The 121,896-nt window shown below is 49.4% G+C and overlaps 3 protein-coding genes across 5 annotated transcripts; 1 reads left to right on the plus strand and 2 right to left on the minus strand.

The window, feature by feature from the left end:
- Window positions 1-10,368: 10,368 nt before the first annotated feature.
- Window positions 10,369-17,809, minus strand: LOC119844456 (ecto-ADP-ribosyltransferase 5-like). 3 transcript variants are annotated; one of them, XM_043503987.1, is made up of 4 exons: window positions 17,508-17,809; window positions 16,416-16,484; window positions 12,101-12,821; window positions 10,369-10,858 (listed from the first exon to the last, which is right to left on the minus strand). In XM_043503987.1, the coding sequence occupies exons 2-4, from the start codon at window positions 16,476-16,478 to the stop codon at window positions 10,830-10,832; spliced, it is 813 nt and encodes a 270-aa protein (XP_043359922.1). In that variant the 5' UTR covers window positions 16,479-16,484; window positions 17,508-17,809; the 3' UTR covers window positions 10,369-10,829. The 3 variants fall into 3 exon arrangements, with proteins under 3 accessions (XP_043359922.1, XP_043359921.1, XP_043359920.1); XM_043503986.1 differs by lacking the exon at window positions 17,508-17,809 and adding an exon at window positions 16,982-17,063; XM_043503985.1 differs by lacking the exon at window positions 17,508-17,809 and having other exon boundaries at window positions 16,416-16,623.
- A 3,566-nt stretch (window positions 17,810-21,375) lies between these two features.
- On the minus strand, window positions 21,376-75,253 carry XNDC1N (XRCC1 N-terminal domain containing 1, N-terminal like). The gene is made up of 25 exons (XM_043503937.1): window positions 75,083-75,253; window positions 74,231-74,375; window positions 67,754-67,879; window positions 58,041-58,177; window positions 57,418-57,556; window positions 56,598-56,753; window positions 55,773-55,936; window positions 55,278-55,354; window positions 54,293-54,531; window positions 53,004-53,090; window positions 52,549-52,667; window positions 49,997-50,468; window positions 47,311-47,382; window positions 44,498-44,550; window positions 41,245-41,856; window positions 33,376-33,657; window positions 32,467-32,670; window positions 31,729-32,013; window positions 30,662-30,714; window positions 29,528-29,620; window positions 28,666-28,858; window positions 27,569-27,696; window positions 24,741-24,810; window positions 24,344-24,476; window positions 21,376-23,280 (listed from the first exon to the last, which is right to left on the minus strand). The coding sequence occupies exons 4-25, from the start codon at window positions 58,083-58,085 to the stop codon at window positions 22,952-22,954; spliced, it is 4,005 nt and encodes a 1,334-aa protein (XP_043359872.1). The 5' UTR covers window positions 58,086-58,177; window positions 67,754-67,879; window positions 74,231-74,375; window positions 75,083-75,253; the 3' UTR covers window positions 21,376-22,951.
- Window positions 75,254-75,650: 397 nt separating this feature from the next.
- On the plus strand, window positions 75,651-121,387 carry RNF121 (ring finger protein 121). Its single transcript, XM_038401849.2, has 9 exons — window positions 75,651-75,770; window positions 87,585-87,622; window positions 88,164-88,305; window positions 91,150-91,304; window positions 92,002-92,109; window positions 93,320-93,440; window positions 107,189-107,322; window positions 115,622-115,723; window positions 118,078-121,387. Exons 1-9 carry the CDS (start codon window positions 75,714-75,716, stop codon window positions 118,196-118,198), a joined length of 978 nt encoding a protein of 325 aa, XP_038257777.1. The 5' UTR covers window positions 75,651-75,713; the 3' UTR covers window positions 118,199-121,387.
- The last annotated feature ends 509 nt before the right edge of the window (window positions 121,388-121,896 follow it).

Here is a 121,896-nt window from a genome sequence, read left to right on the forward strand (position 1 = left end):
CCCCCCAGCCCTCTTCATGGCACTCTTTACCATCTCAACATTGAACACCCGTGGCTGTAGGATGGGTCTCCGCAGGTCCCAGGTGCTCTCCTTCCTTCGAGAGGGGAAGTACTCTGTGGTTTTCCTGCAGGAGACCCATACGGATCCGACTGCCGAAGACAGCTGGCAGCTGGATTGGGGGGACAGGGTCTACTTTAGCCACCTCACAGTTCATACGGCTGGAGTGGCGACCCTGTTCTCCCCCGACCTACGGCCCGAGGTGCTGGGGGTCGCCGAGGCTGTGCCGGGTCGCCTGCTGCACCTCCGGGTCCGCATGGAGGGGCTCGTAGTCAACCTCGTCAACATCTATGCCCCAGCAGCGAGCCCGGAGCGGCTGCAATTCTATCAGCAGGCGTCCGCCTTCCTCGGCACCTTGGATCCTCAGGAGTGCCTGGTCCTGGGAGGAGACTTTAACATCACCCTTGAGGAATGGGACCGCTCGGGGACCAAGCAGAGCCTGGCCGCCGTCGCCGTCCTCCAGGAGATAGTCGAACACCACTCCCTGCTGGACGTCTGGCGCGACCACCACCCGGATGACACTTCCACGTTCACCTTTGTCCGGGTGGAGGCCTATCGGTCGCGCCACTCCCAGTTGGACCGCATTTATTTATCACACTTTCATCTTACACGAGCCCACTCCTCCAGCATCCGGCCGGCCCCATTTTCTGACCATCACATAGCCACCGTGACAGCCTCCCTCTGCGCGGAGAGGCCGGGGCCGGCCTATTGGCATTTTAACAACAGCTTGCTGGAGGATGCGGGCTTCGTGGCGTCCTTCCGGGAGTTCTGGCTGGCCTGGCGAGGGCAGCGGCGTGCCTTTCCCTCGGCACGGCGGTGGTGGGACGTAGGGAAGGTGCGCGCCCGGCTCTTCTGCCGTGACTAAACCCGGGGCGCCAGCCGACGGAGGGATGCAGCGATAGAGCAGTTGGAACGGGAGGTCTTAGAGCTGGAGAGGCGTCTGGCCGCCAGCCCCGAGGATCCACCCCTCTGCGGAGCATGCCAGGAGAAGCGGGAGGAGCTCTGGACCCTCGAGGACCATCGGGCCCTGGGTGCCTTTGTTCGATCCCGCATCCGTCTCTTTCGGGAGATGGATTGCGGCTCCCGCTTCTTCTACGCCCTGGAAAAAAAGAGGGGGGCTAAGAAACATATCATCTGCCTACTAGCAGAAGATGGCACCCCCCTCACGGATCCGGTGGAGATGTGCGAGAGGGCGAGAGTCTTCTACGCAAGCCTTTTCTCCCCGGATCCGACCGATCCTAACGCTTGCAGAGTGCTGTGGGAGGAGCTCCCGACGGTCAGCGTGGGCGATCGAGACCGGCTAGAGCTGCCTCTCACTCTGGCCGAGTTCTCGGAAGCCCTCCATCGCATGCCCACCAATAAATCTCCGGGCATGGACGGGCTGACCGTGGAGTTCTACCGCGTGTTCTGGGACATCCTGGGCCCAGACCTAGTCACCGTCTGGGCCGAGTCTTTGCAGAGCGGGGTCCTCCCTCTTTCGTGCAGGCGAGCCGTGCTCGCCTTATTGCCGAAGAAGGGGGACCTCCGCGATTTACGAAATTGGCGTCCCGTCTCGCTCCTCAGCACGGACTACAAAATCGTGGCAAAAGCCATCTCCCTGAGGCTAGGGTCCGTGCTGGCGGACGTGGTCCACCCAGACCAGACCTACAGCGTCCCGGGCCGCAGCATCTTCGACAACCTATATCTGGTCCGGGACCTATTGGAACTTGGGTGTAGGGATGGTCTGTCGTTCGCCCTCCTGTCCTTAGATCAGGAGAAGGCGTTCGACAGGATGGATCACGGGTATCTCCTGAGCACTCTGCAGGCGTTTGGCTTCGGACCCAGGTTTGTGAACTTTCTCCAGGTGCTGTACGCTTCCGCAGAGTGTCTGGTAAGGCTCAACTGGACCCTGACCGAACCAGTCAACTTCGGGCGAGGAGTACGGCAGGGGTGCCCCTCTCAGGCCAACTGTACGCTCTAGCGATCGAGCCCTTCCTCTGTCTCCTCTGAAGGAGGTTGACAGGGTTGGTGCTGAGGGAGCCGGAGCTACGGCTGGTCCTGTCGGCGTACGCTGATGACGTGGTCCTCATTGTCCAGGACCCGGGCGACTTGGTGCGAGTGGAGGCTTGCCAGGCCATCTATTCAGCAGCCTCCTCTGCGCGGGTCAACTGGGTCAAGAGCTCTGGCTTGGTGGTAGGGGACTGGCGGCAGGCGAGCTCCCTTCCACCCGCGCTTCAGGCCATCCGGTGGAGCACGGGTCCGCTGCTCTATCTGGGCGTTTACCTTTCCGCCACGCATCCCTCTCCGCCGGAGAACTGGCAGAATTTAGAGGGCGGGGTGATAGAGCGGCTCCGGAAATGGACAGGACTACTCCGGTGCCTCTCCCTTCGAGGGAGAGCGTTAGTGCTTAATCAACTAGTCCTGTCCATGCTCTAGTACTGGCTCAACACCCTGGTCCCGGCCCCGGCTTTCCTGACCAACCTGCGGACATCGATTCTGGAGTTCTTTTGGTCAGGACTGCACTGGGTCCCTGCAGGGGTTCTCCATCTACATGTGGAGGAGGGAGGGCAGGGCCTCAAATGTCTGCTTACTCAGGTCCATGTCTTCCGCCTCCAGACCCTGCAGAGGCTCCTTTATGGTGCAGGTAGTCCGGCGTGGAGCATACTGGCGCACGCCTTCCTGCGCCGCTTCCGAGGGCTCCGATACGACCGGCAGCTCCTTTATCTCCATCCGAGAGGTCTTCCGCGAGACCTCTCCGGGCTGCCGGTCTTCTACCAGGACCTTCTCCGGACCTGGAAACTCTTTACAACGAGCAGGTCCGTGGCGGCCACCGAGGGGACTGATCTCCTCGCGGAGCCCCTGCTACACAACCCCCAGCTCCGTTTGCAGGTGGCGGAGTCCCGCTCGGTGCGCCAGAGGTTGGTCCTGGCAGAGATCACAAGAGTCGGAGACCTCCTGGACCATGACCGGGGAGACTGGCTGGATCCCCTAACCTTCGCTCAGCGCATGGGGCTTTCCAGACCTTGTACTCCTCGGCGCATACTTCAGGAGGTGTAGGCCGCTTTGCCGCCCGCTGCTCGGGTTCATCTCGACCGGGTCCTGCAGGAGGGCACGCCCCGCCCACCCGTTACCCCAGGCCCGCCGGACCTTTTAATAGGACCCATGCCCCGTGGATCCAACCAACCCCTTCACCCCTTCACTAGAAGCCGGCTGCACAAGATGCAGCCGGTCTGCTTTCAAACCGCGCCAAGAAAACATCTCTACACGCTCGTGCTCCACACCCTTCACGCCCGCACCCTCGTGTCCCGCCCCGATACAAAAGGGCGGGACCTCATGCCACCTTTGGAGGGTGAGGAGCCCCAGTGGGCCAGCCTATATTCCATCTTAGTCCCAAGGCCCGCCGGGGATGTCAGTTGGCGGCTCCTTCACAGAGCCGTGAGCATGGGCGTGTACTTGGTGCGGTTCACTTCAATCCCAGACACCTGCCCCTTTTGCGGCGTGAGGGATACCCTGGCACATGTCTACCTGGAGTGTGCCAGGCTGCAGCCCCTATTCCGGCTCCTCACCAATATTTTATTACGTTTTTGGTTGCACTTCTCCCCTCACCTTCTCATTTATAAAAAGAAAAGGAGTACTTGTGGCACCTTAGAGACTAACAAATTTATTAGAGCATAAGCGTTCGTGAGCTACGATGAAGTGAGCTGTAGCTCACGAAAGCTTATGCTCTAATAAATTTGTTAGTCTCTAAGATGCCACAAGTACTCCTTTTCTTTTTGCGAATACAGACTAACACGGCTGCTACTCTGAAACTTCTCATTTATGCACTCCCTATCCATGGCCCCACAAAGTCACGGGATCTCCTGGTCAACCTCCTCCTGGCCCTAGCAAAAATGGCCATCTACACAACCAGAGTGAGGAGGTTGGCCGATGGAGTCTCCTGTGACTGTGGGGCCTATTTCCTATCCTCGGTCCGTTCACGTATCCGGGCAGAGTTCCTCTGGGCGGCGTCCTCTGACTCCCTTGATGCCTTTGAGGAGCAGTGGGCGCTGTCCGGGGTTCTCTGCTCGGTGTCCCCGTCCGGTTCCCTTCGTTTGACCCTTTGACCGCACTCCTATCCCTGTTATTTTATTAGTTGTCCCCCGGAATTTTTTGGGTATCTAGGTCCTGTGGATCCCCCTTTTAGGCTGGGGGGGATCCTTTAGCAGTGGACGGGCTTCGCCCGCCCACTTCCCGGATCCCAATAAGACCAGACTACTCTTCCATAGCCATCTGGCCTTGCCCCATCACACTTGTTGTTCTGTGTACCCCTTATCTTTTTGTTCTGAGCACCTGCTTCCCAGGTGCCAAGGGGTGTGAAGATACCTCCTAAGGCTGTACTAGGGGAGAACAATCCCAGAGCTTGTCCCCTTCCTTTGGAAGATTCTAGTGCAGGCCTGGGAGAATAACACCCTACCTGGTGTGATGGTAAAATCCTCGTATGGCCAGGGAATAGGATTACAGTAAAGTACAGGCCAATTTAGACTCTATAACTGCTATAATATATGTTCTCAATGCTATGTGTACTTAATGCATACTAATGTACATACTAGGGCTATCAAGTGATTAAAAAAATGAATCCCGATTAAAAAAAAATGAATCGTGATAAATTGTGCAATTAATCACACTGCTAAACAATAATAGAATACCATTTTTTTAAATATTTTTGGATTTCTACATTTTCAAATATTTTGATTTCAATTACAATACAGAAAACAGTGTACAGTGCTCACTTTATATTTTTGATTAAAAATATTTGCACTGTAAAATAAAGGAAATAATATTTTTCAATTCACCTAATACAACTACTGTAGTGCAATCTGTTTATCATGAAAGCTGAACTTACAAATATAGCATTATGTACACACAAAAAATGGCACTCAAAAATAAAATGTAAAACTTAAGAGCCTACAAGTCCACTCAGTCCTATTTCTTCTTCAGCCAATCGCTCAGACAAAGAAGTTTGTTTACATTTTGCAGAAGATAATGCTGCCTGATTCTTGTTTATAATCTCACCTGAAAGTGAGAATAGGCATTCGCATGGCACTGTTCTAACTGGCGACGCAGGATATTTACATGCCAGATGTGCTTAACATTCATATGCCTCTTCATGCTTCAGCCATCATTCCAGAGGACATGCTTTCATGCTCATGAGGCTCGTTAGAAACATAACACCTTAATTAAATTTGTTTAGTTACAAGTATTTAGTTACTGGTTTTCCTTTCCCCTCAGCGTCCCCTTCAGTAGGGATCTGAGTCTAAGGCCATCTTTGGGGTCTTGGTATGCCAGTTGTAAGAGGACTTTGCATGGTGGCTAACCCTCTGTGGCTCTGCTTCCCAACCCCAGGGTTATGCCCATGGAAATAATCCACTCCCGCCCCCACCTTGGACTTTCCCTGTGATCCCCACTCCCAGCACTGGGATTTTCCCCTCCCTTTTTCCTAGAGGGTTGTGATCTGGGCTAAGAGGTGTGTGTTCTCCCAGCAGCTCATTCACAGCTGGTTTCTGTGTCTTCCCAACTCAGGGAATTTCCTCCTCCACTCTGTCAGCTGTGTCATTAGCATTTCCATAGACAACCACTGATTCAGCTGGAGCTACATCCTATCTTCAAGAGACAGAGTTAGTTTTCACAAGCACATCAGGAACAAAGTCCTGAAAAATTGGGACCTGGGTTGGAATACCCTGCATCACCCCTCTCTCTACCCCGAGAGGTCAGTTGTGTGACTGCTCCCCTCCAGCAGGTAAGTTACACAGTTCCCTCTCAAAGCCACGGGTTGGGTGCCTGGGAGCACAAATGCTGAATCGTCCATTCTGTCCTGCGCATCTTCCCCCATGTGATCAGTGAGGAGACATTCCTGTACTCCCACTATTCCTTCCCCAGTTTCCTCCTCTGGACCCCCTCTAGGACACATACCCCTGTGCTCTCTAGAGTGGGATCTATCCCCTCTTCAGCCGTGAAGAGCTCACAGCTAACAGCCTGGACAGTTGTCGCAGTGGCAGGCTCTCCACCCCCCCACCCCCCTTCCTGAGGTGCTGTTATAGAATCATAGAACTGGAAGGGACCTCGAGAGGTCATCTAGTCCAGTCCTCTGCACTCAAGGCAGGACTAAGTATTATCTAGAGACCATCCCTGACATGTGTTTGTCCAACCTGCTCTTAAAAATCCCCAATGATGGAGATTCCACAACCTCCCTAGGCAATTTATTCCAGTGCTTAACCACTCTGACAATTAAGAAGTTTTTCCTAATGTCCAACTAAACCTCCATTGCTGCAAATTAAGCCCATTGCTTCTTATCCTATCCACAGAGGTTAAGAACAAATTTTCTCCCTCTTCCTTGTAACAACCTTTTATGTACTTGAAAACTGTTATCATGTCCCCTCTCAATCTTCTCTTCTCTGGACTAAACAAACCCAATTTTTCCAATTTTCCCTCACCGGTCATGTTTCTAGACCTTGAAAAATTTTGGTTGCTCTTCTCTGGACTTTCTTCAATTTGTTCACATCTTTCTTGAGATATGTTGCCCAGAACTGGGCATAATACTCCAGTTGAGGCCTAATCAGCGCAGAGAAGAGCAGAAGAATTACTTCTCGTGTCTTGCTTACAACACTCTTTTTTGCAACAGCGTTGCACTGTTGACTCGTATTTAGCTTGTGGTCCACAATGACCCCCAGACCCATTTCAACAGTACTTTCCTAGGCAGTCATTTCCCATGTTCTGTGTGTGCAACTGATCGTTCCTTCCTAAGGGGAGTACTTTGCATTTGTCCCTATTGAATTTCATCCTATTTACTTCAGACCATTTCTCCAGTTTGTCCAGATCATTTTGAATTTTAATCCTTTTCTCCAAAGCACTTGCAACCCCTCCCAGCTTGATATCATCCGCAAACTTTAGAAGGTTTCAGAGTAGCAGCCGTGTTAGTCTGTATTCGCAAAAAGAAAAGGAGTACTTGTGGCACCTTAGAGACTAACAAATTTATTAGAGCATAAGCTTTCGTGAGCTACAGCTCACTTCATCGGATGCATTTCCGATGGACTCTCTAGGCCATTATCTAAATCACTTATGAAAATATTGAACAGAACCAGACCCAGAACTGATCCCTCTGGGATCCTACTCGTTATGGCCTTCCAGGTTGACTGTGAACTACTGATAACTACCCTCTAGGAACAGTTTTCCAACCAGTTATGCACCCACCTTATAGTAGCTCCATCTAGGTTGCATTTCCCTAGTTTGTTTATGAGACAGTCATGAGAGGCACTATCAAAAGCTTTACTAAACTCAAGATATACCACATCTACCACCTCCCCCGTATCCCCAAGGCATGTTATCCTGTCAAGGAAATCTATTAGGAACTTAGAACTTTTTGAAGATAATCGCTAGTGGCTCAGATATCTCCTCAGTCAGCTCCTTGAGTATTCTAGGCTGCATTTCAGCAGGTCCTGGTGACTTGAAGACATCTAATTTGTCTTAGTAATTTTTAATTTGTTCCTTCCCTATTTTAGCCTCTTCTGATCCTACCTCATTTTCGCTTGTGGTCACTATGTTAGACAGCCAATGGCTGGGGGAGGGATAGCTCAGTGGTTTGAGCTTTGGCCTGCTAAACCCAGGGATGTGAGTTCAATCCTTGAGGGGGCAATTCAGGGATCTGGGGGAAAAATTGGGGATTGATCCTGCTTTGAGCAAGGGGTTGGACTAGATGACCTCCTGAGGTCCCTTTCAACCCTGAGATTCTATGATTCTACTCCTTTTTGGTGAAAACTGAACCAAAAAAGTCATTTAGTATTTCTTCCATTTCCACATTTTCTGGTATTGTTCACCCCACTCATTGAGTAACAGGCCTGCCCTGTCATTGATCTTTCCCTGGCTTCTAATATATTTTGTAGAAAGCTTTCTTTTTACCCTTTAGGTCTCTAGCTACTTTATTCTTGTTTTGTGCATTGGACTTTATTTTGTCCCTACCTACTTGAATAGCAGTAGCAAGCACTGGAATAGCTTAGCAACCTGGACAGTGTTACCACAGCAACGACACGCGACAGCACTTAACACATCATGCTGCAGATGTTTTTCTATGTGTTTAAGGTGATACCTCATAAATGTATTGAATAGAACCTTATGTGAGGGGGCTGCTGGTCCCACAATGAAACTCAGAGGGAGGCTAGTAATATATACTTTGATACCCTTCATCGCCATGCATTTTTTTGAGAGGTTTCCATGACCCATTTTAGGCTTCTGGCCCTCCCTCTGTTCCCGTTCCTGTTGGTGTTTGAGGCCCGGGGTATGTTAAAAACCCAAAGGAATTCCCAGAAAAAAAATTTTTGGCCCAGACCCTCAACAGTATTTCGGTTCCTAATTTTCACTGATTCCAGTGGAAGTTAAGAATGTAAATAAGTTTGAGGCTCTGGGCCTTTGTTACCAAGCAATATCAGAGCTAAAGTCTCTTAAAGATTAAAAGTAATGGACCCCAGCTGAGTGTCTGTGTCACTGCCTTGTGAGCAGCAGCATTGCCATCTAAAATGGTCTCTGCTGGCTTTTTGGAGGTTAGCTCCTCCCGAAGTCTGTGGCTAATGCTGCCTTCTCACCCCACTCTGATAGTTCTAGTTTCCACTGCATTGAGAAGGATGTGGCTATGTGGGGGTGGGGGCTACTGGCTTCACACCTCCCTGAAGATAAGAGGGGTGGGCAGGAACTGAGTTCACACATTTCTTCCTGCTATTAGGGTTAAGGTGACTTGCAAAAGGGGAAATAAACTGTGTTTGTATTTTGTCTTTCACTTCCTTAAGATAGACAAAGGAGACTTGAATCTTTTAAAATTCTGCTTGGTTCTTTTTGTACTTCAGAAATGTGGAGAATATCAAGCGTTGTTGTTGTTGTTGCTAGAGAACTCCTTGGAGGAAGGGAGAACTAGAGTGGGATCCTTTTCATCCCTTGGTGAAAGGGCATGAGGATTTACACACAGTTTTTCTCCCAAGTGTCTGTCAGACATTTGAGTTAAAGAGGTATAGAAAAATCAGGCCTTTGGGTGTGGTTTTTTTTTTTTTTTTTTTTTATTAAGTCCCACAATGACTTCAGATGCAGATGGGGGCACCCAAGTCAAAGATTATGTTAAAGGAGTTTTAAACCATCTCTATCAGATTTCACTTCCTTGGTTTTTGTGTTGCCAGAAATCTCCCAATTCTCCTGTGGCCAAGACCTGAATCTCAAACATAAGACTAAAACAGGAAAAACCTTTGCCAATGTGCGGGTGAAGGATAACCCCACCTTTCTTTCTCCATGACAAAGGGTTTGTTCTGCTGCTTATTTTCCTCTTCAAAGTCACCTTCAAAGTTTATGGGGGATTTTTTTTCTCCCTTCGATGCTCCAAATTTGATCCATGTTTTCATAAATACAATCTATCAAACTACCAGATTTAATCTAGCAGACAGAGGTGCAATGAGATCCACTGGATGGAAGTTGAACTTAGCAAAGGTCAAACAGAAAAGATGACATATTTTAACAGGGAGGGCAATTAACCTTTGGAACAGTTTGCCACAGGCCACAGAGGATTCTCCATTTACATGGAGGCTGGATGTTTCTCTAAAGGACAGGCTGTAGCTCAAAGAGTGATTGGCCTCAGTGCAGGAATCACTGGGGAAGACTCTGTCTGTAGTGTCACAGATCAGAGTCTGATCATAATGCTCCATTCTGGTCTTCAAATCTGTGAAGGTGAGAGCTAGAGCAGCAGATGAAGAGAGAGAGCCTCCATGAAAGCCACTAGGGACTTCGCTATTACCTCACTTTTATGAGGCATGCGCTCACATACTACAGTGATGAGCTGCGGGAGGAGACCTTATGATCGATTGAATATGGCCCTGTCATTCTGAGTGGGCTCTGTTGCATTGATAACAGGGGGCTGGTACGTGTTGTGATACTTGGGCTTAGAAATTTACCTAGACTGTGAGCCCAACTGTGAGAAAGGTCAAGAGATGTAAGAACAATTGAAATCAACAAACATTAATGGGAAAAGGTGCCAAAGGGACACACGCAAAATTAGTCCAAACGAAAAGGTCTCCTGATAGATTTCATGGGCTGTGTGAAGCTTAAGCCTGGTAAACAAGAAAAATGTGGGACTGGACATGGATGAACCAGAATTGGTGAGTTGTAAATTAGACTTAGTTCATGGACCAAACAATGATGGATGGGCTATTCCACCCACCAGCCCCCTTTTCGGACCTGCCACAAGAGATGTGGGGGGAAAGGCTGGATACCTATATAGCAGCCTAGTTAGAACTTGTGACGAAATGGGGTGTCAGGACTCTGTACTTCTCATTAATTATAGCAAATTTATTAAACAAGTTGCATCAAACATCAACTCAGCACAGCAAAACCATCCCAACAGACAACATGCTGCTCACGTCTGCAACCCAGATGACATAAAGCCGGGGTTCAGAGTTACCTATTAAATGAGATGGACACAGTAAATACCGCAAAGTAGGAGGCTTTGGCTGTAAATGCAGCAAGCGAATCCAGCGGAAGATCTCCCATTCCCTCTAGTGGTGATCTGTTGAGAAATCACTGGCAGGCTGCAAGTTCCCAAGCTGGGGAAGGGTCAGCTTAACACCGTTACTACCCATCAAGCCCTGGCTGTTTAATAGCATATTGGAACACAAGTGGGCTGCACAAGAGACTGAAAAGGAGCAAAGCAAACATTTCACATTGGTTTCTGCCTCTGCTTCGGCACGCCCAGCCCGAAGTGCTCCGGATGCGTGAAATCCTTCCAAGCGCTAGGCCCCCCCTCGCCCTTTCTTTCCTGAAACGCAAAGAGAAGGCCTGTGTTAATTGCAGTCTAACTCAGCCTGCTTAGCGACCTCATTGGGAAACCCCTGGGACAGAACACCCCAGAAATGGCAGTTCCCCTGCCAGCCAGCCGGGTTGCATTCACAGTAAAATGGTCACTGGGGTTCATTGGTAGATGAGAGCTAGAACAAGCCGGACTCTGGAGAGCCGCGCACTGAAGATACCGGGAGCACCCACCATGTCTCTTTGCAGAGGTATAAGGAACAGCTCACCCGCTGAGGAAGGGTTATTGTTTGTGGTGAGGCTGGGAATCGCCATCTCTGCCATTGATTAGCGACCTGTGCAATGGGGGTTCTGCCTACACTCCGGGGTGCTGCCAGAATGCGCTGAACCCTTGCAAGGAAGGTGTGGTAAGAGAGCAGTCGGAGAGATGTCGCCACGTGCTGCACCATGGACACACTCCATTAGCCCAGCAGGGGAACAGAAAAATGGGTGTGCGGCTAAGACCATGGGCGGGCACTCAGGAGATCTGGGTTCAGTCACCAGTCCTCCTCCATCTCCCTGGGAAATCGTGGCTAGGTCACTTCATCTAGCCAGTGCCTCCCTTTCCCATTGGTAAAATAGGAGCAAGGATCCTTCCTTTCTCCCACCTGTTGTCTGTTTTGTCCATTTAGACTGTGAGCTCTTCAGGGCAGGGCTGTGTGTTTGTACAGCACCCAGCACAACCGGCCCCTGATCTCACTCTAGGCACTACTAGAATACAGATCATAATTTTCTTCTTCTTGCCCAGTCAGTAACAAATCTCTTCCCAGCCTGGCTCACGGAGTTAGAAAGGCCCCTTCATGAATTGCCCAGTCAATTCTAAAACATGTCCAGCCTCTCCCCCAGCCTGCCTAGCACCAGAATGGGAGACAGCTTAGTGATGGCTCAGAGACATTCATCACCCACCACACTTGTGTGGGGAAAGTGGTAAGTTCTTCTCTGCCCTGCTCCCTCCCTGCCCTCATAAACCCCAGCAGATGTGGGGTGGGAGCAGCTGATGCAGGAGCATCTTATGCTGCCTTTACACCCACAAGAGAAATTCTCTGCTAGCCGCCTCCAGCCAGGATGCAGCCCTTTTGCACCATCTGAGATTGTCCCATAATGATCTGACTCCAGGAGCAGGGGCTTTAAGAAGAAACCCAAATACCCCAAGAGATGGCACCACCGAAGGGACAACCTAGGGTGGGAAGAATTAGACCCAAAGTCTCCTACTGACCTATGTAGGCGCAGTTGTAACGGCTGAAGGTCCGGTTTGTGCTGTGGAGGACAAATGCGTTGTTGTTCTTGTCCTGGGTGAAGCTGGACACCTTAAATATCTCATGGACAGGAATCAGCACTTCTTTCTCGGCTTGGATATAAGAGAAGTTTGCAATGGGGACCCCGAAGCACGTCCGGATGGTGAAGAATGTGGCAGAGCCAAATTTCTGAGCTACTTTCCTGTCTACAGATGAAGAGGTAAATGTCCCAAACCGGACCATGCTATCTCTCTCCACGGATTTGTAGCGGAGAGAATGGACTCCCCTATACACCTCTGTCTTGTACATCTTAGCACAGTCTCTCTTCAGGAGCTGCAATGCTCTGGTCAAATAAAAATGAAGGGCTTTGAATGGGAAATGTTTGAGATAATATGCTCGGGATTTACCAGCCTCTCTCACAGCTTTGTTGAACTCCTTGTGCAGAGGTATATGATTTCCACTGGTATAGGCCAGGATTGCTATTCCATTCTCATCCTTAAACTCTTTAGGCAGAGAGAGGTTTTTCTTCTTCTCATTCCATTGGTTTTTCGCAGCTTCCCATCTTTTGCTAAACACCTTGTGCATTGACTTCTCTTTCCGCAGCAGTTTAGACTTGATTATATTTTCCATGTCTTCTGTGCAGCCAATATACTGGTCATCAAAAGCATCAAATGCCATGTCCAGCACCGGCTGGCAAGTCACCTGGAACAACATAGCATATAAAACACCGGGGGGTGGATGGCTGCCTGGCTGCAGGGCTCCCAGCATGGCTGGCACCCCAGTAGAACTGGGCTGGGCCAGTCACCATGAGATATTTTTTCTGAATTTCCCTGGTATAAACAAAGCGAGAGAGAGAGAGAGAGAGAGAGAGACTTACTAAACAATCAGAAGCAGGGCCCTACCAACTTCACAGCCATGAAAAACATGTCACGGACTGTGAAATCTGGTCTCCCCCCATGAAATCTGATCTTTTTTGTGCTCTTACCCTATACTATACAGATTTCACAGGGGAGACTAGTATTTCTCAAATTGTGGGTCCTGTCCCAAAAAGGAGTTGCAGGGGGTCACAAGGTTATTTTAGGAAGGTCCCAGTATTATCACCCTTACTTCTGTGCTGCCTTCAGAACTGGGCGGCCAGAGAGCGGCAGCTGTTAGCTGGGCACTCAGCTCTGAAGGCAGCACCCCGCAAACAGCATCCCAGAAGTAAGGGTGGCAATACCATACCAGGCCACCCTTACTTCTGCGCTGTTGCATTCAGAGCTGAGCAGCCAGAGCGTGGAGGCTGCTGACCGCGGGCCCAGCTCTGCAGACAGCAGCGCAGAAGTAAGGGTGGCAAGACCATACCGTGCCATCCTTGCTGCTGCTGGCGGTGGCTCTGCCTTCAGAGCTGGGATCCCAGCCAGCAGCCACTGCTCTCCAGCTGCCCAGCTCTGAAGGCAGCGCCGCCGCCAGCAGCCGCAGAGAAGTAAGTGTAGCAGTACCACAACCCCCCCCCCCCGCCATAACCTTGCAAACCCCGCACAACGCGTTTATGGGTCAGGACCCCTGCAATTGCAACACTATGAAATTTCTGATTTAAATAGCTGAAATCATGAAATTTACAATTTTTAAAAATTCTAGGACTGTGAAATTGACCAAAATGGACCGTGAGTTTGGTAGGGCACTACTCATTAGCCTTCTTTATACTTAGGAAATTCTGAAAACACGAGGTGTGTGTGTGTGAGAGAGAGAGAGTCCCCTTTAACCTCCCCACCCCCACCAGACATACAGTATTTCTGTTTCACGTTCCTTTCTCACCTCCGTATGTCTCTTTGGACCACGAGGATTTCATTGCGAGGTTTCACGGTGGGTTCTTTAGATGCAGATACTTGCTGTGCATATTATGGTTTCACACTGTGACATGCAAGATGACTTTTAAGTCTAATTTTTTTTTTTATAAGTGATGAGTGATTGGGGGGGGCCCCAACTGCAGGCACTTCAGAGGAGCCTGATTTTCAGAGCTCAGGAGCAAAGCCCTTTCTGCGAACGAGGGTCCTGCGTGAAGTCTTCAGATGGAGAAGTGAAACCACCCACAGATTTTGTCAAGGCTGGCCTAGGTCTTTTTACAATAGATTATTTCGACTCTCAGGGGAATTATTGGGGTGGAAGCAACAAAGATCAGGAAAAACTTTCTGCTAGGGAAATAGGAGTGGGACTGCCAAACCTATTGACCGTTTATGAACCACTATGAAGCATTAATAACTGATCAACAGATGTTTTAATAGATGGTTAATCAATTGTTATAGGTTGCCTCTGAGTCAATAGTTTGCTCATAGCATGTGATACTCATGTCCTGTTTAGAATATCTACTGACCACCTGTTAACCCTTTATAAGTTATCTGTAGATGTAGCCTTAATAGACAGTGTGGTCAGTTCAGCTGGGGAATAGTGACCCAAGGGAAGTGGTGGAAGCCCTGTCATTAGGTAAAATTACACTGTGCAAAGGCCCAGTAAGTGTGCTGTCAGGAATAACCCGGTATTGCCCCGCTCCACCCCAGGGATGGACTGGAGGGTCTAACAGAGCTTGCCCATATTTAGGTTCTCTGATTCTATGAGCCCACTGATGATCCTCCATTGCCTACCTGTGGTCTGCAGAACACAGCATGAGAGCTATGGTCTTCAAAGGAGGCAGAGGTATGGAGGCCACCTCCGCAAAGATGATGCAGGTCACATTGTGCCTTTTGTCTCTATGCAGCGAGCACAGAAAACCCAACAAAATGGTCCAGATTTTGCTGGCGGAAGGTGATTGAACCTACCCAGTGTAATTCTCTCTCCTCTGACCCCACCAAAGCCCCTGTCTAATCTCTGCACAGCTGGGGCTCTCTGGGCATCGGGGCACCTGGGTCGAAAAGGGTCAGAGCTCTCCAGCTGCATGAGCATCTGCATGCCCACAGGGAGTTTCTCATACCAGCTATGACTGGCGGGGGGCAGCTTTCACAAGCTCCATGTGCCACTCTCTGCTGTATACCCCCCAGCAGGGTTTCTTTACGCAGAGAGGGCTGGGGCAGCAGAGGGAGGCATGACTCTCTTGGGAGATGGATGGGAGCGAAGCATTGCTGAGGGTCAGGATCTTCATATGAATGGGCAGATCCTGTGGATTTCAAGATATCTGACTGCCCCAGCTCCTGAGCAGCTGATGTGGCAGAAACTCCTCTCCCTCTAGGGGCCAGAGTTCACCCAGGAACTGACCCTCCTGGGGCCTTTACAGCTGGAGAGCGGGATCTAAGGGATCTATTGTCCATAAGGAACATGTGTTGTTCTTGTCTGCCACAATACCCAGGTTGTCCCTTCATTTAGAAACAGATTCAGTAGTCGAAGCAGAACACAAAGTGCATAAGATCCGGTTACAAAGAAGAGCTTAAATTCTCAGAGACTTTCCTGGAGCCCTCCAGACTCTACCCCCATTTGGGACTCTGGGGTTCAGCTGTGGGATGGGGAGGTCTCGGGGCCATATGTGGGAGAGCACCAGGACTCGAGGCTTCAGCCCTGTAGTAGGGGAGGGAGCGCTGGGACTTTAGCCCCACAGGAGTGGGGGATACTGGGGCTCAGGGTTTCAGCTTCATGGGTCATGCCGAGGCTCCTACGGGGTTGAAAATATTGACCAGAGTTCTTTAAGCCCTAGTACAAAGCATTTCCCGGGTGAGGGCATCTGCTCTGCAGTGAGGTTCCAGAGGAGGTTAGAATAATCCAGGTCTGACCACCATTAGGAAACTCAGCAGAACCTTCCTCTTGAACAGATTTCAGAGTAGCAGCCGTGTTAGTCTGTATTCGCAAAAAGAAAAGGAGTACTTGTGGCACCTTAAAGAGTAACAAATTTATTTGAGCATAAGCTTTCGTGAGCTACAGCTCACTTCATTGGATGCATTCAGTCATCTGATGAAGTGAGCTGTAGCTCACGAAAGCTTATGCTCAAATAAATTTGTTAGTCTCTAAGGTGCCACAAGTACTCCTTTTCTTCTCTTGAACAGAGCTTCTCCACCAAACCCAGGACAACATTCACAGCATCAGCCAGTCCCTTCTACCTCCTCCAGTGCTTCCCCCACAAATAAACCAAGAGAAAACCCCGCTCCCAGCAGAGCTTTCTATAACCTCAGAAGAGAGAGGAGCCAGAGACTCCAGGAAGTCCCCCTAGGGACCTTACCATTGACAAATTCTTTTAGATGGGAAGTTATCAGGTACTAGGGTCAGCACAAAGCTTTAAGATACATAACTAGACAGCACTGGGTCCTACCAACCTTACAGCATAGATTAAATTACCTGAGGGATGTCCATCAATGTGTGAGCGCAAAAGTAAGTCAAGGTGATCAGCAGAAATGTCATCTTCACCTGGGGAACAGGAAGAAAATTCCACAAGAATCTCAACATCAACCAAGAGAAATGCTTGCCCTGGCTCCCTTGTTCCAAGGTGATTGAGGTCATCTATGGAGACTCCCCTGAGCCACCTCAGGAGAGGGATGGGTATCCGGATAGCAGGAATCCTTGTAAACAAGCAGAGACCTTTACAGGCTGGGGCAAGAGTTGCCACCAAGAACGTGTCTGGGCAAAAGCTTTCCTTTGTTACTTTTTGAAGTTAAAATACAGACATGTTTTATTTCCTTAGGACTAAATTTTCAGAAGTGACGAGTGATTTTTAGGGGTGTAACTTGAGACAAAGATCTGACCCCTTTCAGTTGGGACTCCAAAAATCGTGTCCCCCAAATCACGAGCTGCTCTTAAAACCCTAGGTCTGAGTGAAGAGACGAGGTTGACCTGTCTCCATGCTGTAACCCCCTCCCCCTCGTCAGGGATGGACTTGACCCAAAGAGTTAAAGATGTTACGCTACCTGCAGGTCCAAAAGCTGGATGGCCCTGGGAGGCTCAGAGTGAAGCTCAGCCCAAGGGACTCACTCTCTTATACTGTGCTGTACCTGCAGAGACTGTTCCTGTGAGCCTACCCCCTCCTTCAGCACCCTCAGACAGGAAACCACCTCGCTGCCTTTCACAGTCTTCTATTTGTCACAGGGGCGAGAGATCCCATTGCCCAGGTTCCAATACACCCGGGAGCCCAGCCAGCACTACCCAGGACATGCCAGTGTCCCGGCGCTACCCAGCCCGGCCCCTCGGAACTTCCTGGCAACACTGGGGACAGAACTCAAATCCTCCTGCTCCAAGGGGCGGATCCGACCAACACCCATTGCAGCCCGGGGAGCCTTCCCATTGATTTAAACGGGGGCACTGGATGGGGCTCTAAACGTACAGCTGAGGCATTTCAACGGCTGGGGGTTCCCCCACGTCCCTAAAGTGACTATTTCCCCGGGGACTCGCCTTCCTTTGCCAGCAGTTTAGGACTCAGCTGAGAGCAGTTCTCACCAGAGACCACCACGGGAGGGCCCCCTACAGTACAATGTTGTCCCTTTTGAACCCAGGGGCTAGTCGAAGTATGGGGGGCCCCCGGGACATTCCAGCTGGGAGTAGCAATTGCTGGCAGTCAGGTATTCCGTGGCTGCAGGTCTGTTGATATACAAAGACCGTCCCAAGTCCTGTGGCTGCAAACGCACAAGGAATCGAACAGCAAGAAACAATTTCTTTTGCTCACAGCACCAAAAACACTCCTTGCCGCCCATACCCCAGACCCAAAATCCTCTCTCCAGGTTTCTATCAGGGTCTGCTACTGTGCTTTCAGCTGGTCCTTGAGACTGTCCCTCTTTCCAGTCTTCTTGTCTGCTCTGTTTCTTTCCCTCCTGCCTCTTAGACACACAGCTGGCCCCAGGTCTCCCAGTCCTTGCACTGGCAGACCGGGAGACCCCCTCAGCCCATACAGGTTAACTGCCACCTGCCACGTGGCTTCATGCCTTGGGCAGTTCCCCCATCATCCTCAGCATCCTGTTTCTACTCCCTAAAGAGGTCTGCCTGCTCTTGCTGTCAGCATGGGTGTGCTCACCACCCACTGGCTTTAACGAGGTCCGTGGTTGTCTGTGATCCTAGACCCAGCTGATAGCAGCCATTCGCATCTTTCAGTGTAACAGTTTCAATACTTAGAAGTCCTTCCTCTGCCCTCTAGATGGCCAAGCCCTGGCCACTCAGGCCTGCTTGACACTCCGCAGTTAGGTTGATGTAAGGTGCCATGCAGCCACCTATTTGTGCACACGTCAATGCTCAACTGTGTTCCCAACTGACGTAAACACTCCGCTACGGCGACACGCTAAGATCCCCTCCCCGAATGGCCTGGAGCTGGAGGTCACCCACTGAGGTCGATGCAGTGGGAGTGTAGACACACTGGGTGACCTCCTTTGTCCTTCTTAAACATGTGAAAGACAAACAAAATACAAACACAATTTGTTTCCCCCTTTGCAAGTCACCTTAACCCCAATAGCAGGAGGAAACGTGTGAACTCAGTTCCTGGCGATCCCTCTTATCTTCAGGGAGGTGTGAAGCCAGTAGCCCCCACCCCCCAAGTAGTCAAATCCTTCTCAATGCAGTGGAAACTAGAACTATCAGAGTGGGGTGAGAAGGCAGCATTAGCCACAGACCTCCGGGAGGAGCTAACCTCCAAAAAGCCAGCAGAGACCATTTTAGATGGCAATGCTGCTGCTCACAAGGCAGTGACACAGGCACTCAGCTGGGGTCCATTACTTTTAACCTTTAAGAGACTTTAGCTCTGACATTGCTTGGTAACAAAGGCCCAGAGCCTCAAACTTATTTAGGCTCCTAACTTCCATTGGAATCAGTGGAAATTAGGAACCGAAATACTTTTGAGGGTCTGGGCCAAAGTTTTTTTCCTCTGGGAATTCCCTTGTTTTTTTGTTTTTTAAATAGGAGTAACGTGGAGCTCAATCTCTATTGACCCCCTGCCTCTCCCTGGCTCTCTGGTGAAACTTAAATGCTCTGCCCCTAACTTATTTTTTATTGTTGCTGGAGATGGACACTGGGGTTAGTCCGTCGCTCCGCACACTCAGCCTTCGCTGATCATTAACATAATTAAGGAATCAATTTGCAAACACCTAGAAGATAATAAAGTGATAAGTAACAGTCAGCATGGACTTGTCTAAAACAAATAGTGTCAAACCAACCTGATAGTTTTCTTTGACAGGGTAACAAACCTTGTGGATAGGGGGGAAGTGTAGATGTGGTATACCATGACTTGAGTAAGGCTTTTGATACTGTCTCGCATGACCTTCTCATAAATAAACTAGGGAAATGCAACCTAGATGGAGCTACCATAAGGCGGGGGCATAGCTGGTTGGCAAACCGTTCCCAGAGAGTAGTTATCAGTCATGTTACAGTCAGTTAACAGTCATGCTGGAAGAGCATAACGAGTGGGGTCCCGAAGGGATCAGTTCTGGGTCCAGTTCTGTTCAATATCTTCCTCAATGATTTAGGTAATGGCATAGAAGGGACACTTGGAGTGTTGTAAGCAAGACACGAGAAGTAATTCTTCCACTCTACTCTGCACTGATTAGGCCTCAGCTGGAGTATTGTGTCCAGTTCTGGGCACCACATTTCAGGAAAGATGTGGAAGAACTGGAGAAAGGCCAGAGAAGAGCAGAAAAAATGATTCAAAGTCTAGAAAGCATGACCTATGAGGGATGATTGAAAAAATTGGGTTCATTTAGTATGGAGAAGAGAAGACTGAGGGGGGACATGATAATAGTTTTCAAGTACATAAAAGGTTGTTGTTACTAGGAGGAAGGAGAAGAATTGTTCTCCTTAACATCTGAGAATAGGACAAGAAGCAATGGTGGTTTAGGTTGCTGTAAGGGCAAGCGACAGGGGGAAGTGGGCAGAGAGGAACAAGAGGGTGGAGTCTTGGGGAGAAGAGGCAGGACGGGGGGCAGGGCTACAGTTCGGGCACTGGTGCTTCCCCCCACTTTTAGGGAGCTTCCAATTGCCCCTGGTCTAGATAATGCTTGGTCCTGCTTTGAGTGAAGGGGACTGGACTAGAAGACCTCTCGAGGTCCCTTCCAGTTCTACAATTCTATGAAGAGCTCAGTTGGATTGGATTTAATCTGTCTTCCTATGTAACTCAGGGCTTTATTCAAATGAGTTTGGAGTATTGCACCAATTGTTGTAGTTATATTTAGTTCTTATTAGGGCTGTCAATTAATCGCAGTTAATGCATGCAATCAATGCAAAACAAATTAACTAGATTAAAAAGAATACTTACAATTAATCGCACTGTAAAAAAGATTAAAAAAAAAGAAATAGTGTTTTCAGTGCACCTCATACAAGTCCGCTCAGTCCTACTTCTTGTTCAGCCAATTGCTAAGACAAACAAATTTGTTCATATTTACAGGAAATAATCCTGCCCACTTCTTATTTACAATGGCACCTGAAAGTGAGAACAGGCGTTCGCATGGCACTATTGTAGCCAGTGTTGCAAGGTATTTATGCGCCAGATATGCTAAACATTCATATGCCCCTTCATGCTTCGACTTATAGGCTCTAAAGTTTAGGCCCCAGTGTTTTGGTTTTGAGTGCAGTTATGAAAAAAAGAAAAATCTACCTTTGTAAATTGCACTTTCACAATAAAGAGATTGCACGACAGTACTTGTATTTTTCAGTTCCCCTCATACTATTTCTTTTATCTTTTTTTACAGTGAAAATATTTGTAATAAAAAATAATATAAAGTGAGCAATCTACACTTTGTATTCTGTGTTGTAATGAAATCAATGTATTTGAAAATGTAAAAAAAAATCCAAAAACATTTATAATAAATGTAAATTGGGATTCTATTCTCGTTTAACAGTGTGATTAAAGCTGTGATTAATCGCAACTATGTGTTTTTAATCTCGCAATTAACTGCGATTATTTTTTTTAACCGTTTGACAGTCCTAGTGCTTACATACTATGTTCTTTGCAGCTCTTGCAGCTCTTTATAGAGGAAGGCAAGTAGCAATGGGGGGAATAGCCACAGAACTGAAGGGACTTGCCCCACTCACCCAGCAGGCAGGCCAACGGCAGAGCTGAGAAAATAATGCAGGTCGCCTGATTCCCAGCCCAGGGCCCTCACCACTGGATCTAACTTGTCACTCACCAGATCCTGCATCAATCTGCTCACAGTGGGTCCCAGCTGAGCTCAAAGAGTTGGGAGATGGTCTTCCAATCCAAGCCCCTACCTTACCCCACAGCCTCCACTCCCAATGGAGATCTCGCTTTAGGACTGCAGAATCCACTTGTGCAATGTTAGAACCTTCCCCAGTGATGAGTGACACAGCAGTGCAAGACAGGGTTGCTGTATTTATTGGGACGAAGCAATAGTATTGTATTCTACAATGTGAATACAAGGCGCTAAAGACACAAAGCTAGGCTTGATTCACTCCTGTTTCCACAGTGAGATAAGATATTTATTAGACCCTTCCATTGTGCATTGTTTTAAAGACCCAGGCAGAACCTACTACACTTTCTGGGGCTACAAATAACAAGTTACAGATCGGAAGCCAGGACAGAGCCTGTCTGAATATTACATCTTTTAAACTTCCCGACAGCTCCCAGGCTTCAGGAATCTAGCTAGTCAATCTTCTATAGCAGACACAGCTGGGCACTAACTAAACTGGCGTGAGAAATGTGCTGAAGACTTTGATCCTAAGCCCACTGACCTCCATGGAAATGTTCCCAGGAGCACGCAGAAGCAGAAGAGAACCCAGCTTGACACTCAGATTCCCGTGGGAATTTGTGGAGCTGGCGATTAGAGGAGGAAAGAAAAAACCCAAAGCAACATATTCTTCTTATCGCAAATTGAACGGTTTGAGCTGGAGTCATTGAGCCACAACAAGCATGGATTCCCCCCCCTCCCCAAAAACACATACACACGGCCAGTCACGTGTCAGAGCAGAACCACACTTCAAGGCTGCAGCAGCCAGGGTTCATTAACTGGCTACCTCCTGATCACAGAATTGCACCTATAACAGACTATGAGCAAGATCTCAGCTGGCAGGCCAGGAAGGCAGGGACTGGCTTCGGTGTCTCTAGGAGTGCCCTTGATTTCCCTCCCAGACAGCTCCTTGGGACAGTCTATACAATAGCTGCACCCAGCTCACTCCGCAGCCTGTCTGTCCCGCTCCAGCATCACATGGAGCTGGGCCCCAGAGGAAAGTCAACCCCCCCTCCGAGCACCCTTCAACACTCCCTGCCTGGCCCTGAGGCAGGATCCCCAGCATGACAGCGCCTTGTGCTAGTCCTGTGCCACTGGGCTAGCCCCCTGCTCAGACACGCTTCAAATAGATCTCCTGGCCCCTGCTCTCTCTCTCTTTCCACTGTGACCCAGGCAGCCCTCGATCAAACAAACAATCACTGTCGGTCAGCTGCCTCATTGCACCCCAGAGGGCGGAGCATGTCAGTGGTGGGCACAGTGGGTGGAGGTATTTTCTCCGGGGCTTTATATTCAAGTTGCAGGGACCCAGTTTGTAACACCCAAGGACTTGACATAAACATTGACTCAAAGTAAAAGAAACCTAGCTGGTGCTACAGCCCATCTGCCTAATGACTGGGCGGGGAGCTCGGCTACTCAGGCACTGCTCTCTATCAAAGCAGCTGCCTGGTGGACAAGGAACCTGACTGGACCATCAGCCATGCTTCAACCCCCACCCCATGTGGGAGAGGCAGCAAGCTCCCTGCTTGCTTGGGCTGGGACACAAGCCAGCAAGAGCAGCATACAACATGCTTTGGGATCCTTTGGCTGCACGAGATGTGATGGGCGTGGCTATTATTGCTTGGCTCCAGGCCACCGTGGAAACGCTGCCCTGAGCCGCTAGAAGCTGGGGCCGGAGTCGGCTTCCTCTGCTGGACAGGAACTTGGGTCCTCTGGCTCTCCAGCTCAGTCCCCCTCCCCAGCACCATCCCCGGGAGACATCTTATGTTGGGGGCCAAGGGAGAGCTCCTCGGGGTAGGGCTGGGGGTCGTTCCTGGCAGCCCCGTCCTGGTGCACCATCACTTGGGCCGGGGAGCCCAGGTTGGAGCTGCCAGAGGCCTGGCTGAAGTTTTGGAAGTTGTCCTGGACCCGCAGGATGTATCTGTGCAGCACGCTGGCCCTGTCCAGAGGGCTGGCGGGGGCAGGGTGGGCAGGCAGGCTGTGATGTAGGCACTTCACCTCCGCCTGCAGGCACGACACCGACTTGTTCAGCTCAGTGATACGATTCCCCAGGTCTGGGAACAAAGCACAGCACGGCCAGGTGAGCACAGGGCTATGGGGAGAGCCCAACCACCTTGCACCCACAGCAGCCCATTGGTAACCATCATGCATGCTTGGCAAGCGACATCCTTGTTCATCTCGCCTGGGGGCAGCCCCAGGAGCAGCGCTGGCTTACTGGCCCAATTCTGATCTCAGCTACGCAGGGGTAACTCTGGAATCACTCCACTGAATTCAACGCAACAGCTCTGCTTTTACGCAGGGGTAACTCTAGAGTCACTCCACTGAGCTCAACGCAAAAGCTCTGCTTTTACGCTGGTGTAACTGGTGTCACTCCACTGAGCTCTGGTTTTATACTGCGGGAACTGGGAGCCTGGTACAGATTACAGCCATTTCTAAATCCTGGAAACATTTCCTCTCTTAAGGCTCAAGAGCATTCATGAGATTTAAGGATCCTCATCTCCGCCCTTAGACACACCCACGTGTGGAGCCAGTTCTTGGGGTGGACGAGCAGCGTGGGCACGTTGGGCTCCAACTTCCAGGTGCCACTGTCCTCCTACCACATGGGTCATCCACATGGACCTTCTGCAGCATAGCACACACCATTACTGCCTGAGCTACAGGAGTAACTCCACTGAATGGCAGCAGTAGTAAGCCGTTATCCTTCAGGGAAATGGCCACTAGAAGGGGACGTGGCCCACACTTTGCTGGGGTGTGACATCTGCTTCTTCCTGACCCTTATCCTGCCCACTTCTTCCCTCTATTTCTCCTTTGCTCCCTTCCCCACTGTACTATGGCATCCCAGTCAAGCCCTCCTTGTTTGCCAGGGTGGAGGGGGCTCTCCAGAGCTACCAGATAGAGTCACAGAGTTTAAGGCCGGAAAGGACCCTAGATCATCCAGTGTGAGCTGCCACGTATCACAGGCCGGCAGCCCCTCCCAGCAGCCAGACACCAAGCCCAGCAACCGAATAAGACAGAGTATCACAGCCCACAGCAGACTAGGCTAGATGTGCCCTGGGCAGAGAACAGGAGGGCCCGAGGTTCACCAGTGCCCAAGGCCCCGCGCAGTGGCAGGGTTACCTTTCCGCCTGCTCTCCTCATACTCCCGCCTGGTCGTGTCGACGTAGCGCTGCACCAGAGCCTTGATGACCTGCAGCTGATAGGAACGGCAGCTCTCCACGCCCAGGCCGACGTCCTCCAGGGCGGCGTTAGCCTGAAGAGGGTGGGAAACAGGGTTACGTGGGCGCCGGGTACCAGCACAGCTTAGCATTTACCTGGCATCTTGCAATGCCGGGGGGCTCGCTCGCCCTCTTCAAGCAACCATTTTACAGTCCATTTTACAGTCCACGACACGACTGGAAAAGAAGTTTGCCAAGGACTCCAGGGGAGCACAAGGCTGCGGATAAAGCAGTCTCATTGCCAAGGTAACTTTCCCCAGGGCTCGGTCTGCAGACAAACAGACAGACAGGGAACTTACGATGGTAGGAATCGGGGGGTAATCTGGTTGTCTCTTGGGTTTGGAGCAGCAAATGAACTGGAAGATGCCCCTGGGGAATGCAAAAGGACATGCATCATCGGAAAGTACAGCCAGCCCTGGGGATGCTACATTAAAATCTGAATCCAGATCCAAAGGGATCCAAGATCTGGGGGAATCTGGAGCCGGTTTCTGGTTCTGGCCCAATGGGGAGATGAGCCCTAGCCACAATGTTCAGATCCGAACCATTCCAGGATTCAGGTACAGGCCCATCCCCCTTCAGAAGAGATTTTATCCTCTAACTTTTAACCTTGACAGCTACCAAGCCGCAGATCTGAGACAAAAAGGAGTACTTGTGGCACCTTAGAGACTAACAAATTTATTTGAGCATAAGCTTTCGTGAGCTACAGCTCACTTCATCGGATGCATTTGAGACAGTCTCCTAGCTCCAGCTGCACTGCAGCCAACAAGCCATGAGAACTAGAGCCCAAGGGAAGAAGCTTCACTCCGCAGTGAGTCTTTTCAGCAAGTGCTGGGCGCTGGGCCGCAAATAGGAGCCTTTTAGCGACTGCCTCTGTGTTAGGATTGCCACCTTTCTAATTGCTGGTAACTGGCCCCCCAAGGCCCTGCTCACCTGATCCCTTGAGGCTCCGCCCCCTCTCCACCTCTTCTCCCAAGGCCCCGCCCCATCGCTCACTCCTCTCCCACCCCCCCACGTCCCAGTCAATTGGTAGATCATCTCAAGTTGCTGCCTGCAGGTAGGTGGTGGCCCCAGCTGAGCAGAGGCTGGCATGGGTTAACAACCTGGCGCCTCCCCCCATCCCACGGTAACCGGACTTTTGGTTCGGTGCCCTTTAGGGTTGCCAGGTTCCCTTTTGGACCCTACTTTCCGCCGAGCACTTGGCAACCCTAAACAGCACCCAGACCCAGAAGCCAAAAACCGGATTGTCCGAGTAAAACTCGGATGGGTGGCAGCCCTACTCTGCGTCTCTAATGTAGGCAAGAGTCAGTGGGAGGCAGCAGTGTTTTCCGTTATCAATGCAGCCAACGCTTTCTTCTCTGGCTGCATGGGGACATGGGCACTGAAACATACAACGGAACCGGCACACTTGGGAGAGCGCAGACAGACAGACAGGGCCAAAGTCACCCCGAGGGCAGCTCTCAGGAAGTCAGCCCGCAGCATGGCACAGTTCATTCGCTCTGTTACAGCCAGTGGGGGGGAGGAGGTGACATCGGCGAGCCCGATACAGGACTGACACCGCATCTGGTGCTGGCTTCCACATTTTAAACAGGACGTTGGAAAATCAGAGAGGGTGCAGAAACAGCACAAAAATGATTCAGGGATTGGAGAAAACGGTTCACTGTGAGACAAAGAGCCCTCACTCCGATTTTAGCTTGTCAAAGAGGAGAGGAGGTGACGTGATTGCAGTGTATAGCTACCTTCACAGGGAGGAAATACCAGGTAGAAAAGGGTCTTTAATCTAGACAGAAAAAGAACCAGTGGCTGGAAACTAAAACCAGACCAAATCAAATTAGCAATAAGGCCCACATGTTTAACAGTGCGGGTGATTAACCATTGGAACAAACTCCCAAGGGAAGTGGCAGATTCTCTGTCTCATGATGATCGTCTTCCAATAGGACCAGATCCCTTTCTGGAAGATGCTTTAGTGAAACACAAGTTATTGGGCTTGGTACAGGGGTAACTGGGTGAAAGCTTCTGCCCTGTGCCATACAGCAGTGTCAAGGACCGGTCCGTGGCCCGGCGCCAGTCCCTGAGATTTCCCTGACACACAGCAGCAAGCCCGTCCCGGGTATCGAAAAGGTCTAGAAATACTGCCCTACAGGAGTCAGACTAGATGATCCAATGATCCCTTCTGGCCTTCAAATCTAGTAATATCTGAATCATCTCCCTTAACCTGCTGCACGAAGGGAGAAGCTTTTCCTTTGTGCAACTCTCCAGCGTTCCCTGCATTACTTCCTTTCTCCATACCTGTCTAGGTCTCCTCAGGAGAACTGGTTGACAAACCGCTAGGTACGTTTGGAGAAACATTTCAGAAGAAAAACAATTATTTACTTGAAATGCTTCATAAAAGCTTTCCAAATGTTCCGCTATAATGTTTTCCCCACCCTTTTGCCACTGAAATGAGGAGGAAAGGGAGAGAAAGAAGGAAAAACCATACACCAAAAAAAAAAAAAAAAAACATTTTCAGTTTTCTGGTTTTCAGGGTTTTTGAGTCAGAAATAATCTGAAAAACTTCTAAAAAAAAAAATAACCCACCATAATATTTTCCTCACAACTTGTCAGTTGAAGAAAAAAAAAAAAAAAGGGCATTTTTGGTTGAAAATAGATTTGAACAAAACCAGTTCAGCCAGTTCGGCTCAGAAGTAACTCTCTTTGCAAAAAGAAAAGCAGTACTTGTGGCACCTTAGAGACTAACAAATTTGTTAGTCTCTAAGGTGCCACAAGTACTGCTTTTCTTTTTGCGAATACAGACTAACACGGCTGCTACTCTGAAACCTCTCTTTGCAAAGTAGCTGATCCCCAGAACGTGAAACGCCAGTGGCTGGATGGCTTGGTATCTAAGGCCCTGGATGAGCACTCAAGAGATGTGGGTTCAAGTCCCTGCTCTACCACAGACTCCCTGTGTTGCCCACGGTCACATAGGGAGTCTCTGGTGGAGTAGGGGACTTGAACTCACTTTGTGCCTCAGTTTCCCACCCATACAATGAGGATTATCCGGGCTCGTGAGGCTGAGCCGACTAACATCTCTGAGGTGCTCGTGTACTAGAGTGACTCGTTGCCATGGCGCGGGCTGCGGAGCTGATGTCACCTGACTGAGTAGAAGAGGGACTTTGGCGTGGGAATGATGTTAAATGGCACAGGCAGCATCAGGCCCTCCCTGAAGTAGGACAGGTGGAGCTTGGAGCGGGCGAACTTCCACTCCACGTCCGCATCACCCTGCAAAGCAAAACGGGGGGGGGGGGGGGGAAAGCAGGTTGTGATCTACACTGGGGCCAATCCCGCCTCCTACATTGGGCGGCCGTCAGAGACCTTTGAGGCCTCGTGTGATCTTCCCCCCTGCCTTCTAGAAGCCCCACGGTCACCCTCATTCCCTCAGAGTACAGCCAGCTGGTCTCATGACTGGCCCTCTCCCCTCCACTTTGGTGCCACATAATGAGTGAAACTGTATTGAACGGCATCGGCACGTGCAGGGGAGAGGGACAATTCACTCACTGGGGAGAGCCGTGGGGCTGAGGCTCTGGGATGGAGGCCAGCTAGGTTCCTGGACACTAGCTGCCCTGCGGGGCAGAACTCATCGAGATCACAGGTGTGGCGCTAGCTGGTGCGACACCTGGGCATCCCCAGCTGGTGGGTGGGGCCTGATCCGCTTAAGGAGAGCGCCCAGGGACCCTTTCCCAGCATGCACCAGCCATTATTCTGCATCCGGGCCAGGCAGGAGCAGGCTTGCTCAGTGACGGTGACAGGAAAGTACCCTCAAGCCAAAGAACACATGCTAGGCCCAGTGGGGAAGCTGGCACCACTGGAAGAGCGAGAGCTGTGCCCAGTGCAAGGTCGTCAGCAGAGGGACTCATACGGACCTGCTGCACAGAGGGGAATTTCACCCTTGTACACGAAGGGCCTCCAGTGCAGGTGTAAAGGAGAAATGCAGCCACTTCTGGGGTGGGGCACAGGAATACGACGGACAACAGGGATTGCATTTTGATGGGGCCTTGGGGGAGGAGGAAGGAGGGAGATTTAGGGGAGGCTGAGTGGAATTGCGCAATTGCTGGTTATTTTAACAGTGCGGGGAGTGCCAGGGAGAAGAGAAGCTGCGCAAGAAGAGGCCTATTCACCACGGGGTCACTCTGCTCCAGGGCGGGCCCCGGGGTGCAGGCGCACTCCGGCGGGGCTCCCAGCGGCCCTCACCTCGATCTTCTGGAAGGAGTTGGTGATCATGGCGATGAGCATGTTGAGAAGGATGATGACCATGACGATAGTGAAGATCCCGTAGAGCGCCCGCCCCACAAACTCCGCCAGGGCATACTGGGGCATGTCCACCACACTGTACTCCTCCATCCCAAACATGGTCCAGAACAGGAACTGGAACGTCTCGTTGAAACTGACAGAAAGGGGGCGGCAAAGAGTGGGGCTTCGTTACAAGCCGGGCGTACCCCACCCTAACAAGTGTGCGAGACAGCCCCAATCCTGACCCCACTGATGTCAGCAGCAGCTCCCCAAGTGATGCAGGATTAGCCTGTGTGTCCACTAGATCTTCCTGGGCAAGTCCTAACTCCTACAGGACCCTTCAGGAGACATCTGCCAGCACGCACCTGGGCCCCCAGGAAGGTTTGCTTGAGATGCAACCTATATTTTCACCCCATTATTCCTCGTTAAATCCCCACCAGCACCCCACACAACCCCGCTCCCTCCCCAAGTGCCCGGACATCCCAAACACTTGATCACATCCCCTCTGAGTCCTCATCACTGTCTTCAGCTCCTTTCATTCTCCCCATAGACCACTCCCCACAGGGTTCCTCGGAATCCCCTTCCACCGATAAACCATGCCTCCCAATTCCACTACAGCTTTCATCAGCAGAGCACCCCACAGTGCTGCCCCTCGGCTCCCCGCTCACGCTACAACCCCCGTTCACGTCGATGGCATGTGCCCAGAGAGGGGCCAGGGATCGCCTGGATAGGGCAGGGACCTTTGACCCTTTCTCTCAGCCTCAGGCATCGCTATGCAAAGCGTCTGGCCCAGCTGGGAGGCCCTGGATGCGTGAAGCCGTACTTCCCCAGCCGCTGGGACTCCTGGTAGTAAACGTAGGTGTTGTTGAGTCCGCACAGGAACGCGGTGAGAATGATCATGAGGATGAACATGAACCTGTGGGGGGAAAAAGCCCAGAGAGGAGATCAGAGAGGCAGGGAGCCACGGGGCCTGACGTAGAGGACCCTAGTCTGATAAGCCCTGTTCATTGTGGGGATGTGTCCAGTGCACAAACCCACCACTGCCCCCACCCCCAGCATCGGCACAATATCAGCCAGCCAGCCAATTACCCCCTCACCTTTGGTACATTGACACTATGAAGACTGTGCCGGCATACATAAGAACGGCCAGACTGGGTCAGACCAAAGGTCCACCTAACCCAGTATCCTGTCTTCCAATGGTGGCCAATGCCAGGTGTCCCAGAGAGAATGAACACAACAGGTAAATCATCCAGTCATCCATCCCCTGTCGCCCATTCCCAGCTTCTGGCAAACAGAGGCTAGAGACACCATCCGTGCCCATCCTGGCTAATAGCCATTGATGGACCTATCCTCCATGAATTTATCTAGTTCCTTTTTGAGCCCTGGTATAGTCTTGGCCTTCACAACTGTTGGAGGGCTTTCCCTTCACCCCCTCCCCTGGTTCTTGTCATGCAGACAGAAAGCAGAAGACCAGAAGTCCGAAGTTCAGACAATACGATGTTTATTGGGGTTAGTTCCAAGCAAGCATGTCCAGAGCTCTACACGCCAGCAGAGCCTTTACCCCGTGTCCCCCTTCCCAGCTCTGACACCGCAGAGCTTTTACCCCGTGTCCCCGTTCCTCCTATTCCCACCTCCTCCTTCTTAGCAAGCCCAAATATACCTGCAGTACACGCCCACAGTCCCACCCCTTACAACTTAGGGTCATGTTCCATTTTGGGTCTGGGATCTTCATCCCGCCCCTTTTGTACCCCATGGCAGGGATAAGAAGGGAGGCTGTGCTCCTGTCAGGGATGGGCGTTTCTTTGGTCTTCTAGGCCAGTGCTTCTCAAGCTATCTGATGTAGGGGACCAGCAATTTTTTTTTTCTAATGTGCGTGTGGACCGGCAGCCGATGGCTCGCAGACTGACACTGGTCCACGCACCACCACTTTCAGTAGCACTGCTCTAGTGTTTTATACCTCCCCACCCCACCCCAAGTCCTTTTGCCCCCCGACTTGTTGCTTGACTTTGCCTTGAGATAGGGGTTGAGGCAATCTTAAAGTGTGCTCTTGAGTAACACTAACTGCTCTTATCTGTTCCCGTTATACTAACAAATCCAGCTGACTAGGCAGAAGCAACATCACAGTGTCTTTGTCCCTTGTTTACACATTTTAGTATAAGAGTATCAAAAAGCCAAACCTAAAATTCTGTCCCAGGCTAACAAACAGACCTATATACTAACAACAACAACAACAACAACATCCTCTAGCAAGCAGTTTCACAAGTTGACTGTGTTGTGTGAAGAAATACTTCCTTTTGTTTTAAACCTGCTTCCTATTCATTTCATTTGGTTGATCCCTAGTTCTTGTGTTATGGGAAAGGGTAAATAACACTTCCTGATTTACTTTCTTCACACCAGTCATGATTGTATAGACCTCTATCATATCCCTGCTTAGTCATCTCTTTTCCAAGCTGAAAAGTCCCAGTCTTATTAATCTCTCCTCATATGGTAGCCATTCCATACCCCTCATCATTTTGGTTGCCCTTTTCTGAATCTTTTCCAATTCTAATATAACTTTTTTGAGATGGGGCGACCACATCTGCACGCAGTATTCAAGAGGTGGGTGTACCATGGATTCATATTAGGACTGTCAAGCAATTAAAAAAAATAGATTGTGATTAATCATGCAATAAAAAAATTGCAATTAACGTTAAACAATAATAGAATCCCGTCAAACAATAATAGAATCCCATTTATTTAAATATTGTGGGTGTTTTCTACATTTTCAAATATATTGATTTCAGTTACAACACAGAACACAAAGTGTACAATGTTCACTTTATATTTATTTTTATTACAAATATTTGCACTGTAAAAAAACAAGAGAAATAGTATTTTTCAATTCACCTCATACAAGTACTGTCGGGCAATCTCTTTATCATGAAAGTTGAACCTACAAATGTAGAATTACGTACAAAAAAAACCCCTGCGTTCAAAAATAAAACCATGTAAAACTTTAGAGCCTACAGGTCTACTCAGTCCTACTTCTTGTTCAGCCAATCGCTCAGATAAGCAAGTTTGTTTACATTTATGGGAAATAATGCTGCCCACTTGGGAGACTCTACCCCCTTGTTGGGTCCCATCGTGGCCTGGAAGGCTGCTTACCCGCGACTTCGGTACAATCCAGTACAGCAAGCACAGAAGGGGCATGGTCAGGAAGATGGAACAGGAGACAAAGAACTTCCAGAGCGTGTTGCTCCCACGCCAGCCTGACAGGTTCCCGCACCAGATGGACGACAGCACTTGTTGGCAGACGGGATGGGCAACAAACTGATCCAGAAGGACAAGAGGGGAGGAAGTCAGTCAGTTGGGAACAAAAATATTTATAACCACTGGTAGCTTTCTGTTGCCCCAGCCCTTTCAGCCCAAAAGGTCCCAAAGCCGCACACAGGCACACTGTCTCTAAGGAGCCTTCACCTACCAGAGACATGCAGCCACCTCTGGGGTGGCACATGGTTTAGCCGCTGCATAGCTGCACCACACAAAAGCTATGGGCATGGAGTGAAGGATGATCCCACATCCAAGTGATATTCAAGGGGGGAATTTAGAGGGGAATGGTGCACCCTGGAACCAGGACTCCAGGGTTCACACCCTGACTCCCAGATGACATCTCATCTGAAAGACTGTGCCTGCAGCACCCCCTAGTCCTCCTCTGGGGTATTGACTCAGTGCTGAGTGCTGCCTAGGGACGCCAAAGCCTCCTAGTCTCCTTCCTGGACTCACCCTCTTCTGGTTGTAGTTGACGGCCAGCCAGAGCCGGGCGAGGTTGGGGATGCCCTCCTCGAAGGCCTGGCTGTCCAGCTTCTCCTCCTCCTCACTGTCCCCCAGGTTGTTCAGCACAGCTGTCACTTCACTCTGGTTACGGCACATCCCCAGCAGCTCGAAGGCAAACTCCTGGCTCAGCAGCTCCAGGGTGAGGTACTCTGGCTGCAGGAGGAAGACAGGTGGGGGGCAAGGGGACAATACCTGAGCAAAGGTCCCATCACCTTCTACATCCCTTTGTCTCTGGTTGGTCACAGCTTTGCCTCCTTTATTCATGCAGGGGGCTGGACTGGGTGACCTCTCAAGGTCCCTTTCAGCCCTACATTTTATGACTGTATGACCATAGTCAATAGGGGCCATTTCTGTGGGGCCCCTCCCATAACAGCACAACAAGGGATGCTCAGAATGAGAGGGCCACACATTTACTTATGTACAATTAACCTGTGGAACTCCCTGCTGCAGGGTGGGAGAGAGGCAAATATCTCAGCCACGTTCAATAGAGGATTCGGCTCCTGTGGATGCCATGATGCACATGTTTGAACATCTCCCTGGAGTAGAATCAGGGGGAAGCAAAAGTCATTCCCCTCCCCCGACCCCAGGTCACACTGGGGAGGGACGATGACTGTGTTAAACCCCCAGGGTCCAAATTCAGAGCTGGTAGAAGCATGTGCAACTCCACTGAAGTCTAGCATGTTGCACCTGCCTATACCAGATGCCTCTCTTCGCTCCCCAGGTCCTGCAGACCTGTCACCCCACAGGAGGTGGAACCCTGTATTCTGAGTGCTGCCCCACAGCTACCCGCAGAACAAGGACAGACAGAGAGTGGAATCAAGACCCCAGCCTCGGCATGGAGACTGCGGAGAGCGTCACCTTGAACTCCTGCTCCTTGCAGGAGAGGCGCTGCAGCTCCCGGCTGAGATTGAAGGCGGTCAGCATGGCATCCTCGCTGGCAATGGAGAGGTAGGCCCGGCTGGCGATGCCCTTGTAGGTGTTGATGCGGAAGAGGGAAAACTTGAGCAGGTCATACTTGCGGCCGTTGCTGCACTCCAGGCAGGTGCAGGAGACCTTGTGCGGCTGGGGGATGGAGTGGCCTTTCCGCACCAGCATGTCCACAATCTCATAGAGGTCCTTCTCGCAGGCCAGGGTGAGCAGCTGTGGGAACATGGTGTATCTGTGAGCTAGTTAAGAATATTTATGAGCTAGTTAAGGTCGCGGTGAACCTTTAATGAACTTTGAGAAAGAGTTACAGGCTGGAACGTGACCCAGGCAAACTGGCAACACCAGACTTTGTTGACAACAGATAGCGGACAGCTGTGCTCCAATCAAGAGGAAGGACGCACGTGTATAGCCCGTGCTGAGGCTGCTCGAACAACGAGATGTCTCCGTGACCGGGTGATGGACTTTGGAGGGGGTTGAAAATATTATGTAAAAGGAGTGTATAAAAGCAATGAGAAAATAACAGATAAACGGCTTAGCTACCAACCATATTGGCTGTTGTGCTTTGTCCGGCTCGCATGAAAACCCCAACAAATGGTGACCCCGACGGGATCCCTTCTGAAAAAGCGAGGATTCTAGCCACGGCAGGAGGCACCGGCTTTTCGGCTCCTGGGCGTCCGAGAGTGACGCAAGTGCGCACAGGTGAGCGGCTTTAAGTAGCAATGGGTACCGCTGTATCAGCTGAAGAGAAAACCGTGCATGAATTTTTACTTCGTATCATAGAGAGACAGGGCAAGAAAGTAACTGCACAATCCTTGTCTCATCTGCTGAAATGGGGACAGAGGAGAGGGTTTCTGAAGAGGCCAAACCATGCTTTTGATGGACAAGTGTGGGAGCGATTGGGACAGGATCTTTGGGACTCTGTTGCCCATGGGAATAAGGAGGCTGTGTCACTTAGCCAGACCTGGCGCAAGGTTAAGAAAGCTATAGCGGTCCTTGTAGCTGAGGCGGAGGTGCAAGCGACGGTTTCTGAGATGTTCCACCCCAAACCTAAGGTTGATCCCCCACAGGTTCTTCCTGTGGGGGCCCGAGACTTTTTCGGTACCCCCGAGATCGTGATTCCTGTGGCTCCCTCTGCGCCTGTCCCGGCGCCAGACCCAAGTACTGTTCCGCTCCCACCAGATGATGTGCCTATGGATGCCACCGAGCATGTCGACCGTTCTTGGATTAGAGATATGCCTACATATGACCCCCACCCTGTCGTTTCAGATACGCTTCAGTGGGATCCGGGGCAGTCAGTGCCCTTTGCAAATACTTCTCCCGCTGTTGTTCCCCAACATGCCTCCCAGCCTGCCTCTCCCGATCTTACTACATTGACTAAATCCGACGCCTTTCTGCAGGAGATGCGCCGGCAGGGCCAGCAGCTGACTGACATGCTTCGGCAGTTGGCCCTTATGGCAGGCGATCCGCCTCCTGGCCCTTCTCAGGTGGCGAAAGTCCTAGGGACTCGGGGTGGTTCGCCCCCCCCGGTCTACTCCTTTGATGAGGAGAAGGAACCCCGAGTTCCCGGGGCAGAAGCGGGGAAAGGGCCCCCCAAATCCGGCGCGACGCTGGCACGGGGTGATAAAGGATGTGATTATCGAAGGGGAGTTTTTCCCTTCGGCGTACCCAATAGTGCTTGAGTCGCCCGTGCTAATTTACCCTGTTACTACGGAGGCCAACGGGCGCCGAAGGTGGGCCCCCCTTGATTGGAAATTGATTAGAGAAGCACAGAAATCCGTTATGGCGTATGGCTTAGATAATCATTATGTCCAATCTCTAATTGAGCAAGTGTTCTCTAGTCAAGTTATGTGTCCTTATGACGCGCAAAAATTTGCAGATATGCTGTTGACCCCGACCCAGTGCCTGCTATGGAAGGATAGCTGGCGTCGCAGGGCTGAGGTGGCGATTCTGCATAATATGGATCAGCCAGACGACAGCCCCTTACGGGCGGTCACCCTAGATGTTTTGATGGGAACTGGGGAATATACCAACCCTCAACTCCAGGCCCGCCTAGACCCTGGCATCCTGCAGCAGGCGCAGGGTCTGGCGTTGGCGGAGTTTAAGGAGGTACCCCAGATGGGGAAACCTTCCCCTCCTTATGCAAAAATTGTTCAGAGCGCGTCGGAGCCGTATTCCGCCTTTTTGGACCGCCTTCGGCAGGCCTTAGAAAGATCCCCTAACTTAACGGAGGACGCCAGAACGGCGGTGGGAATGGATTTAGCAACGCAGAATGCTAACCCTACTTGCCGTCGCATTTTGGCCTCATTGCCAAAAACAGCCTCCTTAATGGAAATGATTGAGGCATGTAACCGTGCCACGGCGGTTGAGGAGGCGCAAAAGGCTGCTATTCATGCGCAGGCCCAAGCGACAGCCTTAGCCGTCGCTCTTAAACCACTCATTGGCCGTGCCCCTGGGGCCCACGGGCCCGTTCGACCCCCAGGTTCGTGTTTTGCCTGCGGGCTCCCCGGCCATATGAAGCGAGATTGTCCCAACAGAAACTACAGCGGTGGGCAACGGGTTGTGCCTTCCGTCTCTTCTCACCCATTTGCTGGCACATGCAATCGCTGTGATAAGTTTGGGCATCGTGCTTCGGAATGCCGTTCTCGCTATAAGAAGGATGGGACCCCCCTACCGGGAAACGGACAGATGAGCGCTCAATGGAGGGGCGCGCGGATACAAATGCCTCCCCCTCGAGCGGCTGTTTGGAACACCTCACAGGAGCCACCGCCGGCAGTGCCGGAGTGGACCTGGCCCTCGCCACTGACACCTCCATAAATGATGAGCAAGTGCATGTTCTCCCGTCCACAGCCACGGGACCCTTGGGATATGGACTAAGTGCCCTGATAATCGGTTGCTCCTCCGCCTCCCGACAGGGTATTTTTGTTCTTCCGGGCCTTGTCGATGCAGATTATACCGGCCCGATAAAGATCATGGTGCGTGTTTTTTGCCCTCCTGTCCTCATTTCAGCAGGCACTCGTATCGCACAATTAATCCCTTTTCAGAGCGCAGTTCCCCATACTAATTCAGTTCATCAAGGCTCTGGTGGTTTTGGGTCTACTGGAATTCCAGAGATCGCTTTTGCAATGAAAATAACTGCCAACAAACCGCTTCGAGCCGTATGTTATAAGGGCCCCGACGGACACTTGCTTTATCATGATGCCCTTTTAGACACCAGGGCCGATGTTACTGTTCTCCCACTCCAGTCATGGCCTTCAAATTGGCCCCTGCAAGAACTTAACACCCCCGTGCGTGGCATCGGGGGAACTCAGAACACCCGTATTAGTACCGAATTGATTGCTGTTACTGATACTCAAAACCCCTCTACTGTTGCGTGGGTACGCCCATATGTTATTGCTACTTCTGTTTGGCTCCTAGGCCGGGATTGTTTGAACCAATGGGGCGTCACGCTACAAAATGAACACCTTTTTGCTTAGCGGCCACTGATGGGCGACCGACCCCTCGACTCGAATGGTTGACCGACTCTCCTGTGTGGGTTGCACAGTGGCCGCTTACAACAGAAAAGCTCACCCATGTTAAAAAACTTGTAAACGAACAAACAGTTATTGGCGGGTCATTTGGAGCCTTCCACTAATCCCTGGAACACTCCTATTTTTACTATTCCCAAAAAATCTGGACAATGGCGCTTATTACAGGACCTCCGTGCGGTCAACGCTGTTATGAAAGACATGAGTGCCTTGCAGCCTGGGCTGCCAACCCCTACCATGATCCCCCACGATTGGCCCCTTCTTATTGTCAATTTGAAAGATTGCTTTTTTACTATTCCCCTACATCCGATGGACCGCGAGAAATTCGCCTTTTCGGTCCCGTCACTGAATAAAGCTGAGCCCGCTAATCGTTTTCAGTGGACCGTACTTCCACAGGGCATGAAAAATTCTCCTACCATTTGCCAGCTTTTTGTGGCCTGGGCCATTGCTCCCCTTCGCCACGCGCACCCTCGCTGGCTTATTTACCATTATATGGATGATCTCCTATTTGCTGGTATTGATTTGTGTCCCGATACAGCTATTCAAGAAATTCGATCCACCCTCCAGGCGGCTGACCTTGTAGTTGCCCCTGATAAAATTCAGCAGAGTTCCCCTTTTCAATACTTGGGCATGGAAATTACTGATGCCGTTGTGCGGCCCCAAAAACTTACCTTTCATACTGATATCCGCTCCCTTTACGATGTACAGCGTTTGCTTGGAGATCTCCAGTGGGTCCGCTCTATATGCGGTATTACTAATGATGATTTGCAACCCCCTTTTAGTCTGCTTCAAGGCGGACAAACTCCTACCGATCCCCGTTCCCTTTCTCCGGCTCATATTGTGGCCCTTCAAAAAATCGCAGATAAGGTTGCGTGTCGATATTCTGGCCATATTGCTCCTGATCTCCCCTTTTGTATTGCCCTACTCTCCCACGATACCTCCCTGGAGGCCCTTTTATTTCAGTGGGACCCCAGTCTCTCTGATCCTCTCATTGTGATAGAATGGATCTTCCCGCCCTCACGTTACCCCTGTACAATCACCACTCATGTCGATGCTATTGCCCGGCTTCTCATAAATGCTCGAGACCGCTTGGTGTCCCTCGTGGGTTGTGACCCGTTCATTATTTATCTCCCCTATGATTCCCGCACCCTTACTCGTTTACTTGCGGAATCTTTGCCTTTTGCGTTGGCCCTCTTAAATTATGCTGGCCGTCTGGATAATCATTACCCCCCGCACCGTCTTTTCTCTGCTCCCCTTCCGTTGGAACGTCTGCTGCTCCTTTCTCTGGCACCTCTCTCTGGCCTTACGGTCTTTACTGACGCCAGTGGCCGCGTTGCCCGTGCCAGCCTTTTTTGGCGTAGTGCTGACCGCTGGTGCCATGAGGCCGTTGTGGCAGAAGGTTCTGTCCAAGTTCTCGAATTTTGTGCTGTTATTCGTGCTTATGAAAAATGGCCTACCACACCTCCTAATATTGTTACTGATTCACTGTATGTTGTTGGGGTGGTATGCCAGATGGAACGTGCCTTTCTTCGCCGCATTCCTAATCCTGTCCTCTGGCATGCCTTTTTACGATTATGGCACCTCCTTAATGCTCGTTTGGTCCCCTATTTTATTATGCATATCCGTAGCCATTCCGGTCTTCCTGGGCTCCTTGCGGAGGGTAACGCGCGAGCCAATGCGTTTGTTAATCCCCCACAATTATATGCTCAGCTTCCTAACTCCTTTGCTCAGGCTCGCCTTTCCCATGACTTTTTTCACCAATCTGCACGCGCTCTTGCGCGTCAGTTTCGATTACCCCTTGCAGACACCCGTGCGATTGTTGCCTCTTGTTCAGATTGTCAGAGGCATTCTCTACCCCTTTCTTTCGGTGTTAATCCTCGCGGTCTTGCCTCCCTTCAGCTCTGGCAGACTGACATTACCATTTTCCCTGAATTTGGCCGCCTTCGCTCCGTTCATGTGTCTATTGACACTTTTTCCGGCTATGTCTGGGCTACTGCCCTTTCTTCAACCGGCACTCATGATGTTATTCGCCACTGGCAAAGTTGCTTTGCCGCTATGGGCGTTCCGGCCACCATTAAAACTGATAATGGTGCCGGTTACGTATCCCACTGTACGGCTCATTTCCTTGCTCGTTGGGGTGTATCCCATATCACCGGGGTTCCCGGTAATTCCACGGGTCAAGCTATTATTGAACGTACTCATGCTTCCCTTAAATCTTTATTACTTAAACAAAAAGGGGGAGTAACCCCTGACCCATATCCAGATGCACTTGAGCATACCCCGCAGGCCCGTCTGTTAAAGGCATTATATGTTTTAAATTGGTTACAGCCTGGCCAACATGACGCACCCCCTGCGTTCCGGCACCTCTTTGGGTTGACCCGGGACGAACAAATCGCCCGGCCCCAAATGCGCTGGTTTCACTATCGCCAACAGATGTGCAAAGGGCCGGTGGAATTGTTAACCTGGGGAAGGGGATATGCTTGTGTTTCTACTGATGCAGGTCCCCGGTGGATCCCGGCCAAGTGGGTACGTCCGTGGCTACAGCAACCTCGCTCGCCCTTGAACCCGGTGCCTGGAGAACAAGATCCCGCGCTTGGAGAGGAAGCATTAGAGGAGGTTGAGCTTGTGGCCATATCCTGTTTATTTCCAGAATGAGGATGTGGGTTGCCAAAATTGTTATAGTATTATTGCTTGGGTTGCAAGGGGGGCTCCTTGTACCCCTACACGTGCGAATGACGTATAACCTATGGGTACGTCTAGCATTGATAGCCAACGTCACACACTTTTGTTTGTCTGATTCTGTGGCAGCCGGGGAACTACTGGGCACTTGTCTTGTGCCCATATGTCATCATCCTGAAGAAACTGGCAGTCACACCATGCTTGTAGCTTATGCCAATTTGTCTTCACAGTATTCAACTATGGCAAATTGGGGCCCCGCCAATTATTCCTTGCCCCCTGGGGCCCTATCCTTACATACCCCGTATCCAGCAGGGGCGAATAGTGTAACGTGTGCGCGAGTGGTTGATTGCACACGCGCAAAAGTACCCTTGGGCTGCCAAACAGTAAGCGCCCCCTTTTTGAATTGTACTAATGCGGTTAATGTTTCTTTTAATTATGGACATATTATTTTGCTGTCTGGTTGGTTTTTTACCTGCAGCGCACGGACTTTCAGTTATATTCCTGCTAACTTAAGTCATAATACTTTATGCTGCCTTAGCCGAATGACTCTTTTGTTGCCTGGAAAGAATCAGCAGCGAAGTCGGCGGAGTGCGACCCTGCAAGACACGTGTTCTGCCGATGTTACCTTATATAGTCACTCGGAATATTTGGCTTTGATGAATGCCGTTGCAGGCATTCCTGGCTTTTCAACTTATTACACGGTACAAACCTTGAATGCATTAGCTTGTTTTGCTGTTAAAGCGCTTAATGCTACTTCACAGGCTATTGCTCTTTTGAATAGGGAACAACAGGACTTGAGAGATGCCATTTTAGATAATCGAGCTGCGATTGATTTTCTATTGCTTAAGCATCATATGGGATGTGAATCTTTTAAACATATGTGTTGTTTTAATCTTACGGATAATAGCCGATCCATTGAGGAGCGCCTGGATGAGTTGACTTCTCTCACTGAGCACATCCGTCAAGATACCGGGTTTGCGGGATTTTGGAACTGGCTTACAGGGTGGTTGCCTTCTTTGGGGTGGCTTCGGCAATTATTTGGAATTATAGTTTTTGTATGTATTGGTCTTATTTGCCTTTGTTGCTGTCTGCAATGTCTCCCCTCCTTGTTTGATATATTCCGTAAAATGCATCGCTCCGCCCCCATTAGGTCACCCCTGTTAATGAACGAGAATTGGATGGAACTACGCAAGTGACCGGTGGTCCGTGTATCATGTGATAAAAAGGGGGGAGATGTGGGAACATGGTGTATCTGTGAGCTAGTTAAGAATATTTATGAGCTAGTTAAGGTCGCGGTGAACCATTAATGAACTTTGAGAAAGAATTACAGGCTGGAACGTGACCCAGGCAAACTGGCAACACCAGACTTTGTTGACAACAGATTGCTCCAATCAAGAGGAAGGATGCACGTGTATAGCCCGTGCTGAGGCTGCTCGAACAACGAGATGTCTCCGTGACCGGGTGATGGACTTTGGAGGGGGTTGAAAATATTATGTAAAAGGAGTGTATAAAAGCAATGAGAAAATAACAGATAAACGGCTTAGCTACCAACCATATTGGCTGTTGTGCTTTGTCCGGCTCGCATGAAAACCCCAACAAGCGGCGTCACGCCGGGGGCGAAGCGGGCATTGTCGATGGAGTGGTCGAAGAAGGCCAGGGAGAAGGATTTGATGTCCATCTTGATGTTCTTCTCCTGGTCCAACCGCTCCAGCAGCATCTTCACCACCTGGGGCTGGTTGGTGTCCACGGCGACCAGCAGGGCCTCATGGATCTGGCGGAAGTTGAACTTAACATAGCGCAGCAGGGCCCTGGTGATCTCCCCACCACCCGTGCGGATGGCCAGGTTGCGGGCTTCCCGCCACGCACGGTCCTCGCCATCAGCCTGCTGCTGCAGGATCCCGTCACTCCCCTGCAGCAGCTGTTGCACCTGCAACAGGTCCCCATCCTGGAGGGCGTCGAGGAGCTCACTGGGAAACTTCAGCTTCTTGTTGACTATCTCCCTCCAGCTGGGTTGCTGCGAGGGGCAGAGACTTAGCAGGGCACAGTGGTGGGCAAGCCTCTGTGTAACCCCCAGCTGGAGCCAGGGCTGAGGACCTGGCAGGCTCACAGAAAACAGCACACCAGCTCCTTGGAAAGGAGTCCGCAAGCTGCTGGAGCCCTGGCTAGAGCTGGGGCTTCGGGCTGCCTGAAAATGGCAAGCTCCTTTTTGCTGAGCAGCTGAGCAAAACTGATGGTCTCATCAGTTTCACACGTGCTAGTCAATAGCAGCCACTGAGGGTCAATTTCACATGCCCTTTCACAAACGCCATAAGAAAAGCAGTACTTGTGGCACCTTAGAGACTAACAAATTTATTAGAGCATAAGCTTTCGTGAGCTACAGCTCACTTCATCGGATGCATTTGGTGGAAAAAACAGAGGGGAGATTTATATACACACACAGAGAACATGAAACAATGGGTTTATCATACACACTGTAACTTCAGTACCCAATCAGAACTAACTAACTCAGCTCGGTAATCGAACATTTGCAAGGAACTAGTTGCAAAGGAGCTCTGGCTTGAAAACAATTCAGCCTGTCACATTGGCTAGGTGATCAGAGAAGTCAGGAGAGCTAGGTTCAGTTCCCAGCTCTGCATTTGACTCACTAGGTGTTGGGCAAGTCATGTCCCTGCTCTGTGCCTCAGTTTCTCCACCTGTAAAAAGGGGGAAATGAAACGCAGAGAATGTCAGAGATCTAAATGGGCTATAGTAGCGCTACACAGAAATGTGGCATGGGGAGATCATTGTAATTAACTCAGCCTTTAAGGCCAGAAGGAATCACTATGATCATCTATTCTGACCTCCTGCACATCACAAGCCACAGAACCGCACCCACTCCTGTAATAGACCCCAAACTCTGGCTCAGTTACTGACATCCTCAAATCATGGTTTAAATACTTCAAGTTACAGAGAATCCACCATTTACACTAGTTCAAACCAGCAAGTGACCCCTGCCCCATGCTGCAGAGAAAGGCAAAACCCCCCCAGGATGTCTGCCAATCTGACCTGGGGGGAAAATCCTTCCTGAGCCCAAATATGGGGATCAGTTAAACTCTGAGCATATGGGCAAGACCCACCAGCCAGACACCTGGGAAAGAATTCTCTGTAGTAATTCAGAGCCCTCCCCATCTAGTGTCCCATCACCAACAGTTGGGGATGTTTGCTACTAGCAGTCACAGATGGCTCATGTGCCAATGAAGGCAATCTCATCAGACCATCCCCTCCATAAACTTCTCATAGCCCAGAACCTCAGTATACCTCATCTCAGTCACTTGCACATGACACACAAGCAGGTCAGTGGGGAAGGACAGAGGTACAGTCTGGGATTGCAATAATTCCATGTTCAGGCGGGCAGCTGCTCAGATGGCTAAGCTGTTGCATCATTACCTATCGCACAAACATACAGCGAGAAGTAGCTTTCCCGTTAATCCCAGAGTTTCTGCAGTAGCCTCTGCTTCTTTTGAGTGTGACTGATTAATATCTTCACCTCCAAGGTTTGGTTATTAACAGTAACTAAATACACAGGACAAAACATATTTATTTTATATTTCTATAGATGCTCCTGTCCAGATGGACTCCAAAGCACCTTGATGTGGAACATACAGCACCACTAAAATGCAGCCACTTCTGGGGTGGAGGGAAGCAGCTGAGGAGAGCACAGTAAAAATGTGTGCATTGCAGGGTGGGGGATATTTTGGATAAGGGTTCCTGAGCAAATCCCCACCACATACAAGCATGAATTCAAAGCATGTTAAAAATATCAAATCCTTAAAACTCACTCCAGGCCTGGGCAGTAGTTCACTGGCCCCATTTGAGAGATGGGGAGATCGAGGCGCAAGAGAGGCAAATGATTTAGCAGCAGAGATGGGATTAGAAGGCAAGAGTTCCTAGCTCCCAGATCAACTGACTGCACCTCCCTCCCCTTGTGTCCTTAACACCGTGGTGGAACCGGCAGGATCCAGCCACACACTGTGCACTGCCTGTCCCTTGGAAGGATGAAGGGCTGAGCCAGCTGTGATATGATTCAACCCAGGGATTTGAGGGGCCAGACCACGCCTGCTGCAACTCCATTGATGGCTTGGTCTCGTGCGGTCTCAGACTTGGTGCAGAAACCATCGCCTATCCCGGCATCATCCATGCCTCTCTCTTGCCCCACTCAATCTTTTAAATGCCCAAGAGCGCTTCTCTAAATGAACCCCAGGGGAAGGCGAGAGTGCAGGGCAGGGGAACTCAGGATATAACAGGGAGGAGAGGTGGTCCTGGCTGCCCAGCCAACTGCATTCCCCCCATGCCCAGTCCGATTGATCCCTTTGTGCTTCCCAATCCTTTTCCAACTCTCCTGCATGCCTGCCCAGGTCTAAAGTAGGCCCGGCGCAGCTCTGAACAGCCCATCAGCTTTTACCAACTCCTCGCCCCAGGGTTCTCCGGCTCCAGTTCCTAGGTCACTGGCCGCTCCATGGAGCCCTACACGGAGCTCTACAGTCAGCTGTGGGGAAAGCAGAGGGACCCAGGAGAGGGCCTCTCACAAAGCACTCTGAAGATCAGTGGCTGAGAAGCCCCTTAGTGCACGGTCTGTGTGTGCCACCCTCGCACATAGACAGGGCGAGACCTGAGCCAAGGACCCTCTCTGAGGAGCAGCCCCTCTCTTAAGTGACCAGCACCATGCTGTTCAACCTTCCTACTGGACAACCAATTTTCCCTGCTCCTCCTCAGAGCATTATCCCACGGGGCACCGTGTGGCCCTAACGCTGTGTACAGGACAGGCAGGGCGGGTCGGGCAAGGCTGTTACAGAGAGAACTCTGTTACTCACCATGACGCTCTCCATGGCCAGCAGACCACTCCTCTGTGCCGGTCGCTCCTTGCCTAGAAGCAGCCAGCTGGAGAGAGGGTGGAGGATGCTCGGGGACCAGATCACCCGTGGGAGAAGCTTTGGTTTAGAGCCATTGCCCAAGGCCATTCACATCCACAAAATGAAGTCCCGAACTGTGCCACCTCTCAACCCAGGAAGCTCCAATTCCAGCCCTTTTCCCTCCACCTGGGCAGCAGCTGGCATCTTATTTCCTCCCTCCGTTCACCCTCCAGCGCTCTAGGAAGAGATGCAGTCTTGTTTGTCCCTGGCATGGGTATGACCAGGTTTCGACCAGAGGACGAAATTAACAAGGACAGCAGCAACCGCCCTCCCACGCTGCTGTGGGGAAACTACAGGTGTTTTTCTCTGGTTGTTTTTCTTTCCTCTGTCTGTCAGTCACTTTCTCTCCATCCCATTTCACACCCTAATCCTTTCCCTGCAGCAAATGATCCCCTTGCTTAGATGCAACAGACCTCTCTGGAGACTATCAAGAGGATGGGTTTGGCTGCTGGAGTACATCCCTCACATTCAGTATCTGAGTTTATCTCGGATTCCTAGACCAGAAGGGACCATTGTGATCACCTTGTCTGACCAGCACAGGCCAGAAAACTGCCTCACAATAATTCCTAGAGCAGAGCTTTTAGAAAAACAACCACTATTAATTTAAAAATCATCAGTGATGGAGAAGCCACCCTGACCCTGGGTAAATTGTTCCAATACTCTCACTGTTAAAAATTCACGCCTTATTTCCAGTCTGAATTCGTCTAGCTTCCACTTCCAGCCATTGGATCATATTAGACCTTAAGCTGCTGCCAGAGTGAAGAGCCCATTATTAAATATTTGTTCCCCAGGTAGGTACTTATAGATTGTGATCAAGTCGCCCCTTAACCTTCTCTTAGTTGAGCTAAATAGACACAAGGAGTTCAGTCTATCAGTATCAAGCAGGTTTTCTAATCCTTTAATCATTCTTGTGGCTCTTCTCTGGACCCTCTCCAATGTAGCAACATCTTTCTTGAATTGGGGGCACCAGAACCAGACACAGGGTTCCAGCAGTGCTCACACAAGTGCCAACCACAGAAGTAAAATAACCTCTCTTCTCCTACTCGAGATTCCCCTGGTTATACATCCTAGGGATTGCATTAGCCTTTCAGGCCACATCATCGCACTGGGTCCTCATGTTCAGCTGATTATCCACTATGACCCCCAAATCTTTTTCAGAGTCACTGCTTCCCTGGATAGAGTCCCTCAGCCTGGAAGTACGGCCTGCATGCTTTCTTTCTAAATGGAGACATTTACATGTAGCTTTATTAAATAAACAGATTGTTTGCTTGTGCCCAGTTTACCAAGCGATCCAGATGTCTCTGTATGAGTGACCTGTCCTCTGATTTACCACGCCTCCAATTTGTGGGTCATCTGCAATTTTATCAGTGATGATTTTGTGTTTTCTTCTAGGTCATTGATAAAAATCTTGAATCACGTAGGGCCAAGAACCAATGGCAGGGGGCTTCCAGCAGAAACACACCTGTTTGAGGAGTCCCCATTTACAATTACATTGAGACTTAGCAGCTAGCCAACTTTTAATCCATTGAACGTGGGCCACATTCATTTTATAGCAATTTTTTTCAATCAAAATGTCATGTGGTACCAAGTCAAATGCCTTACAGAAGTATATTACATCAACGCTGTTGATTACCTTTATCAACCAAACTTGCAGTCTCCTAAAAAACAAGATAAAGTTAGCTTAAATCTATTGTTCATACACCTATGTTGATTTGCATTCATTATATTACCCTCCTTTAATTCTTTATTAATCGAGTCCCATATCAGCTGGTCCACTTTTTCCCCAGGACTTATGTCAGGCTGACAGGCCTATAATTACCCAGGTTATCCCATTCACCCTTTTTAAATATTGGCCCAACATTCGCTTTCGTGCAGTCCCCTGGAACTTCCCCAGTGCTCCAAGACTTATTGAAAAATCAGCATTAATGGCCCAGGGAGCTCCTCCCTGATTGAAGGACTTCATTCTTACTAGGATCACGTCTCCCCTTGCTGCCTGCAGCCCCCTCCGCTCTGATCTCTCCAGGTCTCTTTAGTTTGGGTTCTGGACACCTGCACCTTTGCTCCCACCTTGTGATTTTGTAACATCTGCAAATATGATCGTGGTTGGATTGATGCCAAAGAACGGCTGACAGATGTGAAGCAGTTGCTCAGCAATCAGAGATGCGCTTGGTTATCTTCGTTTAGTCTCTGGAATCTTAGAGCCATGGACTGGCCAACAACTGACAAAACACTCTTGCTTGAAGATCAACTGCACTACCACAGACAACTGCCCAGATGCCCTACCACAGGGGCTGACAAACATTTTGGGCCACATCCATGTTGCAAAATGGTATGGAGGGCCAGGTAGAAAAGGCTGTGCCTCCACAAACAGCCCCCATCTGCCCCCTCCCACTTCCCGCCCCCTGACTGCTCCCCTCAGAGCCTCCGACCCATCCAACCCGTCCTGCTCCCTGTCCCCTGACTGCCCCGCACCTCACCCACACCCCTGCCTCCCAACAGGCCCCCTGCCCCACTCCTTGTCCCCTGGGACCCCCATCCCTAACTGCCCCCCTGGGACCCCACCCCCTATCCAACACCCCCTGCTCTGTCCCTCCCCTTCCCGGGACCTCCCAACCCTCACTCCACTCCCTCTCTCCTGACCACGCCCCCCAACCTCCGCCCCACCCAACCACTGCCTGACCTCCTGACCCTTATTCAACCCCCCGTTCCCCTACCATGCAGCTCAGAGCCTCGGAAAGCCTGGGAGGTGGTCAAGTGCAAGCCGCGCTCCCTGCGTGGCGGCGTAGCTGCAGGGGAGGGGGGGCAGTGGAGGAGGGGCCGGGGGCTAGCCTCCCCAGCCAAGAGCTCAGGGGCCAGCCAGGACGGTTCTGTGGGCCCGATGTGGCCCACGGACCGTAGTTTGCCCACCTCTGCCCTAGCAGGACCCTGCCAGCTCCCAGTGTTCCCCAGGTCTTTGAGAACTAGTCTGTTAGGTAAAGCAAGGCTCTTAAAAGTCTGGGGGCCAGCTCAGTCCTAACATGGATTGGCTCAGCACGGGACAGGACGAGACACACAATGCTTTAGCTCTGCTAAACATCACCACTAACCAGCCATGCCTAAACATCCTACACTGCGAAGCGGACGCGAAAGGTCCCTCAATGCTTCCTTCTCGCCACTCTGCCAGTGCCAATGAGACATGTCGGGTCCCCAGAGAATCAAGAGGCAGCTGTGTGTGTAAATTACTGACCGCCCTCCTGCAAGTGAGCAATAGCGAGAGCACGGTACCATTCTGGATCTACCCGTAACCGCGTGGAGTGGAGATCCCCTATTCCTGGGAATTCAGTTCAGTGCGACCCACACTGCAGTGCATCCTATGAGTTAAAGGCAGGGGATGGGAGTCATTATTACATGTACTGAAGTAGCACTTATAGGCCTCCACTGAAATCAGGATCCCACAATGACAGGCACTGTACATGCTAACAGGCATGCCCTGCCCTGAAGAGCTTTATTGTCTTCTCCATTTTACAGATGGGAATTGAGGCACACAGAGATGACGTGATAGACCCACGACAGCAGCACTGGGACTAGAACCCAGAGCACCTGGGCCCTAGGCCAGCACCTTAACCACAAGGCTGTCCTCCCTCTAAGTGGGGGCCCTGTTTCTGTTCCTGTCACCTTGGTATCTAAGGGTACATCTAACATGGCAGCTGGGAGTGAGCTAGACTTCCTCTTCCAGCCAGGTACTGATGCGCTCTAGCTTTGCCAGGGCCAGCACACGACAAATAGCAGCGTGGATGCTTCAGGCTAGCCACCTGAGCTCGCCCCCCATAACAACTACGTGGGGGAAAGGAGACACTTTTCATAAAACATTCACTCTGTATCTGACCTCTCAATTCCCATCCTCCAAGGAAACCTGCACAACACCTTCCAAAGACGAGCCTGGGAGCTTAAATTCCTAACATCTTGAATAGTGCGTGCAGATGTGGTCGCTCCATCTCAAAAAAGATACATTGGAATTGGAAAAAGTTCAAAAAAGGACAACAAAAATGATGAGGGGCATGGAACTGCTTCCAAATGAGGAGAGATTAATAAAACTGGGACTTTTCAGCTTGGAAAATAGATGACTAAGGGGGGATATGATTGAGGTCTATAAAATCATGACTGGTGCAGAGAAAGTAAAGTATTATTTACCCCTTCACGTGACACAAGAACCAGGGGTCACCAAATAAAATTAATACGCAGCAGGTTTAAAACAAAAGGAAGTATTTCTTCACACAACGCACAGTCAACCAGTGGAAGTCTTTGCCAGAGGATGCTGTGAAGGCCAAGACTAAAAACAGTTAAAAAAAAACAAAAAAACAAAAAAACACACCTGGATAAATTAATGGAGGATAGGTCCATCAATGGCTATTAGCCAGGATGAGCAGGGATGGTGTCCCTAGCCTCTGTTTGCCAGAAGCTGGGAATGGGCAACAGAGAATAGATCACTTGATCCCCTGTTCTGTTCATTCCCTCTGGGGCACCTGGCTTTGGCCGCTGTCGGAAAACAGGATTCTGGGCTAGATGAACCATTGGTCTGACCCAGTCTGGCTGTTCTTAGGTTCTTAACTTTGTTAGACACCAAAAATTACAGACATCCGACGAACTGAGCTGTAGCTCACAAAAGCTTATGCTCAAATAAATTTGTTAGTCTCTAAGGTGCCACAAGTCCTCCTTTTCTTTTTGCGAATACAGACTAACACGGCTGCTACTCTGAGATTTGATATAGACACTGGATTTATGGCTCATTACAACAATCCATAACCCGCTAAGCCTCCTTTGGCATGTGACTGCAGAGGAATTGGCTGCCCACTTCACCTGGAATGGTCTCTTGCAACACATGTTAATTCCTTATGCTTAAAAACCTGCCCCACCTTGTATTTAGCTGTGACACTCAAAGTGCCTTTCCCAGATCTGAAGAAGAGCTCGGTGTGTCTCAAAAGCTTGTCTCTCCTACCAACCAGACGTTGATCCTATAAAAGATATCTCCTCCCGCATCTTGTCTCTCTAATATGGGACCTACACAGCTCCACCAACACTGCTAACAGCCCTTCCCTGAATCAGAGGTGTATGTGAATGTGTGCATCTGTCTGGCTCTGACTGAGTCGTCATTGTCCTACAAATCCCCCCCTCAACTCTCCTTTGCTGTGAGGCTGACAAAAAAAACTTGACAGTAGTCAGGCTACTGATGTGCTGAAACCCCAACCTGCTGTGCTGGCCAATACTGTCTTTGTTTCCTTGTGCTCCCACTTCAGTCTGTCTCTGTCTGTTGTCTCTTGTTGTACGCTTAGGTTGTAAGCGGTTTGGGGCAGGACCATCGTTTTGTTCTGTGCTGTACAGCTCCTAGTCCATCCCTGGTGTGACCGTTCTGAAGTCAATGGAGTTGCCCCAGGGCTGAAAGCATTCCAGGACGCCCATGACATGTGACCTGTGTCCCAAGGTCACCATGACGGCTATGGCCCTTCAGTCCAAAGGAGGCTCCAACCCAGCTGAGCAGAGTGACCCCGAGGCTCAGACACAGAGATACCTCAAATGGGGCTGATGGGGGGGATAGGGCAGCGTGTGCCAGTGTTGTGCCTCTACGACCTGACCTGGCCCTGCCAGCCTTATTCCACCCACAGCCAGGAGTGGGGGGTATCCAGGGCTCCTGCCTGCTCCCCACAGGTGCTGGCATGCCTCTCCACCTCCGTCGTGCTGAACCGGAACTCGCAGATGGGGCACGGCACCCAAGCCTCAGGGGGCTCCTCGTGCTGGGGATCTTCCCGTGGTGGGGATGGCCAGGCTGTGTCTGGAAGGGAGCCATCTTCCCCACAGGCGGAGGCGTGAACGGGAAGGAGATCTGTGCTGAAGCAGCCTGCAGCGAGGAGAGATGACAGCAGAGCTAACCCAGGGCCACCTGAACTTCCTGGCTGCCAACATACTGCATGCACTGGCCACCTGGGTTTTCAGGCTGAGAGCAAGGTTAGAACTTGGAACCCCAGGCCCTTGTCACTCGATCTCCCTCAACTATTCCCTGTATAGGGCCTACCGCATAACTAGGCAGTTCTGATTCCATCCAGGAGAGGGCAGTAGCATGCAGAGTGCAGTTTATTACTTTACAACAATCAACATGTATATAGTGCTTATCATAAATTCCAAGGCCAGACGGGACCATTGGGATCACCTGGTCTGACCTCCTGTATAACACAGGCCAGAGCTTTCATTCTGAAGGAGCCTAAGCCACTGTATGCATTCACCTGCCATGAAATGCAGCCACCTCTGGGGTGGCACACAACAGCTGTTGAACAGCAGCGAAGGCTCCCATAGCCAATTGAAAGTGCTGGGGGAGAATCAGGTTGGTGGAGTGTAGTTGCAGCCTGTCTCCAAGCTCAAACTCTGGTTTTGTGCGTTCGACAACTTCTGCAAACAAACTATGGGCACTGAAACCAACCTCACCTCCCTACACCCCTTTTGGTCTTCTTAAGCAGGTGTGGCTGAAGCCGACTGAACTGCTGGGCGCTTGGCTGCTGTGAAAATCAAGCCACTGGGGTGCCCAAGTATGGGTTTAAGTGGATACCTTTTAGGTAACCAAGTTTGAATCATAGAAACGCAGGGCTAAAAGGGACCTCAGGAGGTCATCTTTCTAGTCCACGTCTCCCTGCAAAGTCATGAATAAAGGCAGCAAGGCTGTGACTAAGACCGGAGAGAGAGAGAGTGCAAGGAAATCCCTCGTGGCAGTAAAAGGTGATGGGACTGGAATTCTGGAACTGAGCTATTACTGATGTTTTAAGGACGCTGTGTGAGACTCTGCCTTTGAGACAACCTATCTGACCACCATGGGGTACAATCCAGATTGGCTGTCTCTCTAATGGCCCATCTACACTGCAAGCAAAGGTGCAATTGTAGTATGGGTAGGCACGCTGTACTACCTTTCATCCAGCTAGCCCGCGTAATAACAGTAGTGAAGACATGGCAGCATGGGCTAGCAACAAGAGTACATCCCCAGTCGTTAGCCCGTGCTGCTGGATCTTCACTGCTATTGTTACTCACGTAAACTGGATTAAAGATGGCACAGATCTGCCTACCCACGCTACCATCACACCTCCCCTTGCAGTGTAAACAGACCCTAAAGATACACTCTAGTTCAGAGATACTCACATGGAGGCTCAAGAGCTGCAACTGGCTCTTTAATGTGTCCCTTGCGGCTCTGTGCAGCACACGATATTAAAACACTGTGTGATTGAATTAACCAATCTAAGTTATTAACGCATCAGGATGCTTTTACTAGGTTATTAACCAATTGTAGTTGTAAAAATAATAATACTTGGTCAGTCATTTTGCTCTGAGAATAATATATAGATATAAAAACTAAATATTTTCCCGTCACCCTGTTTTAAATCTGACTCTATAGTACTGTACTAAAGGAAAAACTGAATTCACACTACTGTAGCTCTTTTGGGTAAAGTTGGTTGCTAATTTGGCTCCTGAACCATTGAGGTCTGAGTACACTGCTCTAATTCAACACCAAGTTACTGGGCTGGATGCCAGATCCATGGGGTGAGCTTCTTTGGACTGTTTCCAGGTCAAACTAGATAGATACAATGGTCCCCTCTCACCTTGAAGTCTATGCTCACCTTCTTCTTCGAGTCCAGCTCTGGAGATGGAATCAGGCGAGACGCCAAGCTGAACACCCCACTGACTGCAAACCCACCAGATGGGCAGGGATCACATCACGCTTTTTTACAACCAGCTGAGTTAATGGAGGGGCCTGCCATGCTCAACCTGAGAGCCAGCTGCATCTCAGGGGTGGATCACATGAGCCGCACAGATCCAGTGTGTGTGTGTGTGTGTGTGTGTGTGTGTGATGGACCCAAAGGCTTTCCAAAGAGAATGATTTTGGCAGGACGACACATGCTCTAAGGCACTTGTTGTAGATCGCACTCCAGAACACTCACCCGTACAGATGGGGCATACACCCATCTCTCCACCTGCCTCTCCACGATCATCCGGCTTGTTGGACCTTCCTCCCCAGCCCCTGGCTTTTCCTCCCTGGGTGCCAGGCCTGGGCATTGACCTGCAGAGAGAGATTTCAGGAGCAGCTGTTTCTCCAGTTTGCAGTGTCCTTTGCCCTCGCACCCCAAAGGTTAAAGTACCACCCAGGCTCATAGAAGCTGCCCTGCCTGTTGAGACACACCAGAGGTGGTGGCTGGAAGGACCAGGATCCCCTCATTCCGGCTATCCCGTCCTACGCCCCCACTGGCTGTGATGGAGACCCAGAGGAGAGCCCCAGGAAGGCACTGCGTGGGCTGGGACACTGGATCAGAGAAGGAGCTGCCAGCTGGGCTCCAAAGGGGAAATCGGGACATTTGGAGGGTTAAGAGGAACACAACAGGGCTGATCCATTACCTCCCTGCGGCACCCTGCAATCTTCGTCTCCTGCTTGGCTTCACCCGGACCCTCCTCAGGGGTGGAGCATCATGGACATCCTGCATGGGGCCTGGAAAATAACCAGCAGCAGCATTGTACTTAGCTCCTGGATAAAGCTTTACAAAGTAGGTTGGGATCACTGTCCCCATTTCACAGATAGGGAAACTGAGGCAGCGGGAGGGGAAATGACTTGCTCACGGTCACCCAGCAGCCCAGTGGCAGTTCTGAGACTAGAACCCAGGTCTCCCCAGTCCCAGCCCAGGGCTCTGCCCACGAGGCCACACAGTTAAGCCAAGTTGGCACCAACACATGCAGATGTGCCACTGGCAGGCGGTTGGGTGGGACTGGAGACCGGGAGCTTCACATGCTCCAGAATCAACAAGAAGCAGTTTTGAATGGCGATGCTGAGCCATGAATACATGGGGGAAGGACATGATTCACTGGCTGAGATGGACACCAGGTAAGCCCAGCCCCTGGAGTCTGCACCAGGGGACCAGGGGCTGATGGTGCTTAGCTATCTTGGGGGAAGCCAGCTCTGCACTCAGAGGGTCGAGACCTGCAAGGAGAGTGGAGCTGGTTAGAGCAGGAGGGGGCTGGAACAAAGAGCAATGGGAGGAAATGTAACAGAAGCTGCTGACCGCGAGATCGCCTCCTGTGGGAGAGTCTCCCAGTGGAAAGCCCATCTGTGAGGGCTGTCACCAGCCCAGAGCTCAGAACGGTTTCACAGCCTTTGGCGCCTGCCTCTAAGGAAGAGATGGGCCAGTTGGGGTCTCCGCCAGAAAGCGTAGGGCCAGTCCTGCCCGGGATGTGGAGAGGGACAACCTGGATGGGACCCAATAATGCTCATCTACCTCGGTCTCCTCTCATCCACCCAGCAACAGTGTGACCCTCTGTTGGCCACGGACTGACAGAGCAGGCCTTACCCAGGGCAGAGGTGGACATTCCCCATCAACTGCCTGGGCACATTCCAGCAGCCCGGGATCCAACTACGCCCCTCGTGGTCCGTAGGCAGCACTTCCAGCCATGGGGCCCTGTGGGTGCCTTTCGCCAGCTGAGCGGAGGGTGCCATGCCAGGTCGTCCCAGATGCCCATCACTCTCTGGATCATTACAGGAGCGCGTGCCAGAAGAGCAGGTGCTGATCCCACCCGAGGGGGCAGGACGGCTTTGGAGCGGGCACCCCAGGCTGCAGCATCCCCAACTCAGCTGGACAGAGAAGGAGCTTGGGGGATCCCACTCGAGTCCCCACACAGCTGCGACCGGCTCCCACTCACCTGCTGCTGTAGGGCTCATGGCTGGATCTTCACCCTGCTGCCCCCGGCTGCTCCCCCGTCTCTCAGTGGCCAAAGAGGTGGAGCTGGGGCCCAGATGGAGAGTGCGGCTGCGCGACTGGGCCGCCGACAGCACCATCCTGGCTGTCCGGCTGAGACAGGCCGGGCTGCGTGGGTGAGGCCCACAGCTGGGCTCCAGCAGCTGCAGTCGGTTCTTCAGTTCCTCCTCCTCCCCCTTGCTCCTGGGCACAGAGAGCCAGAGACCCAGTGATTCCTGCCAACTGGCCAGGGAACGCCCCTGAACGGGACGGACACTCCCTGCTCCCAACCCTGGAAGGGATCTTCCCCAAGGCCAGTAGCAAACCCCTTCCAGCAGCAGCTCAGGGAGTGATTGGGACTTTGGTCCGGAGCCCCACCCACCCCACAGCTGGGCGTGCGAGTCAGACAGTCTACCCTGCAGTTACCCTGGGCTAGGATACAACGGTAGCAGGAGGGGATAGTTCGTGGGGAGGGGTGGGAGACACCAGCTGGAAGGGGCTGCCATCCATGACGGCTTTGGCCTGGAGGGCATCCCGAGGGGCTTGCTCCCAGCGCCACCTCAGCTCCTGGACAGCTCAGGCCACAGCACAGGGCTAGATCCAGCTGGTGGAAAACAGCCCCCTGGAGCAGCCCCGCGCAGCAGCCTGGCCATCCAGCCCAGTTGATGGGGGCAACGCACTGAGAGAGGCTGTGCCAGGAGGAGAGAGGGTTTCTGGGACAGGACGCAATCACTAGGACCAGGGGCTCCTCCCAGCCTGAGCCACTGGAAGGGGGTTGGCAAGCCCCCAGCTGGGACCCATAGGAGCAGCTCCCATGTGAGTGTCACTGGCACCATGACAGCCCCAGGAGGGAGGGGAAGCCACCCATGCCATTGCCTTTGGCCCAGCCCCACAGCTCCAAGGCACGGCCCCTCCCTCTGGAAGGCGATCACTCCCCCAAGGGTACTTACGGCTGCACCTCCGGGAAAAAAGTCCTGCGGAAGGCAGGGCTGGCAAGCCAGGGGCTGGCTGTGGGCTCATGACCCATCTGGGGGAGAGGGAAACACAGCTCAGCGCCCTGCTTTCATGGGAGATATCCCCCAGCCCCCCAGAGCCAGCGTGCGCAGAGAACTTGTAGCAGTAGAGAGGGAAGAGACCCCCAAGTCCCATCCAGCCCACCCCCATGGCCAGTGCACTAGAGCACATAACACAGGAACAATCCTGCACTGGTCCCAGTCGGGCAGCTAGAGGAGCGGACAGGTCTCCTCCCCCCCTGAACCTGGCACACTCAAGTGCATAGGCCACGCAGCACCCAGGGTGGGCTGAGCAGGCCACTGGCCTATCCCCACTGTGGCCAGAGGGCGAGAGCACTAGCAACAGCAGCAACAAAAGACCTCTTCCTTCCATCCCAGACCCCCCCCGCCCCTCATGTGCAAGGAGCAGGGGGATCGCTCGAAGGCATGGACCTGGAGAGGGGGCGGAGCTGGAGCCGCCTGGCTGTGATTGGGGTCCAACGGGGTGCGGATTTGGATGAAGGAGAGGCCAAACTGGGCCTGCTTGTTGAAGGGCTGGCTGCAGGTGATTCTCACGCGATCCCACTTCTCGCCCAGCGCCGCCGCCAGGAAATCCCCTGCAGACAGAACAGGAGCAGATGAGCAGCTTCACTCCTGGAGCGAGATGCTGCCACCTTCTAAGGGCCTTGCAGTCAACACAGGAACAATCCCACATCCAATCAGGGGGCCCCAGCTCCACAGATCCAACCACTGGGACTGTCCCAACTGGTACTCCACCACCCCACTGCACCAGCTCTGACCGCTGGGACCTCCACTCCCCACAGTGCCAGATCCAACCACAAGGACCCTAGCTCACCACCACATCTAATCCATCCTGGAAACACCCTGAGACACACCCCCCGCATGACAAACCAAATCAACGCATCAGGACCATGCAGGCTACTTTCCCAGTAGCTCCAGCCAATGGCCCACCTAATCCTGTCTCAGTGGCCAATACTTGTTGATTCAGAGGAAGAAAAAAGAACGCCCCAGGGCAATTGTACACATACAGGAACAGGGGTGACCAGTTCAGGTACCCAGATCCTATCATGCAGGGCCCGTATGAATACCTAGAGAGAGGGCAGCCCTGGAGATGGGATGAACTCCCATCATGAAATGTGATTACTTGCCATAACAGGGCATAGAAGGGCAGGCATGATGCATCACCAGCCATGAGCCCTACTCCACGATACCCAGCCAGTGACCCACAGCCACTCATGTGAGCTGGGCCCTCTTTACCCTCTTTAAACATCCGGACCCCGGAGCGGTTCCTGTCCAGCTTTGAGTCAGCCGGCGTCATCAGTGTAGTGCTGGGCACCAAGGTAACATAGGGCTGGTCCAGCGGCCAGGAGGAGCGCCCCACGTCCACCTGGAGAAAAGCACAGCCGCAGTTCCCTGCGCGTGGAGGGGCAAAGGTCAGGCCCGGAGCAGCTGAACCTCCCTCAGCTCTGAGCTGCAGTGAAACTGATCAGCCAGATCTGGGCACTGATATTGGAACCCCAAAGAGCTGTCAATGGGAAGGGAGCGGGGCTGTTCGGTCTCCGTGGCCTGTTCACTCTCTGCTGGGAGCACCCACAAGAGGCCCACTAGGCGCCAGCAGCAGTGGCAGCTTTGAGGAGAGATGTTGTTCTAATCTGCACCCCAGGGACCAGTATCCCAGCACGTGACAGAGACTGACCAGAATTCACCCACTGGCACGAGATATGGGGTGAACATTTTGCTAACAGGGAGAGACTTTCACCTTGTGGCTGGCTAGTTAGAAAGGGGACTAGCAGTAAAGCAACTGCCCTGCCCTGCCCCTGTCTCACTTGGGCAAGTCATCTCCCCCTCACTGTGCCTCAGTTTCTCCATCAGTAAAACAAGGACCACTGTGACAAGAGACAAGTGCACCGTGTTACCACTGCAGTATGGGGAAGTAGCTAGAAATCTCTGGACTCCTTGGAAGACAAGCCCTTTAAGCGTAGACACAAGCTCGGTGGCATTGCAGGAGACCCCAGAGAGATTTGCAGGTTAGACTGCCCCCAAGGGGTTGGGGTCTCTGTTTCTCCCTCTCTCATACCTATGTCTATGTAGCCGATAGGACTAGCCCGTTCCAGCTGCAGCTCCACTTTCAGCTGCCTGCTCCGATCCTGGGGGCAACTCAGCCACGGGTGAATGCCATCATCATGCAGCAGGTTCTCCACTGGATACCTGGGGTCCTGCACCAGGCCAGTGGGCGGGAGAGAGAGCAAAAGCAGGGTGCTTAGTAGAGGGATTGGGATAGAAGAGGGATGGGGGGGGAAGAGTCAGCAAGAGTTACTGTTCTCTATTAATGATCTGAAAGCAGATTACAGATTTTACAAACGGATCAGACCTTACCTACTGCTGAAGTGCAGCCATTTCTGGGGTGAAGTGTGCTAGATGTTTACCAGCGCACAGAAACATTATACAACAGTTTACGGCAGGAAGAATACTGTATCCAACTCACAACACTTTCCAGGTCAGATCCTCAGCTGGTGTAAAGTGGGGCAGTCTGGATCTATGTCAGTTTATACCAACGGAGGATCAGACCCTCAATTTCTATAAGGCATTTCACTCAAGGATCTCACAGTTCTAGGGTATGCAGAGTTCTGCAGCAAAATGTAGCACCCCCTCGTGTCCAATTAAAGAACTGCAGTTGAAGATGAAAAGCATTATTATTACCTGAGAGGTGAAGGACACCACATGGTTGATTTTAACTGGAGCCATTTCTGATTCTTTAGAACACCCCCAGCTGCCTGCTCGAAGCTTCCTCTGGGTTTCCTGGAAACACTCTCTTACTCCATCTGGTCTGTCAGCGTCTGGCAGAAACACAAACAGAATCTGGTTCTTGACAGAGATTGGAGCCATTTCCACTTGGTCTTGCTTTGGGCAGGTTTGCCAAAGACTGACAAAGATTTTCACAGCCAGCAATAAAAGTGGATTTGAATTTCACTGAACATTTATGATCCTCCCTCTGCTTTCACTGAAGGAGCTAGATATTGTATATTACACCCTGTGCTGTCCAGACCAAGCCTCAACAACACACAGTCAGATGCCTGTTTGAATTCCCTGCGCCCTCCTTTCTACCAGATCAGAGGCCTTGTGTATATGGGAAAGATGCCCCAGTTTAACTTAAGGTGTGAATTTCATGATGACTGGATTAATCAATTCAGTACAAACCTCCATATGGACATTCTTATTTCAATTTAACTTAAACTGATTTCCAAGCAGCTCAAAAAATAAAGCCACTCAAATTGAAATCAGTTTAAATTCCCAGCTTAAGTGAAATTGGTCCAACTAGACCACCTGATAAACTCCATGGAATATTACTGTGATGACAAATAGGATTCCAATCAGGATCAGGGGCCATTGTGCTAGACACTGATAGAAAGACACTGTCTCCGCCCGGGAAAGCTTAGCCTTAAGCCTAGGGCTCCATGCAGTCACAAGGGACTACCTATGTGGATCCAGCTGAAAGATCAGGACCCAAAAAGACAAGCATCATAAGAAGCGTGGGGGAGAACGATACTGTGACGGGGCAAGGCCAGATAGCTATGGAAGAGTAGTCTTATTGGGATCTGGGAAGTGGGCGGGCGAAGCTCGTCCACCGCTAAAGGATCCCCCCCAGCCTAAAAGGGGGATCCACAGGACCTAGATACCCAAAAAATTCCGGGGGACAACTAATGAAATAATAGAGACAGGAGTGTGGTCAAAGGGTCAAACAAAGGGAACTGGACGGGGACACCGAGCAGAGAACCCCGGACAGCGCTCACTGCTCCTGAAAGGCATCAAGGGAGTCAGAGGACGCCGCCCAGAGGAACTCTGCCCGGATGCGTGAACGGACCGAGGATCGGAAAAAGGCCACACGGTTACAGGAGACTCCATCGGCCAACCTCACTCACTCTGGCCCATTTTAGCTAGGGCCAGGAGAAGGTTGACCAGGAGATCCCGTGACTTTGTGGGGCCACGGATAGGGAGTACATAAATAAGAAGGTGAGGGGAGAAGTGCAACCAAAACCGTAATAAAATATTGGTGAGGAGCCGGAATGGGGCTATAGGCTGGCACACTCCAAGTATACATGTGCCAGGGTATCCCTCACGCCGCAAAAGGTGCAGGTGTCTGGGATTGCGGTGAACCGCGCCAAAATACACGCCCGTGCTCACGGCTCCGTGAAGGAGCCGCCAACTGACATTCCCGGTGGACCTTGGGATTAAGGTGGAATATAGGCTGGCCCACCGGGGCTCCTCACCCTCCAAAGGTGGCAGGAGGTCCCGCCATTTTGTATCGGGGCGGGACACGAGGGTGCGGGCGTGAAGGGTGTGGAGCACGAGCGTGTAGAGATGTTTTCTTGGCGCGGTTTAAAAGCAGACCGGCTGCATCTCGTGCAGCCGGCTTCTAGTGAAGGGATCGGTTGGGTCCACAGGGCAGGTGTCCAATTAAAAGGTCCGGCGGGCCTGGGGTAACGGGTGGGCGGGGCGTGCCCTCGTGCAGGACCCGGTCGAGATGAACCCGAGCAGCGGGCGGCAAAGCGGCCTTCACCTCCTGAAGTATGCGCCGGGGAGTACGAGGTCTGGAAAGCCCCATGCGCTGAGCAAGCGTGAGGGGATCCAGACAGTCTCCCCGGTCATAGTCCAGGAGGTCTCCGACTCTTGTGACCTCTGCCAGGACCAAACTCTGGCGCACCGAGCGGGACTCCGCCACCTGCACACGGAGCTGGGGGTTGTGTAGCAGGGGTTCCACGAGGAGATCTGCTCCCTCGGTGGCCGCCACGGACCTGGTCGTTGTAAAGAGTTTCCAGGTCCGGAGGAAGTCCTGGTAGAAGACCGGCAGCCCGGAGAGGTCTCGCGGAAGACCTCTCGGATGGAGATAAAGGAGCTGCCGGTCGTATCGGAGCCCTCGGAAGCGGCGCAGGAAGGTGTGCGCCAGTATGCTCCACGCCGGACAACCTGCACCATAAAGGAGCCTCTGCAGGGTCTGGAGGCGGAAGACATGGACCTAAGTGAGCAGACATTTGAGGCCCTGCCCTCCCTCCTCCAGAGGTAGATGAAGAACCCCTGCAGGGACCCAGTGCAGTCCTGACCAAAAGAACTCCAGAATCGATGTCCGCAGGTTGGTCAGGAAAGCCGGGGCCGGGACCAGGGTGTTGAGCCGGTACCAGAGCATGGACAGGACTAGTTGATTAGGCACCAGCGCTCTCCCTCGAAGGGAGAGGCACCGGAGTAGTCCTGTCCATTTCCAGAGCCGCTCTATCACCCCGCCCTCTAAATTCTGCCAGTTCTCCGGCGGAGAGGGATGCGTGGCAGAAAGGTAAACGCCCACATAGAGCAGCGGACCCGTGCTCCACCGGATGGCCTGAAGCGTGGGTGGGAGGGAGCTCGCCTGCCGCCAGTCCCCTACCACCAAGCCAGAGCTCTTGACCCAGTTGACCCGCGCGGAGGAGGCTGCCGAATAGATGGCCCGGCAAGCCTCCACCCACGCCAAGTCGCCCGGGTCCTGGACTACAAGGAGCACGGAGCACGTCATCAGCGTACGCCGACAGGACCAGCCGCAGCTCCAGCTCCCGCAGCACCAACCCTGTCAACCTCCTTCGGAGGAGACAGAGGAAGGGCTCGATCGCCAGAGCGTACAGCTGGCCCGAGAGGGGGCACCCCTGCCGTACTCCTTGCCCGAAGCTGAGCGGTTCGGTCAGGGTCCAGTTGAGCCTGACCAGACACTCTGCGGAGGTGTACAGCACCCGGAGAAAACTCACAAACCTGGGTCCGAAGCCAAACGCTTGCAGAGTGCTCAGGAGATACCCGTGATCCACCCTGTCGAACGCCTTCTCCTGATCTAAGGACAGGAGGGCGAACGACAGACCATCCCTACACCCAAGTTCCAATAGGTCCCGGACCAGATATAGGTTGTCGAAGATGCTGCGGCCCGGGACGCTGTAGGTCTGGTCTGGGTAGACCACGTCCGCCAGCACGGACCCTAGCCTCAGGGAGATGGCTTTTGCCATGATTTTGTAGTCCGTGCTGAGGAGCGAGACGGGACGCCAATTTCGTAAATCGCGGAGGTCCCCCTTCTTCGGCAATAAGGCCAGCACGGCTCGCCTGCACGAAAGAGGGAGGACCCCACTCTGCAAAGACTCGGCCCAGACGGTGACTAGGTTTGGGCCCAGGACGTCCCAGAACACGCGGTAGAACTCCACGGTCAGCCCGTCCATGCCCGGAGATTTATTGGTGGGCATGCGACGGAGGGCTTCCGAGAACTCGGCCAGAGTGAGAGGCAGCTCTAGCCGGTCTCGGTCGCCCACGCTGACCGTCGGGAGCTCCTCCCACAGCACTCTGCAAGTGTTAGGATCGGTCGGCTCCGGGGAGAAAAGGCTTGCGTAGAAGGCTCTCGCCCTCTCGCACATCTCCACCGGATCCGTGAGGGGGGTGCCATCTTCTGCCAGTAGGGAGATGATATGTTTTTTAGCCCCCCTCTTTTTCTCCAGGGCGTAGAAGAAGCGGGAGCAGCGATCCATCTCCCAAAGGACACAGATGTGGGATCGAACAAAGGCAACCCGGGCCCGATGGTTCTCGAGGATCCGGAGCTCCTCCCACTTCTCCCGGCACGCTCCGCAGAGGGGTGGATCCTCGGGGCTGGCGGCCAGACGCCTCTCCAGCTCTAAGACCTCCCGTTCCAACTGCTCTATCGCCGCATCCCTCCGTCGGCTGGCGCCCCGGGTGTAGTCACGGCAGAAGAGCCGGGCGCGCACCTTCCCTAAGTCCCACCACCGCCGCGCCGAGGGAAAGGCATGCCGCTGCCCTCACCAGGCCAGCCAGAACTCCTGGAAGGATGCCACGAAGCCCGCATCCTCCAGCAAGCTGTTGTTAAAATGCCAATAGGCCGGCCCCGGCCTCTCCGCGCAGAGGGAGGCTGTCACGGTGGCTTTGTGATGGTCAGAAAATGGGGCCGGCCGGATGCTGGAGGAGTGGGCTCGTGAAAGATGAAAGCGTGATAAATAAATGCGGTCCAACCGGGAGTGGCGCGACCGATGGGCCTCCACCCGGACAAAGGTGAATGTGGAAGTGTCATCCGGGTGGTGGTCGCGCCAGACGTCCAGCAGGGAGTGGTCTTCGACTATCTCCTGGAGGACGGCGACGGCGGCCAGGCTCTGCTCCGTCCCCGAGCGGTCCCGTTCCTCAAGGGTGATGTTAAAGTCCCCTCCCAGGACCAGGCACTCCTGAGGATCCAAGGTGCCGAGGAAGGCGGACGCCTGCTGATAGAATTGCAGCTGCTCCGGGCTCGCTGCTGGGGCATAGATGTTGACGAGGTTGACTACCAGCTCCTCCATGCGGACCCGGAGGTGCAGCAGGCGACCCGGCACAGCCTCGGCGACCCCCAGCACCTCGGGCCGTAGGTCAGGGGAGAACAGGGTCGCCACTCCACCCGTATGAACTGTAAGGTGGCTAAAGTAGACCCTGTCCCCCCAATCCAGCCACCAGCTGTCTTCGGCGGTCGGATCCGTATGGGTCTCCTGCAGGAAAACCACAGAGTACCTCCCCTCCCGAAGGAAGGAGACCACCTGGGACCTCCGGAGACCCATCCTACAGCCGCGGGCGTTCAATGTTGCAATGGTAAAGGGTGCCATGAGGAGGGCTGGGGGGGGATCCTCACCGGCAGGGATGCTCCCGGCTCCCGGCAGACCGCGCAGCAGTCCGTGACCCACCCCGTAGGTGAGTAAGGAGTCACGGAAGAGGCGGACCCGCTGGTAGGCCGCAGCTCCCTGTCTCCCGGTCCTTTTACCCACCCCCATGATGGCCCTTGTGACCCGGAGGATTTGATTAAAGTCCCCCCATCGCTGGAGGGCAAGCTGGACTTTGTTGCGGGAGCCACGGACATTTTCTAGAAACTCCCGCAACTCCTCTCGCAGCGCATGGGGGGCTGGGGTTACGGTCTGGTTACTCCCCGACGGGGCCTTTGGTACAGCCCCCTGGCCCAGCGAGACGGGCAGACAGGGTGCGGACCCCCGACAGGGCTCCTGATGGGTTGACCTGAATGCTGGGGCGATAGGGGGCGGCGGAGGGAGGATAGCAGCCCCTGGTGGGTCAGGACGGATAAACACAAAGGCCGCTCCCCGGGAGTCATCTGTTGGAAAGGGGAAGGAGACAGCCCCAGGGGCGGCAATAACATCTCGGGATGTAGACGGGATAGGGACAGGGGCAGGGGCAGGGTTAGAGGTGAGAGTTTGGGCGGGGAGAGGGCTCTCAGTGATGCCGGGCGCAGGCTCGATGTTGGATTTAGCAGCCACGGCATCAGGGGGTGGACTCTCTTCTGTAGGGCCCTCTCCCGGGAAGGAGGTCGAATGCTCCTCACCAACGACGGTTGCCCCTGGTGGCTCAGATTCCAGCAGCGTGGCACTGGCCATCACCTCAACAGGTTCAGCGGCTCTCAGTGGGGTGCCATCTGCAGCCAGGTTTATGGAGGAGTCCAGGGGCCCCTCGGAGGTGGGAGCGGAAGCAATGGTTAGGGGGAGGGAACATGGGGAAAGGGGGGCTGGAGTGAAGTCGCCTATATCGAGGCCTGCTGGCATAGGGTCGTCCTCCCCCTGGGTAACCGGGGTCAGACCCAGGGCCTCGATCTCCTTGTATATTGAAGGAAGATCAGTTTCCGCCCCCTCGGGATTCTCCCCGCTGCCACCTGATGCGACTGTTGCCTCGGGGCACACTGGGGTTTCAGATGAAGCCTCGGGGGCCTTGGAGGGGAGGGACTCCCGTGGAGGGGAGATACTGCCTTCCAGTGCTGCCACGTCTTCTCCAGCCGGCACCGGTAGATGGAACACACCCGTGGGTAAAGCGGAAGGCTCGATATCAGTGCCCCCTTTCCTGGTCTTCCGGGGGGCCTCCGCATCAGATGGGAGGAGCGGAGCTCGAGCCTTCCGCTTGCCCCGCTTCCCCTGGACTAGGGCCCAGCTCTCCGTGCCATCATCTGGGGGCTGGCTAGCAGGGGTTGTGTCAGGGGGCAGAAGCGATGGCTCAGGGACTCGAGGGGGTAACGGTGGGGCAGCACAAGGGAGGGAAGATTCCCCTTGGGACGGGCCCCCTCCCGTGGCCGGCAGTGTACCTGCCGCACCCTCCTCCACAGGCCCCACCAGATTGCAAGCAGCGGGGGCGGGGCTCTCCCGCTCGTCTGGGCATAGTTGGGGAGGTGCCTCTTGGGCCCGCGGGGAGCAATGGTGGCCTGGGAAGGAGGAGGGGCGGTTTCGGGCGCCGGGCAGCCAGGGGTGCCGGCGATGATGGGGCCGGTGCCCTGCCGGGGCTCGGGGGTCCCGGATGCCCCTCCTTCTTGGGCCAGGGGGCAGTCCCTCCGGACGTGCCCCATCGCCCGGCAGAGATAGCACCGGGCCTCCCCTGTGGAATAATGCACCCGGTAACGGGCCCCCTGGTAGGCGACTAGGAAGGACCCCTCCAGCGCCTCTCCGTCACGCGCCGCCGGCGGCAGTGGAAGCTGCACTTGCCGGCAGAAGGAGAGGACGTGACGGAGGGCGGGATCTTTGCAGCCCAACGGGAGAGGGCTGATGACAGAGATGGGCTTCCCCAGGGTAAAGAGGGCGGGTAACAGGGCGGCACTGGGAAGAAAGGGAGGGACGGAGGTCAGGACCAGGCAGACGCTCAGGTCCTCTAGTGGCTCTAAGGGGACAAAAACACCCCCCACGGCCAGTCCCTTCTCCACTGCCTCCTGGGCGGCAGCCTCCTCTGTTAAGAAGACGACGACCTTGCCATACATTTTGGAGGCCGCCACAATGGCCGTGGGCCCCACCACCCTCGCCAATGCCCGCACATAGGTCTCCACGTGGGGTGAGGTGGGCACCAGGAGGCAACGGACGCCGTGCTTCCTGGTCATGGTGGGAAAGGGGGCACGGCTGCTATAGATGGTAGCGAAGGCGGTGGGCTGGAGAAATGACGTAGCGGCAGGCGGGGGGCTGCCGCCACCTGAGCGTACGCCCTGGGGGCTGGGGGAGGGACACCCGTAAAGCTGGTGGAGGGAACAGTGGGGAGGGGCGCCCCAGCTGGAGATGGGGCCGGGGCATTGGGGGCAGCCCCTGCCATGAAGGGTCTGGTCTTTTTAGCAAGGCCTTTCCCCTTCTTCTTCCCCTGGCCCTCCCCCCAAATCTGAGGGGCTGAGAGACGTGGCAGCAGTAGAGGTCACCCTGGTGCCCGTCGTTGCTGGTGCCCCAGCGGGGGCGGTGGCAGATGGTTCGGCTGCGGAGGTAGAAGCTTGGGGGGGTGACGGAGGGGTAGGCGGGGGAGGGGGAGCTCAGGCTGCTGGAGGGGTCCCACCCGTCTCATCCCCCGCCATCATGAGGAAGGAGGAGGGGAGAGGGGAAGCATGTCGACCACTCCTCCCTGCTAGGCTGCAGGCAGGGGAGGAGGGCACCAAAAGGGGTGGGCTGGACGGGGGGCAATCAGAGGTTAGGGGTCAGTCACCGACACAAGATGGAATTCCGGCTCCTCTTGGTGCACTAGGGGAGGGAGGATACAACAACATTGGGGGTGCAATGAAGAGGGTTGCAACTAAAATGGGGAATTGCACAAGCGCATGGGAGGGGGTATGGGCACACGGAGCGAGGGGCTAGGCAGTCTGGAGGTAGAACAGGGAAACCAAGGGGCTAGCTTCTGAGGCTGGGGCGGGGCAAACAAACAAAGGCTGCAGAAGGAAATGGGCGGGGCAGGCAAACAAACTGAAGCTAGTAAGGGGGCTGGGGCAAAAGGGGGGGGCAAAGCTACAAGTGGCAAAGGGGGCAGGTAATAAAGGGCAAAGCTGGGGATTAGGCAGTCGGGGGGGGACACATGTGCCCACATGCACTTGCACAAGTCTTTTTTTAAGCTGGTGCTGCTTCTGGTCCAAAGGGTGGAAATAGGGCATGGCAAGCTCAGCAAGCAGCTGAGTCAAGAGGCAGGAACTGAGGCAGATGGTATAGAGCCAGTGGGGGTGGTGGAGGGGGCAGCGGTGGTGGTAGTACTGGTGGGGGTTGGGGGGACACACAGATGGATTAGGGGGCAGCTCCACGCCACACCCCCTGTGTCCCTACAAGCACAATCAAGACCCCCACCACAAGAGCACAGTTTGAAAATTACTCAGTCTTAGGGCCCCCTCCACGGTGGTCTGCAGAGTCTCTAGGTGTTCCCCCACTGGTAGATGATCCTCTTATTCTCCTCCTCGGGCTTCAGCAGCTCCAGGCAGCAGACTCCACAGCAGCAGCAGCTGCTCCAGGAACTCCAGGTGGTGGTCCAGGCAGGCAGAAAGGACCCCTCTCAGGTGGTGGTGGTGGTGTCCACAGCAGCAGTGGTTGGGGTCCCTCACTCCTCCTCTCTGGGGAGTGGGCTAGCAGCCCCCACCCCGGGGCTGCAGTTGCAGCAGTAGCAGCACCCAAGAGTGGGGGATCCAGCAACCAGACAGCAGAGAACGGGGGGGGGGGGGGGGTGTCTGGCCCAGCCAGGGGAGCAGCTAGAGCAGCAGGGAGAGCTTAGGGCCTAGCAGCAGCAGGAGTAGCAGCTTCCCACCTCCCTCCAAGCTAGAAGGCTATGGGAGAGCAGTGGGGGGGAGAGAGAGAGATTCGCTCCAGGCTAAACAAATCCCTGGTACCAGCATAAGTGAAATGGCAGCTGCTCCAGGTCAATTAAGACACCTGGGGCCAATTAAGATCTTTCCAGAAGGCAGGGAGAAGGCTAGGTTGATTGGGACACCTGAAGCCAATCAGGGGCTGGCTGAAACTAGTTAAAAGCCTCCCAGTCAGTCAGGTGGGTGGGCATGTCAGGAGCTGTGGGAAGAAGTTGTGCGGTTGGAGAGGCTGAGTAGTACACACCGTATCAGGCACAAGGAAGGAGGTCCTGAGGTAAGGGTGAAGTGGAGCTTGAGGAAGCGAGGGCTGCTTTGGGGGAAGTAGCCCAGGGAATTGCATATGTCATGTTTCTAAAAGGTCAGCTACCATAGCTGATACTATTAGGGTCCCTGGGCTGGAGCCCGGAATAGAGGGTGGGCCTGGGCTCCTCCCCCCACCTTTGCCCCCTGATTAATCACTGAGACTGGGAGACAACAGAGACTGTGCAAGGAAGGATAACTTCTCCTCACCTCCATCACTGGCTTATGATTAAAATGGCTCAGTAGACTGTGACCCTTGTCTCTAGAGAAAGAAGGGTTACATGGAGGGTCACAATGAGCTTCTGAGGCTAGCGAAATCCGCCAGGAAACGTGGGACCCACGGAGGCTAGGACAGAGCTTTGTCACAATACAAAGACCCCAAATCTTATTATTGGATCCATATGGACAGACTCCTCCACAGAGTCCCACTGTGAAGGCAGATGGGAGGATTGGGGCCAAAGCATGTAACATTTTCATGTATGTATACTTTTAATTAAAACTATACCTGACTGCCCCTCAATTTATCTCCAGCTAGATGGCTAGGAGGTTCCATGGAAGATGTAGGTCTGAAGGAGGACAGGAATTTTGTTGTCTTGTATTGATCTGCAAAGCACCAGGTACACCTTTGATGCTGTAGAAATAATATGTAATTTTACATCTGTCCTCAGGCTTCACTCACTTCCTCCATACCCTTTTATTTCCCCCAAATCCAGTCTCTCTACAGGTTCATTTCAGGTTACCCCAAGTTGATCACACAGCAAATTCTGTGAATAATTTGGGGGGAAAATTGAACTTTGATTTCTTTGAACTCCTGATTTTTAGAACATTAGACTGTTATAGAGCACTTTGAGCTATGGTTTAAATATTTGTTTTGCTAAATAAAATTAATCATGATGTTTTCATGCAGCCTCATTACACAAAGTCCCCATGTAATGATACTGCACTGGCCTGGAGTTGTTTCAGGATATTTTAATATCCTAAAAGCTAGCAGGACTGACCTGTGAAAATCAGAATAAGTATTCACCTTAAGTGGTATCTAAACAAAACAACAAGTGAAACTTCAACAAGGAAAAAAACGACATCTAGGCTTTTCCACTAATGTTTACATGAGAAATTAATCCATCCACAGATTTAAGGATCAGTTAAAAAGCTGTTGAAAATAGTTAAAGAAGCCAATTTTAATCTATTTCCCAGAGCAAATTCTACTGCTATGGGTTGTGGGAACCAATTCATAACAAAAAAAAAAAATCTCAACTGTTACTTCTTCAGGGGAAAAAAAGTAAAGTACAAAATTACCGCATCTCTTTTCCATGGTAACCTGGAACGGACACAAACCCACCTTTGCTTTCACACAAACCCTTATCCCCAACAGCCCTCCTGTGTAGATGATCCCCAACCCCACATCCCCAGTTGCCCTCCAACTCTCCCAAGTTAAATAAGCAACTCGGCTTTCAAAACATGACCCAAAACAGCCCAATCCCTTTTCAAGACAAGCCCAAAACAAGCCTAATCCATTTCTGCTTGGCAACACTTAACACCAACAAGCAAGCCCAAAACAAGCCAATCCCACTTTGGTTAAACAAGCCACACATTTCAAAATGGGATGTTATTATAAAAATACCATCATTCATTTTCAGCATTAAAATGCACACAACAAAAAGGTACGTTGTAACTTGTAACCATTCTGCCAGATAGAGACTGCGGCAAACAGGGACAGGTTAAATATGCCAGGGGTTTTCTTCAACACCACTTTGGTGAAAAACTATAAATATATATGTATAAAATAAAACATTTTGAGTGAATTTGAAGGATTTACAGGAAAAACTCTGCTACCCTTTAAGAGATTGGCGATGAGATTGCTCTCGCTTTTCTGCAACCTCCGCCACCACCACCACACCACCCCTCCTCATCACTGTATCCCTATCACTTCAGGCTGCTTGCTTTTGCTGCCTGGACTTGAATCCTGGATTCTTCATGATGTGTGGATGACAATGCTTAGGGTTTTTTTTTGTTAGCTGGGGTGTGTAGGAAACACTGCGGTGGCAGGGCAGAGGAACATGGCGGTGGCCACACAGCTTACTGATGAGGATCTGTTCTTGGAGCTCAGACGCTTCAGCTTCTCACCGGGGCCGGTCACCAAGAGCACCCACCCAGTCTACCTGAAGAAACTGCAGGAGGACAAGCGGGCTGGAGCCCGTGGCAGTGCCAACAAGACCCAGAACAGTAACAACAACAACACAGGGGCTGGCCCCCGGCGGCGACGCCCCTCTGGCCAGCCCGGCAGGCAGCCCTCGGCAGCACCGCCCCTCTGGCCAGCCCAGCAAAAGCTTCCTGGAGAGTCCTGAGAACATACTGTGTTATGCACTGTATTCCTGTGACGTATCTCCAGGGGAGCGGCTTTCATGGCTGGGCAGGTCAGGATTCAGCATTGGCATTCCTAGGCCGCTCCACTAGGTGACCCTCGGCAGGGAACTATAATCTCGGTCTCATCCAGTGATGACTCAGTCCTGCACTGCACGTTCAGGCCCAAACAATCGGTGCTCCTCCGGTGGCAAGACTAAATATACAAAAAAAGACTTTACCCAACAGCAATCCTTGGCTATATTGTGAAAATACTCTGATCCAGGGCTGAATTCCAATGCACTATTCCATAAACATAACATCCGTTCAATGTTTCAGTAAAGAATCTCTCTAAAAATCATGCTTACTAAAGAAAATCCTAAACAAGCTTACATTTAGATTTTGATGGCTTACTGGGTCTTTAACAAAATAACGTAACTTCATAATGTCTTTTCTTGGTGTGCAAATTGAAAGACATCATGTTGTTTGACCCAGGCCCTTCATTTGCTTCTGTTTCCCCTTGCACTGGGAATTCACTGTAGCAAAGGAGTTATTGAGTCCCAATTTTTAACAATAGTTTTACATACCCTGGCCGCCCCACCAGGCATGCACCTCCCGCTGGTTCAGTAGCCACCTTTGGCTGCCTCGCCAGGCGAGGCTCTGAGACAGCAGGACTTTTTCCCCTTGCACACTCGCACTTGGATGTGCAGGAACTGCTTTGGTGTGGTGAATCATGAAGACCTGAGCCAGGAATAGAAGAGCAAGCTACAGGTGCTCAGCAAGGATGAGTAAAGTGGAGGGACTCCCACTTCAGTTAAACATCATCCTCACTCTCTACATCATCTGTGGTGGGATGTGCTCCCTGTGTGTAGTACATTCCCATGGTAAAGCATTGAAGCATATCCTGGTTTGGAACAAAATCCTTACAGCACAGCCCGTCATCTTAACTCATACCGGATATGCAGTATAATGCTCAGAGTCTGGTGACCCATCCTGTTCCAGTGCTTGGACTTAATGTTCACCTGTGAGAACACTCGTTTCACATCACCATTAACGAGAAGCATGGCAAGTAGAGAAAGCACAAACAGGGTTAGCTCTTTAAAAGCACCGTTCGTCGCTACTGTCCTCAAAGTTTCAGACTTCCACCCAGAACTGCTCTGCTTGTTTGTCATCTGTGTTCTTCCATTTCTGGGAGCTGATGGCTTATACTGGTTATCAAAGGCCCCCAAGTCACCTTTGAAAATTTTTATCACGGAGATCTTCGCTCCTTGAGGTTTTGACAGAGGCAGAATAACCGATGGACTGAACACCAATATAGAGTTCCACAGATTGATATTCACTGGTAGTCTGTGTTGCACTAGTTTAGCCGCTTCAAGAAGGAACTCTCGGCGTCTACTCTTGTTATAAATATAAAGGGAAGGGTAACCACCTTTCTGCATACAGTGCTATAAAATCCCTCCTGGCCAGAGGCAAAATCCTTTCACCTGAAAAGGGTTAAAAAGCTAAGGTAACCCCGCTGGCTCCTGACCCAAAATGGCCAATGAGGGAACAAGATTCTTTCAAATCTGGACAGGGGTGGAACAAAGGGCTCGGTCTGTCTGTGCGATGCTTTTGCTGGGAACAGATCAGGAATGCAGCCTCAAAACTCCTGTTAAGTTAGTAAGTCTGTGTGTCTTTTTGTAACTTAAGGTTTTGCCTAAAAAAATTCTCTATGTTTTGAATCTAATTACCCTGTAAGGTATTTACCATCCTGATTTTACAGAGGTGATTTTTACCTTTAATTCTTTTAAAAACCTGATTTTTTTTTTCCATTGTTCTTAAAATCCAAGGGTTTGGGTCTATGTTCACCTGTACAAATTGGTAAGGATTCTTATCAAGCCTTCCCCAGGAAAGGGAGTGTACAGCTTGGGGGGGATATTTTGGGGGAAGACGTCTCCAAGTGGGCTCTTTCCCTGTTCTTTGTTTAAAACACTTGGTAGTGGCAGTTTACAGTTCAAAAACAAGGCAAAGTTTATACCTTGGGAAAGTTTTAACCTAAGCCAGTAAAAATAAGCTTAGGAGGTCTTGCATGCAGGTCCCCACATCTGTACCCTAAAGTTCAGAGTGGGGAAGGAACCTTAACTCCTCTTTATACCGTCTTGAACAGCTTTGCATCTCCTAGAGCAATAGCGAACACTGCGCCGAAATTAACAGCGCACAGTGGCAAGTGGCTGGCTGCACCACGCAAATTGACTTCCAGGAGTTTAGTGTCCAATACAGGGATGCTTTTTGGAAACAATATTCTAGTTAAAAGACCCCAAAAGAAAGAGAGGAGGGTGTCCAGCATCTTGAAGGCATTACCACCAGATTCCAGCTGGAACAGTTTATTGATTCTGGAGAATTCCTGCAGAATCGGTGTTAGAAACTGTAAATACAGTTTATTCACAGGGTCGCAATACATGTTGTACAGAACTTCTGCTTCTTAGCAACACAGCTTAGCCTTGCTCAGTTGGAAGTGTAGCTTCAACGCATACCTCTGATCCAGTATGCGCACGGAACAGTCGTACACGAAAAGCCATCTCGTCACTGACAGCTAAACAAGCTTCAGTGGCGTGTTACCAGGATTCATCACCTGGAATAGCTGTGCATATGCACACTGTCTCTGGGGGCTGTGAGAGAACCAGCTGTAGGAATGGGAGACTAAAAACTCGAGACTGCATGGCAGCATTTCTATGGCACACAGCTGGATGGAGTGATATATGCATTTGATGAGACTGAGCCTGTCATTCTTCTTGAGCAGATGCGTCTACATGGAATTTTTATGTCCGACCATGAAGCTACAGCCATCGATCCAAATCCCAATCCACCTGCTGAAATCCAGACCAACACTGACAAGAAACTGAAGCAGTGCTGTGGCAATAGCTTCAGCTGTTTTGCCTTCCAAACTGACTAGTACCAAAAATATGGAGACAATCTTGCCTAAGGAGGGACTGAAGTACGACACTACAGTGCAAAGCTGCTTTGCTGCATCAATGTCTGTGCTCTCGTCTATCACCAGTGAATACTAGGACTCACCAATGTCTTTGAGGTTGTAAAACATGCAGGGAGCCATAACTTGGTTGATTAATGCCCTGCATTTTGTGCGATGGAGGCAGATATCTTTTTCAAAAGCTGACCGAGCAAACATACTGAGATGATCTACAGAACTGACTACTGGTGGAGGCAATGTAGCAGGCCAATTTTAGCTCCGCTTAGTGCTTCCTTGAGACTGACGGTCTTGAGACAGTGAAATCAGTATTTGACAGGTGCATCACAGAAAATGGTTTTGTATTTGATTTATAAAAAGAAAAGGAGTACTTGTGGCACCTTAGAGACTAACAAATTTATTAGAGCATAAGCTTTCGTGAGCTACAGCTCACTTCATCGGATGCATTCATCGGATGCATCCGATGAAGTGAGCTGTAGCTCACGAAAGCTTATGGTCTAAGAAATTTGTTAGTCTCTAAGGTGCCACAAGTACTTCTTTTCTTTTTACCTTATGATGTTACTATTAAGTGTTGTAATTAAAAATGGTAGATGGACCGCAGGGGCCCACCACGGCGCCCAAAGTTGCTCTACGCCTACACCATCCCGAGCATGGAGCAGGCAACAGCACTGTGCTCCCCCACACAGGGCAAGGTCTGTGCCATGGCCACCCTGCATTTTACACACACACACACACACTCACTCACTCACTCACTCACTCTCTCTGCTGTGCCCCTTCTTCCCCCCCGCGACAAGCCCCCGAGACAGCTGTGCCTGCTCTAGCCCCCAGTGACCGAGCAACAACCATCACTCCCCAATCCCCCACCGACTGTCCTCCTTGCCCCGAGACGGTGCTGCAGCCCCCCCAAACAGCTGTGTGCCTGCCACCCCACAGTCCCCTCCCCCACACAAACCCCATAGCCCATGTCCCCCACCCCCTTGCAGACCATAAAAAGCCTCCCCCCACCAGTGCACTGTGCGCCACCATCAGAAATACACCAACACCACCAAGAAAGAAAGACCACCCCAGCTGAAGCTTTTTATGAAAAGCGCACGTGCACACACACGCACGCACACACACACAGCCCCACCGACGCACCACTGGTGCAGCCATAATACCACCGGCCACTCAAAAGCCCCCCCGTCATGGTGCACCACACCACCAGAAATGCCCCAAGAGTCACTGACCAACAATGGTGGCAGTGCTATTCCAATCCCACCCCCACAGCCCCCAGGCCCACCCTGGCCCTGTCAAGGGGGGGGGAGGGATAACTCAGTGGTTTGAGCATTGGCCTGCTAAACCCAGGGTTGTGAGTTCAAACCCTGAGGGGGCCATTTAGGGATGTGGGGCAAAAATTGGGGATTGGTCCTGCTTTGAGCAGGGGGTTGGACTAGATGATCTCCTGAGGTCCCTTCCAACCCTGAGATTCTATGACATATAATTCCCAATTCCCGCCCACACCAGAGTTTGACACCCAATGACCCCTGCCCGGCCATTCCCCTGTCCTTCACACACACACACCCCGACAGCCCTCCCCGAGCTGGTGCAGGAGGTGCAACACCACCAAGATGCACCAACAGAAAGACCTATCGCAGCTGAGCTTCTAATCATAAATTCTGCCGAGCCGCGGGCACTTACTGTGGGGTACGCTCGGCGGGACTCATCTTCTTTTCTTTTTCAAGCCTAGCAGCGGTGCGCTGATCCGTGGCGGAGCCAGCCAGTCCGGCAAGAGTGAAGTGCCAGTCGCTGGTTGGGGTGGGGATGGTGGTGACGTCCACCAGCACTGATGGTGAAAAAATAAATGAAAACCAAAACCAAACCCCTCAAGCAACCAGTGCAGAACCAGCAGCCAATCACAGACAGCTGCTGCTCCAGCCTGGCCCTGCCAGCTTGCTGCTATCGGTGCCCCCCCAACCCAACCACCCTCCCATACCATTGGGGGGGGGATTGGCACACCGCAAGGCCAGGGAGCCAGAGCCAGCAGCAAACACCCCCCCCCACTCACCCCAACCCAACCGCACCCCCCCAACCCAAACCAACCACCCTCCCATAGCAGTGGGGGGGGGATTGGCACACTGCAGGGCCAGGGAGCCAGAGCCAGCAGCAAACACAGCCCCCAACTCACCCCAACCCAACCGCACCCCCCCAACCCAAACCAACCACCCTCCCATACCATTGGGGGGGGGGGATTGGCACACCGCAGGGCCAGGGAGCCAGAGCCAGCAGCAAACACCCCCCCCCACTCACCCCAACCCAACCGCACCCCCCCAACCCAAACCAACCACCCTCCCATACCATTGGGGGGGGACTGGCACACCGCAGGGCCAGGGAGCCAGGGCCAGCAGCAAACACCCCGCCCCGAGCCAGGGGCACCCACCAGCGGCCCGCAAACACACAATCCCCCGCCCCGCTTTGGCCAATCAGAGCGGCAGCTCCGCCTCAGGCAGGGGGCTAGGACTGGGGAAGCCGCTATCTCCCGCCAAAACCCACCTGACCTTTGACCCTCCCGCGGGGAGCCGCGCTCTGGCCCCGCCAGGGCTATTTGTAAATATTGTAGCTGTGTCTCTCTCGCCCCACAACGATTGGGCTAATTAGAGTTACGCTCCCATAATTATTATGCTTTTTTCCTCTCTCGGAGGGGGCCCCCCCCCGCAGGATGGGTTAAAGGTCAGGCGGCGCACGGGGCATGCCGGGATTTGTAGTCTTTCCGGAGCGCCTCGTCACCTCCAGGGTGCCCACTGAGAGGCGGGACAAGAGTAGGGAGCGATTCCCAAGTTTGGCACCCCAGAAAAAAACGTAAATTGAAGTTAGTGGAGAGGACGTTTTATCTTTACGGCGTGACATCAGAGAACCACTGTGTTCTCTGATTCGGGAGGCGTCCCGGCAATGTATGATTTTTTTTAAACGATTTTGCGTTTCTTTCTGGTCGTTGTAAATGTCGGATGACCCCCTCACTCTGTGACAGCTCTCCGGCCGTCCGGAAGCCGTCCCGCCCCTCCATTCTCTGATTGGCTATTGGCGGATCGTCTTGCTCGCTGATTGGCGGACGTTAGGCCAGCGTGGCCGGTGATTGGCGGGCCGGGGGGAAGTAGCTGGCCGGCTCGTGGGCAGGCGGAGTAAAATGGCGGCGGTGCTGGAGGTAGAGATAGGCGGCCCCGTCGAGCGGGACGTGGAGGAGGTGAGGGCGGCCTGAGGCGGGGGCGCGCGCGCGCACTTTGCGGAGGCTCCTCGTGCTGCGGCTGGGGGCACCGCGGGCTGTTGGGGGGCGGAGGGGTCTGAGGTGTGTGGGGCGCTGAGGACGGGTCACCCCAGGGCTGTGAGGGGCGAGCAGCGGGTGATGGGGCGCTGGGGGGGAAGAGTTGGGGCGATGGGAGGGGCTGTGGAGTTGGGTGGAACTGGGGGGGTGGGGGAGGGAGGGGACGTGGTGGGGGGGCTGTGGAGTTGGGTGGAACTGGGGGGGTGGGGGAGGGAGGGGATGTGGTGGGGGGCTGTGGAGTTGGGTGGAACTGGGGGGGTGGGGGAGGGAGGGGACGTGGTGGGGGGCTGTGGAGTTGGGTGGAACTGGGGGGGTGGGGGAGGGAGGGGACGTGGTGGGGGGGCTGTGGAGTTGGGTGGAACTGGGGGGGTGGGGGAGGGAGGGGACGTGGTGGGGGGGCTGTGGAGTTGGGTGGAACTGGGGGGGTGGGGGAGGGAGGGGACGTGGTGGGGGGCTGTGGAGTTGGGTGGAACTGGGGGGGGTGGGGGAGGGAGGGGACGTGGTGGGGGGCTGTGGAGTTGGGTGGAACTGAGGGGGGGGTGGGGGAGGGAGGGGACGTGGTGGGGGGCTGTGGAGTTGGGTGGAACTGAGGAGGGGTGGGGGAGGGAGGGGACGTGGTGGGGGGGCTGTGGAGTTGGGTGGAACTGAGGAGGGGTGGGGGAGGGAGGGGACGTGGTGGGGGGGCTGTGGAGTTGGGTGGAACTGAGGAGGGGTGGGGGAGGGAGGGGACGTGGTGGGGGGGGCTGTGGAGTTGGGTGGAACTGAGGGGGGGTGGGGGAGGGAGGGGACGTGGTGGGGGGCTGTGGAGTTGGGTGGAACTGAGGAGGGGTGGGGGAGGGAGGGGACGTGGTGGGGGGGCTGTGGAGTTGGGTGGAACTGGGGGGGTGGGGGAGGGAGGGGACGTGGTGGGGGGGCTGTGGAGTTGGGTGGAACTGGGGGGGTGGGGGAGGGAGGGGACGTGGTGGGGGGGCTGTGGAGTTGGGTGGAACTGGGGGGTGATGGAGGGAAGGGATGTGGGGGGGTGACTTGGAGGTGCTGGGAGCTTAGGGCAGCTTGGGTAGGGAACATGGTGGAACGTGGGTCTGGGTTTCTCGGGGGGTGCATCGCAGGGCTCTGTGCCAGGCATGGGGGTGGAGGGAGCTAAAGGCTCTGTGAGGGAGGAGCCAGGCAGTCAAAGTGTGACTGACCCCTTGAACACCAGGGTGTAGGGGTTGGGGGTACTAGGGGAAGCGGGTGAGCGGCTCAGACCAGGGTCTCTGGGACCTGTGGAGGGAGGTTGGGGCTCTCAGTGTGGGAGCAGCCAGGATATGGCTCTCAAATGGTTTCAAGGCCTCAGCATGTGCTGGCAGGTGCTGTTAGTCGCAGTGCTTTGCTGCCCCAAGACTCAGACCGTTAAAACCTGGCTCAGTGAAGAGAGGCATTAGAAATGATGGCTTGATCTGTGTAACATCATGTACAGTGTTTTTATCAGTTACATGATTCACTGCTTCTGAGGTCTGTTACCAAAATGGCTTGGCTGGTCATGCACATCTGTGTGGGACTCATGTATGTGACAGTAACTGGTATACTTGGAAAATATGGGTAGATTTCCAGAGCTGGAAATATTAATTGCTGGCAACAATTTTCTGTACTCTCATACAGTACTTTGAAGGTACAGGCACTATGCCGCACAGGTCTACACAATCAGGTAGCTATTATTCCCATGTTGTCGCTAGAGAAATTGACGCACAGCAAGGTTAGAGGATTGGCACCAGATCGTACAGTGCTAGCATTAGAACTTGGGGATTCCTATCTTCTAGATTGCTGCATTGTAAATCATTAGAGCTGGCTGACAGGTGAAGAAGCTATGTTAAGATCAAACTCTTTGATGTGCATTAGCTGGAGATGAGAAAGCAGGTATGCTTCCACTTTCTTCTATAACAGAGAATATAGCCTCAGGAGTAATGATCATTGTATCCACAATCATAATACAGTGCTATCAAAGGGTCAGCTGCTCAGACATTATCTTCCTATCTAGGCTTTTTGCAGCCAACCTCTTACTCTTCCTACCCTATTGCCTTTTTTCAGCTTGTGAGGCAGATCAAAGCCTTTAGTCCTGCTTGACATCTCGCATTACTGCAAGCTATAGCACTCAATACAACTACTTCTTGCCTTAAAACATTGTATATTTACATAATAACTACATATTAGGCCGATGAGTATTGCTAACTGTGCTACCGTCCCTGCATGAGCAGGGTCACAGAGGATCATGGCAACAGTTATTCATGCTTGCATGGGTCAATCCCCTGCCTTGGACCAATTTTTTCTTTAGCACTGAAGAATTTTTGTAATTTGTAGGGTGTGATTTTGGGAGGTGTCATAGTATTTCCGCGGTTTCCAATTGAACTGCGAGCAGAGTGGGACTAAAGGTTTTCTGCACAGGGAATAGCGACAGCTGCAAAATTTGTGCATCCTGTAGCCAATGTTCCCCCTGATTTTTTTACTTCTGTGTGTGGAGTGAATTTTGTTATGTACACCAATATGGAGGTGAGGTGTGGGAGGGGTGGGTTCAAGGGGTTTGGAGTGGGATGGGGGGTTCAAGCTTGAGCAGAAGTTTGGTGTGTGGGGGGGTGCGGGCTCTGGGGTGGGGCCAGGGATGAGGGGTTTGGGATGCAGGAGGGGCCTCAGGGCTAGGGCAGAGGGTTGGGGTGTGAGCTCTGGCGTGGGGCCAGGAATGAAGGATTTGGGTTGTGGGAGGGGGCTCAAGGCTAGGGCAGAGGGTTGGGATGCATGGGGGTGAGGGCCCTGGGGTGGGGCTGGGGATGAGGGGTTTGGGGTGCAGGCTGCCCCAGGGCTGCAGCAGGGAGAGGGGACTCCCCCCAGCTCTCTCTCACCACAGCAGCCCAGGGCTTGGAGAGAGTGCCTCTCCCCGGCTGCAGCAGCTCCAGGGCTGGGGAAGAGGTGCCTCTTCCTGCTGCGCACTTATGTAGCCCTTGATAGCCTGCTGCGCAGCTTAGCGGGAACTTAGCCTGTAGTCATGATGCTCCTTGAAACCGAGAAGAGAGGCAGCCATGCTCTCAGATGTCAAGCATTTCTACATATTGCAAGGAGTATGAATGATGTAGCATGGACGAGAGATGTCTCAGATTGGTAATCTAATTAAAATGGATCAGTTAGTCCTAAATGATCCATGTTTACTGCTCTGTCTGTCATTTGTCATAATTCCATGCATCCATTTGTGTATTAATAAGCCTTGTGCCTTTCACTCAGTGATAGCTTTTTTTCAGTCAAGCTCTCACTCATTTGAGAGTTCAGTGTGCTAGGTGCTGTAAAAACATGTGAAATGACAAATTCCCTCAAAGTTCTCGTTGGACAGACAACGTTGCAAGCACCTAATAAGCTAGTGCTTATTGTCAAGGACAGCATGTCTTGAAGGGAGCATCACTGGAAGACCTGAGGGTACAACATGTCTAAGGGAAAGATTTGAAATGGAGAGGCTTTAGGAGTGGGATGTTGTCACAAGGGTGTGGCAGTCCCATGGGAGAAGACTTGAGAGAGGGTGGTTAGGAGAGGCGTAGGAAAAGGGAGTAAATGGGGAGGAGGGAGAGGGAGTAGAGATGTTGGTAGAGGACGCAGCTATGCAGTGCCTTGAAGGCGAGATGAGGGATTTGAATGACTCTTTGTATGCATCAGGTTTGGACTCTTAAAGCTAGTTATTCCAGCATGAGAAGCATCTGAACTGTATTTTTTAAAGCTTTCTTTTTACATCCGGATAACTTCAGCAATGGGCTCTTCGTGCAAAATAAACTTCTGGGCTGAGTATTTGAGTTTCAAGCAACTGTGCCATCTCAACCTTATCTAATAAGGCCAAGAATAAGACCCACTGTTCTCTATATGCTGGAATCATCTCTTAAGGATTGTGCAGGTCAAATGCACCCGCTTCTACTCCCTTTGCTCATGGCATCTGGTTGATCACACTATATATGGGGCTCTGAAATCATAAGCTCCACAACTTTGACCTGGATAGAAGCAAAATCATCCCCTTGCTAGGGCAGTTCTACCACTGAAAGCAAATTAATCAGGGTAAGCTAGCCTCTAACTGGCATTCCTGCAAGCTGTTCAATTGTTGTTTTTTTACCAGCAGTAGAGTGGAACTCTGGAGATATGAGACTTTTCCTGCATGTGAAAACATGAAAGAAAATCAATTGCAGACTGACCCTTATAACTGAAAACCCTTATTGATCCTTCTGACTCTAAGACATTTGGGTAGCAGTGCCTTAGAAATGTACTGAGAGGGCCAAACAGATCAGCACAAATAGGCATCAGCTTCTGGAAAGGAACATATGAACAATGTGTATGTGAATAATCACTGTCCCTTATGCAGGCAAGAATTTCTCATTGGCTGCCCTTGTCTTGCAAATACTTTATCTAACTGTGGATGGCTTTGTAGTGTAAGCATCAAATCTGAAATTCCTCAATTCCCTCTGAGTTCAAACCCCAGCCAAGTCATCTCAGTCCATTTTCTTTCCAAGGCATACACAATGAATTGATAGCTTTCCATGTGTGGATTTTTCACAGGATACCTCAAATGTCTCAAAAGCCCAGTAGCCCAGTGTCCTTGACCAAAATATCCTGTTCTTTCATTCCTGTTGTGCAGCTTGCCATGTGCCTGGTTGCTACCTTCTAACCCAGAAGTGGCAGCATTTTAATGATAGTGTACGTATAGAGATCTTGTGAGATGCTTTGGGATGTATAGTGTGTCGTTGCTGTGTCAGTGGATCAGTATTGGCTATGTACCTCATTCTGCGTTGAAAAATGTGGCATTAACATTGACTTCTTATACTTCATGCTTTTCTAAGCACTTTCATTCAAGATTTCAGAGTACTTTACAGATACCTACTCAGCCTCTCAACATCCTGAGAGACTGGGAACTTCTTTTCCCCTCTTTACAAATAAGAGGCAAAGTGAAGAACAGATTAAGGGACTTCCCAAAGTCTCACAAGTGTCAGAAGAGCCCTGCAAGGCAATAGGATTGCTGGATGCTCAGCACTTCTGAAAATCAGGCCCAAAGATATCAAGGTTTCACTTTAGGTACCCAAAAATGGACCTGTCTGAAAACATTTGCTACTGTCTGTGGAGGAACTAGGAATATGTGATTGGAATCTAGGCAGCCTGAATCCTGTTCCCTTGCTTTAACCATTAAACATCATTCTCTTCAGGCACTCAACAAATCTGTCATCTTTGGTACATGTAATACTGCAGGAATATTTTTTCTTTTGGAATAGAAGAATCTATAGTTGGATATCTAAACGAGTGGCCACTTGGCCATTCTCAAGATTGGTTTTATTAGATCTTTTTTTTTTAAGCCTAAGAGAAATGTGTAGGATGAATCCTGCGAATATAGTCGTCTTTTTAAAAAGTACTTTTTAAAATCTGATTTAATTGTGGTGCTATAGATTCCGATGTCAGTGTTTTTATTAAAATACCTTTTTCAGTGACATGGTTATTAAAAGTGACCTTCAAAGTACTTCTAAAATACTGACCTTTTTGTCCTTTTTTGCCTTCTAGGTATCATGACCAGGGACAAATGTTTGTGAAATTCAACTTGACCTGTCAATCAGTTAACTCAAATTAGCACAATCCCCAAAACTCTTAGCTAAAGGCTGAGAGGAAGGGTGGTCCTTTGAGTCCCAGGGGACGCAGTCTTAGTTCCCTGCTCTCTCTCAAACTTCTTGTGTAACCTTAGGCAAGTCACTTAGTCTCCCATCTGTACAATGGTGGCACTTATGAGGCATGGAGAGGCTATCTCACAGGAGTGTTGAGAGGTTAAATGTGTCAGATTGTGAGGTGCTTAGATTCTGTGGAATAATAGAAGATGTATAAGTACCTAAAATAGGTAATTAATGTAGAGAGGGCCTCAGTTGCTCCACCTTCGCCATTGTGGTTTTGCTGGCTCTGTACCTTGTCTACAGTGGCAAACTTCTGGGGGGGGGGAGGACTCTTGCGACTATACTACACCTATGCAGCAACAGTGGAGGCAAGGGGCAAGCCACCATCGGCGTTCTAATTGCCATGCTGGCTAGACCTTAGATCAGCTTTTCTCAAACTATGGATCAGGACCCCAAAATGGGTCGCAACCCCATTTTAATGGAGTCACCAGGGCTGGCTTAGACTTGCTGGAGTTGGGGGCTGAAGCCTGAGTCCTGGGGCCGAAGCCCAGGGCTCAGGTTATAGACCCCCCTGCCTGGGGCTGAAGCCCTTGGTCTTTGGCTTTGGCACCCCCAGGTCGACAGAGCTTGAGTGGGCTCAGGCTTCAATCCCCCCTCTGGGGTCATGTAGTAATTCTTGATGTCAGAAGGGGGTTGCGGTGTAATGAAGTTTGAGAAACCCTGCTTAGATGATGCAGGACCTAAAAGGCTGGTGGGTGGGCTATACTTACTCTTCCACAGGTGGAGCTGCAGCAGTTGGAGACCCCCTCAGAATGGCAGTTTTAAGCTCTTTGGTGTAGGAACTCTCTCTCTGTTCTGTTTGTAGAACATCTAGCACAATGGGGTACTAGTCTATGACAGGGGCTGCTAGGTGCTACAGTAATACCAATAATAGAATGGAGACCTAGCCATGGTCTTCCAACCTAGACAGGATCTGAATTTTTCTTTTTTAACATAAAAGGTGGCGGGGGGAACCCGGCAAATGAGATTTTTTTTTTTATTCAGTTCTTCTCTAAACATCCTATAGAAGCAAAAAAGGCCATAATCACCTTTTAAAACTTGCTGTGAGCACCTTTGAGTGAATCCTCTTGCTACCCAAGATCTATCCAAACTGGAGAAAATCCTTATTATACACTCTAATTCCTTTTCCCTTTACTAAGTCTCAAACAAGCTTAACAAGCTTTTGCTAGCTAGGCAAAGCATCATATATTCGGGTGAGGCTGATCGTCTTTCTGAATCAGACAACATATATTTTTTTCCCTAGCATGGGTTAAATTTGTTAAATTACAAGGATAGCTGCATACAGAGAAGAGTTCACCATCTTCATGCAATCTCTTTATTGCCCTCTTATAGCTCAATTTAGTGATGCTCATTGTGTGTTCCAAACAAAAACCTTGAGCAAAGTACTTCCCACTCATCAATAGCTAGCTGAACGTAGTTTATTCAAATTGGTTTGGATTTGTTGAATATTTAGGAGAGAAGCCCTCTTGTTTAAGGATTCAGTGTCTCCACCCCTTCGGTTTAATTCTTAGAAACCTCTTGGTCCATGTTTGTCATCTAAGAAATCCTCCAGGAAAACAGAGAGCATGATTGGATAATCCTAGTACTTCTGAAGGTGAAAGGGAACTTTTGTTTAAGGGGGTCTGTCAAGGTTCCTTCCCCGCTTTGAACTCTAGGGTACAGATGTGGGGACCTGCATGAAAAACCCCCAAACTTATTCTTACCAGCTTAGGTTAAAACTTCCCCAAGGTACAAACTATTTTTCTTTTGTCCCTGGACTTTATTGCTGCCACTACCAAGCATCTAACAAATATAACAGGGAAAGAGCCCACTTGGAAACATCTTCCCACCCCCCCAAAAATCCCCCCAAGCCCTACACCCCCTTTCCTGGGGAAGGCTTGATAAAAATCCTCACCAATTTGCATAGGTGAACACAGACCCAAACCCTTGGATCTTAAGAACAATGAAAAAGCAATCAGGTTCTTAAAAGAAGAATTTTAATTGAAGAAAAAGTAAAAGAATTACCTCTGTAAAATCAGGATGGTAAATACCTTACCGGGTAATCGGATTCAAAACATAGAGAATCCCTTTAGGCAAAACCTTAAGTTACAAAAAGACACAAACAGGAATATACATTCCATTCAGCACAACTTGTTTTATCAGCCATTTAAATAAAACAATCTAATGCATATCTAACTAGATTGCTTATTAACCCTTTACAGGAGTTCTGACCTGCATTCCTGACCTGGTCCCGGAAAAGCAACACACACACAACCCTTTGTTTTCCCCTGCCGCCCCCCCCCTCCAGCTTTGAAAGTATCTTGTCTTCTCATTGGTCGTTTTGGTCAGCTGCCAACGAGGTTGTCTTAGCTTCTTAACCCTTTACAGGTGAAAGGGTTTTTTCCTCTGGCCAGGAGGAATTTAAAGGTGTTTACCCTTCCCTTTATATTTGACAGGGTCTCTTTTCTACATCATAAAGCAACAATGACACAAATCCATTCCTCCTCCTTTCCCCCCCCCCCCTTTGCAGGTTACTTTTCAGGTGTGTAATTTTTAAGTTGCCAAATTCATTTTTTTTTCCCCCAGAGGCGGCTCTCTCCTGCTCAGATGGTACCTATTTACATACAAGGGCTGTCTAGCATTCTCAAACAACTGGTATGCTTATTGTAACATTCCCTTAAAAGCTTCTCTTGTCTAGTCGATGCATGACACTATACGAGAAACTGCTCGTCCCCTCTCCTGTGGGATGATTGCAGATGGGAACCTGAGAAGTTTAGTCTTCAGTAAAAAATTCTTCCATTACAGTGAGGATTAACTTTGAAAAAGCCTAACTATACTAATGGGCAAATCTAATTTTTTTTTTTACCCCCGTTTTTTAAAATACGGCAGGGCCCTCATCCTGCAAACATTAGGTTACCTGAGTAACTTTACACATGGGTAATCTCGTAATACACAGTAGTCTTATTGAATCGGTGTGTCTTGGATCACTGCTTAAGTTGGCACCAATATGTTTGCGAATCTTTCCCATGTGTTCGTGGAATTAGATTGTAAGCTACTGCAGGCAGAGACTGTATTACTGTTTTGAATGCTGAGAAAAATGCATCTGTCAGCACTTAACATTAAAAAAAAAAAAAAGAGGCTACGAAATCAGAGGTCACATTGCTCTATGGACTAATAGCTCATTTCAGTCCTTCCTCGTGTCTGCATAGGATTCTTTCCTATCGCTTATTTTCCAGTTCTCCTCTTCTCTTAAAATTTCTCAAGCAACAGGGTTTCCATCATTAGGGGGATTATACCTCAACCTGTCAAGACAGTCAGTAGGTAAAACCCAATCTACACAATTCTAGCAACAGTGGGAAACTGTACTAAAACTTTCCCAACATAGACACAGTCGGTGGGTTAGGGCACATGGAGTATATGGGCGGGACAGGAGTATATTTGCACCAGCATGGAAGTCCAGTAAGGACACTGAGGTAGAGAAGCTGCCTTGTGCTTGTTAAAGTAACTGTTTTTCCAGTGTTCTGAGGAGAATGTCAGTAATTTCTACACCAGCAAAATTTAAGCAACTTGAAGCTGAGTCAGGCTAGGAATAGCAGCCTTATTCTTTGGTGCTTCTCCCACTCACAGTGAGTTGGGAATAGGTTATCTGCCATACTGAATTTCTTGACTCTGGCTTTATCAGATCCTTACTGTTTAAACTGAATTCTGCTGTAACTAAAAGTCCTGTGGTTTCCATGATTCCAGAAAATAGTATCCAATAGTCAGGAACGAGTAGCATTGAGAGTTGCACAGATCTGAATACATCTGTTCAGCTCCTGTACTAAATCTTCATCACCTGCTCAGTCTCTTAAGGAAACCTAAACCTTAAATAAAAATTTTCTTATGGTGGTATGTTGCATTTACCAAAGGGCTTTCCAAAGCCTTCGGGGACTAAATCCTTGTAATTCCACCGTTCTGGGGTAGAACACAGCAGCTCTTTAACAGTGCGCAGGCACACTGTGCAACAACCTAGGGCAAAGAAGAAATGAAAACCCTATCAGCAGAAACTACAGGGGAACCAGAATTTTAGCCAAGATGGAATTTAATCAAGACACTGGGACTCAAGTCCCTGTTTGATAGAGGGTCAGTGAGATCTTTAATGGTCACAAGTAGTTGAACACTCAGTTCTTTATCTTGTTTGACAGCAGGTTTTATTGAGGGAAGCCAGCGGTATTGCACAGACACGAATCTAAGTGCTGCATGTGAAAAGATTAAAGGGTAAAAGTTAAATCTGAACTTGGAATGTTAATCATCTAATCTTGTGGTGGAACAAAGAGGAGTTGTATGTTCATTTTTTATACCGTTTGCACTTGGGAAATGCATGCTGTGTCCCTGACGCGTCCTGTCTTCAAACTGAGCTGCTGTGGCTCCACACATTGGTGATATGTTTCATATGTACGTCACTCGGAACAAGCTCACCTGGCTGTTTACAGATGCTGTGATGTGAGGAAAAGCCAAGTGCCAATACAAATATCACATTGACTCCCTGACTTCAATAGTGTGCTGTCATGTACTCCAACAGCTGGCATGTCTAAATAGTTGCATGGCTGTCAGTTGGTCTGGGCCCCAGGCAACTTGCTTTTGTTGGTTTTAACTGTTTGTAATATAAATACTATTAAGAATGAGCTGAGATGAAGTCGGATCTATGGGATTTCATTAATCACATCCAAACTGACTGTTGGCCTTCCATGTCATTGTTTGTGTTACCATAGGGGGAAAATATGCCCTCTGACCAAGTGTAACTACATGAGGAGGAGATTTCTAGTTGAAGCAGACTCTCTAATCTAGCAAACAAAAGCATAAGGAGATCCAGTGGCTGGAAACTGAAACCAGGCAAATTCAGACTAGAAATAAGGCTATTTTAAAAAAAAAAAAAAAAAAAAAAAAAATTTAGGGTAATTAACCATTAGAACAATTTATCAAGGGATGTGGTAGATTCACAATCCCCTGATGTCTAACTCAAGATTCAGAGTAGCAGCCGTGTTAGTCTGTGTTCGCAAAAAGAAAAGGAGTACTTGTGGCACCTTAGAGACTAACAAATTTATCTGAGCATAAGCTTTCGTGAGCTACAGCTCACTTCTGTATTTTCCACCAAATGCATCCGATGAAGTGAGCTGTAGCTCACGAAAGCTTATGCTCAGATAAATTTTGTTAGTCTCTAAGGTGCCACAAGTACTCCTTTTCTTTTAACTCAAGATTGAATGTTTCCCAAAACATGGTCAGGAATGATGGGTTTTGTTGCAGGAATTTCTGGGTGAAATTCTGCGACTTTTATGTTATGTAGGAGTTCAGAATGAATGATTCTGTTGGTCCCGTCTGACCCGTAAACCTATGAAGCAGGGGTCTGAATCATCTACTTCCTTGGGGTTACTAGGCTGTACCTGAAATTGCAGTCACTGCTCAGAAGAAACTATTCTAAATTGTGTATCTAGGTGAGATGTCAAGATGCATATTTCACTCCATATTGGAGTGTGGTACTGTACATTAGATACCCAAGTGATCTAACAATTGTGAGGAGTGGGGCAAAGATTCTTTAGAACTTCCAGAAGTGCCCAGAGTATAGGGCAGAGGTGGAAGTCCTAGGTTGCTAGCAGCTAATGTTGGGAGGATGATTGCTATGGTGACAACTAGTCAAGATGACTAGAACATGGGTTTGTGGTTTCTTCCTCTGAACCTCTTACTTGATTCTAAGAAGCACTCTCTGACCATGATTCCCTGGGATCTTTAATGACAGCCTTGCAATTAACATAATACTCTTGCATTGCCTTCAGCCCTAGGCAGAGTTATAACGTGATTACCGTGGGGCGTGTACTAAGTGCTGGCTTCCTTGTCGGTTATAATCTTAAATTGCTTGTGACAGCATTTAGCCAGGGACAGTTCCTCTTACACAGAAAAGAGTTTGTTGTTGTTTTTTTTTTCAACTGGTATGTAAACAAAGTATTGCAACGATCTTCTCTAGGCTTCAGCTGCCACTCTTGGACTTCAGTAACTGATTGCTTTTCCTCCCTAGGTTGATCTATCACGACTGTCCCCTGAGGAGAGATGGAGGTGAGTGGTGCATTGCAGTGGACGTGGGAGAGGTGAACCTATGCAAATGAGGTGTGAGTCGGGGCTACTATCTGCTTCGTTGAGTAGAAGGGAGAGGGATGCCTCTTTCTATGCAAAATTGTAGTGAAAGGACATTTCATCTGTTTTGTTTTTGGCACTTTATATTTCAGTTCATATGCTCAGGCCTCTCCCTCTAGCCATGATGGCAGGGAGTCTCTTCAGCCACTAATGCTGCACTAGTCAACTGCAAGATTGTAGGTACAAGACGTACAATCTGCTTCTCCTTGCTCCCAAAGGCTGACAGCACCAAGAAGACACTTGAAACTTCATCTGTCCTGTCTGCACAGAGCTTGAGCCAAAGAATGCCTGGCTTTATAGCTCTAGAATCTGTGTGAGCCAGACCAGATTTGTGTTCCTCTGCCTTTGCTATCTTGAGTGTAGCAGCATCTTCCTGCAACCCTACCATGCTGCTCTATATACCAGGTTCTTGCTGATCCCAGCCTGTTCACTCCAGACTTAACTTGCCTTGTTCTCATTTCAGGGTCGAGCATGCTCGGATGCACGCCAAGCACCGTGGCCACGAGGCCATGCATGCCGAAATGGTCCTCATCCTCATTGCCACGCTAGTGGTTGCACAGCTCCTCTTGGTACAGTGGAAACAGAGACATCCTCGCTCCTACAATGTAAGCATTTCCCACCCTGTTTCATCCGCCCTCTGGCTGCAGGTGCTGAATGAAGCTGACAATTAGCTATATACACAGTTGTATTAATGTCATTCTCTGACTGCCTTATGATGTTGAAATACCCATTTGCCTTCCCTGTCCAACAGTGCGCATTGGAACTCTATGAGAACCATAGTTAGGTTACAAAATACAATTGTCTTATCAGTGTAGCATGTGTCAGGGGTTCTCAACCTTTTTCTTTCTGAGCCCCCCCCCTTCCTCCTCAACATGCTATAAAACCTCCATGGCCCACCTGTGTGTCAGCTGATTTTCCGCATATAAAAGCTAGGGCCGGAGTTAGGGAATAGTAAAAAGGGCAATTGCTTGGGACCCCACACCACAGGGGCCCCCTGCAAAGCTAAGTTGCTCAGGCTTTGGCTTCAGCGCCGGGTGGCTGGGCTCAGGGCCCCGGACTTCAGCCCCATGTAGTGGGACTTCAGCTTTCTGCCCTGGGCCCCAGTGAGTCTGACTCCGGCTGCTTGATGGGCCCCCTGAAACCTGCTCATAGCCCCCAGGTGGACCCCGGACCCCTGGCTGAGAACCACTGGCATATGTAACTCTTTGCTAGTAAGGAGTTATATCAAGTTGTGTTCGCCCTTAAGGAGGCAATGGAACAAATAGATCTGCCCCCTGGTGTTACTCGGAACAATGTAAATGGAAGTTGGATTTCACCATTGTTGTTACTCAGAATAATGCACACTGTTTGAGTGGAAGCTGGATTTCATGGCCGCCGACCTCATTTGCCATTTGAATGCTCACAATGCTTGTCCGATCACTCGGTTTGCAGAATCCTCTCAAGCCTGTTGGTCACTCTGTCACCATTGATTTTGCTATCCTGGTGCATCAGACTGTAAATCAGGGAATATTGTTCCATTCAAGAACAACGGGATTATCCACACCCTCCGTTCTTCCGAGCCTCATGATGCCAATTAACAGTGCCAGACAACGGCTTGTTTCTTACATGTCGGTTTTGCAAACAATTCCATTTACACTGCAAAATCTTTATGCTGGGAAAAAGAAAAGGAGTACTTGTGGCACCTTAGAGACTAACAAATTTATTAGAGCATAAGCTTTCGTGAGCTACAGCTCACTTCATCGGATGCATTTGGTGGAAAAAACAGAGGGGAGATTCTATGCTGGGAAAAGGGTCTGTACAGAATACCTGGATCTTATTGTGTACATCTGTTTAGTATCCGCTTTGAGGGATGTATGGCCCTCTTACAAAACCTGATTGGGCAAGAATTGAGCAGATATGCTTCTTCTAGCAGAGTTGGGCAAACCCCAGTCGCTCACTTACAATGTTATGATGAGTTCGCCCTCTGGTTTAAACCTTCCCCACAATCTGTCCCATCTCCCACCTCACTCGACCCACTGAAAAAATGTTGGGTAACTGATGGATGTGGTCACAGAAACCCCCTGGGGGCTGCCACCTGATGTGCCAGAACTAATCCTGCCCCTGCCTGCCCTGTCAGCCTGGGCCTCCAGCACCCTGCCTGGTTGTGCCAGACACGCTTGCTGGCCACAAACCCAGACCCAGGTCTGAACCACCTCCCACAGACTGCAGGCTTAACTGAAAGCAGCTTAAGAAGTGTTCCTATCTCTAACCCTCAGATGCCCAACTCCCAATGGGGATCCAAACCCCAAATAAATCCGTTTTACCCTATGTAAAGCTTGTACAGGGTAAACTCATAAATTGTTTGCCCTCTATAACACTGTAGAGAGATCTGCACAGCTGTTCCCCCTCTTCTCCCCCCCCCTTCCCCTGGTATTAATACATACTCTGGGTTAAAAAGTAAAAAGTGATTTTATTCAATACAGAAAGTAGGATTTAAGTGGTTCCAAGTAGTAACAAATGGAACAAAGTGAATTTCCATGCAAAATAAAATAAAATAGACCACACAAATCTATGCCTAATACAGTAAGAAAACTGAATACAGATAAAATCTCACCCTCAGAGGTGTTCCAGAAAGCTTCCTTTTACAGACTAGTCTCCTTCTAGTCTGGGTCCAGCAATCACTCTTTCCCCCTTCCTCCCCCCCACCCCCAGTGGTTACTGTCCTTTGTTCCAGTTTCTTTCAGGTAGCCTCTCCACCCCCAAAGGATATCTCTTGAGCCAGCTGAAGACCAAATGGAGGGGTCTCCCAGAGGTTTAAATAGACTTGTGGTTGGACACCCCTCCCTCCCCGTGTAGAATCCCAGCTACAAGATGGAGTTTTGGAGTCACGTGGGCAAGTCACATGTCCATGCATGACTCAGAACTTACAGGTAGCAGCCCTGGGTCACATGCTATCTTGAACATCCTCAAGTAGACTTCTTATGTGGATTGGAGCCTTCCAAGATCCATTGTCTGTTAAGTGTTTCTTGATTGGGCACTTAACTTGCAAATTCCTTTCTAAAGAAGCTGCCCAAATGCCTTACTAAGGCTTCTTAAAATCAAACCAGTACACGGCCAATATTCATAACTTCGAATACAAAAAAGATACATGCATACAAATAGGAGGAATAGATTCAGTAGATCATAACCTTTACAGAGATGTTACATGGCATATGTAGCATAGAACTTATTCCAGTTATGTCATGTATACATTCATAAGCATATTTCCATAAAGCCTTATGGGGTGCAACGTCACAGTAACATATTATTTAATTCAGATTTCAGTGTCCAGGGCTGTACAGCCAAGCATGCATTCTCCTTAAGAGGGGCATGGTAGACCCGAGAGACTGCCAGTACTGATGTAGCCCGTTTTAATGCCATTCAGTATGTGAGCTTGGTCTTCATTGAAATGCCTTCGTTTGTTGTTGCAGATGGTGACCCTCTTTCAGATGTGGGTTGTCCCCCTTTATTTCACAGCGAAGCTGCACTGGTGGCGATTCCTGGTGATCTGGGTCCTGTTCTCTGCTGTCACCGCCTTTGTCACTTTCAGAGCAACTCGTAAACCTCTTGTGCAGACGACTCCCAGGTTAGCACAAGCATCTCCTCATAAGTCACATGAATCAAAAACTAGGCATGGTTTTGTGCAGGCTGCCTGTGTGTAAGAGAAGCAATTAACTGGCTTAATTCAGATGTCCATGCAACAGACCTACCTCTTTGCTTCAGCTTTGCAGTTCAGCTTCTGACTCCACGTTGTGGTGGCAACCCTATAATGGGACTGCATTAATCACACTCCTTTGACCGTCTCGCCTGGATTCTGCCCACTAATCATCTATGTCAGGAGAGCTTCTAACATTGCTGACAACTGATCAGTTTCAAACAAAATCAACCTGTTACTGAAATACTAATTTTCCCCAGAATCTGTGCTGATCTGAGCGGCAGGTGGAAAGCCTGGTAGATCACAGACCTGCAGGGCTATAAGGTGGGACCCATGTCCTAGTGGGGGTATTACCTGCATGGGACACAGCATTTATTTCTAGCCCGAGAAGGTCATGAAGTACTGGACATGAAAGTCATGACATTCCGTACATCGTGACCTGCCAAGAGACACAGGGAGTGTGTCAGAGCTGGGATTAGAACTCTGAAATCTGGCTCTCCAGTCAATGGACAGCCCACTATCTCCCTTTCACATGAATAGCTCAAATGGCCTAAGTGATAAACTAGCTTTAGTTAGAATCTTAAAATTCCTAAAATCACCTCACTTTTGGGTGTGTTTTGTTTTACAGGCTGGTCTATAAATGGTTTCTGCTGATATACAAAATCAGCTATGCCACTGGAATTGTCGGGTACATGGCTGTAATGTTCACTCTTTTTGGTCTTAACTTATTATTCAGGTGAGTAAATCTTTGCTGCTTAGCTCCTATCAAAGAGTTAAAATGGCAAAGCTGCGTAGAGCCAAGTGTTAGCTGTGGGGCTCTTTAAAACACATTGGGAAATAGGTGCAGGCATGTATAGTCCTGATCATGTCATCAATAACATAGGAGACCAAAGTGCTGACTAGTTTCTCTTTTGGCTGCTAGAGCGATCACAAGCGATGTGCCTGCACATATATCATTCAAAGTGGTCCAAGTATCTGCCCGGAACTCCACTTTCAGCAAGGATGCTCAAGGAAAAGGAATGGATGTGTATGACACCTAAGTGTTAACATCACCAGCTTCTTCCAGCTCCTCTTGTGCATGTCCATACCCAGTACCTTTAATGTTCATCCTCCTGGGAAACAGGAATCCTGATGCATCTTGGAGCTGGTTTTACAAGTGACTGTAGCATTGTAACTGGGTCTGAGTTGTCACCCTATCTAGCTGCATGGTGGCTTTTTTTCCTACCTGTGCTGTATTGATCTGATCTGATTTCCTTCCTCCCCACCCCACCTCAAAGGCATGTAGAAGTTAGGCTCTATGATTTTGTCTCTATTTTGTGCTCTAAAGTTATTTGCCACTGTGTAACATCTCTCGCCTTGATGATCAAGGAGACTCTGGCTATCTTTTTCTCTCCTTGAGAGATGTTGAGTACCTACAACAACTGAATCCCGTCTCTCAGAATTACTCCTTAAATCTAGCTATGAAACACTGCCTGAGAATTCACCATTAGAACAAGCGAGGCTGTGGTCCTAGTATAGCAGTGAAGGGCATGGACTCCATGCACACTGGGCAATTTAAGGATTGTAGATTCCAAGGCCAGAAGGGACCACTGTGATCATCTAGTCTGATTGCTGTCAAAACAAAAGACAGATTCACCAGCACAAGATGCTACATGAATGCATATCGCTGCATTTAGAAGATGGCAACTCTTGCCAAAAGTCCCAAAGACCTTGTTTTTACAGGGATCGTGACATGGCAGTCGTGCATGACACCTGGGTGTGTATATTTCAAGACTATGAATGCTTGCTTGGTAGATGAAGCTCCTAGCACACCATTAATATTGCTAATGAGGCCTTTGACCCTGTCATGCTATGTTTTTACAGCAGGCTAACTTTGCACATGTTCAGTGAGTGACTTTGTTTGACTGAAGAACTTGTTTGACATTCTTCTGCCTCTTCCACTGCAGAATCAAACCCGAAGATGCAATGGATTTTGGTGTTTCCCTCCTGTTCTACGGCCTTTATTACGGAGTACTTGAGAGGGACTTTGCTGAAATGTGTGCGGATTACATGGCATCAACCATAGGGGTGAGTTGGTGTAGAGACACCATTTCCTAGAGCTGTGATTATTCTCTTCAGTGCCAGAGGACTTCTTGAAGTTTGCTTCTGTAACACTATCTTTTCATGGGGAAGAGGGGTCAGGAATGATGACACCAAAAATAGCAGCTTGTTCAAGTTTGTCTAAATTGAGTGTCTAAGGCACCTATCTCCATTGTATCTAAGCATGGATGTTCCTTAAGTCCTCTGTGCACTTCTGAAGGCTGCTGCTCACTTTTCTGGCATCCCACATGCGTAAAGATGGTTTAAGACTTCATGTTAAGATGGAGCCCGCTATGGATTTGTACACTTTTTTTACTATGCCTCTCAGCAGGTCCACATGGTATTCCTATTGGACCTTAAGTGAATAACTACCCTTTCCTTCAGTCTGTCACTCTAACCACTTCCCCATGTACCTATTCCACATTATGGCCTACAACACCTTCCTTTCTTCTTTAGTGCTCCCTGAGATAGTGGTTAGTAGAGGTACCCCACTTGTAGTAACCAGTCCTCCACAAAGAAGGTTCCGCAGGAGCCTACACAGGGGGTTATGGGAGAGCTCTTGGCATGAGGCTCCTACTGCGAGCAATGGAGTAAATTTGCTTCAACCGGCAATCTCAGCTAGGAGGATGTTCATTAACCCATTGTATTCCAATTCACAGGTTTGAGAGCTGCTGTTCTAAATGATGGGGCTGATCTTTCCCTTAAGTGAACTTGACTCTTGGAAGGCCACAATTAGAAGCAATTTCTCTTCTACATGAACTGACAGGCCATTGAAGAAATGGGTGGAACCTGCAAGTTTCCCTCATAGATAGATAAGTTCTGTCTAATATACTCATCTATACAAGGCCAAAGAATCCCAGTAGCCCAATAAACTCTTCAGTATAGCTCCCCTCATCCAGCTTTGCCAAACACTATTTAGTAACTTAAACAATGTGGGATGGAATAGACCACAGGTCCATGTAGTCTAGTCCCTTCTCTTCAGTAACGTCTAATCTGTTTGTTCTTTTGGCATACAGCTCTGAACTAAAGAAGCTCTATCCTCGGCAGTTCTGTCCTCTTTTGGAAAGTGGATGGTTGTCTTTCTCCTCAGCCTCCCAGCACCAAAGCATCTATGGAGGGTGCTTGAACTACTGTGGTTCCTAAATTAGCATGAGATGCATGGTTTTCAGAAAGTGACCTTCTGATCTGTTGACTCCATCTGAGGATATTCAGTTCCCACAGTGATGCCTTTAGATGTCACTCCTTCCACCCCCTCCTCTCAATCTTTGGTATATTAACCATGTCTCTTCCCCACCCCCCCAAACTGAGAGTGCTGGTTCCAAAGGGAAATAGTTCCCCCTTTCCAGAGCTGATGTCTCAGTGCCATAGAGCAATTCAAATTCTTTTTAGCTATGGCTCTGTCTTTTTGTATTGTGAAACCCATCACTTCATGTAGCTGGCCCAAAGGCTTTCCTATCTTAAACAACACTATTCTTAGATACTAAGGTCAGCAGGGACCATTCTGATCATCTAGTCTGACCTCCTGCACAACGTAGGCCACAGAATCTCACCCACCCACTCCTACGAAAAACCTCACCTATGTCTGAGCTATTGAAGTCCTCAAATCGTGGTTTTAAAGACTTCAAGGAGCAGAGAATCCTCCCTCAAGTGACCCGTGCCCCATGCTACAGAGGAAGGCGAAAAACCTCTAGGGCCTCTTCCAATCTGCCCTGGAGCAAAATTCCTTCCCAACCCCAAATATGGCGATCAGCTCAACCCTGAGCATATGGGCAAGATTCACCAGCCAGATACTACAGAAAAATTCTTTCCTGGGTAACTCAGATCCTACCCATCTAATATCCCATCTCAGGGGATTAGTCCTATTTACCCTGAATATTTAAAGATCAATAATTACCAGAATCCCATTATCCCATCATACCATCTCCTCCATAAACTTATCGAGTAGAATCTTAAAGCCAATAGATCTTTTGCCCCCTCTGCTTCCCGTGGAAGGCTATTCCAAAACTTCACTCCTCTGATGGTTAAAAACCTTCGTCTGATTTCAAGTCTAAACTTCCTGGTGGCCAGTTTATACCCATTTGTTCTTGTGTCCACATTGGTGCTGAGCTTAAATAATTCCTCTCCCTCTCTGGTATTTATCCCTCTGATATATTTATAGAGAGCAATCGTATCTCCCTCAACCTTCTTTTAGTTAGGCTAAACAAGCCAAGCTCCTTGAGTCTCCTTTCCTAAGAGAAGTTTTCCATTCCTCGGATCATCCTAGTAGTCCTTCTCTGTACCTGCTCCAGTTTGAATTCATCCTTTTTAAAGATGGGAGACCAGAACTGCACACAGTATTCCAGGTGAGGTCTCACTAGTGCCTTGAATGACGGTACTAAAACCTCCTTATCCCTACTGGAAATACCTCTCCTGATGCATCCCAAAACCACATTAGCTTTTTTCACAGCCATATCACATTGGCAGCTCATAGTCATCCTATGATCACCCAATACTGCAAGATCCTTCTCCTCCTCTGTTACTTCTAATTGATGCGTCCCAAGCTTATAACTAAAATTCTTGTTGTTAATTCTTAAATGCATAGTTACACTTCTCACTATTAAATTTCATCCTCCTACTATTACTCCAGTTTACAAGGTCATCCAGATCCTCTTGTATGATATCCCGATCCTTCTCTGAATTGGCAATACCTCCCAGCTTTGTATCATCTGCAAACTTTATTAGCACACTCACACTTTTTGTGCCGAGGTCAGTAATAAAAAGATTGGTCCCAAAACTGATCCCTGAGGAACTCCACTAGTAACCTCCCTCCAGCCTGACAGTTCACCTTTCAGTAGGACCCGTTGTAGTCTCCCCTTTAACCAATTCTTTATCCACCGTTCGATGTTCATATTGATCCCCATCTTTTCCAATTTAACTAATAATTCCCCATGTGGCACAGTATCAAACGCCTTACTGAAATCTAGGTAAATTAGATCCACTGCGTTTCCTTTGTCTAAAAAATCTGTTACTTTCTCAAAAAAGGAGATTAGGTTGGTTTGGCACGATCTACCTTTTGTAAAACCATGTTGTGTTTTATCCCATTTACCATTGACTTCAATGTCTTTAACTATTTTCTCCTTCAAAATTTTTTTTCCAGAACCTTGCATACTACAGATGTCAAACTAACAGGCCTGTAGTCACCCAGATCACTTTTTTTCCCCTTTCTTAAAAATTGGAGAATTGCTAATATAATTCCTATCATTCGGTACAACTCCTGAGTTTAGATTCATTAAAAATTCTTGCTAATGGGCTTGCAATTTCAGGTGCCAATTCCTTTAATATTCTTGGATGAAGATTATCTGGGCCTCCTGATTTAGTCCCATTAAGCTGTTTGAGTTTCACTTCTACCTCAGATATGGTAATATCTACCTCCATATCCTCATTCCCATTTGTCATGCTACCATTATCCCCAAGATCCTCTTTAGCCTTATTAAAGACTGAGGCAAAGTATTTGTTTAGATATTGGGCCATGCCTAGATTATCTTTAACCTCCACTCCATCCTCAGTGTTAAGCGGCCCCACTTCTTCCTTTTGAGTTTTCTTCTTATTTATATGGCTATAGAACCTTTTACTATTGGTTTTAATTCGCTTTGCAAGGTCCAACTCTACTTGACTTTTAGCCTGTCTCTCTTTATCCCTACATGTTCTGACCTCAATAAGGTAGCTTTCCTTGCTGATCCCTCCCATCTTCCACTCCCTGTATGCTTTCTGCTTCTTCTTAATCACCTCTCTAAGATGCTTGCTCATCCAGCTTGGTCTACAACTCCTTCCTATGAATTTTTTCCCCTTTCTTGGGATACAGGCTTCCAATAGTTTCTGCAGCTTTGATTTAAAGTAATCCCAGGCCTCCTCTACCTTTTAGATCCATAAATTCTTCAGTCCAATCCACTTCCCTAACTAATTTCCTTAATTTTTGAAAGTCAGCCCTTCTGAAATTTATTTTTGTTAATCCTTCCGTTCAGTTTGAACTGAATTAGCTCATGATCACTTGAACCTAGATTATCCCCTATAACCATTTCTTCTGAGGTCCTCACTACTCACCAAAACCAAATCTATAATGGCATCCCCTCTAGTCAGTTCAGCAACTACTTAATGAAGGAATCCATCAGCTATCGCATCTAGGAAAATCTGAGCCCTATCATTATTACTAGCACTGGTCCTCCAGTCTATATCTGAGAAGTTAGTCTCCCATGATCAAGCAGTTTCCATTAGTATTTACTTGTTTAAAAACATTAAAGGGCTGTATCCATATCCAAATTAGATCCCAGTGGTCTATAGCACACCCCAAGCACTATCGTAGGAGAGGCTCTACTAGTTATCTTCCCCAATGTAATTTTTGCCCAGACAGACTCTGTCTTATCTATTGCATCGCTTCTTATTTCTTTACATTCTGCCTCATCATTGATATACAATGCTACTCCACCACCTTTGCCTTTCTTTCTGTCTTTCCTAAAGAGCACATACCCTTCAATACCTGTAGTCCAGTCATGACTACTATTCCACCATGTTTATCCCTATAATATCTGGTTTCACTTCCTGCACCAGTAGCTCTAGTTCCTCCATTTTGTTACCTAGGCTTCTTGCATTGGTGTACAAATATCTTAATTTTTGCTGTTTTTCCTCGCTCGCATTTTGTACCCTATTAGGCACAGTCATTCTACAGCCAGTATAACCTATTAGACTGGTATCCACACTGCCCTTCCTCCTTCTATACATTCTCCTACCCATGGCTGTATCCTTTCTTACTTCGTCGTCTTCCCTCTCAATGCTAAAATCCGACTTGGAGATTACCTGGACATCTCCCCCAAATTCCTAGTTTAAAGCTCTTAATCAGTTGTGCCAGCCTCCATCCTAGAAGTCCATTTCCTTCCCTACTGAGATGAAGTCCATCCCGAAGGAACTGTCCTCTGTCCATGAATGCCTCCGTGGCCAAAGCCCAAAGCCCTCCTTATAGCACCACTGCCTAAGTTGATAGTCATAATCTTGTCACACCTTTGTTGCCCTTCTCTAGGAACAGGCAGAATCCCACTAAAGATCACCTGAGCCTCGATTTCCTTAAGCGTCTTCCCCAGCCTAGCATAGTCTCCCTTAATACTTTCCAGCAAGAATCTAGCCATATCATTTGTTCCCACATGAAGGATAATTAGGGGATTCTTTCCTGCTCCCTTCAGGATCCTTTTCAACCTCAGGTCTACATCCCGTATCTTAGCACCTGGAAGACAGCACACCCTTCTATTCTCTGGATCAGCTCTGGTTACAGGCCTGTCTATTCTTCTCAATAAAGAGTCCCCGATCACATAGACGTGCCTTTTCCTGGTGACGGTGCTATTCTCCAGTCTCTCTCCTGTTCCCTCTGGCTGCAAGTTCTTTCCATTCCTGTTCTCCCTTATAATTCTCTTCAGCTCATCCTGTATCCTCCTGGGACTCATATTTGGTGTTCCTTCCATTGGCCTGGGGAATGTAATCAGCCTTGAGAAATTCGTCATGTCTTGGGCAAGGAAACTTTTTTTTTTTTTTATGGGACTAGTCGGTTCTCATTAGTTTCTTCGTGATAAAGGCGGGACAAGTGAACTTCTTGGGCTTGGCTTGCTAAGTTTTGACGGGTAGTTTTGTGAGGCTGCCGTTCATATTCATAGTCTTCCACTAGCTGGCACTATAGCACTTTCTTAGTCTGAGGAATGACTCAGAGCAGCAGTGAGAAAAGGTGGATGACAGGATATTTTTGATTTAAATCACTAGTCAGGAAGACTCCATTTAATCATGGATTTCTACATAAAAGTACATTCTTGTTGGTTGTTATAACCTTAATACATAATCTTAACAACTCAGATGTAGATTTCATTTTTAGAAGGTGCACACTATACATTTTTAAAGTGATTTATTTTGAAAACTCTTCAGATTAGTTTTACAGCTATATCAGAAAATAACCAAACAATCAGTCATTTCATTTACCAAAGATAAATTTGAAGCAGATATTTATGAAGTCACTGGGAGGTGAACTATCTCCAATTCAACAAGTTAATCATTAATATTTGGAGGATTTTTTTTGCCATGGAGAAGAATATCACCAGACAGACATTTAAATTGTTTTCAATTTAAAGACAATTGTCTCATTAAACTGACACCCCCCCACCCCCACACACCTGGTAAGACAACTCCCATCTTTTTTGTACTAAGTATAAATATATCTGCTACTGTATTTTCCACTCCATGCATCTGATGAAGTGGGTTCTAGCCCACGGAAGCTTATGCCCAAATAAATTTTAGTCTCCAAGATGCCACAAGGACTCTTCATTGTTTTTGCTGATACAACCTAACACGGCTACCACTCTGAAACCTGAATTTTAACATTCAAGTTTTTTAAAATCGGGTTTGTTCTTATTAAAATTGTTTAACTAAAATAGTTGAATGAAATTTAAAAAAAAAAAATTAAATCGACTGTCAGCCAAGTCAACATGAGAAACTTAAAATATTGGCTTCTGCAGCTAACTCAGTCTTCTTCACCTTCATTTTCCTGTTTGTTCATAATCTGGAAAAGAAAAACTGGCTTTCCTGCTTCTTCAGGTTCCAAACGATTTCTCCGTTTGGAATGAATTAGTCCAAAGGAAGAAAATTATTCTTTCTACATCAGAAGAAGCTACTCCTGTTAAGTGTGATTTGTCACTTCAGCAGTCTCTGAATCCAAGTGCTTAAGTGACTTCCACCGGTTAACTGGTGTGACTTTCTTTAAAACAACATAGTATGGTAGATCTCAAATCAGCAAAGGCTATGCTCAGAAAGACCTCAAGACTTCTGGAATATGCTGCTCAAACAGTTTCACTTGTGTTTCTAATGCCTGTCCCTCCCTTCTCACGTTTATCTCCAGACTTCTCCTTGTCCAGATCTAGTCCCCCCCCCCCCCCAACAATCTTCTATTCATTGAACTTTTTGAAACTTTGCGTTAGAGAGAGGTAAGGGATTGACTCTGTGTTCACAAATTTGCAGAGGGACAATAGGGTTGAGGTCTGTTTATTTCTCACCTCTGTATATTTAAAAACATTTTTGCTGTTAACAAGCATGTTATCTCTGAAGACCCAAATCCACAGTTTGAGAATTGCAAAAGTAAGCCTCTCTGATGGTATCTTCTAGACTGAGCACTGAGTCCCATTGGGTAGATAGAAAGATTAACCTAAATAATCTATACAGAAGCCCCTGGAACCCCATAAGATTGGGTCCCTAATCCATGAACTATTGGAACTTATTTACAAAACTTTTCTTAAACATTACATGAATATATTGTCTCATACTATCGAATTAGAATTTATAATCCCTATTCCATGATTTTAATTGCTTTTTGAGGGGGGGGAAACATTTTATCAAAAAAATCCTATTTAAATATCTGATTTTTTTATATATATATATATAAAAATTAATTTACTTTAATCATTGATTTTTATCCACCCTGGTGGGTGAGGTAATATCAGTTATTGGACCCACTTCTCTTGGTGAAAGAGAGGCTTTCGAGCTAGTCAGAGTTCTTCTTCAGACCTGAAGAATCATAGCAACAGTGACAGTCCTAAAATTAAAGCTGATCTTTTAATGCAGCTAGCCCTTCAAAATGAGGTTGGAGATGGTTAAAGAACTAATGTGTCTAGTCCATTCTCTCTGGTTACTAGTGTAGGCTTTATCCACTAGTGGTTTGTCCAGCCTCGTTCTGAGTGACGCAGCAGGGACCCTGCTATTGTCCACTTTGGGAGACCATTCCACAATCTTTGTGGACTTCAACTTTAGCAAGTCTGGCTTGAAACTCAGACTTTAATTTCCTATTACTTATATACCAACCTAAATGATCTCTCCCTTTTTGGTATTTCCACCCTACCAAAGACTTGTGGACCATGGTTTTACATTTGTCATCATAAATCAGTCTGTCTAGCTCCTTAATCATGTGTTGCTCTTCTTTGAAAGCTGCAGATAAACTGGAAGGAATTTAAATACTCAGGTGTCCTGAATTAAGCCCCTTTGTTGCCATAACAGTTATATTATGATCCAGTCAGATCTCAAAAGCTGAACCAAACTGAGCTAGGTCAGTATTTGGATTGGAACATAGGAACTGTAGTACTTCTAGTCCAGTATCCTGTTTCTGCCAGTAGCCAGTACCACCTGTGTAGTGGACAAATATAGAATAACTTAACCGTAGTAGGAAGCTTCTTTCTGGCCCCCATCAGTTAGCGGTTGGTTTATGCCCTGAAGTCTGAGGGTTTATATCCCTTCTGGAGTCTTTTTATGCTGTCTAATTACCCATTTACAGCTCCAGTCTCTCTCTCTGAGTTCGGTCTCAGTGATATCTGTGTTTTTAATTGCTCTTCGTGTCTTCCTCTGAGCCCTGCTGGCTCTGTAACACAGGGAAGTGCGTATTTCTCTTTCTGATAAACCACAACTGGACACAGTATTCCAGAGGGGGGTATTCTGCTGATCTATACAATGGCATCACAATCAGTAAAGGAGGACTTGTGGCACCTTAGAGACTAACAAATTTTTTTGAGCATCAGCTTTCGTGAGCTACAGCTCACTTCATCGGATGCTTTCGGTGGAAAACTTTTCCACCGAATGCATCCGATGAAGTGAGCTGTAGCTCACGAAAGCTGATGCTCAAATAAATTTGTTAGCCTCTAAGGTGCCATAAGTACTCCTTTTCGTTTTGCGAATACAGACTAACACGGCTGCTACTCTGAAACCTGTCACAATCGGTGTTTTCTGTTCTATTCCACACACATTCCAACATCTTGTTGGTGGGTTTTTTTTTTTCATTGCGCTGTCCACAATGACACTTACCTTTCCCTGAGTTAATTGGGAACCCAGAAACTTGAGTCACTCAGCTTCTGCTACCTCCCTAAAGAACACCTGGATTCTGCAGGGAACAGTGCTGTGAGCCCCTAGGTAGATTCTGCCCTCTGAGTTGGTACCAAAACAATGTTCAACGTGGTGCTAATCTGTGTTATGCTGCTGGAGGTGCTACTCCTGAGGGCATTCTGCACCAAAAAATTAAATTCTGCACGCAGTATTTTAAAATTCTGCAAGTTTTATTTGTCAATAAATAAATGCAGAGGCTCTAGCATGGCAGGGGGGAGCACAGATCTAATTATGTTGTAGTTTCATTTGTCTACGATTGAGTTCCATCTCCAATCCTAAACTTGCATTTCTTCTCAAAGCTGCTCCTCTTCAATGCTGAATGAAAGCCCTCTCGTGCTGGTGTGATAGCATTTATATTTATGAAGTGCTTTGAGATCATGTTATGGAAGATGCTGTGGAAGAGCGAGCAGGGTCCTAAAACCTCAACCTCTCCAATGGATGATCTAATAACATGAAAACTGGCTGCAGGGATTGTGGTCATAAGGATCCCTTGTCATAAGAACATAAGAATGGTCATAGTGGGTCAGACCAATGGTCCATCTAGCCCAGTGTCCTGTCTCCTGACAATGAGTTGTGCCAGATGCTTCAGAGGAATTGAACAGAACAGGGCAATTATCCACTGATCCATCCCCAGTGGTCCAGTCCCAGCTTCTGGCAATCAGAAGCTTAGGGACTCCCAGAACATGGGGTTGTGTTCCAGACCATCTTGGCTCTCAAAATTAAGTCACCTTTTTGAGGTGGCCTCCAACTTTATCTGGATTAGGATCTTGAGCTGCTCTGATGGGCCACAGCCAGCTTCCAAAGAATCTAAGGATGGCTCTAGTCAGTATGTTGTGCCTTTCCACTTTCCCAGAGGCATGTGCACAGATTCCATCCTCCTGGGAGGCAGACTATTCCTCCTATCACTGCATTAGGCCTTCGCACCATGAGCCCGCAGAGCTAGGGAACGAAGGCTCCATCCCTTCCTTTCCAAGACGGCCTTGCCAGCCCAGGCCTTGGCTCTGATGTTAGGCAGTCGTCTGTCTGTGAAAGGACACAAAGGCCTAGGAGGAGTTGCTGGTGGTTCACTGAAAATGTCTAGCTCCAGTGTGCAGCCAGTGGTGAAGAAAACAATGTTAGGATGCATGTGGAATGGAGTAAATAGTAAAAACTACTGTGTGGTTATAGGAATCCATTTATTGCCCTCATGGAATAGCCTGTTCAGTTGTGGGTACCTCTCAGATAAAAGGGGTTCAGAGACAGATAACAAAAGTAGCTAGAGGCATAGGAGACTGAAAAGGTAAGAACTGTCTGGTTTGGAGAGGAGATAAATAAGAGGGAATAGGGTAGCGAGAAAGTAAATTGGGCACTTCTCATAATACAAGAACATGGGGACATCAATGAAACTGAAAAGCAGAACACCAAAACTGAGAGTAGGGAACAGATTGTACACCAACATAACTAATCTTTGGAACTCCTTGCCACTGAGACCAAGAGCTTTATATATGACTAATCCTTTCTTGCATTCTGCTAATCTGCATTTTGACTAAAGGTTAAATATGGGAAATGAGAGACTGGTTTGTAAACCTTCTAACCAAGATATAAGCCAGCTGCTCTTTGGTGAGGGTAAAGAAAACTTCCTCAAGGGAAGACTATTGCATAACTGCTGCAGGGTTTCTTTCACTTTCCTTAAAACAACCTGTACTGGCTGCTGTTGGACACTAACAGCTTACAGATTAGACTGACCCCTGGCCTCATCCAGTCTGGCACTTCCTGTGTCATCAAACATTTCAGCTACCTCAACCACTATTCTGTGACTTGGGTTTGAATCCTTTCTCTGGGGAAAGAAAAGGCCCTAAAATAGTATTCTTGTTCCAGTCTCCCACCTCTTTAGGGTGAAGAGACACTGTCCAATCAGACACAGCTAAAGTGATGAACGAAGTGTGGCCTTGGTTAAAAGACAGTGTGCTGGTTAATTTTTTTTTTTTTTCTGCCAACATACAGCTCAAGCTGTTCTTTCATCAGTTAAAGAGGAACAGGCCTGATTAGTATTTGGAAGAGAGACTCCCAAGGCAGTCAGCCATTCAACTACTGCATTGATTGATTGGTCTCATATCAATGCCTAGCTGTAGCTAAAAGGGACGTCCAGTGTTGGTGACTCAGTAGGCTGCTTTTTCCCTGGACTCAGGGCCAGCATAGTGCTCGGGGGAGCTGGGCTGCTGAAGAAGGGTCTGAGGTCTTGCTCGGACGCTGTTCCTGCTCACCTGTGGTCAGTAAAGCTCCCATGGCCCTCTCCACCGAACTGGGGGTGTTGCCTCTTTTCCTGTGTGAGTGGTCACAGCTGCTCACAAAATCCACCTGCCGTTCCAGTTGGATTTGGTAACTTGGCTCACTTCTTTCCCTAAATTAAATGGCTGCCTTATGCCAGCCTACAGATTGCTGGGTATGGCACTTATAAAGATTGTTGCCTTCATGTTAAACCTTACCTTCAAATAGCACCCTTTATTTTATTTTATTTTTTTTAACTCAAGCACTTTATATCAAATTCTAGGTTTGACCATTGCTCTGCGTAAGTGCCCACTTTATATTTAACCAGCCAAGATTTTCAAAAGGGACCCACTAGTGACTATGGGCAGCGTGGTTTTGGGTATCTAGCATGACACCTTAATGGGACCCGATTTTTCAGAGAGCTGGTGCTTGGCATTTTCTAAGCTGTCTGGAGTTGGGCTCCCAAAATCACCAGTCACTCTGCGTAGAGTCCGTTGTAGTGATAATTTGGTTACTGCCCATGCTTTAGGATAGGCCTGGTCAAAAACTTTGTCAGATGTGTTTGATGGAAATTGGTTCTTTTTCACTAAGTGAAACCTTTTCTGAAACATGACTGGCTTCCATGGAAAACTGACCTTTTTTTAATCAAAATACCAAACAACCACAATATTTTGATTCCAAAATGCCACTATGGTGCCTCAAAAAGAACAGGAGTACACCTTCACATCTACCACTGTGATATATGCCATCATGTGTCAGCAATGCACCTCTGCCATGTACATTGGCCAAACCGGACAGTCTCTACGCAAAAGAATAAATGGACACAAATCTGACATCAGGAATCATAACATTCAAAAACTGGTAGGGGAACACCAGCCTCTCTGGCCACTCAGTAAAAGACTTAAGGGTGGCAATTTTACAACAGAAAAGCTTCAAAAACAGACTCCAACGAGAAACTGCTGAGCTTGAATTAATATGCAAGCCAGATACCATTAACTTGGGTTTGAATAGAGACTGGGAGTGGCTGGGTCATTACACATATTGAATCTATTTCCCCATGTTAAGTATCCTTACCCCTTCTTGTCAACTGTCTAAATGGGCCATCTTGATTATCACTACAAAAGTTTTTTGTCTCCTGCTAATAATAGCTTATCTTAATTAATTAGCCTCTCACAGTTTGTATGGCAATTTCCACCTTCTCTGTATATGTACATATATATCTTCTTACTATATGTTCCATTCTATGCATCTGATGAAGTGGGCTGTAGCCCACGAAAGCTTATGCTCTAATAAACGTGTTAGTCTCTAAGGTGCCACAAGTACTCCTGTTCTTTTTGCGGATACAGACTAACACGGCTACTACTCTGAAACCTGTCATTATGGTGCCTCATGCTCCCATTCACCTCAAAATCCAGATGGGGAGCCCAGCCCGTAATCTCCCCTGATGCATTGCAGACATGTTGCACTACCTCCCTTCACCAACAGGAGAGACAGTGGTGCTTCATGGGAGAAGTAATCTGACTAGTGAGTATGAGCTATATAGGAGAATCCAAACTAGCCCATGGGGCACTGCAGTGGCATTCCAGAATCAAAATATTTTGGGGATTTTGGTTTTCTTGTACTCCTCCCCCCTGCCCCCCCAAATTCTGCCTGCTGCTAGAAGAGAGCAGCCATGTTCTGACCAGCTCTAATTGTAATAGTATGTGGCCTGAGGGGACCCCCAGTGTGGTGTTTCTGTCAGGAAGGGCTGTAATTAGGGTGACCAGATGTCCTGATTTTATAGGGACAGTCCTGATTTTTGTGTCTTTTTCTTATATAGGCTCCTGTTACCCCACCCCCTGTCCCAATTTTTCACATTTGCTGTCTGGTCACACTAGCTGTAACTGAGATGGGTGTCTAAGCACGTGCCTTCAGCCTCCCCATTTCCTTCAGTAACAGTCTCTAGGACAGGGGTTCTCACAACACATTTTTTGATGGCGGTGGCTGACTCATTTTCCTAAAATACTTAGGGGGAAAAAAATATGTACGTATGTGTCCAAATAATTGTAATTTATTTATATAGGATTTTTTTTTGCAGACTCAATAATAAAAATGTCCAGTTATATTTTTGTGTGCCCATGCCTGCCCAATTCCCACTGCTTCCCTTCCCCGTTGCCCTGAGCTCCCTTCTGCTGCCTCACACCCCAAGCTCACCCCACTCCTTGCTTCTTGACCATAGTGCTCAGTAAGACCAGCCCTGCTGGAATTGGAGCCCCACAGCTGGAGTGTTGCGGGGGGGTCTGAAGCCCCATGGCAGTGGGCAGGGGGGCTGAAACCTGCTGCCAGAGCCTCTGGTTGAACCAGGGGAGGGGGGCTGAAGCCTGCCCTGGAGATCTGTGACTGAAGCCAGAAGTTCATATTCCCAGGTCCTTGCTGTGACCAGTGGATCACACTATCTGCCAATTAATCTTGCAGCAGACTCCTTTAGCTTGAACTGTAGAGGAGCAAGACTTTGTTAGTGAATGCACATTAATTCTGACTAGTTTTTGTCTTATGTTGTCCCCTCCCGTCATCCTATTCAGTTTTACAGCGCATCAGGAATGCCAACGAAGCACCTTTCTGACAGCGTCTGTGCTGTGTGTGGCCAACAGATCTTTGTAGATGTCAATGAAGAAGGGATCATAGAGAACACGTACAGGCTTTCCTGCAATCATGTGTATCCTTTTCTCTTCCTGGAGCGACCGGAGAGCTAGCACCTCAGGTAGCATGCTACCCACTGTGGGTCACTATTTGGAATCTGATCAGAATTGCTGTTTGGGTAACTTCATTCTACTTCTCAGAATTCCCCCTTTCCTGACTTTCATATCTCTAGAAAAAGAACAAACATGAACTAGTTGCATGGCAGCAGCTCTCTTCTGAAGTGGCTGCATTTCAGGAACAGGTTAAGCTATGGATGAGCATACATATTTTCCAAGAATTGCTTACCTCTATCTGTGCTTTAGGAGCAGGCTCAGTGTAAGTTGCCTAGAACTAGACAGCTGAGTCACTCAGGGGTTTGCCAGTGAGAACCTTCCACCTCTGGGTCACCAGTTCTAAACCCAGCCCAAGCTGGCAATAAGAAAGTAATTGCCATCTGATGGTGTGGTCATCTATGGGAAACCAATTTGGTTATGGTCCAGTTCCTAGTGGATAAGCATCCACACCATCAAAACAAGCATTAGTAGACCCCCATTGCTGATGCACTTTGTCCAGAGGCCAAAGCTTTGGGATAGCCGTTCAGCCAGTAGAGGTTGTCCCTCAAGAAAGTCCGAGGGGACGATGTTGGAGGAGTTTGCACCATTGCTTCTTCCTGTGTTTTGATTTTTCTTGGGCAGAGGGGGCTTGTCCTACTTGCTTCTGTCATGGTTCAGTTTTTGCTTTGTGTACATCTGATATAGGTGGTGTTTGAGGAAATCTTCAGAACATACAGATCAGATTGAAAATACTGTGGTTTTCAGAGCACGTCTTACTTTGCAAGTCATTAACCACACAGTGCCCCAGTGATGCTGGGGCTGCCTGGTCCCATGCGTGTGTTACTTTGTGTATCTGTCTCTACTAAAGGTCTTGTAGGTTTTCTGCTGATAGTACAATTAAAAACCTGACACACAGTTTTGATTACCCTAGCACAATGATGACCTGAATTTGATGGGTTAGTTGTTATTGCTTGCTACAGATTGCATCCGACCAGAAGATTTATAGGTTCTTGTCCAATTCAGACTACAGGGTTCAAGAACTCGGAGAGTTCTATAGCGGGAGAGGACTCTCGGGGTTCCTGGGAAAAACACTTACACTGAGGACAATACCAAACTGATAAAAACTTTATTGAGATTAACAAAGGAATAATAAATGCTATGAAACTTAAACTGAAAAACAATAAAAGAATTCCAAAACTTCTGGTGGTAACATTCCAGTTAGAAGTACCTTAATTTAACATACTCATACCTTCCTTGAGGACCCAGTAATAGGAGGTGAAGGACTAGCCTTACGCCTGGCATGCCCCATAACACGATGATGCTGACTTCCCCGATAGTTAGGAATGTTGAGTAGTTATACTGTATTGCACAAGCTGAGCATGAGAGAAGATAGTCTATAGAATATGGGAGAACAAAGATTAAAGAAAGAGCTAAAGACTAAAAGAAGCGCTAAAAGAGTGAGCTCAAATAGAGCTAAAAGAAAAACTTAGACTGATCATTAGAAAGAAGCTAGAAGAGTGCTCCAGACTTCTTCCGTACAAGGTATTTTATAGGATCCTGACACTGTAATTCAGGCCCAAACTACTATACCCAAATCTTATTTCCTGACCCTAAGAAAGGTATGGGTACCCTTATCCTGTAGGTTAGTGGATTATGACACTTACTTTCAATATATTAATAAGGATTATCTCACTCTAAAACTGCCAACCTAGGCTCTTCCAAGTTGTGGTGTACCCTGTGGTTACCAACCAGTTGTAGATGTCAGATAAACCTGTTCAGTGTTGTGTATAGTTCCTCCCTTTGGTTCCCCAAAGTTCAGGGACCATTCTCATCTATGCCAAAGATTACCAGAGTTTATGCTGATTTACTCTTAACTGATTATACTTTTAGCTATATAGCGGATCTTACTGGATGTTACAGGCCGGTAGGCTTCTTGCATTTCAGCAAAACTTACTAGGAAACAGATGGAATTAGGAATTAATACTGATAAAATATAAGAATGAAATGGATTAATTCAGATAAAGAAACATATTTAATACGACTGGCTAGATTAGTAGGATATAATAGCTAGCAAAATAATCCTATGGGCTACAGCAGTGGTTCTCAACCTATTTACCATTGTGGGCCGCATCCAATACTACCTATATGGCCCTGAGGATGTCACATGGGCTGCAAGTTGAGAACCATTGACGTAGAGCCAGGTGTCTAAACTTGGCCCTAGATAAGGGCCAGATTGAAAGCATGCCTGAAGCTATGGGCTGCTCTTGTCTTTAAGGCTGTAATCACCGTTCTGAGTTCATTCGTTTTGAATAAATATTCTGGCCCTATGTGAACACTGGCCCTAGCACATGACTCTCCATCATGAGCTGAGCAGTTTGGGAGGGATCTAGGCCAGCATTTCTCAAATGCGGCCACTATGGCCACATGCGACCACCAAGGACTTTTCTTGCAGCCACAGTCTCCTGGGCAGTGACTGGGGGAAGCAAAGCAGTGGTCCCTCCCCCAGGGCTTGGGTTGGACCCTGCCGTGTGCACTCCCTCTCCCCCCCCACAACCCTCCGAGACACAAATGCTGTAGGAGCAGGTATCTAGTGAGTTTCCCACCTTCCTGGGGATGGTAAAGTTGGGCTCCAGCCCTGGGGTGCTGAGCAGCAGGCTCTGGCCACGGAGCTCCAACCCCCGGCTGCGGGGCTCCCCCCTCATCACCCCTGGCCCCCGCAGCCTCCGCCAGCCCATCATGCATCTCCTCTCCTCCCCATTCCCCCCCATTGACCTCCCCATTCAAGGCTTAATTTGTCCCCAGGCTTGCCAGGACTGAGTAAGTCTGCTGCTGTGAAAAGTGTTTATGTTTAAAATCACTTTTCACAGCAGCAGACTTACTAGCTAACAAATCTTTTTTTTTTTTTAAAAAAAAAGTGGGGGGGGCAAAAGAAACAACAAAAAAAGACACGAGCCTTCCGAGCACCTTATTTGTGCTTCTATTCTGGTCCAGTAAAGAATAGAGACAACAGTATGTGATTTTTATTATTGAGTCAGACCGGCCGCTCAGCCCACTGCTGGCCTGGGGTCCCAGCCGCTGGCCCCACTCAGCCCACTGCCGGCCTGGGGTCCCGGGCACCAGCCCTGCTCAGCCCGCTGCCAGTCTGGGGTTCTGGCTACCGGCCCCTTGCCAGCCGGGCCACCGCAGGCCCCGTTCAGCCTGCTGCTGGCCTAGGTGAACAGAATCCCAGGCTGGCAGCGGGCTGAGCAGGCCGGTGGCGTAAGATCAGCATTTTAATTTAATTTTAAATGAAGCTTCTTAAACATTTTGAAAACCTTGTTTACTTTACATACGACAATAGTTCAGTTATATAATATAGCGACTTATAGAGAGAGACCTTCTAAAAAACGTTAAAATGTGTGACTGGCATGCAAAACCTTAAATTAAAGTGAATAAATGAAGACTCAGCACGCTACTTCTGAAAGGTTGCCAACCCCTGTTCTAGAGCATCCTGTGATATATCTGATCTCTCTGTCCACTTTTTATTGATTTTAATCATCATGATTTAGGAGGAAATTAATATTAAAGGTTTGTTTGTTTTTAAAAGAAAAAAAGACTCGTTGTTAACCCTAAGAGCCCATGCAGTAGATTTCGCTAAAATCTACAGCTGAGTCAACTTTTAAATCTCAGAACCCAATGCCTTATTTGCTAGTAGTATTAAAAAGCCTCTCCCAAAACTGTAGAGATCCCAATTTTATTTTTAACTCAAACTAACAAACTTATTTGTAGATCCTCAGAAAATTCAATCTACTCTCAGATCAAGTGCTGTAAGATTGAGGAGGATGCACTGTATTGATACAAAACATTGGCTACAGTCTGCAAGCTTCAGGATGGTTTTATTTGTATTGTGATAGCATCTCAGAACACTGGTCCTGGACCAGAACCCCACAGTATTGGGCCATCCCAGCCTCAAAGATCTGACAGTCTAGGCCAGTGATATTTTTATCTTTCAGAGTGATAGCCGTGTTAGTCTGTATCAGCCAAACAACGTGGAGTCCTTGTGGTACCTTAGAGACTAACAAATTTATTTGGCCATAAGCTTTCGTGGGCTAAAACCCACTTCGTCAGATGCATGGAGTGGAAAATACAGTAGTCACATGAAAAGATGGGAGTAAGGAAGCCTCAAGCTCTAATCCCAGCTCTGCCAGTGACTCATAGAAGTCTTTAAACCATGATTTGAGGACTTCAATAGCTCAGACATAGGTGAGAGGTTTATTGCAAAAGTGGGTGGGTGAGATTCTGTGGCCTGCATTGTGCAGGAGGTCAGACTAGATGATCATAATGGTCCCTTCTGACCTTAATATCTATGAGTCTGAGTTGCCTTACCAAGTCGGGAGGTCAGTGTTCTCAAGAATTATAACATTCAAAAACCAGGAGGAGAACACTTCAATCTCCCTGGACACTCAATAACAGACTTAAAATGGCAATTCTTCAACAAAAAAACTTCAGAAACAGGCTCCAACGAGAAACTGCAGAACTGGAATTAACTTGCAAACTAGACACCATCAAATTATGCCTGAATAAGGACTTGGAGTGGATGGGTCACTACAAAAACTAATTTCCCCCCTGCTGATACTCTCACCTTCTTGTCAACTGTTTGAAATGGGCCACCTTGATTGCATTGGCCTCATTAGCACTATGAAAGTGATTTTTTTTTTCCCTCCCTTGGTATTCACCCCTTCTTGTCAACTGTTAAGAATAGGTCACTTCCACCTTAATTGAATTGGCTTGTTAGAACTGACCCCTGACTTGGTAAGGCAACTCCCATCTTTTCACGTGCTGTGTATATATACCTGCCTACTGTATTTTCCATTCCATTCATCTGGTGAAGTGGGTTTTAGCCCACGAAAGCTTATGCCCAAATAAATTTGTTAGTCTCTAAGGTGCCCCAAGGACGTCCCGTTATTTTGATCTTCTTTCATGGGACATCCCTACAGTACTGTTTGTCCTTCTGCCTTGCTCTCTACCCGTCTTATACCTTTCATCCTTCTCTCACCCTCATTTTCCTTTTTCCTGTGTTCTCAAACTCCACCTCCTTCTGCCCTGACTATTTTTCATGCTCTTATAAATCTGCAAGTCACCTATGCCTCTCCTATTAATTGCTAGTTACAGCAGTTCTGTTCCTAGCCCCATCTTCCCTATCATCTCACCTACCTTCCCTTCCCCTCTTCTTTCTAACCTTATTCCCATCCTTTCCCTGCTCCAACTGAAAAACAATACTGCCATCAAGATATGCAAATACCCAGGGCTTAAATTCTCATATAGTATTTCCCTGAGCCCCGCACGCGAGCCCCGCACGCAACCCCCACCAGGCCTCTGCCCTGGACAGCTCTGAATGAATTTAAGCCCTGCAACTACCACAAACTCTTATTGGAATCCTCCTCTTCCTTTTACCCTTTCTCCCTCTATACTGCTTGGTCTCACTCCATGTCTTAATTCAATTGTAAGTTTCTCTGGGCATGGACTGCAGATTTTTATCTTTTCTTTAAAGTGCATGATAACGCGTAAGCAGTGTGGTGAACAATGGATAAGCAAGAAGCAGCGTTCTAGAACTCAGTCATTAGAAGGTGGTGGTAATGAGAGAGTTCAGCTACCCAGAGGTGAACAGGACATTTGAGTCATCATTTCTGGGTGTCAAAATATGAAAATAAAGAGCAGAAACTACAAGGGAGCAAGCAGCACTTGACTTAATTTGGAGCTACATAAGGTGTAATTACAGATATGGAAGTAGATGGTATCTGTTGTTAGTGACCACAGACTTACTGCAGCTGACATTAAACCGAAAATTAGAAGGAAAAGAGAAGTAAAGAATTTAATAGAAGAAAATTTTGTACTCGTGTGGTGAGGTGGAAACAGATTATACTACAGGCAGCAATCTGATACTGAGTGACAGTTGACAAGGTGACCATATATTTTTCTTACTCTAACTTCCTTTCTCTAATATAATCTTGAACTTCTAAATATATGGGATGTTAGTCGTGGTTAGAATTTCCCCGCAGCGTGATCGTGCACTTGTGATGCCATGACGAGACGGGTGGCCCAAGTGCTAGACTGGCAGACTAGAACAGGGGTAGGCAACCTATTGCACACGTGCCAAAGGCGGCATACAAGCTGATTTTCAGTGACACTCACGCTGCCCGGGTCCTGACCACCGGTCCCGGGGTCTCCGCTGCCAGCCTGGGCTACTGGCCGCCGGCCCCACTCAGCCCGCTGCCAACCCCAGCCACCAGTCCAGGGGGCTCTGCTGCCAGCCTGGGATCCTGGCCACCGACCCAGGGCTCTGCTGCCGACCCCAGCTGCAGCCCACTGGCCCCCAGCCTGGGACACTGAGGGGTACAGACGGGCAAGAGGGGGCAAGAACTGGAATCAGAATTTTCTGACAGATTTCAAGATTTCCAGCGATTTGGCCCAATGCTTTCTTTTCTAATTAAACCTGAAAAGTTCAACAAAAGCGACTTGGACTTGTCTGTATTTCAGTGGATGGGTTCTTGACTATGTCGAAATGCAGCTCATTCAGTTAAAAAGCTCAGAATTGTGGGCATCAAAGTTTGGAGATCTGCGGAGTGCACTTGAAGCTACCTAGAGAGATCATAGGGTCTCTGTTCTCACCTGCTGGACGTCCCTGCCAGTGAAATTTAACTATTTTGAAGAAAATTGTGTTTGCAATGCTTTCAGCATTTGGATCCGCATACCTGTGTGAACAGGTATTTTCACACATGAAATCTGTCCTCTGTCCCTCTCGGAGCTGATTAATAACTGATTACTCAGAAGCCTGTGTGCAGCTTAAAGTATCCAAATACATGCCAGACATTAGAAAACTCAGCAAGGAAAAGCAAGGGCAAGGATCACACTAAACTGATAAGATCTGCATTTTAATTTAATTTTAAATTAAACATCTTCAACTTTTTAAAAACCTTATTTACTTTACATCAACAATAGTTTAGTTATATATTATAGACTTATAGAAAGAGATCTTCTAAAAACGTTAAAATGTATTACTGGCACGCTAAACCTTAAATAAGAGTGAATAAATGGAGACTTGGCACGCCACTTCTGAAAGATTGCCAACCCCTGGACTAGAACCAGTTGATGGAGTAAACAAAATAGAAGATAAGGGTGCATCAGTAGATACGATTGGGACTTTCTAAAATCCTTTGATAAAATCCCTCAAGAGTCTGTTAAAGAATCGATGTTGTAGGGTAAGAGGTAGAGGGTTGTAATGGTCTGGAATCTGGCTCAGAGAGTAGCAGGAATAACTGGTCAACTTCCAACATGGTGGGAGAGGCTAATGAGGTGCCCCAAGGAGCCATAGTAGAATCAGCATTTCGTTTTATTTTCCAGCTGTCCCCTGCCTCATTAACTACACTCCTTCCAAACCAGGGGGCGGGCACTGCTTTCTCCTGAGGAATGCCAGTCTGTACTCCACTCTTCTTCCGTGGTCCACTGGGGATAGTAGTTGGCAGTTCCTTCACGGAGCTGTGTGTGCATACGGGTGAACCTGGTGCAGTTCACAAGCTCCTCTCGTGTCAGGTCCATGCAGTACGGGTTTCACAGCGAGTTGCTAGACAGCGGAGGAATGTTGAGATTTGGGAATAATGGGCTCAATTCTAGGTTTGAGAGGGGAGCATTCTGTAGTGGTGACAGGCCCTTCTGCCCCTGGCCCTCCAGCCTGTCCATATCGCCGGTTCCATCCATGCTCAGCCTTAATTTCATCCTGAATGATTTAGGTCTGGCGTAGTTACAAGCAACTGAAAACTGTCTTACAATGAAACCTGTAGGGCAGCCATGACTATGTGTTTACCTGCCCCACCTGTAACTATCAAGTCAGAGTGCCTGTCCCACTATCTACCCCACTGTTAAACCTGTCCAGCACGCCAAACCCTGATGGATTAACTAGCCAGGTTTATGTTCTTGGTTCTGCCGGTGACTTGGCTACTCGGGTGGCACTGTTATCTCCTAGGGGAGGGTGATGTGAACAGTAGAGCATGCCTGGCCCAGGAGTGAGGTCAGTGCATAGTAGCAAGTCTAAATTCATGCAGAATTATTTCCCATTTGGCTGCCAAAATGTGTTTTAAGTAGACTGAACAAATACGTGGCTGCTCGGGCAGATCTGAATGGCTTCCTCTGTGATTAGAGCAGGGACTCGTGTGTCTGGGTGTGCTGAGTTCTAATCCCAGTGTTCCTGCTCTTTTGCTGTGTTTTTTGCCCCCCAAGAGCAGCTTCCCTTAACTTGTCACTCTTCAGATTCCACGAGTTCTGCATCCGAGGCTGGTGCATCGTTGGGAAGAAACAGACGTGTCCCTACTGCAAAGAGAAGGTGGATCTCAAGAGAATGTTCAGTAACCCGTATCCTTTTCTGGCCTTGTGACCAAATCCTAACAACTTTTCTTTTGTTTGTCTTGCACCTTAAAGGTGATCTGCAAACTTATTAACCAATCAACATGACAGCCCTGCGCTGGAGATGGAGGAGGGTTGGGTCTCCAGGAGCTTCTTGCTTCTAATCCCAGCTCTTCCACTGATTCCCTGGCTCACCCTAGGTGCATTTTGCTTTTCCTTGAAATCAATGACAAAATGCCCATTTACTTCAGCGGCGAGCTGGGATCCAGTCCCTTAACCACGAAGGTGGCCCGGGGTGGAAGAATGAGCCTACTTGGCAGTAAGGAAGCCTCAAGCTCTAATCCCAGCTCTGCCGGTAACTTGTATGGCCTTGGACATGACGCTTCCCTGCCCTTCATCTCCCATCTGTCTCTCGCTCTGTCACGGGTGGGAGGAGGACTGGGTGATCTTTGCATAGTGCTTCAAAATAAAGTCCTGTGTAAGGGGGACTGGGGAGATGTTTCTCCACCTCAGTTTTGCTTTCCTTGTCTTAAGCATGAACTTTCTAGTCTCCCCTCTCTCCCCTTGTATGAATGTAGCTGGAATAAATGGGCTGCCGTGTTAATGTAACCCAGGTTTAAAGGAGGAAGGGGTTCAGTATACTGAGACCGCAACTGGTTTAGTACCCTGGCCAACATGCCATTAAAACTTTTCTTAAAGATACAGAAACAGAGGGAAACCAGTTAAAGCTGTAGAAATGTGAAGTATTAAGTCAGGCCTTTATCTTAACAGCATCCCTCGTGCCCTTTCCTGTTAGCTGGAAGGAGTTTTAGGTGGGAAAACCCCCTTGTGTGACGGTCTCTGAGATGGCATCGAAGTTCTTGGTGCTGCTGCTGTTTAAAGTCCTTTCAGTCCTGGTGCTGGCTGGGTGTCATCTGGGCCCTCTCTCTGGTCCGCTCAGGACCTTTCGCAAGGTCAGGGTAACGAAGGCCCTGGGGTCCCAAGGAATGGTGCAGGTGGCAGCCAGGATGGTGAAGCTCACTCTGCTAGCTGCCGCCTTGTCTGCCATCTGTCTCCCCCCCCCCCACCCCCAAAAGCTGTTCTCAAACAGGGAGTGGTGGCTGGAATAGCCCTTCCCCTCGCTGTTTTGTCCACCAGTCAAGCTTACTATCATGTACACCAAATCTGGCTCACTAACTTCTAGCTCCATGTCTCCTGTTCTTAACAGCATCATTTCAGCGCTTTTTGTTTGGACTGATTTCAGCGGTCTCCCGTTTGTACCTCTTCCCATCAACTTGGGTTATTAGAAGTTATTGTATCCTCTTATGAACATTTACCTCTTACTCCTGAGCTCCCACTTCAAGTAAAGTTGTAGGGCCAATTGTCAGACATCCTTGAAAAGATCCTACCCCCCTCACTCAATGTGTACCCTGTTATCACATCCCCTCTGCAGGCAGCTCATAGGAATGAGGCAAGTACTTCTCTCTCTCTCTCTCTCTCTCCCCTCCACCCCCCCAATTAGTGCTTGCATTTAGTTTTTATTCTGGCAGGTAAGAGCTGGGGGAATTTTATGTCTGGCTTGACTTGGTAAACATGGCCCCATCTTACTCAGCAGATCGGATATACATGGGCTACTGACTGCTTGCTGTAATGTTAGGTTTTGACTGTTTGTTCCTAGTAACGTTGTTGCTACAAAGCTGGGTTGAAAGAGGGCAAGGTTCTAATCATACCCTCATCCAAACAGTGCCTAAGGATATTCTACACTACCCGTTCATTGCTGCACAGCTGTGTAGCATAGCACCTTATGGGGTGAAGACCCTTGCCCCTTCAGTACTTTCCTTGTAGTAGTTCTCCAGTCCAGAAACCCTTCCTCCATCCCCAGGCTCCTATTCCAGCACTGAGCTGTGGGGTGGGGATACGCTTCAGCCCATGGATTGCACTATTCTGAATGCCATGGTGAGGGGCTAGTGCCAGGGATTCCATCAGCAGTGCACAGAAGGTCGCTGTTCTGGACACACAAGAAGGGTTATCAAGTGATGCTAGACTCCAGCACTGCCCTTGTCCCCCACTGGCATAGCCTACCCTGAGCCCATAGCCCAAGGAAATGAAAACCCATCTGTATGATGTCTACTTTGGAAGGTCCCTCTTTGTGTGCTGTTATCTCAGGTTGCCATCTTGATACCGTGTCATAGGTCTACTTCCTCTAACCTTTCTGCCATTACCTATCGTTCTGCCATCCTCAAGTCAAAGGTGCCTGATGCAAATAAGAGGGCTGCATGCTGAAGGCTTTAGCTAGGTAAGATGTGCCCGCAGCCTTCTGAGCCAGCCCCCCGTTTTCTCTCTCTGCTTCCCCGTTTTGCTGCTTTAACTCTTTCTGCATACAGCTGGGAAAGGCCCCACGTCATGTACGGGCAGCTGCTCGACTGGCTACGCTACCTGGTGGCCTGGCAACCCGTTATCATTGGACTGGTACAAGGTATCAACTACATCCTGGGGCTGGAATAAATCCTGAGCAGCCAGCGAGCCGGGGACATCACAACAGGACTTCCATAGCCATGGCAGAGGGCAGCAGCTGGCCAGGAAGACTTGCTTTGTATCATTCACCTCTCAGGATCTTACACGCCCACAACATGTCTCCAGGGACTAAGGGAAAGACTTTGTGCTGGCCAGCTCCCAGCAAAGCGGGTTTATGCTGGGGCGGGGGAAGGGTATTCTTTTTTAAAACAATTATTTTAATGAGCGTATTTAAAACTTTATATTGCAGATTAAAAAGGAAATTCATGTTTGTCCCACTTCCCTCCTCCAGCCACCTCTCCACTTAGTTGTCTTATTTCCCTAGAACAAAGAAAGCCAAGCTAGTTTTGGAAGCTAGCAGAGACCTCTCACAGAAACCCACAGCAGGTTGCTAAGTACTTTCCCACCTTCTCTGGCTAAAACAGATCTCTCACCATTTGCTCAGGTCTCTTCTTTACAGCAGTTGCTAGCGACTCTGCTGTAAGCTGGTGGCAGAGGGCTCCTGTGGCCCTTGATCACTGTAAAAGCCAGCTGGATTCCCCAGTAGTCAGGGCCGGATTCTGAAAGAGTAAATGCAGTTAACCCGAGAAGAGGCGCCTGCGGTGAGCAAAGCTCAGAACTGCGCAGCTGGAGGCATGAGACCTAGAACTTAACATCACATGCCCTGTCCAATGCATCTACATGCAGAACGACCTAGGAATCCACCTGTGGTAGGCGCTGCCCAGGAGAACAGATGCAGAGCGCCGGGCCTGTGATTGAGGGGCTCACAATGAAGGTGGAATGCAGTCAGGTAGCCAACTAGAGGGAAGGGAGGGTAACATCACAGCCTGCAGATTACACCTGGGACATGCAGCTGCCTCCAGTGCATAACACTAAGGGATGAACTAGGGCGTACTCACCTCCTGGCTTGGCGAGCCAGGTACTAAACAGAGGAAATGAACCCGATAGTCTGACCTCTGTTATGGACGTAGTCTCGTGTGACAAGCCATCTTTTTTTGCGCTCTTCCCTTTTTTGGAATGTTCTGTGTACTTTATCGTTTTTCTATGGCAGTGTATCTTCTACCCGCTGAGCAGACCTAGCCCAGTTTGGGTTGCCCCACCCACCCCATGCCTCCAACTGTCATCCCAAAAAGGGGATGGCAGAACAGACTGCTGGGGCTTGTTTGCTTTTCCCCACAGCTCAGAACAGACAAACCTACTTAAGGGGTAAGTGTCAAATTGCCCCTTTTGGGAGCTTTCCCTGAATGTGGCTGGAGGAAAAACCCTGTTTGGTGTGTTGAAATCCAAACACTGCCAAAGGGCGTTTAAAGAGATGTGCTCTTTTTCTGTAGAGGGACAGCAGAACCTTGGTTCAGGTTGCCTGGGGCGCCCACTGGGGGTGACTGCCTTTTACTATTTGGCAAGTTTAATAAAAGACTTTCTCAATATATTCTGTTCATGTAGGGCCAGATTATGATTCCTCTTCACTAGCTAACTCAGCAGTCCCTTTGAATTCAGTGGAACCCTTTGTGGGGTAATGCACGACTCATCTTGAGTTGGAGGGAGTCAGACTCAGGCCCTGATTGACAAGTTTCACTTTACCAACTTGTGACATGTGAGTTAGATTGTTAAAGAATCCATGTCTTAGTAACTGGAGATCTTGCTGCAACACTTGACTCAGTCTCAGATGGGGATGAGGTGGCCATTCCTGGTGCATGGCACGCAGTGAGTGACTGGAGCTTGCCTTACTGTATGCAAATGAGCTCATGATTTGAAGAGATTTCTTAAGGAAACAGTTCAAGCATCTTCCTGCCAAACTGACTTTCTGGGAAAGCCTGGGCATCCTCAGTGCGCAGTCCAGAAGTCATGGTGTTGGTGGGCTTTCATGTTAACCTCCCCAGCTCGTGAATGGGCTTGCAAGGTCTATCAACAAATCTGATGTCTGCTGGAAACAAAGCTAAATATACCCTTGTTTGTGGTGGTTACGATCCCCATCCCTCTCTAATTTCTATAAAGAAATACTTAACATCCTCCCCAAGTGTCTGAATAATAAGGAGCTGGGTGCAGCAGTCTGGTTGCAATACAGCCAGAGAACTGTTCTACACAGGGATCGGCCAGGTCTTTGGAAGCATCTCTGGAACAAAAACTTAGACGCATGTCAGAGAATAGGGACGTGGACAGCCTGGATGTATCCCATCTGCCTATGCTCCACAGCCTGACTCTGCAATTCTCCAGGCAGCATGTGACCGCTTGTGGCAGCGTGAGGTCCTGGCGTATTACGGTCGTTTAGGCCTTTGTGAATGAGCTCTGCCATCTTCCGCTTCATCTTTACCCTGACGCATTGGAAAAGCATTGATGCCCACATGTCTTTCAGTGCCCGGAGAGTTAGAAAGTCAGTAGCCAAGGCATGTGAAGGGCTGCACGTCTTTCTGTGCTAGATGACTCTCAGTAGACAGCACAATATTCTGATTGACCGATGGTTCTTTGCCGCATGGTTCCCTGGGCTAATGATCATTCTCATAAGACTGGCAGTGTCAGGAGAAGCGAAGGATGGTGCTGGAGGACTGAGGTACATTGGCAGATCTAGGCAGAGGTCCCAGGATCAGCAGAAGCATGGTGAGCCACAAGGTTATGGAGGTGCAGTGTCAGGGTGCTTAAGGAGAATGCTATACTCGGACCACTGTTACTCCTTCATGGACACTCAATGAACTCCAGGTTGGCTCTTATTGTTACATGGGCTGCATATTTACCTTACTCCGGGCATGTACTGTATATATCAATAGAGCACTTCCATGGATGTTTGTTCTAAAAGACGTTGTGGGGGGTTTAAAACCAAATAGTTTCTAAATCTGCCCGTTGAACATGAATGTGGTGTTACTTCTGGGGGCAGGGAAACCAGGTGAATTCAAATTGGGGTGAGCAAAACGGTGTCCTATCAGTGATCAGACCTTATGGTGTGGAAAGAAGGGAAGTCCAGGAGCAGTCGAAGCAGATCTCCCCCTGAACAAAAGCCATGTTTTTCCCCAACCTTTTGGTGAGCACTCTGAAGCAACATTTAACTGTATCTTTTATTTGCTCTGGAAGGAATCAGACTTGCCTGTAACCCTATTCACGTTTGATTTGAGGTTTTATTTATTATTTTAAGTGAAACCTCAACACTGGAAATTCTGTGCCAAAAACCAAAATAGAGTCCTTGACAGTGAGTAGTGCTGTGTTTGTTTTTGTTGTTTCTGTTCAAAGTTCAGGCAATGATAAGCCTTCGGATTGATACATTAACCAGTTATTGGCATGGTTGGCTGTAAACATGACCTGTGTCCACCCCACATGTGGTTAATACTCCATTGGCAGCGAACCATATGTCTCCCTTAATAGCAGCCTAGACTGCCACATGGCTGGAAAAGTTGTCTTCCCTCTCTCCGCTAGACTGTGCTCGTGTCCCTCTGTATGAACATCCTCTGACTACTCTATCCCCTAGCCACTGTGGGCTTGCTGGTTTTCCCCTTTTTCCTCCCATTAAACCCACGTGAACCTGGTCATGCAATGTGTAGTTGCAGAGTCACAAACCCGGATGACACGTGGCTGTTACAAGTATGTTTGGTGGCCCCGACTCACCACGTAAGAGTGACAGGATCTGGATGTCAAACCCTGGTTCTACTTGTAGCCTAGATGGGGGGGGATGTAAAGTAACAGGGCAGATAGCGATGGGTCTG

Source organism: Dermochelys coriacea, chromosome 1 (assembly GCF_009764565.3).
Source record: "Dermochelys coriacea isolate rDerCor1 chromosome 1, rDerCor1.pri.v4, whole genome shotgun sequence".
Taxonomy (NCBI): Eukaryota; Metazoa; Chordata; order Testudines; family Dermochelyidae; genus Dermochelys; species Dermochelys coriacea.

What these genes read in the sequence shown, in the direction of transcription:
- LOC119844456 (XM_043503985.1), bottom strand. Translation starts at nt 16,577, where the DNA reads ATGACCTCAATCACCTTGGAACAAGGGAGCCAGGGCAAGCATTTCTCT. An exon ending in CATTGATGGACATCCCTCAG is followed by an intron (nt 12,822 to 16,415) that starts GTAATTTAATCT and finishes ATGTTGTTCCAG; the next exon opens with GTGACTTGCCAGCCGGTGCT. An exon ending in TTACAACTGCGCCTACATAG is followed by an intron (nt 10,859 to 12,100) that starts GTCAGTAGGAGA and finishes CTCTTTGCGTTT; the next exon opens with CAGGAAAGAAAGGGCGAGGG.
- XNDC1N (XM_043503937.1), bottom strand. Translation starts at nt 58,085, where the DNA reads ATGGCTCCAGTTAAAATCAACCATGTGGTGTCCTTCACCTCTCAG. An exon ending in TGGTGTCCTTCACCTCTCAG is followed by an intron (nt 57,557 to 58,040) that starts GTAATAATAATG and finishes GGCCTGGTGCAG; the next exon opens with GACCCCAGGTATCCAGTGGA. An exon ending in GGTCCGGATGTTTAAAGAGG is followed by an intron (nt 55,937 to 56,597) that starts GTAAAGAGGGCC and finishes TTCTGTCTGCAG; the next exon opens with GGGATTTCCTGGCGGCGGCG.
- RNF121 (XM_038401849.2), top strand. Translation starts at nt 75,714, where the DNA reads ATGGCGGCGGTGCTGGAGGTAGAGATAGGCGGCCCCGTCGAGCGGGAC. An exon ending in GGTCTTAACTTATTATTCAG is followed by an intron (nt 92,110 to 93,319) that starts GTGAGTAAATCT and finishes CTTCCACTGCAG; the next exon opens with AATCAAACCCGAAGATGCAA. An exon ending in ACATGGCATCAACCATAGGG is followed by an intron (nt 93,441 to 107,188) that starts GTGAGTTGGTGT and finishes CATCCTATTCAG; the next exon opens with TTTTACAGCGCATCAGGAAT.